Genomic DNA, 117,167 nt, shown 5'->3' on the forward strand with positions numbered 1-117,167 from the left:
GAACTAAGAAACTTCAAACTCTAGAAATGACAAAGACATCTCGCTGCCTGGACAGTCACCCAAAGTTCCTCTGTACCATTGGGGTATCCATCTTCAGCCTTCAGGCCCATGCTATCCAGCAGACATTTCCATAAAGCAGGAAAATTCAAAGTCAGTTCAGTCACTATCTGTTGTGTCCTGCAGAATGTCTCGCAGACTCTTTCATGAATCAGGAACCCCGAAAGATCATCTCACCTTAGGCAAGTTCAGTAGTCCTCTCTCTGCGGGTTCTCTGTGTCCAGTTTATGCAATGGTCCAGGCAAGAGCAGTTTCTTGCCCAAATGGCTATCAAACTCCATAAGGTGCCTCTTTGAAGCCCATCTTCCTCTTGAAGTAGATTGGTGCTGCCAGGAGCAGAGTGTCTCATTGTCATGAAAAGTCCTAAATTATTGAAACATTTAAAATGCCATATTCTATAATCTTTGTAAAATATGAAGAATGCCTATCTAAAATATATCTGTGTACATCTAGAAAATCTTAACTAACATGACTACAAACTTGACTATTATGATTATCTATTAACAATCTATATTTCTAATTATACATTACATTTTTAAATGAACTACACAATCACAGTTCCTTAATCAAGATCAGAAACACATATACATATAACAAAATTGACCTTAAATCACTAAAACAAAATTCATATCAATGTAAATTATTCATATCTCTATCATATCCCCCTTTAAATGTAAAAGAACATTTATAAACAATATTTGGGAATATGGGCGTAGTTATTTCTCTCCAAACTGCTTCCTGCTGAATGGGGGCGTCGTTAATTAGGTCTTTCATGGTATAACCTGTGAGCTAGCTTCATCTCAGTTGGCAGTTGAGCGAAGCAATTTTTTGAAGGCGTTCACACCAACCCTTCAGGAGGGCGTGGTCCATCATACCAAATTGGAATAGAAGAAATGAACAGCGTCTCATCCTCTGTGAAAACAAAATAAGAAACTCCTTTCCAAAGCATCATATCCTTAGATCCAAATTTATAATATCTATGTTGGATTAGTTTAGCAGCATTTATAAATAAATATCTTTTAGCATCTGTTGCTCCTTCCTCAGCATTTAAATAATTTAAAGAGAGCGTAATAGCATACAGTATCAAAATTCTCTGTGTATTTTCCATCTTTGTGCAGCTTTGTTTTAACCTCTATTTTGTTTATTTTTACTTTTAACTCTTTGCTTTTTGAGACAGGCTCTCAAAAAGCTCTCTGTATCTTTGACCTGAAGTAACTCTGTAGACCAGGCTGTCTTTGAACTCTCAGAGATCCGCCTGTCTCTGCCTCCCAGGCATTTGGGATTAAAGGTGTTTGCTACTACACCTTGAACTCACAGAGATCTGTTAGTCTCTGCCTTCTAGGCACTGGGATTAAAGGCGTGTGCTACCACACACAACAACTCTCTTTCTTTTTTTGTTTTTTACTTTAAGAACTTCAACTTTTAGTCTGCATATATTTTTAACACACTTTAAACCATTCAGAAATTTTCTCTGTCTTTGAATCTCTCTTTACTGTATATCTCTCTTTTTCCGACCACACGAGTCTTTAATTTACCAAGCAATATCAGTAGGATTAAAGGCGTGGCTTTGCCGGCTAGATCCAGCCCATTCCTTAGTTTTCCAGCCTCATGGCTGAGGTACTGGCTGTAGCCAGCAAGCGAGCTTCAGCAGCCTGTGCTAACAAACCGCACAAACCGCCTGCATAAAAGAGTCAGAGTTTGTCCTGGCAGGACAGCCCAGAAAGCCGGCATTTTTAAATGGCGCAGCTTTTTTCCTGCTACGGCTGAAAACCGAAAAGCATGCGTTCAGCTTTTTGTCAACACCGTTTAAGTGTTTCGTGGCAGGACCTCTTAATGAGCTGCAGGCTTTTGCAGATAAAGCTGAGTCAGGAAGCCTCTCTTAGATGAGGCGCCCACTTGCCTCTAGCAAGCAGAGCAGACCCGAGAACACTGAGAGTCTAGTTGCCATCAAACAAATCGTAGCACTTTACTCCAAATACTCTATTCAAAAGCTCTGTCTCCGCAGGAGCCAGACAGAGATCGCAATGGCGGCACAGCCCCAGGAAGTCGCACTTTAAAATGACACAGCCTTTTTTCTGCTACTGTTGCTGAATCAGGAAATCTCTCTACAGCACGCCACCAACAAACAGCAAAAATCTCTCTTTCCCTTATTTTTAAGCCTTCTCAGGTTTTTTAAGTGGGTTTAGTTGTTCACACGTCTGGGCGCCAAATGTAGTAATAAGGGCGGCGGGGCTGCGTTCTCAGCACCCCCAGCTGCCTGCCCGGCTAGCTTATGCCCCGAAATAACAACACACAAACTGTATTCTTTTAATCACTGCTTGGCCCATTCTCTTCTAGGCTAATTCTCACATATTAATTTAGCCCATTCCTAATCATCTGTGTGTAGCACCCCAAGGTGCGCTTACCGGGGAGATTCTAGCCTATGTCCATCCTGGGTCGGAGCTTCATCCCGGGAGCAGGGCATGGCGTCTCTCTCTCAGGCATCTGCCCCCGAGAGAGCTGTGGAGTCTCTGACCTCACTTCCTCTTCCTCCCAGTGTTCTGTCCTGTTTTCTCCTCCCACCTATCCTCTAACCAATAAAATGGGCCAGGGCAGTGCCTTTATTAGCCAATGACCTTCCTCCATCACAACTCTGTTTCCTACCATACTTCCTGAACATGGGTGAGAGGATGCCTGTCTTTCACAATTGAACACACACAGACACCTCTGTCCCCTACCACATTTCCTGCATATACTCTCTATTTTTTAACTGACTTTCAAATAATGCAAGATCTTTCATGATGTTTAGTGTTTGTATAGTTTTCCCTAGCACTCTGGGGTCTGACTTTTCCTGCCTATAAAGGTGATGCCCCTCAGGATAATGCCAGGTCATTTCTGATTCCTTCTGATGAGCCTCCCTCCGTTCCTGACTCAAGTTCCTGCACCAGGGAAAGATGGCCACAGTGGTCACTACGCAGGGCCGTACAGATTCCTCACCAGTCTGAGCCACATCCTACACTGAGCCCTTCCAGGAAGGGGATAGGATTTGTGTCACTTGTTTACTTTTAGCAGCAGACCAGGAGAAGGCTGGGTATTAAGTTTCACTCCTGAGATGTCAGTGAAGCAAAGCATACTGGACATAACTTCTGGCAGGCTCGTTTGAGGATGTGTGATACTCACCCCAGCCTTGATGTAGATGGGGACAAACACCCACCCGAGAACTAGCACCATAAGCAGGGCCTGTAAGAAAGCGAGGAGAGAGTGTCAAGTTAAAGAGGCATTGCTTGTGAGACCTAGACCATTGGGTAGAAAACCAGAAAAGGACGTTTTTTATATCTTGTTCCACTGAAACCATTAAGATCCTTGGACAGCTATCTCTTCCTTCCTTACTCTGTGTTCATGACTCAGAGGCCAACACCTTTTGAGACATAGGCCTTGACCCAAGACATGAGGTAAGAGATGACCAGATGACATGGCAGAGTGGGGGATAGTTGGGCCACTAGAAAAGCATAAAATCTTTATCACAAAGTATTGTCCTTGAATGGCAGGCAGTGAGCATGATATTCTTGAATGGTTAAAGCAATCAAAAGGATAAAGGAAATCTGGAACTATCTGAAGCTTCTTGGTTCCAATCATACTTTCCAAGACAAAACAGTAGCAGAGACACAGTGATTAATACATGGTGTTGTAATTAATATAGTTTTGTGTGATTATTCGGGTCTGGGCAGCAGGGAAACTAAAGCACAATCTCCATCTACATACAGTGTCACAGGTTAACTGAGACCAGCTGAGTTATCTGCAGTCCATGAGCCACACCGAAGAGGCCATCTGAACGTGACTACGGAGACAAAGTCCACAGCACTATCAGAATCACACTCTGGCCAAAGGGCGTATCTGGAAGATGGGTGTAGACTAGAGGCCCTCATGCTACTCATGTAAAATTAGAACACATATATAACAAGGGAAGAACAAAGGTATTTATGATGATTCTCAGATACTCCTAAGTCCGTTCAGGGATGAGCTGTCTAAACTTTGTCCATAATCGGATTTTCTTCTATACTGGTGTCATCCCCTCACCAGTATGCACACACTACACAACTTTGGGGGGGGGAGATAAGCTCAAGCTCCTGCAGCACGTGCCCTGAGGGACAGCCCTCATCTATGTGGCACGTCCTCCCAAAGCCACCCCTCAGTATGCTGTGCAGATTCTCTCCCAGTGTTTTCTACACTCCCGAGTTCATCTGGAAGTTCCTCATGAGGCAGAAACCATTGCTTTTGTATTTTATATAATAGGTTCCTAGAAATACAGGGTCCAGGAAGGGGAAAGAAAATGAGGAGTGCATTTGATCGATGGGGAAGTGAAAGTGGGTGCTAGGTCATAGAAGAGCCTTGGATGCTCCTTACGTTCCACTCCACTGCTGCAGTAGCGATCCCTGAAGCTGCTCCCGTTCCAGCCAGGCCCACAAAATGGTTGCTGCCGATGTTGCTGGCAAAGAGAGAGGCGCCCATCTGCAATGCAAGAGAACAGAGTGTGGCTGAAGCTAAAAGAGCCAAAGTAGAGCTATTGACCACAGACAGAGGATGTTGTGTTTCAATCACTTCTTAGAACAGGATTCCCAAACCAACTGCAGTTCATGATCTAAAAGTGTGTGTGTGTGTGTGTGTGTGTGTGTGTGTGTGTGTGTGTACACATGGGTGATTTGTGGGGAGTCTTTCTGTTCTACTGAACAGAAGACACATATATGAGGCAGAAGAAAACCAGATGTTTACATAGGATACATCATTGAATTTCAATGGAAAATACCCTCCAATTATTTCCTGTAAACGTTGCCTTGCAGGGACGGGAGAGATGACTCCACGGATAAAGCACATTTGGTGAAAGGTTAAGGACCCTACTTAAGATCCCAGAACCCAGCAAATCCAGGAAGTTGTGTCTGCCACCTTAGTCTCAGAACTCAGGGGTAGAAACTGAGACTTTCTGGGTCAAACTGGGTTTAGTTAGAACAGGTTCGGGGAGAGATCTTGTCTAAACCAACAAAGTAGAGAGTGGTCCAGAAAGAAACCCAATGTCAACTGTAGGCCCCTACATGAGGATATACCCGTACAAATGCAGAACTTCATACACACATACACCCACACACATGCCGAACACCACACACATACACGGGGTAAAACTATCACCTTGCGTGTTGGGTCTGGTGGTATATGCATGAAAACTAAGTAGGTGGGAGGCTGAAGTAAGAGGATCGCAAGTTCAAAGCTAGCCTCCACTGTACAGAAGACCCTACTTCACAAAAAAAAATAAAATAAAATAAAAATAAAACAAAGAGCAGGTGACTCTGCCAGGTACAGCAGTGCATGCCTCTGGGTCAGTACTTGACGGGGGGGGGGGGGGGGGGGGCAGGGCAGGAGCACTGAATCTGAGATCAGCTTAGAAATTAGTTTCAGAGACCCTATCTCAAATTAAGAAAAGCATGAAGCAAAATACCTCTTTTAAAAAAGAAGAGCCAGGCAGTGGTGGTGCACGCCTTTAATCCCAACATTCAGAAGGCAGAGACAGGTGGATCTCTGAGCTCAAGGCCAGCTTGGTCTACAGAGTGAGTTCCAGGACAGCCAGGGTTTTACTAGAGAGACACTGTCTCAAAAAAAGAAAAAAGAAAAAGAAGAGGATGAGAAAGAAGAAATTCTACCACCCAATCTCTAAGGCACTTTTTCTCCTTGACCAGTCCTAAAGACTTCATTGGTCCATTGATTGTTAATTCTCATAGGATCTGAATTTCTTTTCACACCAGTTTAAATAATTTACTTCATCTTGTTTTAGCTTTGGTAGGTTGTGTCTATCTAGAATTCATCTTTTCTTCTAGATTTCCCTGACGTGGGATTTCCCTCTGTATGCTGTGATTACCATTAATGAATAAAGAACCTGCTTTGGACCTATAGCAGGGCAGAACTTACTTAGGTGGGGAAAACTAAACTGAATGCTGGGAGAAAGGAGGGCAGAGTCAGAGAGAAGCCATGGAGCTGCTGGAGACAGACACTGGGAACTTAACTGGTAAGCCACAGTCATGTGGCAATATACAGATTAATAGAAATGGGTTAAATTAATATGTAAGAGTTAGCTAATAAGAAGCTAGAGCTAATGGGCCAATCAGTGATTTAATTAATACAGTTTCCATGTGATTATTTAGGGGCTAAGCAGCCAGGACTAACTAGCAGTCTCCTTCTACATTTCCCAGTATATGGGATTCTTACAAATCTCTTGAATTGCCTAAGTGTTTGTGATAAGACTGGCTTTGGCTCCTTATTTGTGATCAGTTTTGGTGAAAGCCAAAACTGCTGTTTGGGTGGAATGTTCTGTAGACAGCTGTTAGGTTCACTGAATTATGGTATTGTTTGACTGTAGAGCTTCCAAGTTTTCCCCTGTCGCCTGCCTCTTGGGGAGGAGGCATTCTTGCACGGCACAGAACAAGCGTAAGCCCTCATCAACACAACAGATTGAGGAATGTGATTTAAGGATTTTGAGCGGCTAAATTGTTTTAAACCCTCAAGAGTGATAGTATTGGGTGGGGGGAGGGAAAGTAAAGGTTTCTTTGCCATAAACGGATCTGTTGGAAGACAACCAAGCTCACTGGCTTATCACATTGACTATGGCACCTTCTGTGCTGTGGTGGCAGGATTGGGTTATTGGAGATTACACAGCCCGTGAACCCTGACATGATCACAGTTTATTGGGCGCTGCCTCAGAGGTGCTTTGATGTTTCTGCCAATATACTTTTAAATAAGCCTCTTTGGCCCACTGCCAGGCCCTCATAAGAGTTTTATGACTTAAACCAGTCTTAAGGACCTCATACTCCAGAATGAGGGAACCCCTCCCCCAGCCTCCTAGCCTGGGACGCTCTTGTCAGTTGCCTTCCTTTCTGTGGTGTTGTCCTACAGGTCGTAAGCTGCAAATGCTAAGAGCGGTCTTGTGAGAGGCCATGGATGAATACCAAACTTTAGTCTGCAAAATTGGTGTTTGAGACCTCAAAGTGCTGTGCCTATTCCCACCCTTTCAGCCGTCTCCACATTCCTCTTTCTATTCAGCTGCCTGGATGAAATGGAGATACGCTGCTAATGCTGACACGTTTGGGGAAGGCAGTGTCTAACAGCCTGTCAAAAATGAAAGTCTGTTTTATACTTGCAGCAAGCCAGGTCATTTCTCAATCCCCGTCTCCTCTCATCCTATGGAAACAAGTAAACAGATTTTGATAGAGTCCCAATCCTGGGGACCTGCTACATACAGAATCCAGCTCTAACACTTTCTAGGGTCAGAGAGGAAGATGCAGCCTCTTGCGATGGAAATCTAGCCAAAATAGTTACACATTAAAAAGCAGGAAGGAAAATGTCCAAAAGGCAAGAGTCAAAAGGGATGGCCATAAACACCATCATAGGGGCACAGCATACTATCAGAGACGGCATACAACATAGGGCTCACCAGAAAAATGTGGCAGGTCAGGAATGATCAGGGACTTATCTGGACATTGAAAGAGAAGCAGAGTGGACGAATCCAGACACAGGACAGAATTAGCACAGGACTGGGAACAAAAGAAGAGGGTGTGGAGCTAGTAAGAAGCCAAGGCAGAAGGTTCTTGGTAATACTCCTGAGGAAAGAACACGAGAAGAGCTCAACGGGGCCTCCTAGAGGCAAGGCTGAGCCTCTCAGGTGATGGCACTCCAGTTTCTCTATTATAGGCCACAACTATGATGTCAAGGATTTCAGAAAGGTGCCACAGCACATCTTTAACTATTAATATTCCCAATGGAAACACAGAGAGTGAATGAATGAATTTATCTCCAGAAACCTCCGGCCCACTTACCGGCCACCAAGCCACATCTCGGCCAGCCAGGAAGAAGCCTCCAACAGTGCCTCTGTTGCTTTTCATCATGGCCTGAGTAGGAGGGAAGAAAAGAGAGGATAAACCGCAGCAGGCACAGCGCTGAGCTCCATTTACACTGGACAGGGTGCTAGCAGGGGTGAATTGTCAGCTTTGTTGCACGGACCAAGTCTCAATGGAATTCACGGGCCAGGAGGATTTTAAGAAAGCATCCTCCCGGCAGAGCAGCCACTGACTGTCAGCTGTGAACACAGGCTGAGGGGCTGTGCTGTGTTGGGTGAATATCTGCACCATAGACTTCAGTACTGAAAATGAATGAAGAGAACACAGTGGTTCCAGCGGCCTCCTCACCAAGTCAGAAATTCAGACAATACAGGGAAATAAAGAAGGTGAGACAGTATGTTTTCCCCCTTTCTTCGGGTGCTGGAGATACAATCAGAGTAAATCTGTTGTTCTCAGTCCTCCCTCTATTCAAATAATTGGGTTGCCTTAAAAATGAGCCCACCCGGCACTACCACATGCCAGAAAATGATTCAGATCCAACAACGACATCCGTAACAATCTATTGTCGCCTCCGTTTATCACGACACACGTCTTCCATTTCCAGGACACTGTGCCCACCCAGAAGCCAGGTGCCCACCCAGAAGCCTGCATGGTTCCCACATACCCACAGCCCCACAGCTAGCACGACTATGAAGTAGATGACAATGACGGAGATGTCAGCTGCATTCTGAATGCGCTGTGACATCGCAGGAGGCTCCTCAGTCTGAGTCGCAGGACTTAATGTACTCTCCATGGCTTCAGGTGCTTCTGTTCCCTTCCCAGGGAAGACTTCTATGTTTATGTAGGCGCTGGATTAATGATCAATCCTCAGACAAATGGAGCAAGCTATCAGAGCTGATCTTGAACTCATGGACCTTAAACCTCTCCTGTGTGCCCCTGTTTGGGGACCTTGGCCCTTCCGCAGTCAATGTCTTTGGCAGTGTGTAAGAGTAAGTGATAAAAGGGAGAAATGGGTTACATATCCGAAGCGATGAGCAGAGTGCTCACTGATGAAAAAGACAACACCTTCAAGACTGGACAGGTTCAGCTGCAGACCCGGGAAAGAGCAAGGCAGGGAGCCAAAGAGGGAAGATGTAAAGAAAGACAGAGCAGAACAGGACTGAGAATAGTTTCTTTTTAAAACACAAATATTCTCTATGGTGAAAAACATCATCTCTTGAAAATAAGGTTAATTTCCCTGGCGGTGGTGGTGCACACCTTTAATCCCAGCACTCGGAGGCAGAGGCAGGCAGATCTCTGTGAGTTCGAGGCCAGCCTGGTCTACAAGAGCTAGTTCCAGGACAGGCACCAAAGCTACAGCGAAACCTTGTCTCAAACAAAACAAAACAAAATAAATAAGGTTAATTCTTTATTTATTTAAAGGTTTCCAAAGCCTTGTATTTCTCTGGGGCTTATAATTTGAATGAAGTTGATGTCACAGTTCAAGACTATGGTGTTGTGGGATTCTGGTCAAAGGGATGGGACTCCAGGGCTTCTTTAGGAAAGAGCTTTTATTTATGCTACCACACTGAGCAGAGTCCCGGATCAAAAGAACCAAATGACAAGTACAGTATAATAAGGCTTTTAAAATGTGATTTCTGCTACTTCATCTCCCACACCTGATAACTTATAATTTTATTGGCTATTTTAAAATTTCAAGGTATGATTCTGTAGATGGCCTGGATGTGGAGGAAGAGGGGGCTACTTGAGCCATGTAGCAAGGTCTCACATATGCATTTTGGCAGATACTAGGCCACACGGTAGCTGTGTTTTTCTTCTTTCAAGGTTTCTGGAAAGGCTTACTGTGGTAGTTTGAATAAAAAATGACCCTCATAGGCTCATAGGGAGCAGCAACATTAGGAGGTGTGGCCTTGTTGGAGTAGGTATGTTAGAGAAAGTGTGTCACTAGGAGGTGGGTTTTGAGGTCTCAGAGCTCAAGCCCAGGCTCAGTGTTCACAATCACAGGAAGACCTGTTGCCTGCAGATCAAGATCCAGAACTCTCAGCTCCTTCTTCAGCACCATGTCTGCCTCCATGCCACCATGCTTCCCATCATATGATAATGGACTGAACTTCTGAAGCTGCAAGCCTGCACCCAATTAAATGTTTTCCTGTGTAAGAGTTGCTGTGGTCATAATGTCTCCTCATAGCAATAAAACTAAAGCTAAGACAGAAGCTGGCACCAGAGGCCGGGGTTTTGTTGTGATAGGTCTGATCATGCTTCTCTTTGGAGGAATGTGGGGGATTAAAAAAAACAGTTGAATACTTTAAGTAGGGCTAAATGGAGCATACTAGTAGGAACATGGAAGACAGATGTACTGTGGATGACTTGAACTGTGGGGACCTATCTCAAATGATTTCAGAGGAGAGTTGTTGAGAGCTGTGAACCCCCCAGATCCTGAATTTCTTGTAAACAACTTGTAATGCTTGCAGCTGCTCTGAGCACGAGACCCTCAGGAGTTCCTGATGGCAGAGGAGTGGTTTCTGGTGCATTTGGCTCAGGCGTGGCTATCAGTTAAGGATCCCTGTGTAAGCTGCCCCTGAACACAATAAAGGGGGGCATTCTGGTTTCAAGGATGACCCGTCTCTCTGTCTGAGTGTCTTTGTGTGTTTCAGTCTCCAGCCCCTTGCCCGGTTCACGATTGTATGGCAGAACATAGAGCGCAGACGGGCACGGTGCGCTACAAAGAATGATAGCGTGTGGCCTAGAGACATTTCTTGTGATATTTTGGCCAAGAATGTGACTGTTTTCTGCCCTTTTCAGAAAAGTTTGCCTTAGGCTAAACTGAAGAGTGTTAGATTAGCTGTGTTGGCAGAGGAAATCTCAAAGCAGCCTAGTATAGACTCTGCCGTGTGGTTTTTAGAGTTCACTCTTGTGCAGATCTATAAAGAAATGGAGCAAGCTGAGCAAGAAAAAAGAGAAAATGTACCATTGAGGTGAAAAGAGGAACCAGGCAGTAGACTAGAATGAAATCCTGTGCTCATGGGGGATAAACAGATTAAAGAAAAGCCTGGTGTTAGATGGAGTGGAAGGAATAGTGTCCTCAGGACAATACTCCACCCAGCTAAGTTTCCAACTTGCGAAAAGAAATTAAAGAACACTTTAGGTACAGAAGTGGTGGTATGGGTCTTTAATTCCAGCACTCAGTAGACAGAGGCAAACTGATCTCCGAGTTCCAAGCCAGACTGAACTACAGAGCAAGTTCCAGGACAGCCAAGTTTAGGCAGTAAAAGGAACCATCAGAATGAGAAAGTTGGTAAAGATACAATTGAGGAAGGAGGCCATGTTCCAGCCCCAGCAAGCAGCAGAACTTGGCAGCTTCGGTCACATGGTTCTGGCTTTAGAGTCAGGATAGAAGAAAGGGGTTATGGAGTCTCCCTCCTCAACTAAGTAGGAAAGCTGCTGAGGCCAGGTTTGTGTCAGGGGTGTCCCTGCACGGAGGCCTAGAGAGGCCATTGTGTGAAACTGTGAAGATGAAGCCCGGATTGGCTTGGAAACCCTAAGATGTTGGAAAATTACATGAAGACACATTCCAGGTCCCAAACTGGTAGGGGGTGGGGGTGGGGGTGGGGAGTGAGGGTATGGGGTGAGGGTGGGGGGTTGGCGGTGGGAGTGGGGGGTGGGGGAGTACTCTACAGTAAAGGTCTTCTTTATGAGTGAGAAATGCTTTCCAAATAAACAAAAACTGAAGAACTTAACCACTGACAGCCTAGACTTAAGAGAAATGCTTAAAAAGACAAAGAAACGTGGCATTTAGAAGTAAAAGGATAATAAATACCATCATAAAAACACAAAAGTATAAAACATGCCTGAATTTTTATTTTGAGAGAGATGGGAGGAAGAACATGAAGTTTGTGGGAAGGATCAGGGAGGAGTTGGGAGAGGTGGAAGACATGATCAAAATATATTGTATTTTAGAAAGGTAAAATGGCATAAATCTTTAAAGACCCAATAGTTGAGCAGGTTCACCAAACAGAGAGAGAAAAGGAACCAACTGAGAAGTTACCAACCCAGAGTCAACAAACCGTGAGAAGGCGCAATAGAGGGAAGAGGAATGAAACGACACTGGAAACAGACAGAAAATAAAGAACACTGGGACTGGAATATGCCCTTACCTATCAGTAAAGATCCTGAAAGATTTCCGAAGCCAGTTGATTGACGGGACACTGTCTCCATGTGATAGCATGTGTGAGAAGCGGCCGGTTACTAAAGTGTAGGCTCTATTCTGAACAGGCAAAGAGAGGGGATCTTCAGAAATCACGAGAAAGATGAAAAGGCGGCTGAAAAACAGAGAAAATGGTAAGAGCAAGCAGGCAATAAAAAAAATGAAGAAGCAGTTTGTGGCTTCAGTCCTTGCCCTGCTTAAATCCTCAGAGTAAGCTCCCCAGAAACCCTGGTGAAGAAAGAGTGACCGTCCCAGCGTCAGTAAAAGTTCACGGTCCCTGCCAAGTCTTTCGGTTACACATTTGGTGTAACAGGGCAGCACTGGAGATGAAATCAACTTCTTTACTCTCCTTATTCCAAAAAGGCTGGTTTGCCATAGCTACTCTGGAATCGTCACAAATTCAGGGAGCGTAGGGGCACAGTCTTTATAGGTGACCACACACAGTAACTGTGGAGGTGGAGACGAGCAGAGACTTAGAAGCACGGGTGGCGGGAGGTTCATGCTGCAGAGAGCTTGGCTAACGCTTGTCCTGACGTCTGAAATGAGCGATCAGCTGTAATCCCCTGGAGCCTGGTAGCCTTTGCTCGACCACTGTTAGACTGCTCAGGCTGAGGGGCTTCAATGACCCAGGGTCTGCCACCGGTGTAACTGAGAACTCTGACACAGCCCTTACCTCCTTGGCCTCTTTCCGTCCGCAGGGTTTCTGCTAGGTGGGATCTGAAAACCTCAGGCTGATTCTTCATAGAGATCTCGATCGTCTCTTTTCCTCACTCCTCGGCACCCTCAGAGCACACACCCTGTGGCTTAGACGTAAGTCACCCCTTGGTACACAAAGTGATGGAAGAGCATCAGGGCTCACGGGCTGCAATGCCAGAAGCAGCCAGCAGAGGTTGCTGCTACATAAACAATAAGTTGGTGGGTGGGGGAGGGGCTGAACCTTGACCCATCTGGTAGAAAAGGCAAGAAACTTTTACCACAATCAACTGTTCTCTTCATGTCTGTTTCGTGACACTGAGTTTAACCAGGGTTGTCTGATTTGATCATGGATTTGGAGCTATCCCCTGGGGCACAGTGGGCTCAGAATACATACCCAACAGGGCACCCAGACCTATCAATGGCCAACAGTTCCGCAGTCATGGATAAGGCTCTACAAGCTCCTCTACTTCCGCGAATGTTGACAAGGCCTGTCATGTTGTAAGCCTAGTACAGAAAACTTTGTTTGTTATAGTTCATGACTGTGGCAATTCTAAGAATCTAGAGAGAGCAACATCTTTTTAAACTTATCTGAGAATTTTGTATATGAGACCTATTTTCGTCTAACCCTCCTTTCCTCCATCCCAACTCACCCAGCATCTGCCCCCCCCCATCCTCCTGGATTCATTACCTCTTCTTCAATCAAAGTATAAAAACGCAGTTGGAATCTATATTCTATAGTAACAACACATCAGTAATGTTTTCCTCTCGGACCTAGGACCTCTCCAGCCATGGGTCCATGGCTAGGTTTATAGTACTAGGCATGAGTTCCTGACATGTGAATGGGTACTAGGCCCAAATAAACAATTATTGATTATACCCAAGATGAAAGTTCCATTAATGTGTTGTTGAAGGAAGGATATTGCATTGATCCACCCATGGTGCTTGGGCTTTTATGTGTGTACATGCATGTGTGCGCATGTGCACACACGCACATTGTTATTTTGCGTGCGTGTATGCCTGAGTATGCCCCACTCTCCAGGACCTTACTGGTGGGCTAGAACAGAGGGGCCTCTCCACAACTCCCTAGCTTTTCTAGCCAGCCAGCTGGGAATCCTACAGGGGAAGGTTAGTGTGATACACTATATTTTTAGGTGGTTAGTAAAGGTTTATTTTCAGTAAAATTATGAATAGGGCACAGATTGTTTTTAAATCAGTGTCTGCCTTTTTCCTCCCAGCAAGCATAGTGGTTACCAGGTAACCAGGGAATCTAGCAGAAGCTTTTGATCAGATAGCACGTACACCAGATGCTGCAGTTTCTACAGGCCTAGGTCTTGAGCTAGATTTAACGCTCTAAGCGAAGAGACCCAGGCCTCTAAATTATCAGTTCCAGGCTTTGCTGTTACCAGCTGTTCTGATTGTGGGTGTTGAGGGCCTTTCTCTGGGTTGCAGGTAATTATCTCTTCTGCTGTCTTGAGAGTCCAGAACTAAATTCACCAGTAAACTGAGGTGAAAGTGAGCATGAGGAGTTAAGAATCTTTTAAGTGAGGTAAAAGCAGAGCAGCAGCTTGGCAGAAAGTAATTCTATGTCCTTGGAGATCTGTGACTATCTTAGATGGAATGCCCTACGCCTGGACCCTAAGCACTGGCCAAATGTGTGCTGGATAAAGATAATTGCAGGAAGGCAGATCTCTGCGTTTACCTAGGAGAGAGGAACAAAGGCCCAGCAGTGGAAAACTGTTCTGAACTAGGGAATTCATTTCAGTTATACAACAGCATTTTTATGTATACTCTATTGGGGGCCAGCCTCGACAAAAAGGGGAGTGGAGGGGTGGGAATTTAGAAGTATAGTAAAGAATATAAAGACACAAATGAAAATAATAAAACACAGAAACATATAGGATAGTATCGGGAGAGAATTCCAGTGAGTACTGAAAATTTGCCCACGTTTAATTTCCAACTGCTTAATACACCCGTGACCCCAAAAGGTAGGAACAAAACAAAAGGCTGCATTAACAGACAAATTGTAAGTCACAGCCTTACACTAATTGCTCACGCTGTAGACTCCTGCCTTAGACCAACCAAACACTCTGTAGGCAAACCACTCTCTGGGTGGAATCACAAGCTATTTCCATAAAGGGAACTGGAACTTAGTTGGAGCCTTAGACTTTTGTTTGAGGTGGGAACAAACAAATTCCCTCTTCCAGGAGCGGGAGGTCTTGCAACTAGTCACACCTGTTGACAATAACCTTGAGAGAGCAGAACTCTCTGATTTACAACTAGGTGGGAACTTTGTCTAAGGTAGGAGCACGAGCACAATAACCTTGAAGGAGCTAGAAATAAGTCCCAACTCTCTGACCTTGGCCTTTTTGGGCCTCCACAATAGTCACAATTTACATAGATTCACAGAATTCATTTTTATCCAAAAGTTTATGCCCTTTGATCAACATCTCTTTCAAAAGTTTATAATTTATGAAAGCTTGGACTTCATTGGATATTAAGTGAACCCCCAATGAATTTATATCACATGTCTATAAAACAAGTTTGCCTTCTTCTAAGCACATGTTCCAGGACAATTTCTCCTTATCAGTTGTTTCTGTGGGATAAACTTCCTTATATTTACAAATATTTGTAATGCATTTGTACATTTGCCTTGTGTATATTCTACCCCCTGAAAAGGGAATATAAATGTGATAACAATGGATGCATTAAAAAGCTTGACATTTTCTTTAATTGTAATCTGTACCCTCATATTCATATATTCATTCTCTCCTCTCTGTGTCCCCTTGCAAGACTTGGATAAATCCAGACACCTCTAAGCAGAAAAAATAGAGCGAAAAATCTAAGCAGGGAGAGAAGAATCAAAAATCTAGATTGATCGGTTCAGCAACTCTGTTTCAGAAACTAACTGAAGATAAAGTTGGATTATAATCTTCAGAAACAGGAAGTTACCCCCTTGTGATTATCACTGGTATTTTCAGAATTTTTCAATGATCACTGGTATTTTTGGGATTTTCTAATGATGCCCTCCCTACCCCCTTTGGATGGTTTCTTCCCTTAAATACTCCTTCTCCCAGCTACTCGGGGTCGAACTCTCTACCCCTGTGTGGGAAATGAGTTTTGGCCCCAGTGCACTGGTTCCTGTCCTGTCAATAAACCTCGTGTGATTGCAGCAAGGACAGTCTCTCCTGAGTTCCTTGGGGGTCGTGTTATCCCAATACTTGAGTGAGAGTCTCTCCGCTCTGGAGGTCCTTCACCCTCAATCCCAGAGAGGTTATGTGGCTCATTTATATTCACACAATCTATTAGTGGGCAGGACTTGGACATCAATCCACACTTTTCCAGTTCCACATAGTTGCCTTCAGACAAAAACCTCATGGCTCATCCTTAGTGTGGATCTCAATATTTAACTCTAACAGAAGCAAATGGATTGGTTTACTATATCATAGTTTGGTTAGAGAGAAAGAAAGAAAGAAAGAAAGAAAGAAAGGGAGAAAGAGAGAGAAAGAGAAGACAGTCTGTCGTGAGCCACCTTTTTGGGGTAACTTTTGCTGTGATTCTAGCCATGTTGGGTTGGTATGTGTCAGGGTAGAGACAGGAGGATTAGAAATGTTAGGTAGGAGGAACAGAGATAAGAGAGAAAAAAATGGAGACACAGGACAGTACCAGGAGGGCAACTGGTGCTGAATTTTCTGAGTTCTGAGTTTCCGCATTTACTTTTCATACACTTTTATACCCCAGTACCAAAAGAGGGTACTTATTCCCTCTGGCAATAGACTGCTTTAACATGACACAAAGGACAACCAGAACAGCTGTTTGCTTTAATACTTTGAGACATCAAGCCATTAACTCCAGAGTAAAGCATATGTAGTTTGGAGCAGTGAACACACCCTAGACCAAGTATCCTGCAAGCAGCCACTCCCTAAGTCAATCCTCCTGTTTCAAAAGAAGGAGAGGAAGTATACTTGAATTCTCTGACCTTTGGTCAGAGTGGAATGGATCCTTATCTATGGGCCATCTTAATGTCCAAAACACCAAGTAGCCATACCCTACTTGTTTTGTAGCCATGCCTGTTTTCAACAGCTTTAAAAGAGCAAAGATAAGTTCAAACTCTCTGACCTTCAGACAAAGTAGAATTGTAATGGATTAAGTAAAAATGCTGTGGATCCCCGAGATCCACATGGCTGTAGCAGCAGAAATGCTGCAGGTCCCCAAGCAAACAGCAGCAGTGGGCAGTGGGTCCCTGAGAGCAGCCAGTCCCAGGCAGGGAAGGCACAGTCTCCTGAGTGGCTGCAGCAGGCCACGTGTCCCAGGCAGGGAGCCATGTGGTAGATGAGAGACCTCAATGGGGCAGCCAGTCCCACTTGGAGAGACAAACAGATGGACATGCCATTAGACCATGCTGCTGCAGGTCTCCGAAGGCAGCTGGTTCCAGGCAGGGAGGCACACAGTAAGCAAGAGACAGATAGGCACACCATGCAGAGTGAGGTTGGATATTTATTTAGTGGGTTATGGAAGGGAAGGGGAGAAGGGAGAAGAGCAGAGAGGCAGAGAGGGAGAGAAAGAGAAACAAAAGGGGGAAGGGGAGAAGTGGGGAGAGACAGAAGCTGCCTCTTCGAAAGGGAGATGGAAACGAGAGAAGGGACTCAGGCTGGAAGCTGAAGATCAGCTTGCCTCAGCTGACAGGGGAGGGAATGGGCATGGCTTGTCTCTCAAAGGGACAGGACAGATCATTACAGGAATAGGCTTGCATTTTGGGGTCTCCACACAGTCTGTACCATTACCATGTACTGTACTAGGACTAAATGACTTTTTCAAAAGACTATAGATGCTTGAAACACACATAGGGGGCACTCTCCCATCCACCCCTACTGCCAACACTATACCTACCAGCCTATCTCCAAACCCTAGCTCCTATACTGGACTTGTCTATTAAGTCCAACTTTCCCTCTCTCAAGAGGGATGTCCAAGAAAATACAAATATGTAGCTGAGCAAAACCATAAAGACAATCCAAGATTTAAAGTCTGAATTCAGTAAAAAAAAAAATATTACAGAGAACTCAAGTAGAAATGAAGGTCCAATTAAAACTCAATAACCTAACTAGAAAACTCAAGGGAAACTTTAGAAATATAAAAGATCAAGTAGAAAGAAGAATATCAGAACATGAAGATAAAGTAAAGGTATTAGACGACATAAACAATGAATATGAAAAAAAAAAAAAGACTAAGCACCAGAAAGAAACATGCAGGAACTGTGGAACACCATGAGAAGATCAAATCTTCAAATTATAAACACAGATGAAAGTGAAGAGTCCCAGGTCCATGGCATAATGGCATAGATTGGACCTTCAACAAGCTTGTGCTGGTTGGTTTTATTATTGTTGTTTTGTCAACTTGACACAAGTTAAGAGTTATCTGGGAAGGCGAACCTCACATGAGAAAGTCCTTCCATCAGACTGACTGTAAACAAGTCCAAAGTACATTTTCTTGATTAATGATAGATAATGGCAGGTCCAACATATGGCAGGGAGTGGTGTCACTCCCGGACAGGTAGTCCTACATTGTATTAGGAAGTAGAATTACCAAACCATGAGGAATATTCCAGTACCCATCATTACTCTGTAGTCTGACCTCCTTCAGTGATAGAATGTGACCTGAGAGTTGTAAGATAAAATAAACCCTTTCCTACCCAAGTTGCTTTTAGTCTGGATTTTTTATCACAACAATAGAAATGCTAATTAAGACAAAGTTCATAGAAGAAAATTTTCCCCAAACTAATGAAAAATATACTCATACAGATAGAAGAATCACACAGAATAGTAAATACCGAAGAGCAGAAGAGAAACTCCACATCATATCAAAGACTCCCTTAATCTGTCTCTTTAAGGATTTTATTTAACTCTCTATACTCTTTTTCTTCTCTTTCCTAAGCCTACGCACATTTTTAAATACACTGTGTCTCATTTAGAGGTCTTTTATGTCTGAATCTGTCTTTATTGTGTATCTATAATCCTTTTCTGACCAGGACGACTTTTCTTAAAAACCTAAGCGGCAGCATTGCTAGGACAAATATGGCCCTGCTTGCTTGCTCCGCCCAGTCCAACATGATGAAAGTCTATTCACTGCCTCTGAGACTGCCAGGTGGGAGCTGTCCTCACCACCTCAACTCTGATAACCGTTGGTCCATGCTGCCATCAAGTAACTTGCAGCATGCTGCCACAAACCCTATTTAAATGTTCAACCTCCTAAAAGAGCCAGAGTTTGTGCTGGCAGCACTGCTCAGGAAGCTGCCATTTCAAAACTGCATGGCTTTTTTTCTGCTATCACTGAATCAGGAAAACCTCTCTTAAAGGAGCTGCAGCATGCTGCCAGCAAGCAAAGCCCATCTGGGGAAAATAATGTGGCTAAAGTTTGTCTTTTAGGGTCTGGCATTACTTTTTAAGCTTTCTCGGATTTTACTTGGATTTAGCTAGCACACATTAGAGCATCAATTTGTTGTAGAAGGATGCTTGTTTGTTTCCCGGCCACCCAGCAGCTCAGACCCGAAAAAAATCACACAGAAACCATATTATTTGTAATACTGTTTGGCCAATAGCTTAAGCATATATCTAGCTCACTCTTACATCTTAATTTAACCTATTAATCTGTATATTGCCATGAGGCTGTGGCTTACCAGGTAAAGTTCCAGCATCTGTTTCTGGTGGGGTTAAATGGCTTCTCTCTGACTCCGCCTTCTTTCCCCCAACATTCAGTTTAGTTTTCCCTGCCTACCTATGTTCTGCCCTGCACAGGCCTAAGACAGTGTCTTTATTAACCAATGGTATTCACAGCAATACAGAGGGTAATCCCACATTATTGTGCCTTTAATCTCAACACTCAGGAGGCAGAGAAACAGGCATATCTCTAAATTCGTGGCCATCCTGGTCTACAGAGTAAGTTCCAGAACAGCCAGGATTACACAGAGAAACCACTGCCTCAGGAGAAAAAAAAGAATTTAAAAAAAGAAAAAAGAAAAAGAAGCAAAATCCATCTTTCTGCTTTCAACAACAACAAAAAAAATCATCCTTTCTGTTTCTGTTTCCTGTTTTCTTTTTTCTTTTTTTAAACTCGGTTTTAAAGATAGGTAATAGGCGCCACAGGTAACCATTTGTCCCTTCTTCTAGTGACAAGGGAAACCAGTCCTTTTGGTAGAGGGGACCAGATTTACAAGTTCCTTAGGAATGCTGGCTTTTATCTAACCTCCCTAAATCCTATAATCCTGGTGGAGCCCATTTCTAGATATTTGGACTCCTTATTAGAATGTGAGAAAATGGGGTTTCCTTTGGACTGGACAGTAAGTATTGTACTTTTGCAGCTATTGTAGGTAAAACTTGCTTTATTAATAATTTCTATTTCAGATGATTTGCTGTTGGAGTGTAGTACCCTCTCCCCCCATAGGTCTGCCTTTAATGTGTCCCAGAAGTCTTTTTGGGTCTTGCGTTTTCATTGTCATTTAGTTCCAGGAAGTTCAAATTTTCTTTTTTGATTTCTTCTTTGACCCATTTACCATCCAACAACAAATTGTTCAATTACCAGGATTTTGTGTACTTGCTAGATATTGATTTTAAGTTTTATTGCATTGCGCTCAGAACATGTAGTTATTTGCTATGATTTGTTTTGTGTCCTAGGATATGATCTGTGTCACAGTAGGCTACTGCAGGGAATCATGGAGTTGGCCTGGTCTAGCTGCCTTGAGATGCATGACTTGGAGGTTTTTCAGGTTAGAATCCATGGTTCCTGAGTCACTGTGTGTTTTTCAGTTCCCGAGAAACAAATGTTCTCCCTCAGGCATCGGAATGTTCATGTGGCTTTGTGTTTCTTTAGAAGCCAAGGAAGCTTGGAAGCTTGACATGACAATTGGTTTTAGACATTAATCTTCTGTAACCCGTACATCTTGCAAATGTCACTGTGTTGATCCTGGCATTTGCCACTCTGTTCCTGCATTGTTTCAGATAAGGGTATAAAAAGTCTGATGGCTCTCAATAAAACTGACACATCCTCAGTCGTGTTGTGGCCCCCCAACCTGAGCCTGGTTTAATTCCTCAGGGGTCTATCAGGCAGCCTCGGCTTGGTACAGGCTTTGTACTCCAAGAACTGCTGAGTAAAATGTATATTCTTTGGTATTTGGGTGGAATATTCTGTGGATATCTGTTTGGTAGGATCTGACACATGTGATGTATGAGAGCATTTATTTCTAACATTTCTTTCTTTCTGTCCAGATGGTTTGTCTATTGGAGAAAGCAGAGTATTGAAATCATGTATTGTTAATGTGTTGCTGTTATTTTGTGTCTGAGTCCAGTAGCACACTTCCGATGAAACTGGGTGCACCATGGCTTAGTACATACATAGTTAGGGTTTTATGTCATTTTGGTTAGTTATTCTCTTGATTAGAGTGAATTGTACTTGTCGATCTCTTTTGATTAGTTTTAGTTAGAAGTCTTTTGTCAGATGTTAGCATAGCAACACCTGCTTACCTTCTTTTTTGGAATACATTTTTTTATGTTTTTACTCATGGTGGTGTTATTCTTTTTGAAAGATCTGGCGGGTGGGGGGAGCTGGTCCCATGAGGGGCTGTGGTGTGTCACCCCAGGTCTCAGTGGGGTAGCAGCAGGTCATCTGAGGCCTTGGTGGGTCCGCAGAGGTCTTGGCAGGTCGGTGGGTGGGAGACCATGGCGGGTGAGGGATAGATACTCCATGCAGAAAGAGAGTTTGGGTATAGAGTTTATTTAGTGGATTATGGAGGGGAAAGAAAAATGGGGAAAGGGAGAAGGGGGGAAGAAGAGAGAGAGAGGTGGGGGGATGGGGGAGAAAAGAGGGAGAGAGAGGGAGAGAGAGAGAGAGAGAGAGAGAGAGAGAGAATAGGCTGAAGGAGGCAGGAGATCTGCTTGCTTCGGGCAGAAGGGGAAGTGGGCAGGGCTTACCTCTTAAAGGGACAGGGTACTCAGGTGATCAGGCCAGCAGATCATAACAGGTGGTACCTATCTTTAAAGCCAAGTTTAAAGAAAAACAGAAAACAGAAACAGAAAAGATGAATTTTTTGTAGAAAACAGAAAGATGTGAAAGACCCCAGTGGTGGGCAGTCTTTCAGGCTAAGGAGACCCTCCCAAGGAACAGCGAGATCACTCTTCGGATGCAAACAGCAAGAGGCTTTATTCAGTACACAGGTACCTGGGGCGACTTAGTCTCTCGAAAGACAAAGCGCGCCTGCAGACTGGGGGAAGGTCTTTTTATAGGAAAGAGGGCAGCAGAAGCAGATTACAGAAGCAAATGCGTTGTTAGTGGTCAGTTGGAATGGGGCAAGGGGCATAGGTGGTTTTTCCTTTCCCAGCACAGATGTATGGCAACAGATATCCTGTCCCTCTTTTGTTCTTTCTTTCCTTTTCCAGCACAGATGTATGGCAACAGATTTCCTGTTAATTGATGTGCTGTCCTAATCTATAGATATCCTGTTTTGCAGCCAGGGACCCTGACCTCACTCTGCACTTACAGTCGTTCGTCAAAAGCTTTGTGAAATGACGTTACAGCAGCTTAAGCTGGGATCTTTCATAGGGGGAGTTGTCTCTTCTGTGAATTGCTGCTATTCTAAGTTGGGCATATGTGCTGACTATAGGCATCCGGGTTCCCTAAGCAAACGGGATGTTCTCATGGGAGCAGGCCAGCTGCGGGTTCTGGGAGGGGGTATCCAGAGGGCCTTCCACTTTTCCTGTTTCTGAAAGACCCCAGTGGTGGGCGGTCTTTCAGGCTAAGGAGACCCTCCCAAGGAACAGCGAGATCACTCTTCGGATGCAAACAGCAAGAGGCTTTATTCAGTACACAGGTACCTGGGGCGACTTAGTCTCTCGAAAGACAAAGCGCGCCTGCAGACTGGGGGAAGGTCTTTTTATAGGAAAGAGGGCAGCAGAAGCAGATTACAGAAGCAAATGCATCGTTAGTGGTCAGTTGGAATGGGGCAAGGGGCACAGGTGGTTTTTCCTTTCCCAGCACAGATGTATGGGAACAGATATCCTGTTTCCCTTTTGTTCTTTCTTTCCTTTTACAGCACAGATGTATGGCAACAGATTTCCTGTTAATTGATGTCCTGTCCTAATCTATGGATATAAATATCCTGTTTTGCAGCCAGGGACCCTGACCTCACTCTGCACTTACAGTCGTTCGTCAAAAGCTTTGTGAAATGACGTTACAGCAGCTTAAGCTGGGATCTTTCATAGGGGGAGTTGTCTCTTCTGTGAATTGCTGCTATTCTAAGTTGGGCATATGTGCTGACTATAGGCATCCGGGTTCCCTAAGCAAACGGGATGTTCTCATGGGAGCAGGCCAGCTGCGGGTTCTGGGAGGGGGTATCCAGAGGGCCTTCCACTTTTCCTGTTTCTAGTTTGGCTCCTTATCGCTTGGGGCCAGATGGCTGACCGGCTGACCGCAGATATCTTGCCTGGCTTCTCCGCCCTTGTTCTCAAGTCGAACTTCCCTGCTCTAATGTTACTTGTGTTGCTCCAAAGTTTAAGCCTGGCGTTGCTGCTGCTTAGCTGTTTGTCTATACTGTGGGGGTCTTTCAGATGGATTTTGCTTGTTTTTCTTTTTCTTCTTTTTTTAATTCTTTTTTTTCTCCCGAGGCTGTGGTTTCTTTGTGTAGTCCTGGCTGTTCTGGAACTCACTCTATAGACCAGATGCGTCTGGCTGTTTTCTATCTATCTACAATAAAGCCTCCCCTCCCCCTTAACCATACAACAGAGCGGTCATGTTGTCAGTTTTATAGACAAAACAGCCCTACGACAAAAATTACAAAGCACTGATAAAAGAAATTAAGAAAACACACATACACACATACATTGGAGGGGAAAAAAAATAATACTGAACTTTTTGTTCTACCCAAAGCAATCTCTATCAAAATACCAATGACATCCGTCTAAGAACAGAGCGGGGGGGAAGTGGGGATAATCCTAAAATCAGGAGGTTTCGGTACATAACTTTAATTCCAGCACTCCAGAGGCAGAGGCAGGCGACCTCTAGGTTCAATGCCCGCTGGGGATACAAAGAGAAACCCTGTTTCAAAAACAAAACAAAACAAAATACTAAAATGTGTATGATACTTACAAAACAATAAACAGCCAAGAGTCAGCCCTATCTTGAGTAAAATGAACAAAAGCTAAGGACATTGTCCTAATTCCAATCCGTACTACAAAGCTTGTGGTAATCAAAATGGCAGGGCAGGCATATAGACCAATAGAGAACCTAAAACTAAACTGACCCACAGGACAAAGGATTTCAGCCCTCCCACACTGTTATCAAAGCTCTGGTAAATCACCTTGGACCATAGTGTTTATGTGTGTGGAAAACTTGTCTGCTCCACTTTGGTTTCAGAGTTTCGTAGACCCCCAGTTCTTGCATTGCATTCAAGGACCTCTACAATTAACTTAGTTTTATCATAGGAAAAAAGTTTATATAGTCCATATAATACTCTGGAAGTGATATTTCTATAGACGTTCCAATATAACCACACAATCACACACACGGCCTTAGAAACAAATAACTCAACCTTGATAAGATTATAAATTACAGTCCTGTGTAGGAGGGTAGCTCAGTGAAGCACTTACCATTGTATTAACGCACAATGCCTCGTATTAAAAATGAAGCACTTAGCCTGTAAAAGCTCAAATCTTTTGAGTTAACATGTGCTTTTAAAAGTGTTAAAAGTGAAAGGACCCAGCCAGAAGCCTAACAGGCTGCTTGGTCTTCTCTGGAGATCAGGCCTCCATTTCAGTTTCCTGAGACTGAACAAGCGGTTTCTGAAAGAGCCGCAAACAAAGGACAATCCCCAACACCCCCACAACGAAGAGGAGGCCTGGCAAGTGCAGAACCAGACGAGGTCTGAACTGTAGTCAGCAACTCAAGGACAAGGCCTGGGACTTGTCCAAGCCTGCTCAGAAATGGAAAACCGTAGATCTGACCAGCCCGACCAGCCCTGGCCAATTAGAGCGCAATATATGATTGCCACCTGAGTGAGCCAATTCCAGACAAAATGACCTCACTGCCTTAGGACCTCCCTTCTAGGCTTAAAAGGAGCCTGTGAGCTCCTCTCAGGTAGGCCCTCAGCATGCTGGAATAAAGGTTCTCGCTGATTGCAAAGGCGGACGGGTGGTGGTCTTTTGTGAGACTTCTCCAGGACCCTAACATTAAGAATTAAAAACATTTAAAAGTTGTGCATCAAAATACTTGGGATTCTGGCAAAGCTATAAATAGAGATAAACAAAATCTTACATTCTTGTCAGAACAGGGTCCAGGAATGGAGTTGTGTGAGAATTCTGAGTGCTTGTGAGAACAGTCCCAGAAAGTAAGAGTCCTGTGGCCTATTTCTTCAAAACCAAATTGTTCTTCAGATGTCTCCATGCTCCTCCCGGGAGTAGCAGCATGAGCTTCCTTCCGACTATTTTTTTGTTGTTGTTTGCTTCCTACTGCTATTCAACTGAAAGGTCAATCCATCCTTCCTATGCCACAGATGGCCTGTCCTTGTGACTGTACACGCTACTCGTGATGTTCTTAATCCTCAAAGGATCGATTGTCTGGGGCTCTGAATGAAGTTGGCTACCGCTTGAGACTTGATTCCACTTCGTATATCGGCTCCATCCTCCCAACCCTAGTTCTAGAGGGTGACAAATCCTGACTTCACTGAAACAGAGACTAAAGCTTTGGAGACAGCACAGAAAAAGCATGATCCCCAAGTAAGCAACTAAATATGACAAAAAGTAAACTACCTGGGGGCTATCCAATAAAATCCAATCATGTGATCTTTAAAGATTCTAAAATGGAAACTGAACTTCTTTAAGCAATGTACTCATTAAAACCAAGAACATCATGTCAGTAAGATGGCTCAGTAGGTAAAAGCCTACTGGTCTGAGTCCAATTGCTGGACCCCAGAGTAGGAGAACCGACCCCAAAAAGTTGTCCTCTGAACTTATACATGTGTAGTGACATACACGCTCATAGCCCTACACACAAATCATAAGCACAACAATAATAAAAATCCTTATATTCAGTAAGCCTATTAACTCTACTGAGCATGTCATTTTGAAGTTCTAACCATTGAGATAATAAAATGAACCCAGCTGAGGAAGACACAAAAGTTAGTGAAAATACACAGTGTTCAAAGCTAAAAAGAAAGACAATAAAGCAAAAGGTTTTCACAAAAATGCTTTATTTCTCTAGTTGCTATTTCTTATATATAACTTTGGCAACATTAACAAAATAATAACTTTTATTTGAAAAAAGAAGCAACAGACTTTACAGAGTAACAAAATAGTAATCTCGACAGCTGTTTAAGACGTGTGTAAACAAAACAAAGTGACATTGCTTTCAAAATAGACGAGCTCTCCGCATAGAACGGAAAGCTCCAACACTCGGCTCACTATGCTTCTCTGTGTTATAGGCACGGAAATGGACTTAAGCTAGCTCACTTCGAAGACAGAACCAAAGCTCTTGCTAATGGTTTATTCCTGAAGTTCTGTGACTAGGAAACTTAGCTAGATTGCAGAGGGAAGAGAGGTGCAGCGAGAGGTAAGTTGCCTTCAAAAAGAAGGGATAAACAGGACTTCAAAAGCGGGTGGGGGGGAGGAGTTTCTAGTCCTCTAAAAATCTCGAAGTGCTCAATAAACCACGCGTGAGGTAGCAAGCCATGCAGGCCTCGGGGAGAGCACTGAGGAAGCCTGTGCAGTCTTTGCCTCAGGAAGAAATGGGAATCTGAGGAACAAGGCCAATACAATAGGTCAGAATAGTGCAGCAGCGGGGAGACTGTGAGGGGCAGCAGATGGGAGCCAGGCCGGAGCCCTGGGGCCTCCTTTAGCAGTAAACAACAATCTATACTCCTTAGGAGCATGCTGAAGTGAAACAGCAAACGACAGCCAAGGTGCTGGAGACACTAAGCACTCGCCAAAGACAGGTCTGAGGTGGTTCTTCTTTTCTACCGCAGACAGCACACAAGTCTGCAGATTCATTCAAGCACAGTAGGACAAACAACCCTTTCCACATCTAAAGGAAAGGGACAGGGAAAAAAGTTAGTGTGCCTTGGCCCAAGAAAACTCATTCAAAGGGCCTATCAAAATAGTCAAGATGCAGACCACAATCAATCCACGGGCCAAACACGAGCAAATATGACACCAAAAGGTATGAGCAACCGCTCATCTCCCTCAGTCTTAACAGGGATGCGGGGCCTGGTGATGGCCTCTTCCCAGGTTTCCATGAAATCGAAGGAAACTTCACTAGACTGAAGAGGGAAAAGGAACTAGGGGCTTCTAAGGTACCCATCCCCACTGCCCCTTTCTTCTTTTTGGCTCTAAGGGGCAGGGTCTTGCTGTGTAGTTAGTTTGGCCAGGAACTTGCTGAACAGCCCAGGCTGACCCTTCTGCCCCACGCTCCCAAGAGCAGGTGCCACCAGTGTGTGCTACCACACCCAGCAAGGTACTTCTAAAGAAAAAGGGGAGCCTCGGGAGAATTTTCCAGACCCATGTGTATAACCAGCGTGCACCCAGACTCCTTGGCTGATGAAAAGCAGCAGCTGGGCACCTGGGCTAGACATGGAGGAACAGCAGGCAGCTCCGGACCAGGCTCGAGGAGAGAGCCCTGATAACTTCTACAGAAACGGCTAACACTACTGAAGCTGCAGAGGATCAGTCCTCGGAGGGTGCCCTACTTGTTCCTCCTTGTGACCAGCTGAGTCGTGTGATACATTTAGATGGGAGAAAGCAAGTCTTCATTGAGGACGTATCTTGCACACCCAAATGCTTCAAGTAAGACCCAAGCAATATTAGCGTGATCAACTGGGAAATTATGCATACAACAAGGGAACGCACGTCATTATAATCACTCAAATATGAGGCAAGACACAAACTGGGACTAGGGATCTAGTTCAGTGGCAGAGCCCTTGCCTGGTACACGTAAGGCCCTGGGTTTAATCCCTAGCACCAAGTGGGGGCAAAAAAGCACCACATCACCACACTCACGCTTCACATGGTCAATAACCATGAGGTACACGTACACTGAAAACCGTAGTGAAAAGGCCACCGGGGGCGTGAGTCCTGGTCGCCCTGGGGTATTTCTTTGTGCTACATCCAGTATCACTGGGCAAGTCCCTACTACAGTTGAGAACTAAACTTTACTTCAGTCCAGGGCACAAACTGGACAGATGCCATTTTTCTGAACCTTTTAAATTAAAACTAAGGTTCAATACACTTCAAACAACAAAGGCCAAGGCTTCTTTCCCCAGACCCGGGAAAAAGACAATGCACTTTACTGCTCTGGCCAGCTCATTCTCCAAATGCAGCTAACCAGACAGGAGAAGAGAGGGCATGAATCTCACTACCCTCAAGTATCAAGCGACAGGAAGTCCGTGGACACTGGTTCCCATTCTTGCTACTTCAGGTGGCACTAAGGATACACAGCTGTGTTTTTAATGTTCGCAGGGGCCTTTTACAAAACGTGGGCATTTTACAATAGCCTGGCCTCCTTGGATCTTCTCTTCGGTAAAGACATTCGGGCAGTACTCTATCTTTGGCTCCAAGACTGGAATGAACATATGCCAATCCACTTACCCATGCTAAACCTCTCCCTCCTGCAGCAAGCATTAACTACCTGTATATAGATCTTCAAGGAGAGGTAGGGCCGTGTGAGCCCCACAAACTCCAAACTTTTAGGTAGAAGAGCTCTCAAGCTTAGGAGTTACATAAAAATACTAACGAATAGGTTTAGCTTCTGTTTCCCATTCACGAGGATACAGGCATAAGCACCTTCCTTGTGCTGAGCCAAACAATCTTAAAGCAGATGTATTTTAAATACCACTCACTGTTCATTCAGTAAATACTGTAGGTCAGAGAATGGGGTGATAGAGAACTTGCTTATTATTTGGGAGGCCCTGGATCCAGTCCCAGCACAAAAACAGAACAAAATAAACCCTCACAAAATGAAAACAAACCAACAAAAACCCCGCATTATCACAATTTTTTTTAAAAAAAAAAAGTTCACTTATGAATAACAAATGTATAGCTTGGACTCTCATCTCTAGGAAGGGTTTGGGGTTGACTTAGATCAGTGGGGCCTTTTTGAAGGTCTACCTTGAGATCTGGGGGAAGATGGTTCCCAGTCAGTTGTGCTCACAGTGATTGACGCTACTTTCCCAGATTCTGACTGCACAGGCTCCGCGGACACCTGAATGACAACCTTGGTATCAGGAGGTAGCCCTTCTAGCTGCTGAGGCTTCTTAAACGTTTGGTGACACCACGTCTTATGCTCCATTTTCTCCTTGAAGGTTAAAAACTGCAGCCGACACTTGGAACACTGGTGACCGCTTCTTTCCCAGTGGCCCCTGTAGTGACTCATGTACGGCGTAGCAGTTTTGAAGATCTTAAGACAAAACGGACACAGCAGGTTCTTAGTGTTGACATGGCACTTCCTAAAATGTGTCTCCACGTCGGCAAAGGCGGACGACCTGTAGTTACAGATCTGGCACACGTAGGGCATCTCCCCGGGCTTATGATTGTCCTTCATATGCTGTAACAGAACGTGGTCTGCCTCAAACGACAGGTCACAGATTCTGCAGACCGTAGTGGGGTCGGGGGCGGTATGCACGCGGTCAACGTGACACTCCAGCTGGAAGGGGGAGGGGAACTGGCGGTGGCAGTGCTGGCAGGTGGTGTGGGTCTCCCAGCCGTCGTTCCCTTGCCTCTCGAGTTCCAAGTGATGTTTGGCATGATTCATAAACTTGATGTTTTTTAGCGCTTTCAAGCACTCGGGGCACTTGAAGGTCGTGTGAGTCTTCTGCTCTGGCTGCCCATCTCCTCTGTGCTGTCCATAATAAAAGTCACTGAGTAACAAGGTCAAACTTCCCTTCCTGGGGTCCAAGGTCTCTAGACCAGCTAGACTTGAAAAGCCCACTCCTGCCGGTCCTTTCTCCTGGCGAGGGTATACCTTAGAGGGACTGACGCGGAGGACTGGAAGGGGGGCTCCATTCATAATGTGGTTAAGAGATCTGGGAACATCTCTGGAGCATGGACTCGGCTGGGGACTCAGGGTATGGAAAGTACCCGAAGGAGACGATGCTGATGAATGGTTTTCTTCAATTTCAATAATTTCAGGCCTCTGCGGATTTATGACAGTGACTGCAGAAGAATGGCATTTCGAGACATAAGGACTCTCATTTAAATCTCCTGCTGAAAGTGCTGCCCTTGCTGGACGAGGCTTCGAGCTGGAGGTTACACCCAAAGGGGAGCCCTCTGAGGAGCTTTCAGGCACGATCTGTGGTGAATTACTTCTACAGTCAGGTTCAGACAAAGGGTCAATAATAATAGGACTATCTGTTGACCGTGACTCAGTCGGAGACTCTGGCAAGACGATCACTGTGTCCGAGTTGGGGGCTGCAGGACCTAAGGGCTGCTGTCTTGGAGGAGTAGTTGTTGTCAGGCAGTTCCGTTTTCTTTTCAACCGTGAACCTGGGGTGACCCTGTTCAAAATGTTCGAATTAGCAGGTTTTGAATTTGAACTTGTTCCAACGAAGATCAGTTCGGGGTCGTCACGCCCATGCTCAACCCCTACAAAGATCAGCTCGTCCTCGTCGTGGGCTTGACTGGGCTCCTCGCTGCACAGCACGTATGGCTGCTCCATTTCTAACGTTTCGGTTCCTGACGGGTGTGGGCACAAGTGCCAGTGCCTCCTCTATCCACACTGCCACCTGAGAACAAACACATCACACATCAGTAAGCACAGAAGGACTTATCCTCATGAAAGACTCTGAGGTGGCTATAAACGCTAAGATGCTCATTCAGTGCCATTACCATTCTGCCCTCCCCAGCCAGTCACACTAGAGGACTTTCTAGGGCTTCACGCAATCCTACCGTACCCTTAAGGCCCCTGCAACATATTCATTACAGTGAGCTGGAGCTACGTCAGTCCCTCCAGTCAATCATGAACACTGAATATCTCAAGGACTAACCGGCTCACTCCTACCGGCTTGAAATGAACTACGCTCAGACAGAGCAAACGCAGAACACACTCCTACGGCACGAAAAGGCTCGAGACTGCACTCAGGCTGTCACACTTGGCACTGCACTCAGGCTGTCACACTTGGCACTGCACTCAGGCTGTCACACTTGGCACTGCACTCAGGCTGTCACACTTGGCACTGCACTCAGGCTGTCACACTTGGCACTAGTGTGCACTGCACCTGCTGAGCCACCTCACCAGGCCCAGCATAACCTCGCCTATAAAAATTAAACTAGCGTCTAATATATATCTCGCATGACATTTTTAATTTGAATATTAGTATCTAACTTGTAACATATCATTTGTTCCTATAAACACCTTGGAAGTTCTGTTAAGCATAATAATAAAAATTATCTGCCCTTTTCCTCATTACTCTATTTACATATTTTATTTTCCCAATGCTGGTAATATACATGTCAAGCACGAAGACAACAGTGACGGCATGAAACTCACAGTCTGGTGTGTGATACACAGCATGGTTCACAACTAAAATTTAAGATCAAGGAAATACACACACACACAGACACACACGCTTCCTGCCGTAACAATATGGACTGAACCTCTGAACTGTAAGCCACCCCCAATTAAATGTTTCCTTTATAAGAGTTGTCATGGCTATATTGTCTCTTCACAGCCATAGAAATCCTGACTAAGAAAACATACAAACAAAAATCTAAACCAGAATGACCACATTCTTTCGGGTAGAACAAATATCAGAAGGTAAATTGAGAAGTAATATGGCTATCAGGCTTCTGTAGCCCAAAAAGATTTATTTTATTGAGGGTTTTCACAAAGCGATTTTACACGATTCCTGAATTCTAGTTTAGATGATATGAGTCTATTACAGAAGAGATCCTAATGACTCCATCAGATAAATCTTCAGAACCATAAGCACTTTTAGCTAAGGGGCAGGATACAAGATAAAGATTTAAAAAAAAAATCAATATGCTTCCTATAATACCAATGACAAACACACTGAGAAAGAAACCAAGAAAACAATTCCACTCAAAATCACCTCCAAACGAACCAAGAACCTTGGAATAAACCTAATCAAGATGTGCATGAACTCTAGAGACCTCAACAATGGACATTTTAAAACACTGAAGAAAGAAATTGAGGAAGACATTAGAAAATAGATGGACCACTCATGATCAGGGATCAGAAAAGCCAGTGTCATGAAAATGCCCATCCTACCAAAAGCCATCTATAGATTCAATGCAATCCCCATCAAGACCCCCTGAAATTATTCAAAGACACAAGAAAATAATCTTTAGTATCATAAGACCCAGAGAGACAAAGTAACCCTGAGCAAAAACAATACTTATAGAGGTATCAACATCCCTTATTTCAAGTTTTACTACAAAGCCACAGTGGTAAGAATAGCACAAGACTGAAACAGAAACAGTATCAATCAATGGAATCAAACAGAAACAGTATCAATCAATGGAATCAAACAGAGGACACAGACACGAGATCATACAACTTCAACCACCTGACTTTGACAAACACTGGAGAAAAGACAGCATCTTCAATACGCAGCACTGAGAAAATGGGAGATTTATATGTAGAAGAATGAAACGGATCCCTCTCTTGCACCATGGACAACAAATTCTGTGTGCGCCAAGGACTAACACAAGATCTGAAACTACTAGATGGAAATGCAGAGTTCATTTCAAGACATAAATGTAGGTGCCAACTTTCTGGATACAGCACGTTTGTGTCTGAACACCTGATTTCAGCTCATAAGTCAGTTTTACATCCAGTTTAGGAGTTAACAACTGTAGGTATCTGGGATGCCTTCCCTTCACAGCTATAGGTATAGCCAGGGGCCCGACAGTCAGGACATCTTTCTCTTCAGAGCACTCCAAGTGAGGGCACCTACCTACCAGGCCTAAACCAGTCCTCAGGCCAGTCCCAGCCCATCCAGGAAATGTAGGTAATAACTTTCTAAGACTCAAATCACATGCAAAATAAGAGCAATAATTGACAAATGGGATCTCATGGAACTAAAAAGCCTCTGCACAGCAAAAGAACTTGCCAGTTGAGTGAATGGGAGAAAATCTCTGCTAGCTATATATTTGAAAGGATTAATATCTAAACTACATAAAGAACTCAAGAAACTAAACATCAACAACACAATCAAATAGCAGACTATGGAACTAAACAGAAAGTTCATGAAAAAATACAAATGGCTAATAAACCATTTTTTTTTTTTTTTTTGGTTCAGAGAAATATATATTAAAACTACTTTGAGATCCCATTTCACCCCAGTCATAAGAAGACAAATGACAACAAATACTGGCAAGAATGTCGTTTAGAGGAATGTTTATCCACTGTTGGGGGGAGACTGTTAATTGGTGCAGCCATTAAGGAAATCAGCACAAAGGTTTCCCAAAAAGCTAAAAACAGAACTTCCACAATGTCCTGGTTAATTCCAATCATCGACACAACCAAGAGACTCCTGGGAAGAGGGGGTTGCAAGTGAGGGATTGGCAAGATCAGACTCACCTGCTAACAGCACTGTGGCTGGTGCTATTCTCGGGCAGGTGCTCTTGGGTTGTGGAAGAAAGCTAACTGGCTAAGTGTAAGCTGGGGAGTGCCACGAGATGCCGTTCACCCATGGTTTCTACTTCAGTTCCTCCTTGAGTTCCCTCCCCCATGATGGACTGTAACTTGGAAGTGGAAGGTAAAGTGCCTGTCCAGGTACCGTTTCTCACTACAGAGACACCTGCACGTCCGTGCTCACTGCTGCTCTATCCCTACAGCTAGGAAATGGATCAGCCTAGACATCAACTGACAGATGAATGAATAACGGAACTGTGGTATATACATCAATGGGATTTTATTCAGCTGTAAATACACACAAAATGATGAAATTTTCAGGAAAATGGATAGAATCGAAAAATACACTGAGCGAGGTAACCCAGGCCCAGATAGACAACCAGCACTGGTTTCTCTCCTTTATGGATACGCTTTGAACTTTTAGTTGTGCATGGAATTTGAAGCCATCAGGAGGCTATGAAGATCACATGAGATGGGGGGTGGTAGAGAACAGAAGGCTTTACCCAGAGGCTGAAGGCAGAGGAAGGCAGAAATGTTATAAATCTGAAGAAGGGGATACCAAGAGCTAAAGCTTTCAGGATAATGGTACAGAGTGGAGGATGTGGCGGGATGTTCATTACAACTAAGGACATATGGAAAAACCTTGTGGAAACATACTGCCCCAGAAGCTAACTTAAATACATTAGTTTAGTGGGGTAGAGAGATGGCTCAGAGGTTGAGAGCACTGACTGTTCTTCCAGAGGTCCTGAGTTCAATTCTCAGCAGCCACATGGTGGCTAACAGCCTTCTAGAATGAGATCTGGGGCCCTCTTCTCGCCTGCAGACATGCATGCAGGTAGAACACTATATACATAATAAATAAACCTTTAAATACACACACACACAGAGGTTTACGTTAAGTTTAAACAGAGGCATCTTACAACATGGATGAGCAATACTTCCTCTAAAAAACATGAGTTATTGTTGACTGACTTTTCTGTCCTGCCCTGTTCCTGCAGTCGTTAAGTCCCAAAGAAATCATACAGAGGTCTACATTAGTTATAAACTGATTAGCCCATTAGCTCAGGCTTCTTATTAACTCTTATAGCTTATATTAGCCCATCATTCTTGTCTGTACTAGCCACGTGGCTTGGTACCTTATTCAGCGAGGCAGTCACATCTTACTTCTTCTGTGGCTGGGTCAGGATTGCAGAAAAAGTTTCCCTCTTCCCAGAATTCTCATCACTCCATTTCTACTTCCTGTCTGGTTGTCCCGCCTATACTTCCTGCCTGGCTACTGGCCAATCAGCATTTATTTAAAATATAATTGACAGAATACAGACCATTGTCCCACACCACTTCCCCCTTACCTTACCTTAAAATTAATATAGAACCACAAAAGACACCATATAACCAAAACAATCCTGAATAAAAAAAAACAGGACTGGAGAGCCTACTATACCAGATCTTAAGAAATATCACATGTCAGGCATGGTGGCAAATGACTTTAATCCCAGCGCTCAGGAGGCAGAGGCAGGTGGATCTCTGTGAGTTCAAGGCTAGCCTGGTTTACAAGAGCTAGTTCCAGGATAGGCTCCAAAGCTACAGAGAAACCCTGTCTCCAAAACAAAACAAAACAAAACAAAAAAACAACAAAAACAAAAACAAAAAAGAAAAGAAAAGAAAAAGAAACATTGAAGAAAAAAGGTTAAAAATGAGCACTTCAGCCGGGCGGTGGTGGCACACGCCTTTAATCCCAGCACTCGGGAGGTGTAAGTTCGAGGCCAGCCTGGTCTACAAGAGCTAGTGCCAGGACAGGCTCCAAAGCTACAAAGAAACCCTGTCTCGAAAAAAAAAAAACAAAAAAAACAAAAAAAAAGAAAGCAAAAGTGAGCACTTCACTTCCTGCTATTATTATTATTTTTTTTTTTTTTTGAGACAGAGTCTCACTGTGTAGTGCTAGGTGTCCTGGAACTCACTCTGTAGACCAGGCTGGCCTTGAACTCATAGAGATCTGCTTGCCTCTGTCTCCCAGCTGGTGGGACTAAAGGTGTGCGCCACCATCACCGGGGGTAATGTTTTACTTTATCAAAGGAGCGAACAAAAGACAGAAAACGAAGTAGAAAAGGCCTCTCTTACCTCAGATACACAGTGTAACTTTTAGTAACTTCAGCGGGTCCAAGAGGCGAAAGTCAGTCACATGCCTGAAAAAACAAACATGAGAGAAGGAACAAAACAAAACTCTATAAGATTCAGTTACGTTTTATATGTTACAAAGATTTAACTCTACTTTGCCTCCTACTAGGTACTTAGTTACCATTTCATTTTGTTTGCTGCAGTACAAAAGAAGTCTGATCCTACTTACCAAGTACTTTGTGTGAGGCCAGCACAAGCGCTTTGTGGAGTACTGGGAATCAAGTCCGAGGCTTTTGTCCACCCCCTGCAAGCACCCGACCAGCTAAGCTACCCACCCCCACCCGTCATTTGGATGGTAAGTACAAGCTGCTTACAGGCTACCGTCCAATATGGTAATACCTCCGTAAACAAAAGAGTTCACTTGCGCCCTGCTCAAATCAAAATTAACTATCTAGGAGAATCTACTAGGGAGCCCCGAGAGCTGCCCTGGAGTTGAAGGAAGCACGTAGTCAAGGGAATACGCAAACAAGATGGTGCTGGATGGGAAAGAGACAAATAAATGGATTTTAAAATGCTTTAAAAGCCTCAAAGGGCCTGTGGATCTCCAAACTGGGAGTGGGGCTCAGTTTATAAAATTAGCTTACAGTTTGTTTACTGACTTAGCTACCTAGTTTTTTGAACCGGTCTCACTATGTGGTCCTTCCACCGCCTCCCTTAGAGTGGCCGGGATTTCAGGGAGGCGCCACCGCGCCCTGTAACAGGTCTCCTGCCTTCAGGGTTTAACCTCAGCGATGGGGAAGGCATTTATGAGGAGCAGGCCCAGCCCTAGGATGGGAGGAAGGGAGAGATCGTAGGAGAGGGGACGCGGGGACTCACGCCTGTTCCAGGGGTTGCCAGGCGGGATTCCCGGGGGGCCCGGCCTACCCGCGCGCGCGCTTCCTTCCCCGGGGCACGCAGAAGGCCCTCCACCGAGCGTCCCAGCCCGGGATCTGGTGGCCCGCCCCTCCCGGTCGCCCCGGCGGAGGTCAGGAGGACCACACCCCTGCCATTACCTCCGCCGATTACCTGAGCCTCCCGGATCGCCTTGGCCCGCAAGGCGTTGCTCGGGAAGCCCCGCAGCACGACCGGCAGAGCCCGCCGCACAAGCGGCAGATCCCAGGCCGCCACACACTGGCCCACGGCGACCTGTGATTGGCTGCCAAGGGTGGACGCGAGGTCAAGTCGTTGGGCTCCGGACGTAGCGCCGATCTGATTGGTCGCAAGGCCCCTGGGAGCGTTCTCCCACTCTGGCACCCCTAGTGGCTACAGCGGGCCAAGGGGCCAAACTGAGATGGACAAGGCAGTGATGAGACACTCCTGGCCCTGTGAGACTTGAAAGTCAAACCCAGCTCTTTCATTCCAGCACTTAGGGGGCTGAGGCAGGAGGATTGCAAATTAGACGTGGCTACATAGTGACATCCTGCCTCAAAAAAGAAAGAGGTGGGGGTAAATAGATACGAGACAAAGAAAAATAATAACTGCAGGTAGCCAGGGCCCGGGGCCAGAGACGCCTCCCAGTCCCTTAGGAAATAGTCTGCCACCTGTAATACAGCTATGATAATCCTCAACTGTGTGTCTTTTGCAGAAACACACTCGCTGGCTCTCGCTCTTAGATAATGGCCAAGCTACCGAGTTTGAAGCCCATCCCCTTAAAGCCTGCCTCTGGGACTAATCCAGCTAAGCCTGCCACTGTTTTAATCCAACTGGAAGCAAACTCAGAACAGATGTCGCTTTTTAAAAACTGGTCTGTGGAGAAAAAAAATCAAAAGACGAATATCTTTTGGTAGCATGCAAAATTTATATGAAAATTCAAATTTCAGTATTCATAAGGAACACAACACGGTCATTTTTTTCCTATTGCCTGCACTTGTTTTCTTACTACAACGGAAAAGTTTATTAGTTACCAGAATTTTTTTCTTTTTCTTTTTTCTCTTTTTTTTAAATGTTATTTTTATTGATTATTTGGGAATTTCACATCATGAACACCCGAATATAGTCACTTCCCAGTCCTCCCAGGTCTGACCCCCCCACACACCCTTGTGACTCCCCCACCAAAAAAGAAGAAAAAAAAATAAGACCAATTTGTGTTGCCCACATACTTATGGGAGCATAGCCAAACTCCCAGGGATCAGCCTTATAAGGAAAACGGAGTCCTTCTCCTTCTGCACCCTCCCCTCAAGCCATCACCCCTGGAGGACGATACTTCAGCAACCTTATCACAGTTTTTAAGAGTGCTCCTTAATAGCTTTTGTAGTAGGGAGGCTGCTTGTTCCTTCCTTTCCAGCTGCTCAGCCTCAAAATAATCACACAGAAATTATTTAAAACACTACTTGGCCAATTACTTAAGTGAATTGCTAGCTAGCTCTTACATCTAGAATTAACCCATCTCCATTATTTTATATTTTACCACAAGGCTCATGGTCTACTGCAATGTTCTGACGGTGTCTGTCCCCTTGAGGCTCCATGGCTTCTCTCTGACTCCTCCCTTCTTCCTCCCAGCATTCAGCTTAGTTTTCCCTGCCTAGCTAAGTTCTGCCATACTATAGGTCCAAAGCAGTTTCTTTATTCATTAATGGTAATCACAGCACACAGAGGGGACTCCCACATCAAGCTTTGTCTAAGCTGTTACTTTGTGGGGGAGGGGTTGTCACAGATGCTGTGTTTGTCCCTCTTTCTCAACTGTGAGTCTGCAGTCATGGATACCATGGCTGGCAAAAGTAGCTTCCTTGCCCTATAGAGTCACCTGGAGCACGGATCATGGACTTACACATGGTTTCTGGCAACAGCACAGACAATGGGCATCCACATGGATGAACAAACTTATGGGTTTTTATTTTATTTTATTTTTTATTTTTTTCGAAACCAGGTTTCTCTGTAGCTTTGGAGTCTGTCCTGGAACTAGCTCTTGTAGACCACGCTGGCCTGGAACTCAGAGATCCGCCTGTCCCTGCCTCCTGAGTGCTGGGATTAAAGGCGTGCACCACCACCACACCAGGCTTAAAAAACTTTTTTCTATCTGGCCCTTTAAAAGTTCAGGCCAGTGAGATGGCTCCCTAGGTAACCAAGCACTTGCTGCTTAGGCCTCACAACCTGAACTCTGTCCCTAGATTTCACAGCGGAAGTAGAAAACCAGCTCTCAGAAGTTATCCTCTGTCAGGCATGGTGCTACGAGCCTTTAACCCTATGCCTCCGGAGGCTACAGCAAACAGACATCTGGGTTCAAGGGCAGCCTGGTCTACAGAGAGTTCCAGGTAAGCCAAGGCTACACAGTGACATACCATCTAAATTTTTTTTGTTTTAATAAGAGGGAAAAAATAGTGGCGTTCATGAACACACACACACACACTCATACTCACATGCATATACATGCACATATCAAATGTCTACCATCATAAGGAAAATATTTTTTCCAAAAAGGAAAAGTTTGCCCATTCTCAGTTTATTGGCAGCTCTTGATGTGCCAATGTGTATATGGTATGATTGTATTATGTGTTTGTATGTGTGTGCACATATGCATACATATGAAGACCAGAGGTTAATGTCTTTCTAAGTCATTCTATACCTTTTTTTGTCTATTTTTTCTTCTTTTGTTTGTCTTTTGAGACAGATCTCAAGGTAGCTCTGATTGTCCTGGAACTCACTCTGTAGACCAGGCTGGCCTCAAACTCACAGAGATCCTCCTGCCTCTGCCTCCCCACTGATGGAATTAAAGGTGTGCACAACTGTACTCGGTTAAATAGAATCTGAACGCTATGTAATTTTATATAAGGTACTTAAGTTTCAATGGATTCTGATGTACTCAAGGGACACCTGCAACCAATTCCCTGTGGTTCCAGCAAAGATAACTGCGTATGACCTTTGTAAAATATATTTGTGAAACCTCTACTATAGCAGGTTTTAGACTGTGCTTTAGAATTACTTGGTGTACTTTAGAATTATCCTGGATTTTAGAGACACCAGTAGCCAGTTTGCTCCATCTTCCCAGATTCTAAATGACCACATATATAAAGGATTAGTGGTTAAGGTGACAGTCCCACTTCCTCTGACAGGAGAAAATCTTTCCCTTTTCCATTTCCAGGCTCTTTTTACAGTGCATGGCCCAGGGTATACCATCTTCCAGGGGCACTAAACAGTGGGACAATTTGAATGAGTACTGAGACCAGGAGTGTACCTTGAATGGCTGAACAATGACCGTTATTATTTTTGGCATCCATCTTAGAGGAATCCAAAAGGATGAGCAGCATTCCTGTAAGAAAACTCTGTGCTCATGGACTCTCACGGTTCTCGGCATTTTCACTCAGAACAAATAGAATCATGCATGGAGTGGAGGCTGAACGTTGTCTTATTAGTCAGTCTCAGCTCTGCCCCCAGGAGATGTTAGAATGCCTGGAGGCAAGTTTGATTATCTCGTCGCTTTTCCGCCCTTGCCACAGTGGGTAGAAGACAAGAGATTCTGTAGAACACCCTAAGAGGCACAGGATAGTTTCTTTCCACAAGAAATCACCCTGCTGAAAATGTCAATAGTGCCTAGGTTGAGAGAGGGTAGGCAAAATGGTCCCACACTTCATCTACACAGTGACCATGGTAGAGTACTTCTGTGTAGAAGTTAGCATATCTGATCAAAACGTTTAGACAATTATATGATGACTTTGATGAGATCCAGGTGGTGCAGATGTGTATTGACTGCCATCTACTTCCTGGTCCTGACTCGGCATCACGTTATCATAAGTGGGAGGAAAGTCTGAAAATATTGCATTGTGACTTATGGTTTATGTTTCCTAACCAAGAAAATGATTCATCTCTATTAATCTAGAGAGAGAAGTCCAAACAAGGGGTGGTCCATCTTCTAGAAGTTGAAGATCAAGACTTCTAAAATTAATTAAAATTATAACTGAGTGTTGGCCAGAGCTAAGAGTGGTGTTGGGCAGGGGAGGTCTGGGCATTTGGAATGAAATTTAGTAGGTTATGCAACTCAAGATGAATTATTTTGTTGGGGATAATCCAAAGACTTTTGCCAAAATGGACTTGAGCAATTACAAGGTGAAATTTTTTTTTTTTTCAAGACAGGGTTTCTCTGTGGTTTTGGAGCCTGTCCTGGAACTAGCTCTTGTAGATCAGGCTGGTCTCGAACTCACAGAGATTCGCCTGCCTCTGCCTCCGAGTGCTGGAATTAAAGGCGTGCGCCACCACCACCTGGCTACAAGGTGAAATCTTAAACCTGGGAGCTGAAGCAGGAGCATTCCTTGAGTTTAGTTAGGAGTGTGAGGCTAGCCTGGGCAGAATAGCAAAGTTGTCTTCAACCAGCCCTGATGGAACCAGTCTGTAATCCCACCTACACGGGAGGGTAAGGTTAGAGGATTAAAAATTCAGGCCTGCTGGGGCTAAGAATTAAATGACAGCCTGGGCAATTTGGTCAAGATCGATGCACAATTTTATTTAATTTTATTTATTTATTTATTTTTTGGTTTTTTGAGACAGGGTTTCTCTGTAGCTTTGGTGCCGGTCCTGGAACTAGCTCTTGTAGACCAGGCTGGCCTCGAACTCACAGAGATACACCTGCCTCTGCCTCCCAAGAGCTGGGATTAAAGGCGTGCGCCACCACTGCCCAGCCGATGCACAATTTTAAACAGACAAATAAAAAAGATTTTTTTTAAGAGCTGGGGATACAGCTCTGATGTGGGATGTCCTTCTGTATATGTGTTGCTTTTATTGGTTGATGAATAAAGCTGTTTTGCCCAATGGTTTAGCAGAGTAAAGCCAGGTGGGAAATCCAAACAGAGATAGAGAGAGAGAGTAGGCAGAGTTGAGGAGATGCCACATAGCTGCTGAAAGAGTAACATGCTGCACCAGTAAGCCACAGCCTCACGGCAAAACACAGATGAATAGAAAAGGGTTAATTTAAATAGTTAGAGCTAGAAGCCTAAGACATTGACCAAACAATTATAACTGATAATAAGGCTTAGAGTAGTTATTTCATAAGTGGCTTCGGGAACAGGCAGGTGGAGAAAAACCAGTTCAGGGGGACCAGCTGAATGGGGACTCCTTCTAAATACACAGCTCTCAGAGGTAGAATACTTGCCCAACATGCATGAGGCCCTAGGTTCAAATCATCAGAGCTAACCCAAACAGCAACAAAACAACCTGCCTCAGGAAAGTGTGGGGATGCAGGGATAAGTTCAAGAAGACATCTGGTAGAATAACCAGGCAATTCAGTCTTCTCTGTCTCTCTCTGTCTTTCTCTCTCTCTCTCTCTTTCTCTCTGTCTCTCTCTCTGTCTGTCTCTCTCTGAAGGTAAAAGATATTCCTTGCCAAAGAACTGAAACTCAGAAAGGAAATTAACCTGAGATAATCAAAAGCATAAATGTGGGCTAAGGAGGGGTGAGGTGGTAGTGTTAAATCTGTTCATCTTAAAGCAGACAGTTTTGATAGGCTCAGAGCTAGCAGACAGAAGTTACTGTCCTATCTAGTCCTCTGCGGATGTTCAGTCCCAAAGACACACAGAGGCTTATATTAATTATAATCTGTTTGGCCCATTAGCTCTTACAACTTAAATTAATTCATAATTCTTATCTATGTTTAGCCACGTGGCTTGGTACCTTTTCTCAGTGAGGTGTTCTCATCTTGTTCCCTTTGCATCTGGCTGGTGACTAACTCTCTGCCTTTCCTCTTCTCAGAATTCTCCTAGTCTGTTTGCCCCACCTATACTTCCTGCCTGGCCACTGGCCAATCTGCATTTAATTAAACCAATATGAGTGACAAATCTTTACAGTACACAAGAGCATTCTCCCACAGCACCAGAAACCAGGTATTTTGAAATTAAACTGATGGAGGAAGCATTAGAGCAAAGTGAAGAAGTTTATTTTATAGGTCTCAGGAGTTATTTGAGGCATCCATTGCCTTTGGGCTGGTAGAAGATGGGGGCTTGTTTGCACATTCCAAAAGTGTTATTAATACCATAAGGATGACTGTTAGGCCACACCCAGGGTTGAACAATGAACATACATACATACATACATACATACATATGTGTGTGTATGTATAAAGAATGTATTAAATCTGATTATGTTGAAATAGTAACAACAGCTGTCATATCTGAGAGGCTGAAAACCAGGTAGTTGCTTCATCCATGAGGCTGGTTACAAAGCAGTCCCAATACTGAAAACTGACTGGAATCTCGAGCTCACCCGTGCTTGATCCAGGAATCCCCACTCCTCTCTCCAAACCCCTCCCTCTCAGAGAATCTCCAACAAAAAGAAAAGCCACCAAAAGCCCAGTTCCATATTCTTGGTGACCACTGCAGTGGCAGGGGCTCCTCCCCGGAAGTTGCCCAGGGCCCAGCCCCCACCTAAAGCATTATAATTGAGCACAAATCCAGCTTGTGGCAGACACACTATCACCTCCATGCCTACAGGATATTGAAGCTCCCTCCTTTAGTTCAGCCAAGTGATTTTCTCCTGCCCCTTCTCCCTCCCGCCTGAATGTCTGGGGGCTGGAGAACTCACTGGAAGTTGCTTTGGTCAAAATAAACCTGTCCTTTTACTTTTTCAATTTGGCTTGATCTGGCTTACTGTGTCAGTGGAGAAACTTACTCTGGGGTACAGAAAACCTATTAAATACTGGAAGGCTCTTGAGAGTTGCTGGCCCTTAGTCAATGATGGAAACCTGAAATTGCTGGTTTTTTTTTTTCTTTTTTTCTTTTTTCAAAACGGGGTTTCTCAATAACTTTGGAGCCTGTCCTGGAACTAGCTCTTGTAGCCCAGGCTGGCCTTGAACTCACAGAGATCCACTTGCCTCTGCCCCTGAGTGAATTGTTGGGTTTTCTATTACCAAAAGAATCAGCAGCAGCAACACCAGGGTAAATCAACTCTGGAAAGAGGGAAAGCCAAGTAGGCAGATGGTGACCAATCTTCCGCCCCACTGTGACAGGGTAAGACAGTCCAAATGTTCCTCCATCAAGTGCATTTGATAAGGCCATTTCGGGTTTAAATAGAATTGGATCTCCTTGATGGAGAATCCCATTGAAAAATTAATCAGCTTGATTCTAATATCCTGGCTTTGCTAGGGTTTTATTGCTGTGAAGAGACACCATGATCACAGAAACTCTTACAAAGGAAAACACTTGCTCTGGGCTGACTTACTGTTCAGAGGTTTAGTCCATCATCATCACGGTGGGAATGTAGTGACAGTTCTACATCTGGATCCCCAGGCAGCAGGAAGTGACAGTGGCACCCTGTCAGGCTTGAGCTTCTGAGACCTCGAAGCCCACCCCCTAGTGACACACTTCCTCCAACAAAGCCAAACCTACTCTAACAAGGCCACACCTCTTACCAGGGCCACTCCCTATGGATCTGTGAGGGCCATTTTCATTCAAGCGCCACAGATTCCGAAGTCAAAATTCCCTAGGTTCTGTTAAACTGCCTGCTGGGTGTGCAGAACCCCCTCCAGCTAACCGCTTATCTCAGCTTCTGTCAAACTGCTTGCCCCAAAGCCTGTCCCCTGTAGCTGCTAAGTAATAGGCCAGAAAATGCTTTCTGCTTCAAAATTCCTGTGCTCTGAACATTCAGGGCTTCACTTAGGTCTCAAATATTTGAGCATAATCCTAGGCAGATGTAATAGAGACTTCCAGCTGGCTATAGACAATGTCTGAGCAGTCATCTCTGCTGGGCTCCCCATAACAATGTGTTGGTATATATGACCCAAGGGTAGACTAGGAATGGATTTGGGAAAATGCTTATTGACTTTAGTGTTACTAAACCATTTAGTAAGTTTCTTGTTGCAAGGGGCGACAGTAGCAAAGGAAGAATTAAATAACTTAATTGCTAATGAAAGACCTGGATAAATCCGGATCCCTCCAGCAGAAAGAATAGAGCCAAAAATCTAGCAGGGAGAGAAGAACCAAAAATCTAGGCTAGCCAGTTCAGTGACTGTTTCCAGGAACTAGCTGACCATAAAGAAAAGTTAGATTATAATCTTAAGTATAATCTTGAGAAACAGGGAGTTACCCCCTTGTGCTATCACTGCTATTTTCAGAATTTTCCAATGATCACTGGTATTTTTGGAATTTTCCAATGACGCCCTCCCTACCCCTTTTGGGTTGTGGTTTCTGCCCCTAAATACCTCCTCTCCCAGCTACTCTACCCCTGCGTGGGAAATGAGTTTTGGCCCCAGCACCCTGGTTGCTGTCAATAAACCTCTCCTGTCAATAAACCTCGTGTGATTGCAGCAAGGACGGTCTCTCAGGAGTTCCTGGCGGGTGGTGTTATCCTGAGACTTGAGTGAGAGTCTCCCTACTCCCAGGGTCTTTCACTAAGAGATGAATCTCAGAAAAAATCTCAGGAATGTGGTGTGTGTGTGTGTGTGTGTGTGTGTGTGTGTCTTTCTCCCTTTTTTGCTTTGATACCAAAGGAATTTTATGGCTAGCTTGTATAACAAAGATGTTTTTCCTTAAGCACAGTCAGAAGAAGAAAAAAAACTTGCTCAAGAAAAACTAAAAATCAAAGATAAAGAAGCAAGGTGAGAGGAAGAGAAGGGTTGGAAGATATTTTAGGCTTTACTTTTAGTTGATAAACTCTAAAATTAATTCTTTAGTTTAGCCTCTAACTTAACTCATTTATTACTTTTGGAGAGCTTTTTATTATGTATTCCAACTTTACCAGTTTGAGCTTGTTTTCACAGATAATTTACATTTTAATAAAGCAAGATGTCTGTGAAAGAAAAAAATATTTAATTTCCTAGGGGTTTATTAAGCACTCCGGATAAATAAATTTGGATATGGTTATGTCTATATCTCCCTGTTTTTTCCCAAACGGGTTAATGATATCACACCCAAAGCCCCTAGACTACCTAGGGCAGATTATCTCTAAACATTGCCTCCTTTTGGAAGCTTTCCCGAATGTATACATTTGTTTCCCCTGAAAAGTTACCTGTCTGTGCTAACTAGGGAATGTGTATTTCCGATCAAATCAACTTTCTCAGCTTTCACCCTAAAACGTCTGCACCCGTTGGATCTCTGCTTATCCCATATGCTTATGCAAATGCAGCAGGTCTCAAGAAGCTGGATGACCAGATTCCTCATCTATGTCTTCCCAGGATAGCCATACAGTTCCTTATGAGTCCGGATCGGGGTGTTTTCGCTGGGTTTCTCTATGAGGAGGCTCAGTGTCATGGGGTATTTCCATGACACCCCTTCAAGTGCCTCTTTTCCTTCTCATTTTTGTTTTCCAAGACAGGATTTCTCTGCATAGCCCTGGCTGTCTGAGAACTTGCTTTGTAGGCCAGGCTGGCCTCAAACTTGCAGAGATCTGTCTGCCTCTGCTTCCCAAGTTCTAGGATTAATGGTGTAAGCCACACTACCACTTACAATACAACAAAAAACAAGAAAAACAAAACAGAAATGCCTTCAAGTTTCCAAAAATAATAAAATTCTGATACCAGGCTGCACAGCCAGAATCTAAATTATAAAATAATAAAATTATAAAATAATAAAATTCTGATACCAGGCTGCACAGCCAGAATCTAAATTGCCTAAAGATCTGAATGCAAACAAGCAAGCAAAATCAAATGTCTAGACCAAAATGCTTTTCATGCAAATGAAACAGATAATGTTAATCACACTGGGTGAGAATAAGACCAAAAAGGTCTCCGCCAACTCAATAATCAGAATCAGACCAAATCAAACTAAATTAGAAAAAGCCCAGGTTTAATGGATACCGATGTTCCCAGGTGTCTCTCCAGCGCCCCAGGGAGGACACAGAGAATGAAGACCAGAAAACCTCATGTTAGTTTTCTGGGGTACAATGTAAATACCCCGTGAGAGTGGTTTTGAACATTCTCTGGAGAGGGATCGTTTTTTGGTGGGCTGCCTTGGAGTTGGAGTCTGGACTGAGGCAACTTCCAGGGGAGGGAGCTTGGGATGGAACTTCCATGATGTGGGAGTGATTTCTTATTAATAAAGAAACTGCCTAGATCCATTTGATAGGCCAACCCTTAGGTGGGTGGAGAAAACAGAACAGAATGCTGGGAGAAAGAAGCTGGATCAGGGAGTCGCCATGATTCTCCCACTCCAGACAGACGCAGGTTAAGATCTTTTCTGGTAAGCCAGCTCATGGAGCTACACAGATTATTAGAAATGGGTTAGATCGATGTGTAAGAGCTAGCCAATAAGAAACTGGAACTAATGGGCCAGGCAGTGTTTAAAAGAATACAGTTTCCGTGTAATTATTTTGGGGCATAAGCTAGCCATGTGGGCGGCTGGGTGCTGGGGACGCAGCCCCGCCGCTCCTATTACAACAGAGTGGCACCCAGACGTAATGGGCTAAATCCACTTAAAAACCTGAGAGAGCTTAATTTTAAACAGAGAAAAAACAGAGTTTAACGCAGAGTTTTGCTGTTTGTTGGTGGCGTGCTGTAGAGAGATTACCTGATTCGGCAACAACAGCAGAAAAAACGCTGTGTCATTTTAAAGCACGGCTTCCTGGGGCTGTGCTGCCAGCGTGAACTCTGGCTTTAAAGCATTTCAATGGATTTTATGGGACTGGATGTTTGTGTACCCGCTTGGGATTGAAGGAGAGTGCTCTGAGACAGTGCTGATGGCTCAGGGCTCCCCGCCTGCACCTGGGCAGACTGCAGAATCAGGCTTAGGCAGGCGGAAGAGCATGGCGGATTCCTGCCGACATACAGAGACGTGTTTCAGACTGTGCGGTGCTCTGCGTGTCAGATTTGGCTGTAACTTGGATGAAAAGAATTTCTGTGCTGCACGCTCAGTCTCAGAATTAAAGTGCTGAGTGCTGCTCCTACCTGGCGGCCCCAGAGCTAGCACAAAATGGTACGTCCTCCATTTTGAAATTTTCCTGACTCAGCAGCAGGAAAAAACTGGCTGTTTTAAAATGCCGGCTTTCTGGGCTGTGCCGCCATTGCGATCTCTGTCTGGCTCCTGCGGGAGACAGAGCTTTTGAATGGAGCATTTGGAGTAAAGTGCTGTGATTTGTTTGATAGCAACTAGACTCGCTGTGTGCCTTAAAGAAAGTCATTGCCTGCTGAGGCTCAGAGGCACGAGCGGCTCCGCCATGTTGGACTGGGTGGGGCAAGCTGGCAGTACCTGTTTTTGACCTAGGAATGTCACAGCTTAGATTCTTAAGTGCTTAACGATTTAAAACTGCAAAACAAAGTGCTCCTGGATAGTTAAAAAAAAAAATTACAGATTCACAATGAAACAGATTCAGACACTGTTGGATGAATGTACGTAGGCTTGAGAGAGAGAAGAAAAAGAATATAGAGAATAAAGTTAATGGTTTAAAAAAGAAAAGGTAAAGTCTTTAAAGAGACAGAATACAGATAGTTAAGAGATTAAAAGAAATAAAGAAAAATAAGCCACGTAAAAATGGAAAATTCACAGAGAGTCTGGATTATGTACATTGTGTTTTCTTTAAAATTTTTGACTGTGAAGGAGCTAAGTACAGAGAGACATTTCATTACATGGGCTGCCAAGCCAAACCAGAATGGATATAAGGGTATTACGATTTCAAAATTTGGGTCTAAGGATATGATGCTTTGGAGAGAGTCTTCTTTTGTTTTCACAGAGGACCAGACCCTGTGGATTGATTCTATCCCGACACGGTATGATAGACCACGATCTCCCGAAAAGTTGCTGTGAGCACCCTCAAAAAAATTACTTCACTCAACTGCCAGCTGAGATAAACCTGGCACACAGGTTACACCCTAAATGATCTGATTAACAGCGCCCCCATTCAGCAGGAAGCAGTTTGGAGAGAAAAAACTGCGCCCATGTTCCCAAAATTTTGTTTATAAATGTTCTTTTACATTTAAAGGGGGATATGATATAGGTATGAATAATTTGCATTGGTATGGATTTTAAGGTCAATTTTGTTATATGTATATGCATATTTCTGCTATTGATTAAGATATTGTGATTGTGTAGTTCATTAAAAAATGTAATGTATAATTAAGAAATATAGGTTAATGGATAATCATCAGTAATAGTCAAGCTTGTAGTCATGTTAGTTAGATTTTCTAGATATTTAGAGATACATTTCAGTTAGATAGACATTCTTCATATCTTTCAAAGACTGCAGAATATGGCATTAAACGTTTTAATAACTTAGGGTTTTTCATGACAATGAGACATGTTTGCTCCTCGCAGCACCAATCTACTTCAAGAAGAAGATGGGCATCGAAGAGGATCCTTATGGAGTTTGATAGCCATTTGGGCAAGAAACTGCTCTTGCCTGGACTGTTGCATAAACTGGACACAAAGAACCCACAGAGAGAGGACTGCTGAACTTGCCTAAAGGTGAGATGATCTTTCGGGGTTCCTGATTCATGAAAGAGTCTGCAAGACATTCTTCAGGACAAGCAGATAGTGACTGCCTTTGAAATTTCCTGCTTTGTGGAAATGTCTGCTGAAAACTATGGGCCTGTAGGGCCGAAGATGGATGCCCCAATGATACAGAGGAACTTTGGGTGACTGTACAGGCAGCAAGATGTCTTTGTCATTTCTAGAGTTTTAAAAGTTGCTTACTTTTTGTTTGCTTAGGTAATATTGTATTCTTCTGGAGTCTTTGATGGAGTTGAAGAATAGATAGATAGTTATAGTTTTCCATTGTTATGATACAAGATAAAATAGATATAAATATTGTAACTGTAATTCTTGCTTGATAACTGTTTTGTTATATGTAATTTTACTATGTTAAAGTTAAAGCCTTTCTTTTTTGTTTAAACAGAAAAAGGGGAAATGATGTGGGAGTGATTTCTTATTAATAAAGAAACTGCCTAGATCCATTTGATAGGCCAACCCTTAGGTGGGCGGAGAAAACAGAACAGAATGCTGGGAGAAAGAAGCTGGATCAGGGAGTTGCCATGATTCTCCCACTCCAGACAGATGCAGGTTAAGATCTTTTCTGGTAAGCCAGCTCGTGGAGCTACACAGATTATTAGAAATGGGTTAGATCGATATGTAAGAGCTAGCCAATAAGAAACTGGAACTAATGGGCCAGGCAGTGTTTAAAAGAATACAGTTTCCGTGTAATTTTTTCTGGTAAAGCTAGCCATGTGGGCGGCCGGGTGCTGGGGACACAGCCCTGCTGCTCTTATTACAACACTTCCACCCAAACATTCTAGACTCTTTGAAGGTTTAGGAAATTCCTGTAGTGACATATAGCCCAGGAATGTTTGGATGAGCTAAAACTATTGGCTAAAAATAATCTCACCCATAGGCCCCTCTTCTACTGTCAGATTTGTGGCATGACTAGAGAGAGCTCCTAGGGAAGGGGCATGCCCTCTCTCTGTCCTTTGGAATCAGTGAAGCAGAAGCTGACTGAAGGTAATTGGTATGAGGCCAGGTCTCTTAGAACAGCCCTTGACCCACTGAAGGAAGCAGCTGGCCTGCCTGAGTGGTCATCAGCACTGACCCAAAACCCCTGTGAGCAAAAGCCCGCAGCAAGGGTGGGGCTGGACTTGCACCATTGCTGCCATTTCAGCAGGACTGTGCCTTCAGGATAAGCAGAAAGCAAAGCAATACGGAGTGGGGACAGGGAAGAGGTGCCGACATTTTGATATAAGCAAAGTGTGTGTGTGTGTGAAAACTCAAAACCATCAGAGATAAGAATCAAACATTAAATTTAAAGGAAATCCAGTGCTTATGCAGTGCAGTCGTTTAGAGTATGACTCGCCTCCGAGAGGAGCAGATGTTTCCAGTGGCATAGTTTGTCTCTTGTCCACACCTGCCCCGCAGCTGTTCGTGCTTGATGGCTACACCGAGAGCTTGTTTCCACTGGTGTGGTCCTTGGCCCCAGACTATCGGGTCTCTAAAGGAGACCTTTTATCCCTTCATGATGATGCCGTCTGGGAAATGCAGCAGCTCCGAAGTCATCAAGCATAGTAGACGTGAACAAACATCAGTAGCGCAAACAACAGGATCCCGCTGGCATCCACGACTCTCTTCCAGAAGGGGCTCTCTGGTATGTCACTCCAGTCTTTCATCTTCTCTTGGTGTTCCTCGCTCTTTCTAGTGGCCATTCTCCTGGCCAGAATCTCCAAGCTGACGGATGTGTCACTGGACCCCATCTGCTCCCAGGTTGCCTTTCTCTTCTCCTCGGTGGTATTCTCAGGGCCTATCTTGGTTTTTGCCTGTGCGTCAAGACCACAGAACAAGTCCCAGAACTTCCAGAAGCAGGTATTGGTCTCCCCAAACATGCCTAGAAGAAAGGGAGAAGGTCAAGGGGACAAGCAGGCTCTAATTCAGAAGGTAGGACTTGATGGGGAGGCCCACCTCAGCAGAATGAAGTTCTTTGGCCATCTTATATGAAAGTCCATTGTCACCTAACCCAAGGACAGTTCTCAGAGAAAACAGCTAAAATAGAGGGTGAAAAGGGGCTTAGGAGGCCTTGAGGAGGTGGAAAGCTCAGAGTTGTGCCCACATGGTCTTGATTAGGGAGCCTGCGTGTTACAGAAATGTAACTCACTATATTATATATGTCAGTACGCCGTTACAATGTCATTCTCCATTACTGCCGGTCTAGGGCAGTTGGTAGCTGCGCCTCTGGGTACACCCTCCTGTGATGTCATTATGTTTTGGAGGACACAGGAAACCCTGTGATTCCTGGAAGCGGACATCATTCTCTTCGATGACATCTGGGGCGTGTCTTCTCCAGGAAGCTCCAGTCCTCGGCTTGGCCGGCAGAGCATCTGCAGCTACCTGGGCCCTGGAGGAGCATCTTATGGCCGTCCTGAAGGGGAGCCTAGTAACTTCAGAAGGCTGCCATTCCTTTCTCTAGGACTCCCAACTGGAGCTGCACATTACCCCAGTGTCTGTCTGCACTGATGGTGCAGGCTGGCCCCTTGGAGCCTGTGCTGGCCACGATCAGTACTGTGTTAAGCTCTATCCCACTATTCTGAACCCAGGCACTGCCTAGAATGTGACCTTCCAGTTACGCCTGGGGATAGGACAGCTCCATTTCAGTCAGAGCTGGATCCCAGCTGCTGTGCTGTGACATCCGAGGTCTCATCACTGAACAGCCTCTGAGTCACCCATGTCTCCTGCCTCCTGTCTCTACAGCTGGGGCTGGAGAAGCTCAGGGACAGTGGAACTGTCAGTCAGAGATAGAGTGGTCTCCATTACAAGGTGAAAGACACCTGTAGCCAGGGAGGACCAGTCAGTGACATGGTTATCTCATACTGTGGCTGAGAGTCCTGATCAGCAGCCATGCTGTGGCTTCTGCTCTTAAATGCTCATGGTATTGCTTTATCACACAGTGCCCAGGAGCGCACGGGCTGCAGGGAGAGGCACTGGAGACATGCGGGAAAGTCAACTAGAAATTCAACCTCAGCCCAAGGCACCTAACAGTGAGGCTGTATGGTGAGCCCCCGACTGTCTCGGGCTGAGAGCGAGAGCACACATTTTGAGGCAGCGTGCATCCTGGCTCTCTCACTGACTGGTTGGTTCCCTGACTGCTAAGCGCCCTGTCTCGCCAACTCTAAGATGGGACTTATTCCAGCTTGCTTCTGTTGCTATGATAAAATACTGACCAAAGAAACTTGGGGGAGGAAAGGATTTGCTTCCGCTTATAAGTTACAGTCCGTTATTGAGGGGAGTCAGGGTGGCGGTTCAAGGCAGGAGCATCAATCAGGAACCATAGAGGGATGCTGCTTACTTGTGTGCTCCTAGCCTCACATTCAGTCACGGAACCCAACCCAGGACCACCGGCCCAGGGGTGATGCTGCCCAACAGTGACCTTGGTCTTCCCATGTCAATCAATAATCCAAAAACTGCCCCCAGAGACATGCACACAGGCCAGTCTGATCTAGGAAATTCCTGAGTTGAGGTTCTCTCTTTCTGGGTGGCTCTGGGTTGTAACAACTCGATAGTTGGAGCTGACCGTTGATAAGCACACCTGCCCCAGATAAGTGTATTCTGATGGACTCTGGCACCAAGGCCAGTTCCAGCCCCTTAGGAAAAGGAAAGCCACCAGCAGCAGGAACGGGGAGGATCTTGAAACATGGGGCGTTGTGCCCAGCACAACTGACTGCCATCCCATAGAAGTCCGCAGGCCAGCCCTACCGGGTACCCGTCTTGCAATGGAGGACGCGCCAAGCCTCTCAGGACTCTGAACCTCCCCAGCAGGAATGAGCAGGCGACCGGGAGCTCTACCTCCTCCCAGCCTGACCTACTCTCTATTTTCTTTACTCCCACAACCTCATAGCCTGGAGCTACTCTCTGTCCCAGACTCAAGCCTAACCTCCACATCTTCATCCCTATCTGTGGCAGTGGCTTTGAGAAGCTCAAACCATCAGACTCACTCCTGGATCCTGTGGACCTGCAGGCTCTTTTTCTGATGCTATTTGATGAAAATCTCACTCTCAGCCCCCCCTTCTCTCCCTCTCTCCCTCTCTCCCTCCCTCCCTCCCTCCCTCCCTCCCTCCCTCCCTCCCTCCCTCTCTTCTTGCCCTTCTCAGGAGCCTCTGGTTTGGAATCCTGTACTATTGCCCTTCTTCTTCACACTCTGCTTCCCCTTGAGCACCGCGTGCCCATTTGCTCTGTCTGTGGAGCAGAACCCAAGGGCTGGTTCCTGAGACTTCACCTTCGCTCATCACCCATGTTTCTAGAAGGCCAGACATTCTTGGGTTCCTGCCCCCTTGCCTGTGCCTCCTCATCACCTGGCTTTCCCCTTACTTTGGCCTAATTTCTTTCTTCTTTTCCCTCCCCTCTAGGATCTACCTGGCCTCATAAACTCCTTGGGCGAACAAGCCCAGGAAGCATTTTAGGGGGAAGAAAGAGAGCGCTTCTGTCCAAAGGAATATTTCTAAGGCTAAGAATGGGGTAGGGAGTGCTTGGGGCAACTGATCCGGCTTCAGGATCCACCCAGGACGGATTCCCACAACTGTTGGTGATCTTGGTGGGTTAGGAGGTGCTGGGGGAGCTGATCCGGCTTCAGGGTCTGCCCAGGACAGCTTCCCACAGCTGTGAGTGATCTTGGTGGGTTAGAAGGTTCTGGGGGAGCTGACCCGGCTTCAGGATCCACCCAGGATGGCTTCTCACAGGGTGGATGGTCTTCCCTACCTTGCTGGAATGTGGAACTGGGGAAGACCTTCCATCTCATCTCCTTTCCTAAAGTCACCCTCCTCTGTTGGCTGTTGCGTAAACTCCAGCAGAGACCATGGAGCTGATGTGGAGAGAGCAGGACGGGAGGGTGTCACCATGGGACCTTGGCCTGCAATCATCTATCACCACAATCTACAGGCAGGAGCCATGACCCAGGAGGCTGAAGAGGGAGATGCTGGCCAGAAGGTGGAAGTTAGGTCAGAGGGGACATGACGGGAGTAGGGAAGCCTCGGTTTATGCTTTGATTCAAGTCGTATGTAATTGCATGATCTTAGTTAGCGCTGTAGCACAACCTGTCAGTGTTCTTCAGCCTAATCCAAAGTTGGAGACAATGAGTTCAGGGCTCTCCCTGTTGGGAGGAGAGCCAGGAACATGCATTTCTCACACCTGGAGGATAGAAGAAGCAACCCACCACTTTTTTTTTTCGAGACAGGGTTTCTCTGTGTAGCTTTAGCTGTCCTGGAACTTGCTCTGTAGACCAGGCTGGCCTTGAACTTACAGAGATCCACCTGCCTTTGCCTCCCAAGTGTTGGGATTAAAGGTGTGTGCCACCACCATCTGACACTAATTAATTTTTATTTGATGTGCATTGATATCTGCTTGTTTTATGTGCATTGATGTTTTGCCAGCATGTATGTACGTGTGAGGGTGTCAGATCCCCTGGAACTGGAGTTATAGACAGCTGCCATGTAGGTGGTGGGAACTGAACCTGGGTCCTCTGGAAGAGGAGACAAGCGCTTTTAACCACTGAGCCATCTCTCCAACCCCTACCCACCGCTTCTGGTCCACCTCTTCCAGCAGTGCGGAAGAGTGCTGATATCTCACTGAACAGGGCGTCATGAAAGATAGGAGCTGCTGACATCTCAGAAGCCCTCCTTTGGACACTCTCCCTGAGAGGGCAGTAACACAAGCTAGGAGAGCTGGATCCCCCTGCCTGGCCCCAAGAAAGAGCTTACCTGCTCAAGTTCAATATAGTATCTTCCCACGCCCAAGGAGCACTCCCTTTCCTTTCCTAACCATTTCTTTGAAGAATATTTTTGGTGGGCTGGAGGCATTGCTCATTGTTAAGACCACCTGGTTAGCATGCACAAAGCCCCAGCACCACATATTTGGCACGGTGACCTGATGACACTCTATGTGCACATTTCACTTCCCCAGCAACCCTGCAGCCTCTTGTGAAGGAGGCTCTGGGTGTGGGGAGGGGCTTGTGCTCAATCCTGTGCCGTATCTTTGGGCTCCTGAGCTCGTCTGAGTTGAAGGCAGAGTGCCATCTCTCCAGGTTATGTGATCAGAGGTTCTGTGTTGGGAGGGTTCAGGCCAAGGCAGGGCTCTTCATCACTGACCCTCTCAGGTCCCTCCCCACTAGAGAGTTCAACAGAGTTCACCAAGCCTGTGGGGCAGACAGGAGAGACGCTCAGAACATACTAAGCTGACAACTGAGGAATGGACATGAGGACAGAAAAGAATGCCAACAAGATGAGGAGGAAGAGCCTGGGGATAGCAAATGGCCACCCGCGGCACCTTGCTGGTTCACTGATGATGCAGGGATGCAAGCATCCTGGCCTTCCACATGGGCTGTCCCTCTTCCGAGTGGGCTGTGTGTGGAAGAAGAGAGAATGTGTATAATGGAGAAGTGGGGGAGACTGGGGACACCTGAGGCTTCCAGAGAGGCTCAGCTTGGGTTTTTTGTTTTTTTGGGGGGGCTTGGGTTGGTTTAGTTTTGTTTTTAAATAGGTTTTTGCTAAGTAACCTGCCTTGGAATTTGCTACCCACCCAGCTACCCTAACTTGCAATACCTCCACCTCCATCATCTCTAGCTCGATTTTTTATAATAGCGTTCACCCTTTTGTTCAGACTAAGTAAAGCTGCAAGCAAGGCATCCCCATCCCCATCTGTGCAGCTCCCTCCTGAATGTCAGGTAGGTGCCTGGGACCCCCACTCTGGCCAACACCAATTCCTTGTTGTGCTAGGGTGTCAAACAAAGTGGACGACAAAGTGGAGCCCGTTCCAGCTTTGGAACCTAATAAGGACACTCAGTAGTTTCATTTTCTTAGACAAGTTATTTAACTTCTCTGATCCCAAGCTCTCTAATAAATAGATTAAACAGATGGCTGGCACTTGCCTGCTGGGGGAGTAGGAAAGGGCTTGAAGCCTAACTCTCAAACTAAGAGGTGTATAATGATCAATTGTTGCTTATTATCCTGTTGGTGGTGCTGGGGACGTCAAGCAAGCACTCGACCCCAGCCTCTCAGGTTTTAAGGCAGGATCCTTTTTGTGGTATTTTGCCTATTTCTGATCTACCCCACCCAGTGTCCTCCCGTTTTCATGAATCCAGGCATTCCTCCCTCATTTGTGATTTACCATTCATCCCCGGAACTCTTCCCAGAGCATCCTAACAGCGACACTTACGTGCACATCCGAAATTGGTTTGGTGGCTAAGGAGACGGCCAGTGTGGTAAGGAGAGTGACCAGGAAGAGGAAGAAGCCGAAATAGAGGTAATGGAGGCCACAGATGAGTGTGGGGCACGCGCGGCCTCCCTCACAGGGCGAGGGTCCATAGAAAAACTCAGCTAGCAGTCGAAAGGCTCCGATGGCAGTTCCCAAAACCAGCCCCCAGAAGGCACCCTGCCGAAGAATCCAGACAAGAGTTACAGGGGCAGAGGGAGATAAGACAGAGTGGCATCTTCCTCCCCTTGCTGATGAGCTGCATTCTAGGGTTGCTTTGGTTGAAAAGAGGGCACTGATACCATACAGCAGAGGGTCTTAGCAAGGGCGGGGATGCCAGACCCTGGCACTGTCTTTTAGTTAAACAGGGAACTTAGGAAACTTTGGAAACATTTTCATCTTCCCTGTTTCCCTAAGTGACAGCCCAGCTCCAAGATGCTCGAGTCTCGCTCGAGTCAAACCCCGGAGCTGCCTCGAGCTCTTCCCCTTCCATGTTGCTCTGCCATTATCTCACAGCCAATACTGTTGGCCTCTGCTTCCAAAATCTGTCCAGAAACCAGTCCCTTACCATGACCCTCACCCCCATCTTCCCTTTTTTGGGGCGCGGGGGGGGGGTGCATCTTGTTCCTAACTGTCCACAGGCTCTGCAGATTCTTCTACTAGAGAACGCCAAGCCTCTACCGGGACCCTCCAGCGACATCTCAGCCCCTGCCATCAGGATCAAGCCTCATCCCTGTATCATGGCTGACCTCACCTAGCACCACTACTCCCCACTTGGTCACTTGGCTCCTTCCTTCTCAGCCTGCTTCTGCATCCGCAAGCTGCCTACTTTGCTTCTGACTTGAATTCTGGCACTTGCCCTTTCTTTCTGCTGAGAATTCTCCCCACACATTGGTATTTCTGGCCTTGATTCCGGGCCACGTCCTTAGCAGGGGTTTCCTGCTGAGCTGTGTCCTTGTTTGTCTCACACTCACTGTCCCCCTTACAGCTTCCTTGACTTTTTTATATTCTTTTAAAAATATTTCAGATTATTTACTTATGTATTTTATGCATATATCCATGCATGCCAGAAGAGGGCGCAAGATCCCATGTTAGATGGCTGTGAGCCACCATGTGATTGCTGGGAATTAAATTCAGGACCTCCAGAAAAGCAGCCAGAGCTTTTAACTGCTAAGCCATCTCTCCAGCCCTCATTTTTTAAATATTTATTTTTATTACTTTTAATTATGTGTATGTGCCTGTCTTACTCATGGTTACTGTTGCTATGATGAAACACCATGACCAAAAGCAAGTTGAGGAAAGGGTTTGTTTGGCTTACACTTCCACATTGTGGCCCATCATTGAAGAAAGTCAGGACAGGAACTCAAGCAAGGCAGGAACCTGGAGGCAGGAGCTGATGCAGAGACCATGGAGGAGTGCTTCCCCTGGCTTGCTCAGCCTGCTTTCTTAGAGAACCCAGGACCACCAGCCTTGGGATGGCACCACCCACAATGGGCTGGGCCTTCTTCCATCAATCACTAATTAAGAAAATGCCCTACAAGCTTGCATATATCCTGATCTTAGGGAGACATTTTCTTAATTGAGGCTCCCTCCTCCCTGATGACTGCTCCTGTCAAGTCGACATAAAATTAGCAAATGTGTAGTGTAAAGTAAAACCTTAATGCCTGGCTTTAAGGGAAGTGTATAGTAAGGCCTCTGCAACTGGCTTTGAGAGAAATGTTTCAGCAAAGTCTTTGCTATGTTTGGGTTGATCAGTAGAGGTTGGGAGATTGTTTTGAGACTATTTAGACCTTGAAGAGATGTTGTTTCTCTGGAGTCTGCACTTGGCTCTTGTGAGAGCTGGAGTTTGCAACTGTACTGACCTTGATCCAAAGACACTCCTGGCAAACAAGGAATTCTTACTTTTGCTTAGGGCTGTAATCAAAATGAGCTGAGATATGTGCAGGCTGTCAACTCTCAAGGGCAGCAAGAACAAGATGACTTTGTTAGTTGGAGCGTTTCCCACCAACTTTTCCCTATTCATCTTCTATGTGTTTGAATAAAGTAACAGAGTGAGCTAGCTGGGTGTCAGTCTTTTCTAAGAAGGCTGAAACCCTCTGCTCCTTCTCTCTACTGTGGCGCCTACGACGGACGGAGAACCATGAAAATGCTCTTAACAAGTGAAGCTGTCTCTCTCACCTCACCCCACCCTACCCTACCTCACATTCTTTTAAATATTCTGTGTTACTACCACAAAGATTTATCTGCTCATTCGGTGTCCTCTCCCCCCCCCCATTAGACTGACTACTTTATAACCGGACTAGATAAGGGTGGGAGAGTTGTATCTAGAGACTCTCTCAAGCTGGGTGGTGTAAAACAGGATCTGAGTGTAGGAAGCATCATAGAGAAAAGCCTCAGCCTCAGGCCAGGCAGCCCACAGCAGTCACTTCCGGAAGGAGACGTGCAGAAAGCAGGTGACTATACCATAACGCTGGGTAGGAGAGGGGGCTGGAAAAGTGCTTGAGGTTAATAGAGGAATTGGAAAGTACGATACACCTGCATCCTTGAGCCAGGGACAGCAGGAGAGCTCCAGGGATGTCCCCATATCCCAAGACCCTTGTCATCAGAAAGAGGCAGACTTCCATAACTGCTTCCCCTTCCTGCCCATCCCTTTCCAAGGAGAGCAAAGTGAAGCAACTCTGGGGACCAAGATACTCCTCTGACACTGTTGCTACTAAGTTAAGTCTTTGTGACCTGGGTAGACTTTGTGACTGGGTATCGAAGCTCATGCTGGCCTCCAGACTCCCTCAGTGTCACAAGGATCTGTCACACATCTCAGAGTCCATGTTAGCATCTTAGCCCTTCTCACCTCCTCCTCCACCCTAAACTCCCTCCAGCTCCTGTGGGCTTCCTTCCCTAGCTACTCATTCTCTTTAAACCCTGCTATTCTTGCATCTCTCTCTCTCTCTCTCTCTCTCTCTCTCTCTCCCTCTCTCTCCTGCAACGTTCAATCTACTTCTTTCTCTCTCTCTGTTCTGGACTCTTCTAGATGCCTCTGCTCTCATATCTATAAAAAACCCTTCCCTTTAACCAAATGATGTCCTCAGGTGAACTCTTGATACTTAAGAGACCTCCCTGAGGCAGCTCTTATCTTAGAAGACAGCCCCTCACACCGTTCCACGTGAGTACCCACCTGCTCGTTGACTCTCTTGCAAAATACAGCGAGCAGAAAGACAGCAGCCACACTCGGTGTCAGGCAGCTCTTGAGAACCTGCATGTACTCAAACAGTGCCTCACTGGAGACCATTTCTATAGTGGGGATCCAGACAATGGTGATGGAGAGCAAGATTATAACAAAAAACCTGTGAATTAAACCAACACCCAGTGATGAGTTGAAGATATTTTTTATCCTGCAAATCCTAACCAGTAGCTTTTCCTTAGTTGCTTATATAGATAATTATTACTACTATTGTTGCAATTATGGTCTATTTTAAGGAAAGTTGTAGTGTGAATTCCAATTGGTCTTAATAATAAAAACCCAGAGTCAGATATAGGGATAAAAGTTGAAAGATCAGAGAAACAGAGTAGCCAATCACTACCTCTTACCTCTACCAAATCCTGAGACCAAATGGGTGATTGTGTCTCTAGGAATCTTCAGACTGAGTGCACTGAGCTCCTGTCTCACCTATATTCCTCTCTCTGCCTAGCCATATCCCTTCCTCTCTCCACCTTCCTAGTACTGGGATTAAAGGCATGGGACTCCCAAGTACTTGGATTAAAGGTGTGAACCATCACTACCTGGTTCTTTCTCTCTTTTTACACTGGATCAATCTCAAGTAACCCAGGGTGTCCTTGACTTCACAAAGATTCTTCTGTCTCTGCCTCCTGAGTGCTGGGATCAAAGGTGTGTGCCACCACTGCCCGTCCTCTATGGCTAACTAGTAGCTTAGCTCCACACTTTGAACTTTGGGCAAGCTTTATTTGTTAGATCACAAAGAAAATATCACCCCAGAAAGTTTCATGGCCAGCTGAGAATTTCTATTCTCCAGTGTTTGGAAGAAAAGTACTATAAATGTCTAGTAGATCTATTTGATATATGATGTCATTTAAATCAGATGTCTCAGTCTATTATTTGTTGGATTGAACTGTCTGTAGAGAGACTGGACTATTGGGGTCACCTACACCATTAAGTTGGTACTAACCTGCTTCTTTACCTCAGGGGTGTTTGTTTATAAAGTTGAGCTCAGCAGGATTCATCTCCTGATCATTATGAAATGACTTTCTTCATCCTCTTGGATTAATTTCGGTGTCAAGTCTATTTTGTTTGAATAGTAATACCTGCTTAATCCCTAGTTCCAATTGCTTCCAATGCCTTTTTCGAGTCTTTCACATAGCATAGTATGTATTTCGGTGGTACAATACATTTTTGAGGCAATAAAGAGATAGGTCTTGTTAAGATTTTTAAAAAAAAAAAGATTTATTTATTTATTATCTACATAGTGTTCTGTCTGTCTGTATGCTTGCAGGCCAGAAGAGGGCACTAGATCTCATTACAGATGGCTGTGAGCCACCATGAGGTTGCTGGAAATTGAACTCAGGACCTCTGGAAGAGCAGTCAGTGCTGTTAACCTCTGAACCATCTCTCCAGCCCCTTGTTGAGATTTTTAACTCAATCTGCAGAGGGCGCTAGATCCGTGTATTCACAGGTATGCACTAGGAAAACCAGAAATATTAAACACACAGGGTTGTCTCTTCAAAGGAAGAGGTGTATAGCCACATCTGGATTCCCCAGACTCTTGTTTATCTCAGCCATTCTCCCGAGACCCTTATCTTGAGCACTGTTTCTCAGTCAATAGAATGCATCTCTATGGGAGATATCACAGGTACTTTACAAATGACAACAGAGGTTCATCAATAGTCTGGTGACCTTTGCACTGTCTATATAACCAAGACCACACCAGATCCTCCCCCAAGACCCTTTAAGATGTCATAGGTAGTCAATCTATAGAACACATTGTACTGACTAATTTTGTTTGTCAACTTGACAAAAACAAGAGTCACCAGAGGGGAAGGAGCCTCAGTTGAGGAAATGCTTCAATGAGAGCCAACTGTAGGGCATTTTCTGAATGAATGATCAATGGGGAAGGGCACAGCCCATGGTGGGTGGTGCCATCCCTGGGATTGTGGTCCTATATATTTAGTGTTTTAACTGCACTATAATGTGGGGAGGATTGACTTCTATATTTCATTCAGCTATTTGTGTTTTCCTGAAACTCATTTAAGAGCTCTTTGAACATAATTATAATGATTCTTTTGAATTCTTAGTTTGGAATTTCATCTGCTCCGTGCTCACCAGATGCCTAGTGATTCTTCGGAGGAATCGCATTGCCTTGCTTTTTCATGTTTCCTATGTTTTATGTCCAGCCTTGTGCATTTGGAGCTGAGCCACAAAGTTCAGTCACAGGTATTCTTTCCACAGAAGTGTTCACAGTGTTCACGAGGGACTAGATCACAGCACAGTTGTGGTCTCTCTTTCCTCTTGAAAACCACCACCGGGGGCACCAGACTAAATTCTCAGTATTCCACTGAGAGTAGAATCCTGCTTGCTGGTTCCAGTCTCACATCTCTTAGCATTCCTTCCTAAGCTCTCAGAAATGCCTGTCACCCCCAGTCAGGTCATAGGCTGGTCAGTCACAACTGAGCAGGTGTGCTACTTGGAACCTGAGTCTGCATTCCCCTCCAGACTCTGGTTTGGATCAGCTCTTCTCCTCTCTGAAGAGAATACTTCACGGTTCCTATCCAACATGTCTTCCCCCACATTCTAAAGGAATCCGGCAGGCCAAGTTGCAACATTTAATGTTGTGAAACTTGTTCTTGGTTTCCTGAGGGTCTGGCTCATGAAGGTCTAGGGCTGCCAATTCACCAACCCAATAGGGGTCTTTTTAAAATATTATCTCATTGTTGCTCCAGGTAAGTGCTGGGAGGTTTTTAATTACTAAGCCATTTGTCTTATATTGAAAAGGAAATCACCTCAAGGAACATGCAATTGGTTTAAATAAATAAATACATTCATAAAATCTTAACCATTTAACTCAAGTGTTTAGTCTCCGTACAGTTCATAAAATATCTTTTATAAATCTGGTCTTCTAAGTGCCACCCCCACCAATTTTTTAACTTAACCACCTGTTGTCTTCTTCCCATCTTTTCTGGTTTAATTTGAACTTCTCAAATAATGTATTGGTCTCTATTTTCCTTCTATTAACTTGCTAAACCTTCTTTTGTTTTTTGGGTTTTCTGATTTTGTTTTTTGAGACAGGGCTGAAGTAATAGGAGCGACAGCGGGGCTGCGTCCCCAACACCCCAGCCGCCTGCCCGGCTAGCTCAGTCGGTAGAGCATGAGACTCTTAATCTCAGGGTCATGGGTTCGAGCCCCACGTTGGGCGCCATATGAAGTAATAGGAGCGACGGCGGGGCTGCGTCCCCAACACCCCAGCCGCCTGCCCGGCTAGCTTATGCCCCGAAATAACAACACATAAACTGTATTCTTTTAAACACTGCTTGGCCCATTCTCTTCTAGGCTAATTCTCACATATTAATTTAGCCCGTTTCTAATCATCTGTGTGTAGTACCCCAAGGTACGCTTACCGGGGAGATTCTAGCCTATGTCCATCCTGGGTCGGAGCTTCATGCTGGGAGCAGGGCATGGCGTCTCTCTCAGGCGTCTGCTCCTGAGAAGAGAGCTGTCGCGTCTCTGACCTCACTTCCTCTTCCTCCCAGCATTTTGTTCTGTTTACTCCTCCCACCTATCCTCTAACCAATAAAATGGGCCAGGGCAGTTCCTTTATTAGCCAATGACCTTCCTCCATCACAGGGCTTCTCTGTGTAGCTTATGGAGCCTGTCCTGGAACTTGCTCTGTAGACCAGGCTGTCCTTGAACTCATAGAGATCCACCCGCCTCTGCCTCCCAAGTGCTGGGATTAAAAGTGTGTGCCACCACTACCCAGCTTCCTTTTCTTCTTTTCTTTTTTTGTCTATACATTCTTTTTTTAAAATTTTTATTTTTTTAAAGTATTTATTTATTTATTATGTATATAATATTCTGTCTGTGTGTATGCCTGCTGGCCAGAAGAGGGCACCAGACCTCATTACAGATGGTTGTTAGCCACCATGTGGTTGCTGGGAATTGAACTCAGGACCTTTGGAAGAGCAGGCAATGCTCTTAACCTCTGAGCCATCTCTCCAGCCCTGTCTATACATTCTTGAACTACTCTCTTATTGCTTAATTTAGAACTAAATGCATTATTGATATACTCTGGCCCAAATTTTACTTTTATGTATCTCTAATATCTCTAGCTAGAACCTTAGAACACTTGAGCTTCGCATAGTCTCCTCTCATTTTCTCATATTTTATCTAGCAACATAAAACTGAAATCTTGGGCTGGAAAGAGGGTTCCACGAGTAAAGAACATGCCACACGAGTGTGGAGGCTGGAGTCTAGATTCCCAGAACCCACATAAAAAACTACATGGGCTTAGCAACACACCTGTAATCCCAGTGTGGAGGAGGAGGAAATGGGAAATTCCTGGATCAAACTGACTAGCCAGGCTAGCAAAAGGGGTGAGCTCTGCATTTCCTGCTAGTTCGTGCTTCAGTGTGCATGGTAAGAGAGACTGAGGACTAACTGCATCAGCCTCACATACATGTGAGCAAACACGTGAGCGCACTATTCACACACACGCGTGCAAAAACACCTGATTTTTGACAAAGCCAAAAATACACAATGTAGGAAAGACAACATCTCCAATAAATGGCTCTCGTCAAACTAGATGCTAGATACAAAGAGATCCATATTTATCGCCCTGCCCAAAGTTCAACTCCAAAACCATCGAGGACCGAAATGTGAGACCAGACACCTGAACCTGATAGAAATGAAGGTGAGAAACAGACTTTAACTCACCAAGACCCGCAGCTGGACAAATGGAGAGAGCGGGAGAGTTTGGAGCACTCAGTCTTGGATGGGATACCTTCATCAAGCCCTGCCCTCAGGCTCAGGGATGTATGTGGAAGAGGAGGCAGAGAGAGTGTAAGAGCCAGAGAGGATGGCCTCCAAGGAAACAGTGTCCTCCAGACACAACAGCACAGATGAACATACAAGCTCACAGAGACTGTAGCAATACACACAGGGTCTACACGGTTCAATCCAGATGGGGTTCCAGCACGAAGAGGCCAAGGTAGACACTGGTTTCCATCCCTAACCGAGAAGCTATCTACATCTGACACCTGCTTACAAAGGAACATCGGGTTTCTCCAATGGAGTCTCCCCGGGTCTATTCACTATATTTAGAGTAAGCCCAGGCCCAGCAGCAGACGGTCAACACAAAAGGGACTCAGCTGTGCTTTTTAGACTTCTTGTTTCATTTTGCTTTGTTTGGGCATTTTTTTGTCTTATTTTTTTTTTGCCTGTATATGTTTGTTTCCTTTTTGTGTCTTTTTTATTTGTTTGGTTTTTGTATGTTTGTGTTTCTTGGTGGGTTTTTTTTTTTTTGGTTTTGGTTTGATTGGGTTGGGTTTGTGTGTTTTTTGAAGAGAGAAAGGGTGGTAGGGAGACGAGGAGGATCTGGGAGGAGTTGGAGGAGGAGAGTGTGATTAGAATATAGTGAATGCAAAACTTTTTTCCATTAAAAAGAAAGAAAAGTGAAAGTTGCCTTGAATGGGTTTCATGAGGATTAAGTGAGATCATGGGTCAGTTTATATAAATATCCCTTGAGGGAATATTTAGGAGAGGTACATTAGACTTTGCTCATTTTTATTATCATTATGAGTATTACTTTCCCTTTTTATACGTAAAAACAGTATTCTTTGTGATAATCAATTACATTATCATTGCAAAGCTGCATAGAAATAACCCCCCAGCCAAAAAGGATGATTCTAGGTCCAGCATTGAGCCTGTTTTTCAGACAGTCTTTGGCATCACTGACTAATGGGACAGGCACACTGCACCTTCCGGCTATCATGAGCTCCTTCTCAGTGGCCAGGGGCCGGATCCACGTGTAAATGTTCAGGGTGAAGAGGGCACTGGAACTGTTGAAGACGGAGCTCAGGGAGGACATGATGGAGGCACACAATGTGGACAGCATAAAGCCTTTTAGGCCTAGAAGAGAGAAAAAAAAAAAAACACTTCCTGGACTGCCAGCTCTCTGGCCAGGCCAGAGAAGGCCTTGACCTCCTAAAGGAACGTTTTCAAATACCTACAAAGCGTGCAGCTTTTACCCGGTGTGATTCCATCTACAACATCATGCGACATCTATCCTTGGTTTGTGATGGGACTGTCATTTCCTGCTGAGTGCTTACAGAATAGCGGGAGCCGCTCTCTCTTGGAGTGCTGGTCTGTGTCAGCCTGTATCATCCTACTACAGCCCTGTCTGATGGATGCCACTGCTTGTGCCCCAGCTTGGAGAAGTCCTTGCTGTACAAGAAATCAGACTCTTCATCAGTGAAGTGGGCATACAGTACTTACCATGAGGTTGGTGAGGGACAGACAACGTAAGCAGATGAGTTCACGAATGGCCCAAAGAGAGGAGGCATTCGCCCAACACTGTAGAAACATAACAACTTGGTACCACTGCCGGGGTGACTGCCTGGTGAGCGGGATGGCTCCCTTTGAAAACGTCTTTGTGCTATCGGGAGACAGCACAGTGTCTAAAGATATCGGAAGATAACCAGGGCCTCACCTGGAAGCCCCCCACGGCAGTATCCCAGCTGACTTCAGTAGGCCTCAGGGCTGGAAGACACAGACCGGGATCTAGAATTTTCTCTCCTTCAATCACTGCTCCCAGTTGCTCTAGCCCAGGGCATTTCCCAAGACTCAGAGTCAGACAGCTCCCCTCCTAGACTGTAGCATTCTCAGTAATTGCCTCAGTCTGTATGGAAGCTTATGGAAATGCTGCTCTCCAGAGCCAAGGCAGATGTGCTCTTTTCTTTAATATATATTACATATTATATATGTATACATATATATATTTAATTGGTCATTTTACTGGAATCTGGAAAAGAAGGCAAGGTAAATGCAAAGGCTCACTGCCCTCTAATAGCGAACATTACCTGACTGCTAGGTAACTTCCTGGCTTTTTAACTAACCCCACTGTGTGATAAGCACTTTAAGGACAGTGCTGCTCTTGCTGGTTTTGGACTCTAGGGCCTACAAAGGCACCTTACCCTGTATGGAACTGGCTTTCTGAATAACGAGCAGGTGGCATAAATAACACAATCAGTGTGTGCGGGTGGTGCCTCCACGGTGATGCACACGTCCAGCGTGGGAGGGGAAGAGAGGGCAAAGCCTATGCTCCTACCTGAGAGAACAAAGCTTGCTCCAGCGCCAAGCACTCCCAACACACAGATGGCCTTTGCATGCAGAATGACGGGCAAGCTGGGAAGAAGCCAGCCTCACTCCTACCTGTCACTCCAATGGGAGCGTGTGGCTCTTGGTGGAAAGGACCACTCCTTACCAGAAGGCATCACGCCTATCACCAGCACTGGATAAGCCAGGGCACTACAGCTGCTCCGTCCGCCACAGTACTTCTGACACTCTGAAGGGACGGCGCAGGCCACTTGATCTGCAGTGAGAAGGAACGGTCACACATCAGCATCGTGGTTCTAGAGTGCTCAAACTTGTGCCTGGCGGAAGGGAAGCAGATTAAGAGCTACGTGTGTCAAGGCAAATGTTGGATTCCTAGTCTATTGGAAATTTATCCAATTCATCATCTTTCTGCATTGTAACAAAAAGCTGGGACTCAGGATCCTAGAAGTCAAACGACTTGATTCTCCTACCAACCCAAGGGCAAGTCACGGGACCTCTGCAAGGCAGTTAAAGAATCCAATAAAGTGTTAAAGAAATCTTTGGTCTGCTGGGTGGTGATGGCGCACGCCTTTAATCCCAGTACTCAGGAGGCAGAGGCAGGCGGATCTCCGTGAGTTCGAGGCCAGCCTGGTCTACAAGAGCTAGTTCCAGGACAGGCTCCAAAAGTCACAGAGAAACCCTGTCTCAAAAAAATAAAAGAAAGAAAGAAAGAAAAGAAAAAGAAAAAAGAAATGTGTATTAAATCTTGGGAAAACGGGCACAGAAAGAGAAGCCTGTCTTGGGGCAGACTGAAGGGTGGGGGAGAGGGAGAGGTGGCCACTGCTCGTGTTATGTAGCACTAAAAATTGTTCTCCATTCCTTTGGCCTTGTCCAAAGTACTTAGCAGTATACAGTCATAAAGGCCACCCACTCCACCTGGGCTGCTAGGTTTTGTGAACTTAATACAAGTTAGTGTCATCTGGGAAGAGAGAGCCTCAATTAAGAAAATGTCCCCATCAGATTGGCCCATAGGCCATCTAAGACATTATTTTTACTGTTTTTTTTTTAAATTGAGCTTTACACTTTTCTCTTTTCTCCTCCCTGCCTCTCCCCTCCCTCTTCAACCCTCCCCAACATTTTCTTAATTAATGGCTGATGGGGGAAGACTTAGCCCACTATGGGTGGTGCCATCCCTGGGATGGGGGCAGGGGGTACTAGGTTGGATAAGAAAGCAGGCTGAGAAAGCCACGAGGAGCAAGTCAATAAGCAGCAGCCCTCCATGGCCTCTGCTTCAGATCCTTCCTCTACATTCCTGTCCTGGGTCCCTGCCCTGATGTCCTTCAGTGATAGACAGTTTTCTGAAAGCATAAGATATATAAACCCTTCCCTCCTTCAAGTTGCTTTTAGTCGTGGTGGTTAATCACAGCAATAGAAACTTAACCAGGACACTATTCTTGTGGCTATACCTACCAGACTCATAAATGTTTCCTTACCTAACGAATAAGCAGACCCTTTGCCTAAGAGATAGCTAGCCAAACTCAGTCGATACAGGGGTGAAATACATTATGGAATTCTGATCACTCGTTAGGGGAAGCGGGAGATTTGTTAATACTTTCAGTAGAAAGAATGAGGGCTTTTCTCCAAGTCTTTCTCTCTACATCCGCCTCTTTCAAATTGTCTCAGGAGTTCAGCGAGCGCTGTGAACGTGCAGTCTAGGGCTGTGAGAAACCACATCAAAGAGATCGTGGCACAGCCTCTGATCCACACAGCATAAGGTCAGTAAAGTGATAGCAAATCCTCCGAGCTTCTGAAGACTGGGCCCCAAAGCTGTGGCTGGACCTCTGGCGGGGAGGAATGCAGTGATATTCTGTTCACGTTTTCACAGATAAAGCTTGCCTGAAGATCAAAGTACAGAGCTAAGCCACTAGAGCCAGGAAGTGGTGGGGCACTCCTTTAATCCCAGCACTCAGGAGGCATATGGCTGGACAAAGAGAGGGATGCAAGGCAGGAGGAGACAGGAGCTCATTGCAGGCTGACGTTTGGTGGAGACAGATGGAGTCTGGAGATGCAGTCTGAGGACAAGATCGCCCCTTTGGTCTGAGCATGGGTAGAGGTAAAAGAACTCTCTAGTGGCTGATCTCTCTGCTTCTCTGATCTTCAGCACTAACCCCTATATCTGACTCTGAGTTTTTATTATTAAGACCAACCAAAATTTGTGCTACAGAGGAGCATGGCTGTCTTAGGGGGAATGCTGTGATCTGTTCTTCCCTTTCTTATCGCCTTGGGGTTTCTGTATTGTTGTACATCTCAGGCCTTTCTCCTCAAATCCATTCTAAAGAGACACTTGAGGCAATTCCAGTAACTAGTGTACTATGGGGGACCCAATACTTCAGATATCCTCCGGATCTCTAGGAGAGCATGTCAGGATCAAGAATTTACCTGGGAACAAGATGCGGCTGACCATTCCTGGCATTACCATGAGGAACATGGGCAGCAGCTTCAGGTACCCACACAAGAGGCAGCCACCTTTCATATCAAGCCTGCTCTTTCCTGCCAGGAACCTCTGGACAGAAACCTGCCAGGGGAAGACAAGTGGGTGGCGTCAGGGCTGTATGAGGGCCAGGCTGCCTCAGCACAGGTAAGACACTGTCTAAAGTGACGGCAGGATGTGTTCTCTGGTGGTTTTGCTGAGATGGCCACTCTGCATCCATACGTCTTTGGACCATCCATGGCTAGAGAGAGACACAGGAAAGTGAGCACATATTGTGCCGTGCACAGTTAATAGATGGGATGGAATTATCATGCATGGTTTTGGCCTCGCTGCTAGCATTACATACCTGCCATGGCGATGGAGGCTCACAGGCTATCCCACCACACAGAAGGAATAGACCCTTATAACTGATCAGAAGGAAAGTAAGGCCGTGGAAACGACCAAGTGTTTGTGAAGGATGAGCTTGCTTCATTATCAAAATTAAAATAAACTTTTACATTCTTTTAAGATGTAGACTTTCTGGTTGGGTGTAATGGTACATCCTCTTAATCTCAGAACTCAGTAGGCAGAGGAAAATGAATCTCTGAGTTTGAGGGCAAACTGGTCTATGTAGAGTGTCCTGGACCAGCCAAGGTTACAGAGTAAAACACTGATTCAAGAAAACATAAAATCCTAGACTCTCCTGTTGTTTTGGAACCCATTTCATGTTCTGGAGCCACAAGAGGCATCATGACGTCAGGCCAAAGGGTGGAGAATCACTTAGAAGAGAAGGGCAAGAAAGAGAGCGGGGTAGAGCAATTGAGGCATCCAAATAATGTAATAATGTTATGCTTTTAAAGAATATTCAGGGCTCATGAGATGGCTCAGAGGTTGAAAACACTGGTTGCTCTTCCAGAGGACCGGAGTTCAATTCCCAGCAATCACGTGGTGGCTCACAACCATCTGTAATGAGATCTGGTGCCCTCTTCTGGTCTGCAGACAGACATGCAGACAAAACACTGTATACATAATAAATAAATAAATCTTTAAAATAATTTAAATAGTGGGAAAATATACCCATGGTGGCTTAAAGGCACAGGATCCAAAATAGTATATATACTGTGTTACAGAGTCTAAAAAAAAAAAATCCTCAAGCATGAATCAGTGTGACAATGTGGTTTAGCAGTAAAGGGGTTAGCAAATAGGATTTTTGTTGGTGTTTGTTGTTTTCATTACACTTTCTTTATCTTCAAAGTTCATTAGTTTAATAATTGGGGAAGAGTGGAATTGTGAGTGTCCCATGTGACATATGACATGTGACTCTTGAGAGGTCTACAGCAGCTGCTTCTGGCTTCTGGGAGGGGAGGTGCCAATGCTGAGCATATGGAGGGAACACAGGCTGCAAGTCCTGACCACAGAACAGCTGGTTTCCCGTGGGAAACCAAATCGAGATGGTGTAAAAGAGATCGTGATACGGAAGCCATAACTGAAACTGTGGTGCATCTTCTAGAGTTTACAGAAGGGAGGAGGGTGGTGTGCAAAAGAAAAAGAACCGAGAGCTTTTATCATTGCTGGATAAGAGGAATCTTCAGATCAAGGAATCGCGGTGAATTCTAAACAAAACTGGACACAGAATATCTGGTCTCCTGTGGAATGACAGCACAGGGGCAGAAATGTGACCCCTGTGAGGAGGGTGACCACACGAAATCCATCCACACAGAGTCCCAAGCACATCAGTGTATTGTCAACTGTAACCGAAGGAAGAGCACTTTAAAATGTTGGTGAGCCAAACTGCTACTTTTTTTTCATTAAAATTTTTGTTTGTTTTTGTTTTATAGAGACATGATTTTTCTGTGCAGCAACTCACTCTGTAGACCAGGCTGACCTTGAACTCCGAGATCTACCTGGCTTTCAGTTTTAAAAAAATGAAAACATTTTATTAGAGTGCTGGGCAGTGGTGATGCTCACTTTAACCCAGCACCCAGGAAGCAGAGGCAGGTGGATCTCTGAGTTCGAGGCCAACCTGTTCTACAGAGTGAGTTCCAGGCAGTAAGGGATATATAGAGAAAACCTATCTCAAAAAAACAAAACAAAACAAAACAAAATTAATTAGAGCTCGGGTATAACTCAGAATATTTGCCTAGTACCACTAAAATCCTGACTTCCAGTAGTGGTACTAGGAGTACCACAATTTTGGTTTTTTCTCAAACAATTTCCTTCACAGTTTAGGCAGTTATGGGTTCTACTCCTGTGCTTTTAATAAGCAATCTTATATTTTTCCTTTTTTTCTTTCTTTCTTTCTTTCTTTCTTTCTTTCTGTTGTTATTTTCTCAAGACAGAGTTTCTCTGCTTAGCTTTGAAGCCTGTTCTGGATCTGCTCTGTAGATCAGGCTGGCCTTAAACTCTCAGAGATCTGCCTGTCTCTGCCTCCCACATGCTGGGATTAAAGGCATCCACCACCACTGCTTGGTCACCGAGTCTATTGTTATTGTTGGTATATTATGCTTTCAAGGCTTACTACTCTGCATTGGACAACCAATAAAAGTGCTCATCCCTGGGAGGGGCTACTCATTCTCATAACCACAGATAAACATACTTCCCACCCCTGTCAAAGAAGCTCCTTTTTGCAGCAGATAGAGACCACTACAGATCCTGTCTCAGTGTTCAGCTGCTGTGAAGAGACACCACAACTACAACAATCGTATAAGAGAAAACATTTAACTGGGGCTGGCTTACAGTTTCATGGGCATACTCCATTATCATCATAGAGAGGAGCTGGGTGGCATTCAGGCACACATGGTACTGGAAAAGTAACTGAGAGTTCTACATCTGTAGCCAAAGGTAGCAGGAAGAAAAAGATATTGGACTGATGGAGGAAGGTCATTGGTTAAATAAAAAGAAACTGCTTGGCCCTCATTGGTTAGAAAATAGGTAGGAGGAGTAAACAGAACAGAACACTGGGAGGAAGAGGAAGTGAGCTCAGACTCCACGTTGGGTGCCAAAATGTAACGGTGTAAGCGAATGCAGACAGATTGTAAAAATATATATACAGCTTTAATGTAGAAATAGACTTACAGAACCACCGTTCCCGCGGAGATCAGGAAAGCAGAAGCAACAGCTGGGAGCACGCTCGCCAAATTTATAGGCAAACATTAGCCCGAGGCGAACACGCCCCCCAAGGGGCGGGACTTATCCCTACATTGGACATGGTTTTGACTTGGGAAATCTCAAAGCCCATCCACAGTGACACACTTCCTCCAATAAGGCCACACCCCCTGATCCTTCTCAAGTAGTGCCACCCTGAGTAACTAAGCATTCAAATATATGAGTCTATGAGGGCTGTACTTATTCAAACCACCACAGGTACCTAATCCCAACTGATACATCCGCAATGCAACTCCTGCACCCAAGGATCAGGGAACACTGGAGAGAAGAGAGGATAGAAATATTGTAAAGACCAAAGGATTAGCCCATCTGCTTTGAGATAGTGTCTCCTATGCAGGGCAAGAAAGCTACACCCACAAAAACTCCAATAATATAGTTAAGCTTAACCTGCAGATTACCCCCAGATTACATGCCATGTAGATGGGAGAAATTTCACAAGGTCCCGCCCCTAGATGAAAGGCTATAAGCAATCAGTGACTATTGAGAGAAAGCGAATTATTCTTCTTCAGTCCCAGGTCCCCTAATAGGTTATCTAATCCCGAGTGGTCAACCCAAAATATACACACATGTGAGCAACATTGGGATTAGTATTGATCTTACATTTAATTACCTGATCAGCACACCCATAGAACAAAGAAACCGCAGTGGCACCTAAGATGAGTCCAGGCCAGGGGATGTCTCCAGAGCCAAAACTTCGGAAGATATGGAAAGCGTCCCGACGAGGCATATAGCACTGTGGCTTGGCTGTCCAGTTTCCCTGCTGTGTCCTACTTGGGATGGCATGGAGGTACTTTTTCATCAGCCCCTGATATCCTCCCACTTCACGAAAGGCTTTAAAAAAAAAACAAACTGATATTTATCAGTTCCTTGAAGAGTACTGTAAACAACACAACTGAAGAACCAAGACTGGAAATAAGGCCCAGTGTGACCTACTGGCTCTCACTATAAAAGTGACACCTTGACTAAAGGCCAGAGACTCTGAGCCTAGTCTTGCTCCTTCAAGATTATTGACGGGAGATTTGACTTAAGGTGTGGCTACTAACAGTTTATCTTGACCTAGGGTGTGGTTACTTGGTGTTTTGAGTATTAAGATGGCAACCCCTTCGTTTGTTCCTTGTATCATGATTTTAGAAAAAAGTCTTTTGTTTCCTTTCCCCTCTTGTGGATTGGGTATTTAAAGATCATAAAGGAGTAAAACTGCAATTATTTGTAGATATGGGTCAAGGAAATAGTATTCAACTATCTGTACATTTGCTCTAATGTATTTTGATAGCCAGAGCAGCTGGGGTGGAGCAAAAAGAGAAGCAGAGATTTTTAGAGTTTGTAAATAATTTAAACTTCCCTCTCCCTCCCCCACTCTGGTGGTGAAACTGGCACCACTTTAGGTCTGCTCCTGGGCTTAGGGCAGGGAAAACAGCATGGCCCCTCCCAGCAGGCCAGGTCTGAGCAGCTACCACAATGGTGTCCACCCACGTGCAAGTACAGCAGCTGGTTCCTGGAACCAGCAGGGAATGGCCAGAGGCTACATTGCCCGTGAGCCCAAGGAGCCTGTATGAGTAGATCAATAGCCTTTAGCAGAGGAAAGGATGCAGGAATTCTGCAAGATAGGAAAGCAGGGGTAATGAAAGCAGCAAGGCTCTGCCTGCCTGAGTTCCCAGTCAGCCAAGCTTGTGGATGCAGTGGTCTCAGAGCCAGCCACTACAATGGTGGGCATCTGGGAACCTGAGCTCCAACTACAATATGCCAGCTGGTCCCGGTCTGCAGAGGGACCACTGAGTGTGGCCTGTGAACCCTCCAGATGAACCCTCCAGACACAGCAGGCAATGAGGGACTGGTACCTCCAGGTCCCAGGTCCCTGGCAGGATGGCAGAGCTGCAGAGAGCTCAGCACAGCTCTTCCCCACCCAGACAAGTGGCTGGGACCATACAAATGAGGAAATCACTACCTGTCAGCTAGTGAGATTTGGAGCTTGGATTAGAAAGACAGCTTACAAACTTTGATTTTCAAAAATTACAAAAAATCCAAATAGAATCTAGGTGATATTTTGGTAGGGAACCTAGTGTGATCAATATTCCTTATACTAAAAAACAGACATTCCTTATAATCCCCAAGGCAAGGAATTGTGGAGGATGCCCATGGCTCCTTGAAAACACAACTTCAAAAGACAAAAACAGGGAACTTATACCCTCAGTTGCCATATAATGCCTTAAATCATGTCCTTTTTACTCTGAATTTCTTGAATGTGGATGCCCATGAGCAATCTGCCACGGATAGATTTTTGCATAATGGTACCAGGGTGACTTTTGCTAAAGCAAAGTGGAAAGACCCTTGCATTGGATTATGGAAAGGATCTGACCCTGTCTTAATATGGGGTAGAGAACATGTCTGTGTTATTTCACAGAAGGAGAATGAAGCATGATAACTTCTAGAGCATCTAGTCTGGTGTGTGCAGAAGAAGGATGCCAGCCCTGATGACATTGTAATTCTGGTGCCCCTACAGAAGAGTCTGAATCAGACAGCTAAACCTGTGACCCTCCTATGTCATGCTGCAATCTGAGAAGGGAAGGAAGAGTGTGGTGATGGTTGGTGACTTCCAGCTTTTTGGTGGACCTACTGTACAAACTTCCAGACCCTAGTGAGTTCTTTTTACTTCGGAGCCAGTCCAAGAATGCTGACTGAATGTTTGTCTTTTTATCTATACTATATCTTGGGACACAGAACTCATTTTTGCCAGTATGGGTTTTAATCTGTTGTTGAAATAAAAAACCTAAGAACTAAGACCTCAGAATATTTCCTTTCTGAGGGAAAGAGATTTGTTAAAGTAAAAGAACACTATTATGGAGGCAAAGAGTTACTGAAGCCCTTCTTCAGAGATGAGAAGAAATGGCATAAAAACTTTTGCTGCTACTTAGAGACTGGGACAGTCCAAACTTACCTTTGAAAGTTAAAAGCAGCAATATAATTGTACTATAGAAAAGGAAAAAAGACTCATAGCTCACCCATCACAGAAGCCTTGTTTTTTTTTTTATTAGAACAGATTTAAGAGAATTGTGATTTGATAAATTGTGGATTTTTTTTTTTTTTTTGGTTTTTCGAGACAGGGTTTCTCTGTGGCTTTGGAGCCTGTCCTGGAACTAGCTCTGTAGACAAGGCTGGTCTCGAACTCACAGAGATCTGCCTGCCTCTGCCTCCCGAGTGCTGGGATTAAAGGCTTGTGCCACCATCGCCTGGCCAACAAATTGTGTTTTTATTGTTAATTTTCATACTAGAATTATGGTATTGGACCTGTTAATGCTTGTAACTGCTCTAGTTCATCATGAAGATGTTACTGAAAAGGCTAGAGCTTGTTGAAGGCAATCATGACATGATGGCAACAACCGACTTGGTACATTTAATAAGGCTGTTTGGATTCTGATGCATCTAAAAACTGTTACAGACATCCTAGGCCAATTTAAAAAGCCCTTCCCATCTCGGTCATCCTTTATTCCTTTATTAGAAGATGTTGTGGCCATAGGTCCATGTATTTCACAAAGCAATATCTGCTTGCATATTATCTAGTTACCTGTGAATTTTCTCAATGGAAAGTTGTCCCAGAGGTACAAAGTGCCTAGCTAAGCACCCTCTATTAACTCTTTATTTACAGAGTTTGGTAGTCAATGATTGGTAAGATCTTTTTTTCCCTCCAGGCAATCTAAGACAGGATGTACAGGGCAGAATGTATGTGCTGGTGATGGGTAAGTCTGGAAAGTGAAAGGACACCTAAGACAGACACAGTCACCTGTCATGTAGCAAAAAGCAGGGCTTTATTAAATAAATCAAAAAGGGAAAAATATGTGGGGGCCCACAGAAGTGGATCCATCCCACCTTGACTAAAGGTCAGAGATTTTAAGTCTATTCTTTCTCCTTCAAGGTTATTGACAGGAGATTTGACTTAGGATGTGGCTACTAACAAGATATCTTGACCTAGGGTGTGGTTACTTAGTGTTTGGGTATTAAGTGGCCCAGAGAAGTAGATCCTTTGCACCTTAACTAAAAGTCAGAGAGTTTGAGCCTATTCTTGCTCCTCCAAGGTTATTGACAGGAGATTTGATTTAAGATGTGGCTACTAACAGGACTTGTTGACCTAGGGTGTGGTTACTTGGTGTTCGGGGTATTAGGATTGGTAGCCTCATTTTTTCAGATAAGCTCTGCTTGCTGGTTGCAAGCAGGGCCCAGGCATTCCCACTCCTCTTTCGAGAAGTCCACAGTATTACACTGATGAGACTCCTTCCCATTATTCGTGTGTCCTCTGTGCATGGCAGCGGGAATCCGCCATGCTTTCCTGCCTGAGCATGACTAGCAGACCTGGTCCCGCCACTTTCCCAGGTGGGGAGGGCTGAGCTACATGGCCCTGCTCTCAGCTCTCTTGACCCTGAGTGGGTGGACAAGCAACCGGACTGAAGTGGGTAGTGGGCCATGGATTAGGCCCAGTCGTTTGGGTGCCATTATCTATCCAGACCCATAAAAATAAGAGTCAACTGGAGCTTTTTGGTAGCTGTATTTTTTTTTCAAATAGGCTGTTTGCTGGCTGTGAGCAGAGTCCAGACATTCCTACTCATAATTAGTTTTGCAGTAGACACTTACTCTCCAGGCTGCTTTGGGTGACGGGGCGTGTCTGGTTTGTTGGTGACACAGTCTGGACAGCTGTGCAGTGCTGATTGAGGGTGTAGATGCCCCCTGCTTGGAACTGACCTTCTGCTGACCTTGTCAGACAGATCTGAGTGGGCAAACTAAAGGGACTTCCAACTGGAGAGCAGAGACAACACAGGGGCTGGAGAGGAGCACGCTGGACCTCAGCATTGGAATCTTTCACCAGCATTTTATCACGAGCTCCTCTGGCGGGCAGTGAATGGTTGGTTGGTTGGTTGGTTGGTTGGTTGGCTGGTTGGTTGGAAGCATCACCTCAGCTCCCTAACACCCCTTTATACAAAAAGTCTGGACTGTTTGCCCCCAGCCTCCTGGTATAAGCTCCCTCCTCTGGAAGTTGCCTCTGTCCAAACTCCACCTCCGAGAAAGCCTGCCAAACAGTGACCCCTTCCCAGGGAGGGTCAAAGAAGCCCACCAAATGGTAACCCCTCCCCAGAGAAGGTGGAGACCACCCCCACAGGCTATTTAAACTGTCCCCCAGAGAATGAACACGTGGTCTCCAGATTTCGTGTGGTCTCCCCTTCTCTCTCTCTTCCCCTCTCCATGTTTTCCTGGGGCCACCCAGGAGCACTCCATTAAACATGGGCATCTTTTAATTAGGTTTAATTCGGTCTGATTGGGATTATCTGCGTTGATGGAGAGGTTTGATGTCTTTAGAAAATACAGTGAGGTTGCCTTTAGAACTTACAGCATGACCTTCAACCGTGCTCTTGGCTTCTGTAAGTTGAAGCAGCTGATGTCCCCATGTAACCCTAGGTTTAAAGATACCACTTCTGTGGCCCACTTACTTACCATAAATCATTAACAAGACTGAGCCCAGAAGCATAATACCAGCTTGTAAGGTCTCAACATAAGCCACAGTTGCCAGGCCACCTGAAGAGGAAGAAGAAAGGAAAGGAAAGCAACATGGATTTCTTACAAGAGGTTGCTCACAGCAACCTCTCTGTATGCCCTCCTCCTCCCCCCATCACCAGCCCTGTATGCCCTCCTCCCTCCCCACAGTCACCAGCTCTGTATGCCCTCCCCCCTCCCCACAGTCACCAGCTCTGTATGCCCTGCCTGCACTGGTCCCAATTTTTCTTTGCTCTCCATGCTTTTCAGGACAGATTAATATGTGACCATTTTCCTAGTCAAACGTGAACACCTTTCACCCCAGAAACTGAGCTGAAAGCCACCATGAGTATCGCCCGTGTTCTCTAACAGCTAGATAGCACCTTCCCTACATCCTCGCCCAGTTTTAACAACAAAACTGTCTCCAAGCATTGCTTAGTATCGCCAGGAAGAAGAACCCAGGATTCCTCATCTCCATAGCCACTTCCTGACGACTTTCTGTCCCTCTGGCTATCTCCACTTGACCTCTGGCCACACTGAGTACCAGGTCATGAGTGGCGAGAGCTCCTACCCTAGGCAGAGGCTGAACACATGAGAACTGGCTTTCTAAAAGATCCCACCTGGCTTGGCCAGGAGCCTCCTCAAGGGCCCTCCCTCCCTTTCCCCTCCCCACTCTGTGTGTTCCCATTCTGTTTCCTGGCAACCCACAGTGTCACACCTCATTTCACCATAAACGTGATCGCTGCTGACTTACAGAGATTATCCCAACCCAATATGATCCCTAGTGGTACCTCTGCCTCCGTCATACTTCCTGAGATCTAAAGACTTTGGGAGACTCTACTGAGTGTTTGTGTCAGTATAAGCCCACGTGTGGTTACAGCTACCTCACCTGTGATGGTATAAATGCCAGTAATGGTCAGCAAAACCAGCATTGTCTGGTAAATATCTGTGTCCCAAACCATTTTCAAGAACATGGCACCAAAGCTGATCTCCATCTGAAACGGGCACAAGGTTAGCAACTGAACCTTCATTTCCAGCAGAATCAGTCACCACCCCAGAAAGAAATGGGTCTTGCAAGCCACACGAAGAAAAGGCCGCTGGGCAGCATCCCACTGCCAATGGACACTGGGAGAGATCGGGCCAAATTCTGTGCCCTCTGAGTTCAAAGTTAGTACCTCCAAGGGCATGGGTTAACCCAAGTCGCCCAGTTAACACGGTCTAGCCTACTCTGCTCTGTAGCCTCAGCATGGGGTCTATGCTCAAAGAGGTTGTTTTATGTGGTTCTGCAACTAGGAAAAGACCACAGGCCTTTTTTTCTGGAAAACCTTTGCATCGTCTTTCCAACTACTGGAGACTTTTAGTTCTATGTACTTTTAGGTCACTACCAAATTCACTTGGACCCATATTTTTAGCAAGCTGTGGGATTGGCAAACTTCTTGTACTAGACCATATGATAAATATTATAGGGTTTTTAAACTTTATTTATTTATATGTATATAGTGTTCTGCCTGCATGTATGTCTGTCTACGGCCAGAAGAGGGCACCAGATCTCATTACAGATGGTTGTGAGCCACAATGTGGTTGCTGGGAATTTGAACTCACAACCTTTGGAAGAGCAGCCAGTGCTCTTAACCGCTGAGCTATCACTCCAGCTCAATATTATAGGTTTTGAGGACTGTATACCACACTGCCTCTAGTTTTTACAACCCATTAAATTAGGTATGAAAATCAGTCTCAGCTCAAGAGCCACACAAAGCAGTTGCTCACTGGCCTGGCCTACTGACTAGATCTGTGGACCCCTGGCCGAGCTGACACTGACTTGAAGCTCTTGCACATTATTTACCTGACTGACCTTTGTCTTTATTATTCTGCCCTCCAAGTCAGGGATAAAATGAGCAGAGATTCATCCAACCATTTATTCCCCCAAATGATTTCTGGGGTCCCACCATGCTGCAGGCACTCTGTAGTCTTCAGAAGACATAAAAACTGGAAAAGTCCAGTTTCCGTCCTCACTGAGCTTATGTTGAATAAAGACATGATGTGTGTGTTTTTTATACTTTGTGGTAAATGCCAGCCATTTGGTTAGTGAAAACCAATTATGCAGTACCGTATGTGTAGAACACATCCTAGGCTGGGGGCAGGGGTTTGCAGTAAACACAAAGAAATGACCCAGGGTCTTAGGACATTTGAATGCAAGTGAAGAAGGCACAGAATAAGCAAGTACACCAGTAGGTTGCTTTCACATGGTGGCACTCATTACAAAACAAATAATAAAGAGACAACTGGGCACATCCTTGGAATGCACCGCCAAAAACCGGCTGAGATGACACTCCCTCTCGGTCGTTCCTTGGAGGAGGCACTCCAAGGACATGTCTGGTTGGCCTCTACTCTGTGTGCAGGAACTCACCGAGATCCTGCTGAAGATGTAGACGACCAAGGAAAAGAAAGTGGAGAACAACTGGATCCGAAGGCTGCCAAACCTCTTCCCCAAATATTCCGGCAACGTCACCACCTGCACAAGCGCCAGAGCAGGTCACTGTCAGATAGTGAGTGTCAGAGAGATCACCGGATGCCCCTTCCTCATGGTGTTTATGTCACAAAGATGCTGCCAGAGGATGGAAATAGCCCAGGGATACAAGATGCGGGGTCACTGCCTTGGGCACCAGTCAAGCTGGGGAGAGTAAGGAAGGAGAGACAGGACAGCTGTATCCCAACAGCTGAGATTCCAGGCAGGAGATAGAAGCCGACGATGCAGTCGGTTCCCAGCCACCTCTGTATGGACAGTCCAGTCAGACGACAGTGTTCCGAAGGGTCCTGTTTTCTACATCATCCTGGACAGTATGCGCCATGAGCACAGGGACCAAGCCCTCAGTGCTCACGATGCCCTTTGACCCCAACAGCCCCTGGCTTGGGGAGTGAACCATTAAGAGGCTATTGCCTCGCTTTGTCCTGGCTAATGTATACGCTCTGGTCTACCTACCTACATATGTCCATTGTGAGCTCTGACTCAGACTCCCCCTGCTTCACAAAGACCGGAAGCCCTTGTCTGAGCACCCACAGGCTTCACTCTCTTAGCCTTTGCTCAGCTCTAAGCCGTACTCTGCCATATGTCAAGGATTCTCCCAGCAAGGTTCTAAACTTAGGGCTGGAGAGATGGCTCAGAGGTTAAGAGCATTGCCTGCTCTTCCACAGGTCCTGAGTTCAATCCCCAGCAACCACATGGTGGATCACAACCATCTGTAATGAGGTCTGGTGCCCTCTTCTGGCCTGCAAGGCATACACACAGACAAAATATTGTATACATAGTAAATAAATATTTAAAAAAATAATAATCTTTGGGGCTGGAGAGATGGCTCAGTGGTTAAGAGCATTGCCTGCTCTTCCAAAGGTCCTGAGTTCAATTCCCGGCAACCACATGGTGGATCACAACCATCTGTAATGAGGTTTGGTGCCCTCTTCTGGCCTGCAGACATACACACAGACAGAATATTGTATACATAATAAATAAATAAATATTTTTAAAAAAAATATTTAAAAAAGGGGCTGGAGAGATGGCTCAGCGGTTAAGAGCACTGACTGCTCTTCCAGAGGACCCGGGTTCGATTCCCAGCACCCACATGGCAGCTCACAACTGTCTGAAAATGTAGTTCCACGAGATCTGACACCTTCACACCAACGAACATAATAAAGTTAAATAAATAAATAATAAAATGTTTAAAAAAAAAAAAAAAAAATATTTAAAAAAAAGGTTCTAAATTTCCCAGACTGTTTTTAAGTTGATTGTTTGGGCTTCCCTAGCAAGTGAGGACAGTTTAGGACAGTGGTTCTCAACCTTCCTAATGCTGTGACCCCTTAATACAGCTCCTCGTGTCATGATAATCCCCAACCATAAAATTATTTTCTTTGCTACTTCTTAACAGTAGCTTTGCTACTGCTATGAATCATAACATAAATCTGAGTTTTTTATGGTCTTCTGTGACCCCTGCAAAAGGTCTGTTCACCAGGCATTCACCCTGGGATCACGGTCCACAGTTTGAAAAACACTGGTTTAGGTGCCTTAGACAACAGGTTAACTATTGTCTCTCAATTTTGGAGTCTACATGTTCAAGGTTTCAGCAGGTCTGCCTCTTTCCCAGAGCTGTGAGGGAAGCATTTGTCCAGATCGTGCTCGCAGCCTTGTCAAAGACACTCTGTCTACAGCTGCATTAATCTAGGATTCTATAGGATTCTATAGAATGTGTCTATAGGATATGTCTATAGGATGGGTCTATATGATGGGTCTACAGAATGTGTCTATAGGATGGGCCTGTATGTCTACAGGATAGGTCTATAGGATGGGTCCATAGGATGTGTCTATAGGATATTGCTATAGGATGGGTCTATAGGATATGTCTACAGGATAGGTCTACAAGATATGTCTACAGGATGGGTCTATAGGATATGTCTACAGAATAGGTCTATAAGATATATCTATAGGATATGTCTATAGAATAGGTCTATAGAATATATCTATAGGATACGTCTATAGGATGTGTCTATGTGATGAGTCTATAGCATAAGTCTATAGGATATATCTATAGGACAGGTCTACAGGATAAGTCTACAAGATATTTCTATAGGATGGATTTATATGATATGTATATAGGATGGATCTATAGGATATGTCACAGCATGCACTTCTACTTGCCTCATAGCTATCCTGGTGTATGCTGGTGTATGCTGCAGATTTTTTTAAATTTTTTGCTTTATGATATTTTGACATCTTTAAAAGAAATCTTTCTAGGGGCTGGAGAGATGGCTCAGTGGTTGAGAGCACTTGTTGCTCTTACAGAGGACTTGGGTTTAGCTCCCAACACCAGCATGGTAGCTCACAGCCATCTGGAACTCAAGTTCCAGGGGATCCAATGCCTTCTTTGGCCTCTTTGAGCACTAATCACACATGTGGTATACATACATACACACACTTTAGAATAAGTATTTCAAGCTTCTCACAGAGCCCTATTTGGCTCTGGTGTGAAATTTCATCCCATGAACAACCCAACCAGGAAGAAACAGCAATTTAGGGTACTAAATCTTCTAGTCACTAACACGTATGTTCTATTCTTTTCTTTACACCTTATTTTAAATAATGTTTTGAAATATTTTCTGTAAATTCCTGAGGAAGCAGATAGTTACTTGTATCTACCCTAAAAAAAAAAAGGTGTATTTTCAGTATCTGCAGATTTGGGGAATCAGTGCCAGGATCAAAAGGCTGACAGTATAATCTGTCCTTCAGGATGCTTTCACTACACATGCAATATTTATTTTTAAAAAATGACAAACTATAGAATTACTGATGATGGGCACTTACCTCAGCCTTGTTATAGATGGGAACAAATATCCAACCAAGAATATAGAACATACATATAGTCTGAAACCAAGAAAAAGCAGAAGAGTTAAAGCAGGGGCCCATGGGAGTCAAGCTCTTCAAAGAGATGCAGGTTCAATTAATGTCGGCAGATGTTGGTGGACACATATACGCACACGCACGCACGCGCACACACACATTTAAGCGCTAGTGAATTAATGCCTGCAGATGTCAGTAGACACACACACACACACATTTAAGCGCTAGTGAATTAATGCCTGCAGATGTCAGTAGACACACACACACATTTAAGCGCTAGTGCGATCTTCCCTCCCACCCAACAGCTCTTTGTTCGCTGTCTTCCCTATGGTCCACAGCATATATGCATTCTGTCTCCTGACTTACTAAGGAGAAAAACAGCAGAGTCCTTTTGTAAAACCGAAGACCTGACTCCCTTTGTCTGTACTTTGCACGCATCCCTAACAGTCACTCGAGGTTAAACGCAAGCTTTCGTGTTTATGAGCCTTCTCTGGACAACAGTCAAGTGGTCAATAGCTCAGAAGATATTACTTACATTCCATTCAAGGGCTCCAACTGCAATTCCGGAAGTTGCACCGATCCCAGCCAGGCCCATATAGTGGCCACTGCTGATATTTGCAGAAAAAGTGGAAATGCCCATCTGAAAACCAGAAGATGAGACTGTCAGAGCCCGTGTCACACATAACAAGAATTCCTGTTTGTGGACTGAGAGAGGGGCTCAGCCGTAGACCACTCACCTAGTGTCTTAGTTGGGGTTTCTATTACTGTGACCAAACACCATGAGAGAGTAATGAAGCAGGACACTCAAGGTCCTTCTCTGGCCTACATACATGCACAGGCACTTAGACACCTGCACACACTTATGCACATACAATTAGAATTTCTAAGGGGCAGCCAACTTCCATTCTGCACCTTGATGTAACAGATGTGAAAATACTTAGCCATTAAATAAATCACCTACTAAATGAAATTGGTTTATCACACCAATTGTTACCCCAGCACTCAGGAGACTAAAGCAGAAAGATCAGGAGTTCAAGGTCAGCCTGGGCTACAAGAAGAAGAAGAAGAGGAGGGAGGGAGGAAGGAGAAGAAAAAGAAGAAGAAGAGGAAGAGGAAGAGCAAGAGGAAGGAGGAGGAGGAGGAGGAGGAGGAGGAGGAGGAGGAGGAGGAGGTGGTGGTCCTGATCTAGCAACTTCAAACTATTTTGGATTTAAGACATATAAGTTAAAATAATAAAAAAGCAAACACACCAGGCGGTGGTGGCACAGCCTTTAATCCCAGCACTCAGGAGGCAGAGGCAGGCGGATCTCTGAATTTGAGGCCAGCCTGATCTAAAGAATGAGTTTCAAAACAGACAGGGCTACACAGAGAAACCCTGTCCTGAAACAAACAAACAAATCAAAAAAAAAAAAAAAAAAAAAAAAACAAAAGCCAAGCCAACACAGAAAGCCCCCAAACAGACGGCCACATGCCACATACAAGCTTACTCACCAACCACCATGCTAGGTTCTGGCCAGCCAGGAAGAAGTCTTTTATTGTACCACGCCTGTGTGACAGAAGAGCCTGAAACAGAAACACTCCGGTGGAGTACCATTCACAGAGAAGAGCTGGATAGATGTTGGTCTTACTATCCCGCAGCTGGTGTGTGGGACTCTCCAAATACATTAGTGGGGAAAGAGAACATACCACAGACTAATGTGCAGTCTGATCCCGTCTTATAAAAGGAACATACAGAGTATACATTATGCATCTGTATGTTTGCCCAAGTGCTGAGAAAATGGAGAAAAGATACCAGGTCTGGTTACCTCAGAAAGATGAGTCGGACGAGGGAAGAAAACTAAGTTATTCAAGTCGCTCTATACATTTTGCTTGTTACACTGAAGATTAAAGCATTTGGCAATTAACAACAGTATAGGATTGTTTTTAATTTAAAACAAACAAAAGTCTGATGTTGTGGCGCAAGCCTTTAATCCTAACACTCAGGAGCAGAGGCAGGTGGATCTCTGAGTTTGAGGCCAACTTGGTCTACATAGTGAGTTTCAGGCCAGCCACAACTACACAGTCAGATCCTGTCTAGGACAAATAACTATAAAGAAGGAAGGGGATCAAAACATGCCGGACATCCATCCATGTTTTAAATCTCCCAGAGCTCCCGGAGCAAAAGGTTTACTGGTTCTCAAATCTTGGCCACCAGGTAAGGTCAAGAGTGATTTGGGAGTGCTAAGATGGTTCCTAATCATAGCACTGGAGGAAGGACCCCAGAATTGAAGCTCAAAGACTAAGAATCCCTGCCTCTGGAAACAGACAGTTCATGGCTGAAGCCAATGAAGATGGATACTGTTTGAGTGCCATGATGGGCATCCGGGATTCCCCTTCCTGTTTGGAATAGACCCTGTGCGCCCACCCCTTGGCATTGGTGGGGAATTAGTTCCAGGAGCTCCTGTGAACACGAAACTCCAGGGATGCTCAAGTCCATCACATGCCAGACAGCTCTAGGTTTGCATCTGAGCACCATTATCTTCTGCTTCTTACTCAACCTTTAGGAATCTCAGTTCAAGTCACCGTAGATCTGGCCTTCGCACGCATGGAGAATTCATTCCTAGACTCTTTCAGCTCAAATTTCTTTTATAAATGTCATATAATATTTGGATGTAACTTCCAGTACATCCTTTTGTGTGCTTTACATTGCCTCTAGGTTATAAGTTATGCGTTGCAATACTTAATTACCGTAAATAACCTTAGCTATCCAGTACAAATGAAAGACAATCTTAAATACTTTCAGCTCGACTGGCTGGATCTGCAGATAGGGAACTCCTGGAGAGTTCAGAGGTACAGCAGCATGTCGGTGCTAGCTGCTGTCAACATTGTGAGTCTCACAAGGACTTTCAAAATACCATTAAGGTTTCAGGTTCTAGGTGGCAGGAGCAGGACATTTGAGCTACTTAACTATTATTTTAGGGTGGGGGATGGGTATAGGAATAGAAAGGGATAATGGTCCAGAACGGTTTTGTTGCCCAAGTAGCTGGTGCTTGGTTGTCAGGGTGAGGAAGGGTTAGATAATGGGTGGGCAAGGCCATCCTCTCTGAAGTGCCAGGAGGCTAGGTGGAGGCCAGGTCTCTGCGGGGAAGTGCCACACCAGCCCAGGGGTCCCGCCATACCCACAGCCCGAAGAACAGAACCAATAAGAGGTACGAAGTCACCACTAGGGTGTCCGAGGTGCTGTGGATACTTAAGCCCACGATGTCCTGATTCCTGGTGACGCTATAATTGTTCTCCAGAGGGTCCATGGCAGCTTTTCTGAGCCAGGTAAACACTTGCAACCAGAACACTGCAACGGTTCTGGATCCAGCTCCACCTCTAGTTCGCAAGGCATCCTGGGAAGAGCCACAGTACTGTCTTCTTGGTTCCCAGTAGGCTCTGCGGCTTGGTTCTTCCTCAGCACCAGGGACTTCTTCCCTTTCCTTTATTCTCGGTCACACGCAGGCACGCACGCACGGAAGAGAGAGAAGAGAGAAGGGGGAGCCTTTTTGGGTGCCAAGTCAGTCCCAGTCTGTCTCTCCATCAGCCACGAGCGATCATCCTCAGCTAAATTCGGGCGCAGGCGGGACGAACACCGGACAACTGAAGCAGAGTCATTAATGGCGTCTTTAGAAGCTGTATTGGATTCTGGGACAGAGAAATCACTCTGATGGAAACCAAAATCGACAGATGTTTAAATACCCTACGCAAAATGGGCTAATATTTGCATATCCTAGGCACATCTTCCCCTATGTTTTAATTCATCTATGACTCATAACAGTAACATCCCTCCTATCTTAATAAACCATGTTTATATTTTCATGATAGTGGATTTTTTCATTAATTTTAATTAAAATGTTGTATAAAAATGGTATTTACCTTAATTTCAGAGGTTTCTTTTCTTTTTCTTTTTTTTTTTTGGCTCTTCTTTATACTGTGTGCCGAGACAATTCTTAAGCTTACTTTTGCCATCACAGCTCTGGGTGGAGGCGTTGATCACAGAATCTCTTCCATTTTGTGCAAATCAACTTTTTAAAATGATTCATTTCCTCTGTATGGGTATTTTGCCTACATTCACGTCTTGTGTACCACAGGCATGCCCAGTGTCCTCAGAAGAAAGGAGATGGTGTCAGATCCACTAGAACTGGAATTATAGATGGTTATGAACCACCCCGTGAGTTCTGGGAAATGAACCTAGGTCCTCTGAAGACCAGCCAACTTTCTTAACACTGAGCTATCTCTCCAGCCTTTGTAGATCAACTCTAAATTCTTTTTTAAAGAAAAAAAGTCCTTTCTTCTTTCTTTATGTGTGCAGGTAGGTAGTGGGATGGAACCCAGGACCTGGTGCACACTAAACACAAACTCTACCACAAACTCTATCCCAAACGGACATGGCCAACTTTATTTTTCTTGGTACATTTCTTTGCTAAATGTTATTTTAGCCTTGATGGGTGAAGGGGGGAAGGACACAGAGTGAATGGGTAGGAAAGGAGGGGAGATCTGGGAGGAGTCAGGGAAGGGAGTGAATAGGAGCGAAACAGATTGTATGAAACTCAAAGAACTAATAAAAGCGGAGAAAAACTTACTTTAGCAAATCTTTAGCAATATATTTAAAATGACTATAAGAATGTCTAACACAACAGAGACAGAGACCCACATTGGAGCACCGGACTGAAATCTCAAGGTCCAAATCAGGAGCAGAAGGAGAGAGCACGAGCAAGGAACTCAGGACCACGAGGAGTGCACCCACACACTGAGGCAATGGGGATGTTCTATTGGGAACTCACCAAGGCCAGCGTCTGAAAAAGCATGGGATAAAACTGGACTCGCTGAACATAGCGGACAATGAGGACTACTGAGAACTTAAGAACAATGGCAATGGGTTTTTGATCCTACTGCACGTACTGGCTTTGGGGGAGCCTAGGCAGTTTGGATGCTCACCTTACTAGACCTGGATGGAGGTGGGTGGTCCTTGGACTTCCCACCTCCAGTCAGGGAACCCTGATTGCTCTTCGAGCTGATGAGGGAGGAGGACTTGATCGGGGGAGGGGGAGGGAAATGGGTGGCGGTGGCGGCGAGGAGGTAGAAATCTTTAATAAATAAATAAATAAATAAATTTACATAAAAAAAGAATGTCTAACACATAGCTGTTGTTGGGTGCCAGACCCCTTTCAATGTATTTTACATATATTAATCCCCTTGGTTCTCATAATCAAACAGTCTAAATCTATGTCAAGATAAGGGAAGTCTTTTAAAAGCCAATCAAAATACCAGGTGGTGGTGGCATACACCTTTAATCCCAGCACTTGGGAGGCAGAGGCACGCTGTGAGTTCAAGGCCAGCCTGGTCTACAGAGCAAGTGCCAACACAGGCTCCAAAGCAAAGGCAATCAGAATCCTGGGCAGAATTCCATTGTCCCAATTAGTTCAGCACTGCCCAAACCAGCAATATGAAAGTGGGCCCGGGTTGTGGCTCAATTGATAGAAAGCTTGCTTAGCACATGCAAAGCTCGGGCTTCCATCCCTGGTACCTCCTAAACATGTTCTGTTGACACACATGTGTATAATCCAGCACTCCGGAGGTGGAGGCAGAAGGGTCGGAAATGCAAGGTCATCTTTGCTACATAGACAGGTGGAGATTCCAAGACAGAGGTCCTACCTGGGTTCAATTCCCCCAGCACCCACCTGGTGCCTCACATCCTCTCTATAATGAGATCTGGTGTCCTCTGGCATGCAGACATACATACATGCACTGTGTACATAATAAATAAACCTAAAAAAAAGAATCTTTGCCTTAATCATAGGCCTACAAAAATAAAAACCTCCAATCTCTTTTTAAAATTAGTGAATAGCACTAGGGACAATAAACAGATGTAGTCTCAATAAAATCAAATATAAAAAGAAAAGGAAAGAAATAACATCTTTAAAATTCTTTTTACAAATCTGTATTACCCTTATACCAAAATCAAGACCCAACCAAAAAAGAATTTGATAATCACTCTGATGAACATCGACACAAAAATTCTCAGTAGAATCTTGAAAAATGAATTGAAGATCACATAAAAAGGTCATCTACTATGACCAAGTTGGTTTCATGCCAGAGATTTGGAGACGGCTCAATATATGTAACAGAATAAATGTAATCTATTGTATAAACAGGCTCAAGGACAGAAAACACATGATATCTCAGCAATGAAAAAAATGCCTTTGACAAAGCCCAACATCACATTGTGATCAAAGCTGTGGAGAATTTGGAGGTATGTGGGATATATCTCAATATCGTAAGGATAATATATGACAAGCCCATAGGCAAAAAATCATGTTAAATGGAGTGGAAAATTAAAGCATTTCCATTAAAATCAAGACAAGAGTGTCCATTCCCTGTTCAAGGTAGTGCTTGAAGTCTTAGCTAGAACTAAAGAGACAAAGAAAAAGGGAATACAAATCAGAAATAAAAAAAAGTGGAAGTATCCTATCTGCAGATGATGTGATTTTTTTTATGGTTTATTTAGCTTTATTTTATGTGCATTGGTGTGAAGGTGTCAGATCCCCTGGAACTGGATCTTCAGACAGTTGTGAGCTGCCATGGGGGCACTGGGATTTGAACCCAGGTCCTCGGGAAGAGCAGTCAGTGCTCTTAAACGCTGAGCCATCTCTCCAGCCCCAGATGATGTGATTTTAAGTGTACATAGGATCCCACTCAAAATCCCACATTCAGCGAAGTAAAAAATTAACACAAAAATCAGTACTTTACAATATATCAATAATAAACAACCCAAGAGATAAATCATCACAATAAGATAAAAATCTTTTGAAATAATCTAGCCAAGAAAATGAAAAAAGACTGTACAATGAAAATGTTAAGAGCCTTTAATCCCAGCACTCAAGAGATAGAGGCAGGCTGATCTCTGTGAGTTTGAGGCCAGTCTGTGCTACACAGCGAGTTCCAGGACAGCCAGGGCTACACAGAGAAGCCCTATCTCAACCCCACCCCCAATGTTAAAGTATTGAAGAAAGGAACTGAAGAAGATATCAGAAGGTGGCAGTGCCTCACTTGCTTGTGGATGGTAGGATTAATATTATGAAAATGACTATCTTACCTAAAGCAATCTATAGATCTAATTGTTGGGCGGATCTACTTGCAGATGTCCTACAGCTTAGCTATCTAGTAGTCAGCGGGTTAGAGTGCCTGGATTTGTGACCCAGTGTCTGAGAGAGCAATTGTCTGTGTGGTCAGCAGAAGGCTGTGATCTTGGACTCAGTGGTCAATTTAAATGAGCTGGGTGTTCAGTCCACAGTACCCTGCTTCCTTTGTGGTCCCTAAAGTAGTTTTATCTAAAACACTGGTGTGGCTCGCTATGGCTCACACTGCCCACTGCCTTATCATCTTCTGTGAGGTTGTGAAAATCCTACAAAAAGTGCAACCGTGTGGCCTTGAGAGGACCGTCTGCATTCATCTGCGTGAGGCTGCCCCTGAAATCAGAACATTTCCTCTCTCTGATGTCACGAGGGGAGTGCAAAGCAGGCTGGCTGGCACGATGGCTTCCTCCCCTTTTGTATCTGAAAAGATAGAGAACCGGAACTTCTAGCTTCGTTCTTTGTTCTGCAGGCTGTGCAGCCTGAGCACCCTGTGCAGCCTACGCAGGTCATGCAGCCCACGCAGGTTAATGCAGCCTGTGCAACCTGAGCAGCCTCTGCAACATGAGCAGCCTACGCAACTTGAACAGTCTGTGCGTGCAGCCCAAGCAACCTACACAGCTTACGCAATTCTTGAGCATGTAGTTGTCCTAGCAAGCTTTACTAGAGCCACCTCGGAAGCTCTTTCAGGGCCCCCAGCTATCTTAGGGTAGGTTGAGATATAAAGCCAAGGTTCTGTGTGAACTCAGAGGGAGCCTGCCTTCCAAAGAAAGGCGCTGACGTATGGGATCAACTTCGAAAACCGCAGAAGTAGACCACGAGCAAATGGAACAGATGTCTCCGGGTATGTCCACTGAGAAATGCTGCCGCCACTGCTTCAAATCCAGGCTCTCTTACGGAAATTCTCAGCCGGAAACCACCAAGGGCAATATTGCTCTATTGAGATAGAGTCTTACTCTAACCCAGGAGCCAAATCACTCCCTGCTAACATAGAGGGAAACCAGTGGACTTTCTCCAAGCATTGAGTCTTCTCTAGAAAGGATGGGCACATTTAAAGCGAGAAACACCCTCTGAGATGTGGGGTTTCTGTTCCTCTTCCCTTGTTCTAGGACACAGTCCGAATTTGCTTGGCTTCCCCACCAGGTGGCGCTGTCTACTCATAAATAAGCACAAAAAGTCCAAGCTTGCTTTTTATTTTTAATCAATTTGTTTATTTGGATTTTGAGATAGGGTCTCACAATGTAGCTTTGGTTAGTATGAAATTTGCTATTTAGACCAGGATTTCTCGAACTCACAAAGATCTTCCTGCCTCTGCCTACTTATTAGTGGGACAGCACCACGACACCCTGCCAAAATTGCCTTTTGAGAACCAGTGGCAATCCTCCTGTCTCAGTCTCCCGAGTGTTTAGGGCTCCCCATGCCCCACCAATGCTCTGAATTGGTTGTTAAACATACCAGTGCACCGGTGATCAGAATGAGCCTACGCTGATTGGGAAAGTGAGGCCGGCAGTCCCACACTTAATGAGGGAATTTGGAGATGAGTAAGGAGAATTGAGATGATCCAAAGGTGCTTTATCTGTCCCCAACAATGTGTTAAGTGTTGCCAGACTGAAAAATCCAAAGATCTGGTACCCCAAAACTTCTCAACTCTCTCGGGAATCCATAACCCACAGGACAAAGGCTCGGCGTGGTCAGGGTTTCCTGGATGGAGTGGACACAGCTCTGCCAACTAGGCGGCGACACAGCTCCCCATAGACTTTAAGTCAACTGGGGCTCCCATATCCTGGGCCAGTGGAGAGAAGGTAGGTTCGGTGGACTGGGATGGGCGAAGGGTGCTGGGTTGGGGTGAATCTGCCCCAGGGCCTGGAGCCCCCGCCCGCCCTTCCGCCTCTACTTTTCCCACCCTTGTCCTCGTCCCCACCTGTTCCCCCTCCCCCAGACGCCCCCTCCTCTACGTCTACCCGCCCCTCTCGCGCCGGTGAGCACTTCCGGCACCGCTCTGGGCTTCACAGAGCTCTCATCACCTGTGCTCCTGCTGCTGAGCCAGGCTGCTGGTTGGCGGGGTGTCCTCGCGTTCTGGCGGTGGAGAGAGTCGAGTAGAACCCACATTGGACAGAGTGCACAGGAAAATACTGAGATTGGGAAAGGCAAATCTAGAACCTTAAATAACTGCCGCGCCTTCTTTCAAGGGTAATCCTGGACTTGCACGTCGCGGCGTCCCCACCCCCACTCCCACGCCCGCGGGTGCAGCCCACATAAGGCTACTTAGCGATGAAGGGGATTAAAGATTGAAGGACCCAAAGATAGTCAAGATTGTAAGCTCTGGATCCCCAAATGCTGCATCTAGGTGCTCACCTCCAGAAATGAGGCACTTCCTGTTTGTTTGGTTGGAACTCACTCTGTAGACCAGGCTGGCCTCTGCCTCCCTAGTGCTGGGATTTAAGGTGTGTGCCATAACCGCACGCTTTTTTTTTTTTCTGGGGTGGGCACTTCTTAGAGACACCAGGGAAAAAGCTGAGTATGTGTGTGTGTGGGGGGGGGGGTTGTTATGTGTGTTTGCTTTTACTATCCTGGGGACTGAGACTAGTGCCACTTTTTATGCTAGGCAAATATTCTTTCGCTGATCTAGAACACCCAGCCCAGGAATTTTGTTTTGGTTCGAGAGAAGGTCTCACTATGTATCTATCCTTGGCTGTCTGGAACTTCCTATGTAAACCAGGCAGGCCTTAAAATCACAGAAATCCACCGAGTGTTGGGATGAAAGCCATGAGCTACCACGGCTCAGGAATCTTTCTGAAGGTTCCAATCTCACTTAGTTCAGCTTCTGAGAGCACTGTTGGCCCTACCTACCGTTAATTGTGCCACCCCTTGATGCATAACTGCTCAGGTGTGGTTACCCATCTGTGGGAAATCTTCTCCAGGGAAAGCAGTAGAACACACTGTCCCTGAGGAGGACAGAAACCGCATAATCTGTTACCTGCTTTCAATGTCCCCATTCCTGGCCCTCAGGGCCCTTCAGAGAACACCGGACCCTGATCATCAAGGCTCAGTAGAGATTTGTCCAAAGACTTCAGGGGAAGAGGCAGGGGCTGCCCCTCCTCCAAGCCATCAGCATCAATGCCTTGGGGACCGGCCACCCAAGAACAATGAGCGTTGAACCACAATCAGCCAAGTGGAGCTGGAAGGGTGGGGGGCAGAAAAGGTTAGTTCCCTTTTCTCTACCTTCAGTTCATGAGGTCATGGGGAGGTCAGGCATCAGGCTAAGCCCCTGGGGGTAGGGACAGGGCTGGGCCAGGTTCCCTCGGGGTCTCAGGTGTTTCCTCTTGACAGCAATCACCAGAATCCCAACTCCCATGTCCTCTGATCTGTTACTTTTTATCCCAGGATCGCATGATCATCATGTTGAATGTTATTAACTCATATTGCAAGAGAAAGAAAGCAAGACTTAGAGGAAAAAGAGAGGTCCAAGGTCAGGGGCAGAAGTGGGGGGACAAACAGAAGCCATTCATCTCATACCCCAGCCCTAGGGATCAAAGTTAGTTATTTATAGGCAATGGAACAAAAGTAGTCTGCGTCGTCCTCCGGCTGCACGGGGCTGATGGTCAGCACACAGACATTGTGGGCCACGTCCGCAGTAGCAGAGAACCTGTCGGGAATGTCATCAGGCCGATAGTGCTCCTCTTCTGAGTGGTAGTAGAGCAGATGGGGAGCACTGCCTGGGCGCTGCTGATACCAAGACACGCCAAAGTCCCCAATGGTGGCATGCTGAGAATTGATTGTGCAGCTGAGTTGAACCACTTGGCCTGGGAAGACCAGTACTGCGTCAGGATAGGTCAGGGTTGGCTGGAAGACTGAAAGATACAAACCCACTGAGGGCTAGCCTGGGCCCCTTCCTTCCTTACTGTGAATATTTTGTCAGACCCCAAGGAGACTCTCACTCCCAAAATTTTCATAGCGCCAGAGGACTGGCCCTGGATGGGTCAGGGAGGCCTGGTTCCCTGAAGCTTAGTGTGCTCTCTCTACAGCTCCGTTTTCCTCTGTGAATGGGGGCTTTGGAGTAAGTGGCCCCTAAATTAGCATTATCATCATGTCTCCAATAATCCATGTTCAGCTAAGAGCCTTGTATGCGATCATGGGACTGGAACCTTCTGGGCCCCTCTTCTCTGAGGACCTCTCAATCTACTAGCTCTCCCAAACCCTGGCCACAGGCTAATTGTCCCCAGGAACCTCCCAGGATGCATAACCATCATCTTTATTTTCAAGCTTCTGACCACATGGTGTAGGGGACTATCCATGTTAACATCCGCTGTGAGAAGCAAAGGTGACCAGTTATCGTCTCTTCAAAGGGTCAGTGTAATCAAGGTCCACACAGGAACGTGTCCTGCCCCTGGTCCTAGACAGAGCTCCCTGGAGCCTGGCCTCTACTCCACCTCTCTGCCTTTCCTAGGATCCACCCCACTGGCGCTACTGATCTGCTTCTTTGTGTGGGCTTTCTTGAGCGAGTGCCAACCCCCATCTCCCTCCCGGAGGAGTCTTACCTGCCAAAAAGGCACCAATCAGAAGGAAAGGCAGGCAACCAGGGCAGGCCATGGCCAGAGGCACAAGACTGTACCAGAGTTGCCCTGATGTGTGTGCTACGCTCGCTCTGGGTGCTTATGGCTCAGGGATGGGGAAGCCTCTTGACCACAATAGAGCATGCAAATCAGCCCGCTGATTAAAGAGGATGTGTTGCACAGTATCAGGCCCTGTCTTCCAGATGTCCCGAAACACAGCCAGGGGGAGATCAGAAGTTCAGTAGCCTTCAGGTCCAGGGCCAAGAAGTTGAAATTCCCCAGAGAGTATCCCCATACTCCTTTCTAGTCATTAACAGTGTCTACCCACTAGAATAGGGGTTCTCAACCTGTGAACCTGTGGGTCCTGATCCCTTTGTGGCAGGGCAGGGGGGTAGGAGGCCCTTCCACAGAGGTCACCTAAGACTATCGGAAAACACAGATATTTACATTAAGATTCATAACAGTAGCAAAATTACACCAATGGAGTATCAATGAAAATAATTTATGGTTGGAGGTCACCACAACAAGAGGAACTGTATTAAAGGGTCACAGCATTAGAAAGGTTGGGGACCGTTGCTCTAGAATGTCCTCACAAAGGCCCAGGTGTCCCTGGCTTGACAATGTTGAGGGTAAAGGCCTCGTGGGACATTTTTTAGAGCAAGAAGACTATTCCCTTAAAGGGTCTAGAGGGACCACAGATTCTTCTCTCTTGCTACCTGGCCTGCCCTGACTTCACTCCACCCCTTGATACTGCCATGACGCACTGCCTTGCTATGACAGGCCCAGAAGCAACGGTGCTGTGGACTGAAACTCCAAACCTATGAGTTAAAGCTAACCTTTCCTCTATGAGTTGATTATCTCAGGGAAACTGACTAATAGAACCTTCAAAGGAACAGTCATTTTGGGTTTTAGCACATTAGGTTACTTTTGTGGGCTGTAGAAATTCTACTCTAAGTAGAATATATACATATGTGTATGTATATACACATATATGCGTCTATGTATTCTTATATATAAATACACACATATACAGATATATATAGGTACACATATGTGTGTATGCATGTTTGCTTCTTTTGGCCAACATTAAGAGTCAACCATGTGGGCAGGGCACAGTGGTGCACGCCTTGAATCAGGCCAGCTGCCTAACTCTGAGACAGGGGAGGGAGATCAAGACAACAGCACAGGCAAAGGCAACTCTCACAACTCTCGGAGCTTAGGGTTCCTGTCCTACAGCTGCCTTCCTTCCAGATTCTGTGTCTTGGTGCCATTGTCTCCAAGCTTCAGGCATCTAGGTTGTGCTCTGTAGGATGTTAGCCCTCACAAAGTAAGCTCTGGAAATACTACTCGCCTCTACGGTACTGCTCTGAGGACCGAGATGGTTTCTAAAGTGCTACGAACGACATTTATGATGGGCACGGTGGCACCCACCTCTAGTCCAAGCACCCATCAGGCTGGAGGAGGTAGAACTCTGAAGGAAGAAGTGAAAGAAATAAACTGATGTTGCTATCTTTTTTTTTCCTAAGGAACTTACCAATAAGCTTGCCTCAAAAATATTAAGATACACCAAGGTAAAATTTAGCAAAAGGAGCATGCCACTGCCAGGCAGTTTAGAGACGACGCCACCAATCAAACCCCATGCCTCTATCAGAAAGAGCATTCTTCTGCCGGCCAGACAGGAGGATCCTGGTTAACAGCTGCCCAGGAAATGCAGCTGTGCTCTGTCTTGTGCTAGCTCTGGCAAGAACTGTACATTGGAACTCTCCCCATTTGTCCAAATAACCAAACCTCAGGATTTCTGTCTCTGTAAAAGATGTTTAATTGTTCAAAGTGTAATTCGTGGTCATCAAACTAGAGAAGCAGAAAGGGATCTCTGCTCAAGGCTGGTTCCCTTCTGTACATTAGCCAGAACCAAGCAGAAAGGGATCTCTGCTTAAGGTGGTTCCCCTCTGGACATTAGCCGGAACAAGCCGTGCATGATTATTAAAAGGTTTCTGTCGTGATTTCGCACTGGGAAGGCATATTAACTCTGTGACATCATGAATCAAGACCATCTGGGCGACATACAGCACCCTGTCTCGAACAGCCGTCCCGACCAAAAGCCCTGTGAAAGCCTCAGTAAAAAAGGCACAAAGTCACAGCAAGCCTGTGTGCTCCGGTGTGCACTGCCCTTTCACAAATGCGAAGAGCGAGGCTAACAAAAGCGAAGGGTTTATCTAGGGGCTAAGCGGGTCCATGGTGAGCTGGACGGAGGACCCAGATTTCTTTCAATTTACCCAGCCTGAGATGTGCCGGCCGAAGGCAGCACAGAGAGCCTAACTATGGGGGTACCCGAAACACTATGCTTGGAGGGGTCTGAGGGAGGCTCAGAGAGAGACCATAGAAGCAGAGAGACAGGGGAAGCCACGTGGGAGAATGAAAAACAAGGAATGAGAAACAGAGTTTAAAAACTCAGAGGATAATCGCAGAGAGGGAAGACAAAACAAACACTAAGTGTGAGAGTGTAGAACAGACGAGAGACAGGGAGGGGGAGAATGAGACCTGCAGACGTGGGACTGCACATGAAAGCCAGCGTTGCTCAGAGAACTGGGGATTACAGCTCAGTGGGGCATTTGTGAGTCCCTGGATACAAAGCAAGCACGTGTGTGGGCGAGGGAGGGGTAGCAGGGACGCTAACCAGTAGTGAGGAGTAACAAGCCCGTGCCTCTGGCTGCTATAGATCTAGGAGGCCCAGAACCAAGAGACAGAAGGCGAGACAACGCAAAACAAGCCCTCATTGGAAAAGACATGAGTATGTTCTTACAAAGCTAAAGACATTCACCAGGCGGCCCTGCAGTTCTTCCTGTGGTACTCACTAGAGAAAGGAAAACTGCTCCCACAAGGACCCGCAGACAAAAGTTTACCGCAGTCTTATTCATGATCTCCCCAACTTCCAAAACAACAGCAGGTGAGCAAGTGAGTCAACTCCTGGACACACAAATGACTCAACACTCCTCAGCAAGAAGAGAGAAACAAAATAAATAAATGAATAAGTAAGTAAGTAAATAAATAAAAAGAGAGAGAAACAGCTATCTATACCAACAGCCTAGATCATGTTGAGTGAAGACACCACAGGCCATAGCTCTGAGCCCACTTACGAGACACCCTGGGAAAGATGCATAGGAAGGGGATGCCAGGGACTAGCGCTGAGTATCCGAGCCTCAACAACAGACAGAGAGCCTCTAAAGACGAAGAGGACTTGGGGAACTAAGGTAACACTGCGGGAGGGATATAGGAGCCATTCGGAGAGGCTGGAAGCAAGAGGAAGTATTTAAAGGTGAAATGGATTACATAAGGTATTTTGAAACAATAATCCTTGGCTACAAGGATCGATAACAAGGGTGGCCCGAGTCCAAGACTAAACACACAGTTGCTGGGTGGACGGCCTTGCAGGAGTCTTTCTATGTAAGGTTGTGGTGGCCTTTGTGCAAAGCTGTGGTTGCAGCGGTATTTTGTGGTTAGTTCTTGTCATTAGACATGCGTGCATAAAATTCCCAACTGTAGTCATCCAGCTGTAGTTATCTGAAGCAGGATGATGGAGGTTAAGGACTAGTTTTTCTTTTCTCTCTCTCTTTCGTTTTGGTTTTTTGAAACAGAGTTTCTCTGTGTAGTCCCAGCTGTGCTGCAACTCACTGTAGCCTCGAACTCCCAGAGATCCTCCTGCCTCTGCCTCCCAGGTGCTGGGATTAAAGGCATGTGCCACCACCGCCTGGCAGGTTAAGGGCTATTTTTATTCTCACAATTTCAAAGAATCACCTATGGGGAGGGAGGATGGAAACATTCTGTATCCCGGTTGTGGAAACTGGAGATTTGTTAAAACAGTACCAACAAGATGGCTCAGTGAGGGAAGAAGCTTGTCACCTAGCCTGACAACCTGAGTTCAATCCCAGGGACCCCCAAGGTGGAAGGAGAGAACCAGCTCCCACAAGTTGCCCTCGGACCTCCACACATATGCTCTGTGGTACATGCATGCGTACAAAAACGCTTACACAAAATGAATAATTATAAATAGATTTTTCTAACTTGAAAGCATTCCAAAGGGGAAAGTAAATTCTATCTCCATGAATGTGATTAGCAGGAGAGGACAAAAGGAAGTGAGAACAGAAAAAAAAATAATTGAAAGGGCCCAGGGCACTGGTGGTGCATGCCTTTAATCCCAGCACTCAGGAGGCAGAGGAAGGCAGATCTCTCAATTCGAGGCCAACCTGGTCTACAGAGTGAGTTCCAGAACAGCCAAGACTGTTACGTAGAGAAACCCTGTTTCGAAAAAACCAAAAAGGAAGGAAGGAAGGGGGGGGGGAGAGAAGGGGAGAGGGGGAGGGAGGGAAGGAAGGAAGGAAGGAAGGAAGGAAGGGGGCTGGGAGGGGGAAAAGGAAAGCCACACCAGAAGAGGTCTTTGGTGAGGGAGGGTGCTCACATCCCTGCAGCCTGTACACTCTCTCTCCCTGGTAGGGCACGTGGGCTCTGAAACAGTATCCAGGCATCCTAGGGACCTCAGTTCAGAGCCTCCTCTATCGGTCCAACAGGAGCTCCACCTGAAGGCCCGCCCCAGTAGGTCCAGTTACTAGGATACTGGGGATAAAGCATTTCCTGCCTAGATGTCTTGGCAGCTTCCACTGCCATGGAGACCACTGGGAGCTGAAGGAGCTGCTGGCACCCAGAAAGCAGCAGCAGAAGAAAGTGGTCTTTGACTAGCTGAGCAAGTGGGTGAACAGGGGCCAGACCTGAGCCGGGAGCCAACCCACCTACTCAGCAATTCTCACATGCAGTTCCCAGGTGGGAGCTGAGGAGAGAAGCAGCAGGAGGAGGGGGCTCAGAGACCCACGATCTGCCTGTCTCCTTTCCGCAGCCATGTTTATCACTGTGATGTTTGGAGGTAAGCAGGGTCCCCTGTCCTGGAACAGGGGCCATACTCAAGAGTTGTTCGTCCCTCTATCCTAGAGAACCCAGGAAGGGGAGGTACAGGCTGGGAGGGGCATGGGAATTTGAGGAAGCTGTTCCTATGAGGAGGCAAAGCAATGCCAGTTGTGGTCCCCAGTCCTCTACACAAGAGATGGATGGAAAGCTCTCCAATGCACTTCGAACAGCATTTGCTTAGAGTAATAGGCCTGGAGCACAGTGCTAGCCCCATAATCCTAGTGTTACCTCTAGGCATGGGAGTTCTCCTCGTTGGGCAAGGCCCTGACATCCTACCCACTCCGCTATGCCCCTCCCTCAGCTGATTGTCGCATGCTAGTGAACTCCTGGTGCAGCCTGGTGACCTTCATTGTGCATCTGAAACAGAAGGCTCAGGTGCCCCCAGAAGGTGAAAAGACCTGGAAGGCCTGGGGGGAGGGGGAATCTCAGGGTCCCATGCCCGGGTGCAGCCTGCCCAGCTTATTCCCATTTCTGCCCAGTAACCATTGCTCTCCTGGCTGAAGACGGGCGCCTGGTGAGGCTGGAAGAGGGGACGGTCCAGGCCCCTTCCATGGCCTGTTCCCTGCTGCAGGAGCAAGGGACCTATGTCCTTGTACGGATCATTAGTAAGTAGAGCCCAAAACTCTCCTTTGCAGCTATGCTGGACTATACGGGAGGGACAGCGGGCCACAGACCAGCTAAGATCCTGTTCAGTCTCATCCTTGACTGGATCCTATACCTAACCATCCCTATCCAGTGCCTAGGCCAGGTTTCTATGGGAACCACCAAGGCAGTTTAGAGTCCTCGTTTCTCTCTATACTCTGCAGGAGGGAAAGATGGGGCTCCCACCCACTATGAGTCTCTACTGGACAACCTAGATGACCAATACCCAGAATTAGCGGGTGAGTATCAAGATAAATGGGGTGGGTGCGCATCTACCCAGCTCCCAGCAACAGGATTTCCTGGGTCTTCCAGAGGAGCTGTGCTGGCTCTCCGGCTTGCCAGGCACAAGCCACAGTCAGAGAAGACGCACAGGCGTTCGGCGTGGCCACCAGGAACAAGGTCCCCCTTCAAGGTCTCGGAGGGTGGCCTCCCTCCCATCTAGAAACCGCTAGTGGAAGCCATAGCCAGGTACAGAAAGAGTTACGGAAACCCAGGAAGTTCCAAAATGGGGAGCCCTTCCTGAGAGACCTGTGTGCTGAGGGGTACAGCCTTCACACATATACACACCCAGGACAGTACACCTTATGGAGATAAGTAAGCCCCACTATGCTGCCGGAATATAAGCATCCTAAAGGCAGGATTGCTCTGTGTTTAGGATGCAGGTCCACATTTCTCCAGCCTGGCACACACCTTAGGGGCTCAATGCATTGCTGCTGACTGAACTCAGTGAGTGATGAAGCGGTCTGTGCAGGGGTCTGAAGGGCCTACTTCCGTTCCAGCCAGGTCCTATGACCTGGCGCACCACAGCCAAGTGGCCCAGCTGGACTTGGATCCAAGGGGACTGGTCCTGACCTCTGCATTATCATCAACTGCAAACACACAGCCGTCCAGCAGGACTCCTCTTTCAGAATCTGGCCTTACTAAGAAGTTACATCAGCAAGAAGGGAAAGGTCACAGACAGGATGTGTGGCGCACCCCCCCCCCCACCTCCCTGCCCCACATTTGAGTGCAGAGAAAAGGATCCAAGGACAAAAACAAGAAGACTGAGGGGGCAGATGTCCCTGTGGGGCAGTGACAGCAGGCTTCTCTTGAGGTTTCGGGTCCCTGGGGAATAAGGCCCTTGGGTTGGCTGCAAATGCCTCACCCCCTACCCCGCTTAGCCCCAAAGTAATCTGTCCTTGGCTATCCACAGTGCAGATAGTAACAGGGTTCCCCTCACCCCACCTCAGAGGTTCAAGGACAACCCAGGGTTACACAGCAGGAGAGAGCTATTCATTCTCTCTCTCCCTACACACACACACACACACAGATGAGGCACTGCACACTCATGAGACACTCAGTCACCTATTTCCGCTGATCCCATCTCCCACCAGACAGGACAGTCAGTGGGCACACAGTAGGCTGTGGTCTAAAGTAAACTCTTTAATTGAGCATGTATGTCTTTTGTTAATCTGTAGGGTGAGAATTACCCTCCTTACTCCCAGTCCCAGGTACAATCTCATCTTGGTCAGGCTGTCGGTGAGAGGTTAGGGTAAGTAAGAACAGGCCCATGGCCTCCTCAGGGCAGGGAGCTCAGACCTGTGGAAGGAAGGAACCACAGCACAAACTGGTGATCAGCAGGGTCCCAGAGGGTCTGCCCTTCCCAATCCCACCCGCGCTGCCCCAGCTGCTCACCGTGATTGTATTTGCACTGCTTCAGGGCCTCGCTGAAGCCCTCGCACAGGGTTAGGTCACTCTGAGTGGTGGAGCAATCCAGGAACTGCTTGATCTCATAGGAGCAGGGCCCCATCTGTTGGGGGTAAGAGGCAGGACGGGCAGGGGCCTAGGGCAGAGTATAAGAGGCAACGCTGTCAGCTCAGGGTTGGTAGCCAGAATGAAGTACCAAAGTTAGAATCTTCCTGCCCCTCCCCACATCCATAGCCCTGGTTCCCCAAGAATGGTTCAAGGCAGACCAAGTGACCTGAGACTAGATTTGCCCCAGTCCAGCCTCAGCTGCATCCCTGGTAGAGGATGAACCAGGGGCCCTCTATAGGTAGACACTTACAGAATCAGACAAGCTTTTCTTTCTGCCTCAAAGTGGATATGCTGGGCAAATGTAGGAGGGGGAAGAGAAGGTTCTAGAAGAAGCTGTACACTGCATGTGTACACAGAGTGTATGTCCTACTCCAAGACACAGCACCTTCCTGGCTCAGCCACACTGATCTCATGACTCAGGACACACTGCTAACTAGCATCCAGGTTTGGCTCCCCAGCGGTGGGGAGTGGCAGAACCCTAGTGGGGCACAGGTCACCAGGGAACAGATATCATGATGGCAGGCTTGGCTTTGGTGAGAACAGGGGCTTGGGAAACACCGCCTGTCTCCCTGCTCCACTAGGGTTGGGTGTCCTTGGACAAGTCTTTGGGCTCCTCTGAGCTTGCGATTTCTCCATCTTTCAGGGTCTAGTGGGAGTCAGTGTCTGGCAGTCAGACATTTTGCCCTCAAACGTGGGCTGGGGAGAGCTTTCCAGCTAGGGACAATACACTTAACAAGCATGAGGGTTAGGACCCTCTTTTGGTCAAAGTTCTGGGCCCGAGGCAACGCTGAACGCACTGGGTCACCCCTCGCTGGACATTTAAGCGGATCCCTTTGTATCCTTGAGCGAATACCGTCTCCGTTTCTCCTGCCTTCTCTCGCTCACCTGCTGGACCGCAGGCTGAGCAGGCTCCGAGCTTCCCCCACTGAAGGCGCTGGTCAGGGCATTTCCCATGACATGCCCTACAGCCGATCCCACAGCTACGCCAGCAGCGGTGGATGCCATCTGAGCCATAAGGCCCGGCTGGCCCGAAGCGGCAGGTGCCGGGGCGGCCGCTGAGGGCGGTGGGTGCGCAGGAGGGTGGGCTGGGCGGCTGCAGGAAGCAAGGGGAGGCAAGGTTAATGCTCTGGGAACAAGCGCCTCTGCTCCCCTGTCTTAGACTCGTGTTTCTGTGCCCTTGGTGCTCCCCGAAGCCAACATGGCGCAGCAGCCTCCAAGGTCATTCTGCGGATGCCCTTGGGAGAGTCCCCACGTTTCCCTCACCCATCCCCACGGGGTGCCCGTCCCCCTCACACCTGGCCGGCCTGGCAGCCGTGCTGCGACTTCCCCGAGGCATGACAGTGGTAGGACCAAGGAGGAGCAGAGAAATAAGCGTGGACAGAAGCAACCGCTCAGTGCGGGAACTAACGCTTCAGCGTCCGACGAGTCAGGTGAAACGGGAGGGATCTGGGGCGGGGCCTTGGGGACACGCCCACAAATGGGAGGGGAAAACCTCCCCCTTCTAGAAACCTCCTGGGTTAGGGCCCCTGAGCCATCCTATTGCGGGGCGGAGCTATGAGGGTCCAGGAGACACCAGTCCAAGGTGTAAGCCCCAAGACTGAAGCAGGTGCAGCGAGCAACGGGCCTTTCTGCTAGGGCCACCGCAGAACCCAAGGGGTTTGTCTCGAGATCGGAGCAAAGAAGAGACACACAGACCATCAGCCGAACAAGGAATGGAGGTTCCAGGCCTGGCTTCACTCCCTGACTCGCTGACAACAGCCCTCCCAGGATCGCCAGAGGTCTAGAATCAGTGGTGTGTTATTAGAATCCGAGTGTATAAGATCCGAGGTGCCTCGATCCTTTTTCGACTCTCGCTGCATGCTGAAATCCTTGAGTTATGACTTTCCCAGGTATGCCCAGGACCCTAAACCCTTAGACTACCACCCCACAATCCCCTGGGCTCCTGGCATCCTGGGATACATCTCCAGAAACTGGGAGTGCTTTTGAAATAGTCAAAATGTCCCAGAAGTGACCTGAGTTCTTAGAGATGTTTATCAGACAAACCAAGCCTTATCAGTTTTAGCACCATTGACTTTTTTTTTTTTTTTTTTTTGATTTTCTGAGACAGGGGTTCTCTATATAACAGGCCTGGCTATCCTGGAATTCGCTTTGTAGATCAGGCTGGCCTCGAACTCATGGAGATCCTCCTGCCTCTGCCTCCCGAGTGCTGGGATTACAGGTGTGCGCCACTACCATGTCACCCAAACCATGTTTCTTTTAGCAGCCTCTGTAGCCAGCCCTCTTCCACCAGGACGTCAGCTCTCTTCTGAAATGGAGTCATCACGTATCCACAGGGTGGATTTCCTGGAGAGGCGAGCAGGTAAAGGATGAGACACTCTTTCCTCAGAGAAATGCCCCCAGCTTTGCTCAGGACCACTGGTTTCTAGGTATGGTCTCTGCTTACCAGGTATCCAGTGGGCAAATGGTAACATCCTTCCAGGTTCAACTTCTTCTGAAGGCGTCTCTGGTCACCTGGATATATGCACCCATCTACCCTTCCAGATCCTGCAGCAGGGGTGGTAATGCTTTAACCTCTGGCTGGTATGCTTCAGGTCCCTCAAAACACGGCCATGCATCCCTGGCAACACTGAAGGCTGTTTATGTGCAGCACGAATAAATGTTTTAGGGTTTGGGGGTTGTATTTTTTGTTGTTGTTAAGACAACTTACAGAGATCCACCTGCCTCTGTCTCCCAAGTGTTGGGATTAAAGGTGTGTGTCACCACATCCAGAGAATGGGTTTGTTTGTTTGTTTTTAAGATTTCTTTATTATGTATACACACACCAGAAGAGGGCACCAGATCTCATTATAGATGGTTGTGAGCCACCGTGTGGTTGCTGGGAATTGAACTCAGGACCTCTGAAAAAGCAACCAGTGCTCTTAACCTCTGAGCCAGCTCTCCAGCACCAGTTTGTTTTTAAAGTGCCATGCTTTCATGTGTATCAGAAAATGTATGAACACCTCATCCATTTCATGATTTCTTTCCTTCTTTTGTTGTTTTGTTTTTCAAGACAAGCTTTTTCTGTGTCGCCCTGAGTGTCCTGGAACTTGCTCTGTAGACCAGGCTGGCCTCGAATTCACAGAGATCCATCTGTCTCTATCTCCCAAGTTTGGGGATTAAAGGCATGAGCCACCACAGCCTGACCATTTCATGATTTCTTGACCAGTATTGCTACAATGAGGCGGAGCCAGACCTTGAAAGTCTAGACGTGACGATATGTGTTTGTAATTCCAGTATTCAGATAGGCTAAGACCAGAATCTTAAACTGGAGGCCTGCCTGGGCTTCATGTATGCATAGGAGAATCTGTCATGAAAGAAAGACAGGAAGGAAGGGAGGGAGGGAGGAAGGTATCAAAGAGGGAGGGAGGAAGAAAAAAGAGAAAAAGAAGGGCCAAACAGGAAAGGAAGAGGGAAAAAGCGAAAGAAATGCCAGCTATTAAAAGGTGAGGCTTTTTAAAAGATTGCAGAAGACCAATTGCAGTGCTCTCTGGCCCCCACCTTGCAGCATCTCAGGGTCCTGCCTGCCTGCCTGAATCTTAGCTTTGAAGGTTTGCCAGTAGAGGCCCCTTGTCATCATGAGGGTTTGTACACTGTGTGAAGATGTATTTGCTGCGATTGGTGTAATAAAAAATTGAATGGCCAATAGCTAGGCAAAGATATAGCGGAGATTTTGGGGGAGAGAAGGGAGGAGGAGATCCGGAAAGGAAACAGGAGATGAAACTCCACATGACAGAACATAGATTAATATAAATGGGTTCATTTAAGTTATAGGAGAGAGTTAGGAACAAGCCTAAGCTGTAGGCTGAACTTTCGTAATTAATAATAAGCCTCCGTGTTGTAAGTTGTGAGCTAGCTGGTAACCCAAGGAAAGTCTGCCTGTCCAGTTGGGCACCCCCTGCAGAGGCGAGAGTGGATGAACCTTTCCAGCATGTGACCCCCACTCTCACCTTTGATTCTCTCCTTCATGTCTCAGATGACTGACCTGACCTGACTGGTCAGGAAAACCCCGTTGGCCAGGGCCTGAGCCAGGGGACAACCTGGGCCTCCAGTGCCCGACTCAGACATCCTCTTATGTCTTCCCTCCTCCCAGGCATCTGACCCATTTGTCTGGCCCCTCCCACCAAGATCTTCAGTAATTGTCTCCGGTCTGCTATTTTTGTGTGTGCATAGGATCCTTGAAGATCCGAAGAAGCCATCAGATTCTAGGATAGCCACCGTGTGGGTGTTAGGAATGGGACCCCGGTTCTCTGCAAGAATGCTTGTTGCTCTTAATCACTGATCTTTCTTTCTAGACCCTGTCTCTGGTTTTTTGTTTTGTTTTGTTTTTTTGTTCTTTTTCTGAGACAATCCTAGCTGTCCTGGAACTAGCTCTCATAGACCAGACTGGCCTCGAACTCACAGAGATCCACATGCCTCTGCCTCCCCAGTGCTGGGATTAAAGGCGTGTGCCACCACCACCCAGGGGGATCGCCTCTGGTTTGTTTTAAGGTGAGGGGCTGGCTAACTTCTGCCACATGCCCTAGTTTCTCCAGAGGTGGTATTTCAATAGCCGGTTGCCTGCAGGAGCTATTGTGCTACTTTCCTGGTGGATTGGTTAGGACTGTGGGGATAGGGGATGTGACCACCTGTCACAGGCTAAAAAAGTCAGACAGAGGTCAAGCCACCATGGAGACCTGGCAGAGGATGACACTTCCGAAAGTGGGGTTGGAGAGCAGGAGGAATAATCTCTCCTCAGCTCTCACCAGGTCTAAGGGGTCCAGCCCCTCAAGGCACTCCTCCCAAACCCAGGCCGGGAAGGCTGGCCGGTTGAGTTTAGAACAAAAGGCAGGGGAAGGCGGAGCGGTGGGGGGTGCGGTCCCGGCGCCGGCGGGGGCGGGGCGAACACTATAAGGGGCGGCGGCCCGGCGCGGCCCAGCAGGCCCAGCAGCCCCGGGGCGGATGGCACGGGCAGCCTGTCTCCTCCGCGCGGTCTCGCGCGCCCTCCTGCTCCAGCTGCCTCTGCTGCTGCTGTTGTTGCTGCTGCTCCTGCCGCCGCCGCTGATGGCCCGACCCAGGCCACCGGTGAGTGCCCGCTCTCCTCCCCGAGGGAGGGCTGGGCACGCGGGCTGGGCCCACTGGTTGAGCTTGACCCATAGAGCGTCCTGGCTACCCTAGCACAATCGGTCCCCGAAATGCCTTTTGGGTCTTTCTGGCTTTGATAATGAGCTTCCCGTCGCTGGCAGTGTGCAAGTGGAGCCTATGCGGCTGGTTAAGTGAGACTGTGCGCTGGACTCAGCTTGGGGATCTGCTTCTCCAGCCCCAGCCAGGGATGCAGGAGTGTGTGTTGGTAGAGGTAGCAAAGGGAGTGGGTACCAGGGCTCCTTGTTCATCACAGGAAGGAAGCCAAGCAAGTCTCAGCGGGGAGGTCGGGGGTGGCAGCCTCCGGTGAGCACCCCGGCAAGGTATGTACATGGATGGAGAATAAAGGAAGAGCTAGGGAAGGAGAAAATGGGGCCCAAGTTGAGAGAGGTGCCCCACCTGCAGGAGGTGAGTTTGGGAGACTTGGGGCCAACAAAGAATGCACGTGAGAGAGACAGTGTGTATGAGCATCAGGTGGCAATCAGAATAAGAGGGGGCACTGAAACTGGGTGCTGTAGTCACTCGGAACAAAAATCACGGAGAAAGGAAAGGGGTGCAGAGAAGGCAAAAGGAGAAGAGGGATTGAGGGACTCACAGCCTGTGTGTCCCAGTGGCTACATCCTTCTGCCAGGGTGGTCTTTGAGGCACCTGTCACAGTAGCTGAGCTGGGGCTTGAGCAGGGACCAACAGTACCCACTGGGTACTCTGCTTCCAGCCAGCTCAAAGAATGATGGGAGAAAGGTATGAGAGACAGGCAGGTGTCCTGAGACTATCCCTTGGTCTAGCCACACTGGCCTTGGGAGCAAAAAGGTTTGGAAAGGGGGTTGGATATGGAAGGGGATCGTGGATCAGGAGCCCTTTAGACAGAGTATGAATTTCCCTGCCCTAGAACTTGGAACAAAGTCGCTAACACCCCTGACCCCCGAACCCCTACCTCCACCACTGCCTTGGATTGGATTCATGCATTTGGGAACTGGAGAGATTTTTGAACCATGAAACCTTGCGTGAATGCCCTCCCCCTGACCCCTCGATCTATAAAAGGGACAAAGCAGTAGGGAGCACCAATGTCTACTGTTGGCATTTAGGATAAAATGAGGCAAGGCCAGGCACACTGGAGAGACAGGGTTGTTAGCTGTTAGCTGTAGCCACTCTGATGCTTGCACCGGATAGGGTCTCAGCTGAGGAACTGTCACTCTAGAGACACCTCTAGTGTTTTTATCCCTAGATGTCCATCAACAGGGTCAAAAGAATTCTGTAAATATTTATTCAGCCCAGCCCCCAGCTTTCTGAGTTGTTGAAAGCCCCACAACCTAGTGGCCAGGGAAACCTGCCTTCCCTTCTGGAGCCAGCGGGGGAGGGGGAGGAGGGGGTGATTAGAAGCACAAGGATGGAGTCTGTGTACCAGTTGAGTGTGTGACTTGGGCTATTTTCTTGCCTTCTCTGATGCTCCCCTGCCTCAGCACAGTCTAACCAAGTGACTGCCTCACAAGGTTGCCTCCTACAGACCCGCACTGTCCCCATTAAATGAAAAGCAAACTGAGGTTCAGGAAGGGACACCACCATCCTGGTCTTCCCCAGTGGCTTCCTAGTCTGGGGTCCTTCCCATGGACTGGATTGGGCAGTACTCCTAGGACTGACCTTGGGTGTCTGAGCTATGTCAGGAGACCGGGTCAGCCAAGAGTCCCTTGAGTGTGTCTGAGGCTGTGGATTGGCATCTGCCAGGCCGGAGGAGGGTGAGGCAGAGTGAGTTAGGCCCCTCCACAGGCCAGGCCAAAGGAAGGCTGCTAACTGAGAAAGAGGGAGTGCACTAGAAACAGAAGTGCTTCTTAGGAATGTGAGTCTTGGAGACAAGCCAAGCTGGTGGGGAGCCGGTGAGTTCTGAGGAGAGGCATCAGCCCCAGGTCTGACCCCAGCTCTCGTCTGGCTTGCTGTGTGATCCTAGGCTAAGTCTTTAATTTCTCTGGATTCTGTTCCATGCTCTAGGATATTGGGTATTTAGGATAAAATTAGAATAGTGACTGCTCCCCCAAAACTTTCGAGAGCTATAGGTGAGGCCAGGGGTTCTCTGAGCTTACCAGTCTAGCTGTTTGGAGTCCTAGGAGGACTGAGAATTTGGGAAGAAGAGATTCCCCAGTGTGGGAGTACAGGACCTAAAGAGGTAGAGTCTGGGAAGGACCTCTCCATGTAAGATGCAGCTGCCGGGTTTACAGGATGCCTCTCAGCTCCTTCTGGCACTACTGCCGTCTGAAAGATGGAGATGTTGAAGCTCAGCAAAGACAGTGTCCGGGTCACCAGTGATAGAATTCAGAAGTTCACAGCTTCTGGCCATGACCTTGGTGTCTCTCAGGGAAGGAAGTGGTGGAGATGGGAAGGGTTGTGTCCTTTACCTTTCCTTTCATGGCTTCTATGCCAGCCTCACTGGGTGGCAGAGAAAAGACACCAGGCTGACAGGCTAGACTTTGAGCTGGGAGGGGCTCCTGGGGAATGACAACACCCTGCCGTTCTTTGAGAGGGTCACTAGACTGTCCGGAAGAGCTGCACAGGGGGCTGGAGAGATGGCTCAGAGGTTAAGAGAACTGACTGCTGTCCCAGAGGTCCTGAGTTCAATTCCCAGCAACCACACGATGGCTCACACCCATCTGTAATGAGATCTGGAGCCCAGAACACTATATACATAATAAATAAATTTAAAAAAAGAGCTACATAGGAGAATCTATCTCTCCCCCTTGCCGGGTTGGATAGGCCCTTGTGGGCCCTTGTGGATGGTCATATAGAAGAACCAGATCCACATCTTCACAGTGATACTTTGGAGTCCCCAGGTGGAATTTCAGTGATTACCTGTGCAAATTACCCGTTTCCCAAAGAAGAGAATTGCCTTCTTGTCCCTGTGGGGAGAATGTGGAAAAACGCAGTTCTAGTCACGGTTGCCATCTGTGCTCCTGGACACTGACAGGGTAGGACTGGTCCCTACCCTCCCTGCATCTCCTCTACTAGAACTGGAACCTCATATGGATGGGGTGTCTCGCAGTAGTAGAGGACAAGTACAGTCAATTGCCAGCACCCCCAAGTATACCATCTAAAGGGCAATCTCACCTCAGTGACCTGGTGCCCAAGGTCTCGCTAAGTGTCCAGCGTGCTTCACCTTGTGTTCTCCAATCCACACTTACTGAGAGTCTTGTCCCATTTGTTAGGTAAGCCAGTCCAGGGCCACACTGCAGGCTGTAGCCCCTCCATGCTGGGGGAGGGTCATAGGAGCATCCTCAGGAGCTTCCCAAGTATGTTTGGAGAATACAGTTAGGGCTTCAAGGCTCATGTTCCCCTAGTCTCAATGTGTTCCCATGTAGACCTCCTTAACCTGGTGGACAGGAGCTGGTGACAGACGGCCCAGGGCCCCTCCTGTAGGGCAGGAGGAAGAGGAGAGAGCTTGATGCCTTGGAACAAGTATCAGGAAATCAGAGACTCAACCTAAGGGCAGTGGACCCAGCCCTGTGCCAGCACACCTTCCGGCTCCTCCATTTGCCCAGCAATTCAGTGGGCTAAGCATGCTGCGCTGAAGAACTGCATCTCAGTCGAACCTTAGGCCCTGGGGAATCCGAACTGACTTGATTTTTGCATCGTTCTTTCTTGCCCAGGATAGCCACCGTCACCGCCCCGGGAAGAGAGGGCCGCAGCTCCCACAGGCAGCTCTGCCTAATAGCTTGACTTCTGCCCCATCCTCCCATTGGGCCCCTAGTCCTGCTGGTGGCTCCAGACTTCCACGATGTGGTGTGCCTGACCCACCTGATGTGCTGAATGCCCGAAACCGACAGAAGCGCTTCGTGCTGTCAGGAGGGCGCTGGGAGAAGACAGACCTCACCTATAGGTAGGGACCAGAGGGCAGGGGAACAGGACTGCATGTTATCCTTACACCTTCATCCCGAGATGCCCAAGGCCACATTCACACAGCGCACAGCCCTTCATGCCCACTGACCCTCCTCCCCCGGCCGTTCATGAACCGATAACCTGAAACCTTGGTCTAGACAGATGCAGAATATGATGTAAGCCAGGCCAGGGCCTAGAAGAACCACAGTGCCTGCCTAGGGGAAGATTTTAGACACTCAGGCTTTAGTAGGCCCAGGTCTGGGACCAGTAGTAAATGGGACAGAGCCACAACCCTGGTAGATTGTTCAAATCTACCAATTACAACTTGGGCCTTTTAAAGGTGGACACAAGTAATGATGGACTGCTTGTTGGTGACCTAGGAGGTCCCTCGGCAGATGGTGAGGAAGCTGAGACTTAGCCTGAGAGACAGTGGTCTAGGGTCATATGGCATTGGAACTGGGATAGGGGTGCAGAATTCCCTGGTTGGGGAACCAAGTTCCAGTACAAGGCTCCTCACAGTGAGTTGTACTCCCAGGTCTTGGGACCCCTGGCCTTGTATCTTTCCACTCAGTGTGTAGTATATCAAAACATATACAACCCCATATAAAGGTGAACCCACGTCTAGAATCGGTTCTCTAAGCCTGAGACCCAGGGCACTCCTGGATGCAGCTCTGAGTGCACACACCCACTGATCATCCAGAGGCAACACTTCTTATGGGGAGGAGGTGAGACAGGCTCTCACATAAAAGCCCCAATAGCCTCAAACTCACAGAAATCCTCCTGCCTCAGCTTCTCCAGTGCTGGGAAGAAAGGCATGGGTCACCACACTCAGCTCTAGGGGAAGCTTGACTCCTCAGTCCTCAGGGGCTTCCTTGCCCCATGCCCGGGCCCCTCCACCTCCCTCCAGGATCCTCCGGTTCCCATGGCAGCTTGTAAGGGAGCAGGTACGGCAGACGGTGGCAGAGGCCCTCCAGGTATGGAGTGAGGTGACACCGCTCACTTTCTCCGAGGTGCATGAGGGACGCGCTGACATCATGATTGACTTCACCAGGTGAAACCTGTGGCCTGGGACCTTTCTGGGAACACATCCCATTGTCTGCAGCCTCTAACTGTGTTCTTCCCCACCCCCGCCCCCAGGTACTGGCATGGGGACAACTTGCCATTTGATGGGCCTGGGGGCATCCTGGCCCATGCTTTCTTCCCCAAGACCCACCGAGAAGGAGATGTTCACTTTGACTATGATGAAACTTGGACTATTGGGGACAACCAGGGTATGTGCTGGAGACCCATCTTGCAGATGAGGAACTAGGAAGCCCTTAAGCTGGGGTCTAGAGATTAATTTGACAACTGGCAGCTGGCAGTGGAGGTTGCTAACTCACCACCCCTTTTTCCAGGTACAGACCTGCTACAAGTGGCAGCTCATGAATTTGGCCATGTTCTGGGGCTGCAACACACCACGGCAGCTAAGGCCCTCATGTCCCCTTTCTACACCTTCCGATACCCACTGAGCCTCAGCCCAGATGACAGGAGGGGCATCCAACACCTCTATGGCCGGCGCCAGCCGGCCCCCACCTCCCACACCCCAGCCTTGGGCTCCCAGGCTGGGATAGATACCAACGAGATTGCACTGCTGGAGGTAAGATCAAGGTGGGTGGGAAGACGGAGGTAAGACTGGCCCTGTTCCCTTCGCACCCCTGCTGGCCTTACAGCTCCAGTATGTGTTCTTTTCTGGCTCCTCTATCCCGCCGTAGCCGGAAACCCCACCGGATGTCTGTGAGACTTCCTTTGATGCAGTTTCCACCATCCGAGGCGAGCTCTTCTTCTTCAAAGCCGGCTTTGTGTGGAGGCTGCGCAGTGGGCAGCTGCAGCCTGGGTATCCTGCTCTGGCCTCTCGGCACTGGCAAGGATTGCCCAGCCCTGTGGATGCAGCTTTTGAGGATGCTCAGGGTCATATTTGGTTCTTCCAAGGTGAGTGGGACTTGGAAGTCAGTGACAAGAGGACTCGGGGACACAGTGGGTAGGGAGACAGTGCCCTGCGGAATTAAAGCCAAGGGAGAGTGTGGTTCACTCCTTGGGCACAGCTGAGAGTCTCCCAGAGGTGGCAGCTCTGAGTAGCACCGAAGTTCTTGCTTGCTGCAGCTGTGTGCTGATGTATCCAACCCCCAAAGCCACTGTGCGGGGTGGGGCTTTAGAGATGAGGACTCAGGCTCAGAGGCAGTATGACTCCGGTAAGGTGGGAAGCTTGGAAAAGGCAGAGCAGGATCTAGGCACAGTGGCCCTGGAGCCTGTGATTTCAACTCTCATCTGGCAGAGATGACAACCTAGAACCTTCCAGGTGGCAGGACTTCATAAACACAGGTGAGGCATGGGAACCCTGTATAGGCATTCCAAGGTGGCCAAGGGGCCTGTTACAGGTGGGCCAGGACACAGGGTGGTCAGCAAACATCCTCAGTGGGCAGCCCTCTGTTGACCAGAATAACCTTAACTTGTGCTTATTGAATCCAAGTTTATCTTCTCAACCCAGCTCATCCCAGCTGGTTCTCACATCCCTTGTGGGGTATGGTCGCTGGGAAGGCACTATTAGCCAGCAGTGTTTTGCAAACAAAAGAAACAGGCTGGGAGAGTCCCCGGTGGTGGCCAAGCAGATCCACAGTGATTGGGCATGGCAGTGTGGCTTGGCAGCTTCTGGCAGCATCTTCTCTCTGGCAGGTGCTCAGTACTGGGTATATGATGGTGAGAAGCCATTCCTAGGCCCTGCACCACTCTCTGAGCTGGGCCTGCAGGGGTCCCTGGTCCATGCTGCCCTGGTCTGGGGTCCCGAGAAGAACAAGATCTACTTCTTCCGAGGTGGAGACTACTGGCGTTTCCACCCCAGAACCCAACGTGTAGACAATCCTGTGCCCCGACGTGCCACTGACTGGCGAGGGGTACCTTCCGAGATCGACGCTGCCTTCCAGGATGCTGAGGGTGAGTTGAGGGTGAGGTAGCTGGGGGGAAGCCAGCGTAGTAGTCCTCACACTCGTACACAGCAGTGGCTGTCATCCTGGGTGTTGGCATCGTGTGTCATACCACTTCCCCACCTCCAGACCTCATGAGGCCCAGCCGGACAGGTGCTGAGCCCAGTGTCCGCTTACCCAGCCTGACTGCCTTCTCTCTTCAGGGTATGCCTACTTCCTGCGTGGCCATCTCTACTGGAAGTTTGACCCTGTGAAGGTGAAGGTTCTGGAGGGCTTTCCTCGCCTTATAGGTCCTGACTTCTTTGACTGTGCAGAGCCTGCCAATACTTTCCGCTGACAACACCTTGGATGCACTCAGGGATAGTGACCCCTGCTAGGCCACCTATGTCATTAAAGAGACCCACCGCCTCCATCTTTGTGGCTCTGGGCTTCAGGCTTGGGACAGACAGAGCTTATGTCTCCTCAGGGGAGTGGGTAGGAGTATGGGACCGTTTGCAGGGATGGCCATGCTGGTCATGGTCACCTATTAGCAATTGTCTCAGACTGGGCAAAGGTTTTGGCATGACTTAAAAATAAGGTCAGTCTTGGGCCAACAATATCCCACTTAGGTAGATTATGGCCAACTGGGCTGCCCAAGGCCTCCATCTCTGCCCCTCGAAGCAGAACTTCCACATGAATGCAGGGACCACAGTAGCATTCTGTGTTTGTAATGAGGTTTCCTGTGAGTAGTGGTGGTGGTGACGAGATGCCCAGGGTACCTACCATTCTTTCCCAGCCAAGCAGCTGGGCCTCAGGGCAGTATCTTTTCTGATATATCAGCTCTGGGGAGATGCTGGACTGATTATCTTCTGGTAGGTGAGTCAGAGATGTGTTTCCTGGCCAAAAGGTACACAGCCAGCCAGCCAGTCAGCCAGCCAGGGAGGGAGGCAGCTGCTTCCTCCCAGAGACAATGAACCTCAGAGGCCCCACATACCTCACAGTCTTCCCTGGGGCCATTTCTTCCCGGGGGGGGGGGGGGGGGGGGTTCTTCCTAGCACAGGTACCTTCCAAAGCCATGTAAATGTGTATACAGTGTATAAAGCCTTTTTTAAAAAGCAGAGACTGCCATTAAACATGAGTGTTTTCTAAGCGTCTGTTTGTTTTCTCTTTGCAATTGCAGTCAGGATTTGGGAGATGGAGTTAAAAAGCCTTCACACTCTAGACAGTTTCCTGGGTTAGGCTCAATGTTTAGGGTTCTCCTACTCCATTCCTGCAGAGGAAGGGGGTACCTGCAGTGGCTTTAAAACTGACTACCTGTATCCTCCTTTGTCTCTTTCCTTTTTTGTCCAAAATAGTGGTCATTTTATCTGACCATGCCTAACTACCCATTCCTTTGGTGGGGGTGGGGAGTGTATGGTCTCATAGATCCCTGGCTGTCCTAGAACTCAGAGATCTGCCTGCCTATGACTCTGGAGTTCTGGAGTGTTAGGATTAAAGGTGTGAGCCACCATGCTCACACCTTCCTTTCAACTTAAAACTCTGGTTCCCATGGCTGTGAGAACAGTGGACAAAACTCATGGTTGCCACGGCCCTTCCCAGCTCTTTAGCGTCCCTTCATAATGGCTTCTGGCATAGCTGTGGTCTCAGCGGATTGTCACCAGGGTCTCTAACTGACCACTGTTTGTTTTTCAACTTTCAAAGATGTATTTATGTTTTGCACATTCCCCGGTACGCCCGACCTTCCTTTAGCTCTCCTCCCACTCAGGTTAAGTCAGTCCATTTGCTCACCTACACAGTCACTTCTACTTTCATGTTCTGTGCATACATAGTTTATGTCTCTATAAAATCTACAAACTACAAATGAGAGAAAGCATTTGTCTGAGACTTGTTTAATACGATTATCTCCAGTTGCATCCATTTTTTCTGCATTATAATTTCGTGTTGTGGCTGAAAAAACATTCCATCGTGTACACACCACATTTCACTTTCTTTTTTAAATATTTATTTTGTATACAATATTCTGTCTGTGTGTATGCCTGCAGGCCAGAAGAGGGCACCAGACCTCATTACAGATGGTTGTGAGCCACCATGTGGTTGCTGGGAATTGAACTCAGGACCTTTGGAAGAGCAGGCAATGCTCTTAACCACTGAGTCATCTCTCCAGCCCTTCACTTTCTTTCTTTTTCTGTTTGTTTTATTTTATTTTATTTATTTATTTATTTAGTTTTGTTTTTTCCAGACAGGGTTTCTCTGTGGCTTTGGAGCCTGTCCTGGAACTAGCTCTGTAGACCAGGCTGGTCTTGAACTCACAGAGATCTGCCTGCCTCTGCCTCCCGAGTGCTGGGATTAAAGGCGTGCGCCACCACCGCCCGACTAACAGTTATTTCTTTCTTTCTTTTTTTTTTTTTTTTTGGTTTTTCGAGATAGGGTTTCTCTGTGGTTTTTTTTCTCTGTTTGTTTTATTTTCTGAGACAGAGTTTCTCTACATAGCCCTGGCTGGCCTTGAGCTCACGATGTAGACCAGGTTTGCTTCGAACTCACAGAAATTCTCCTGCCTCTGCCTCCCAAGTGCTGGGACTAAAGGCCTGTGCTACCAAGCCTGGCCTCTACCACGTTTTCTTTATCCATTCTTCTACTGCTGACTAGCTATAGAAGGCAGGGCTATAACTTAGCTCTTGTAATAGTGCTACAATAAACATTACTCAAACTTTTTTTTTTTTTTGAGATAGGGTTTCTCTGTGGCTTTGGAGCCTGTCCTGGAACTAGCTCTATAGACCAGGCTGGTCTCGAACTCACAGAGATCCGCCTACCTCTGCCTCCCGAGTGCTGGGATTAAAGGCGTGCGCCACCATCGCCCGGCTTACTCAAACATTTTTGAGTCACTGCTCTGTTTAACAGATGGTGGACTGCTTGGACATCTTCCCGCGGCATTGTCTTCCCTCTGGGCTCTTAATGCCCAAGGGACAGAGGCACGGAGCAGGGCTGGGCTTGTGGGCACCAAGCTTGCAGAGCTAAGGGAAGAATGCAAGCAGCCCTTCCCGTTCACCGGGCACAGAACCTGCATCTTTGAACAGTACCAACCTCCATCCAGTACCGTCATTCTTCCCATCCCTAT

The 117,167-nt window shown here is 46.5% G+C and overlaps 7 protein-coding genes across 17 annotated transcripts in view; 2 read left to right on the forward strand and 5 right to left on the reverse strand.

The window, feature by feature from the left end:
- LOC121435451 (solute carrier family 5 member 4-like) overlaps positions 1-12,176 on the reverse strand; it is a 39,469-nt gene extending 27,293 nt beyond the window's left edge. The window contains exons 1-4 of one of the 2 annotated variants that reach the window (XM_041634782.1): positions 12,068-12,176; positions 7,893-7,964; positions 4,441-4,545; positions 3,217-3,276 (exon numbers count right to left, since the gene is read on the reverse strand). In XM_041634782.1, the coding sequence (XP_041490716.1) occupies positions 3,217-3,276; positions 4,441-4,545; positions 7,893-7,961 (234 nt within the window). In that variant the 5' untranslated portion in view covers positions 7,962-7,964; positions 12,068-12,176. Of the gene's footprint in view, positions 1-3,216; positions 3,277-4,440; positions 4,546-7,892; positions 7,965-8,076; positions 8,169-12,067 lie in introns of those variants that run through there. The other variant, XM_041634783.1, reaches the window with a different exon arrangement.
- A 13,845-nt stretch (positions 12,177-26,021) lies between these two features.
- Positions 26,022-36,722, reverse strand: Znf280b (zinc finger protein 280B). 6 transcript variants are annotated; one of them, XM_041634784.1, is made up of 4 exons: positions 36,600-36,722; positions 35,551-35,615; positions 28,947-30,559; positions 26,022-26,868 (listed from the first exon to the last, which is right to left on the reverse strand). In XM_041634784.1, the coding sequence occupies exons 3-4, from the start codon at positions 30,490-30,492 to the stop codon at positions 26,831-26,833; spliced, it is 1,584 nt and encodes a 527-aa protein (XP_041490718.1). In that variant the 5' UTR covers positions 30,493-30,559; positions 35,551-35,615; positions 36,600-36,722; the 3' UTR covers positions 26,022-26,830. The 6 variants fall into 6 exon arrangements, with proteins under 6 accessions (XP_041490718.1, XP_041490719.1, XP_041490720.1 ...); XM_041634785.1 differs by having other exon boundaries at positions 36,613-36,721; XM_041634786.1 differs by lacking the exon at positions 36,600-36,722 and adding an exon at positions 36,424-36,574.
- Positions 36,723-50,472: 13,750 nt separating this feature from the next.
- LOC121435717 (sodium/glucose cotransporter 1-like) lies at positions 50,473-86,286 on the reverse strand. The gene is made up of 14 exons (XM_041635182.1): positions 86,158-86,286; positions 83,535-83,639; positions 82,964-83,023; positions 80,021-80,125; positions 78,503-78,608; positions 77,575-77,655; positions 72,707-72,927; positions 68,901-69,036; positions 66,631-66,738; positions 65,126-65,276; positions 59,319-59,487; positions 56,111-56,326; positions 53,660-53,762; positions 50,473-50,798 (listed from the first exon to the last, which is right to left on the reverse strand). The coding sequence occupies exons 1-14, from the start codon at positions 86,284-86,286 to the stop codon at positions 50,473-50,475; spliced, it is 2,016 nt and encodes a 671-aa protein (XP_041491116.1).
- Positions 86,287-93,634: 7,348 nt separating this feature from the next.
- Positions 93,635-94,813, reverse strand: Vpreb3 (V-set pre-B cell surrogate light chain 3). Its single transcript, XM_041634266.1, has 2 exons — positions 94,692-94,813; positions 93,635-94,004 (listed from the first exon to the last, which is right to left on the reverse strand). The coding sequence occupies exons 1-2, from the start codon at positions 94,741-94,743 to the stop codon at positions 93,694-93,696; spliced, it is 363 nt and encodes a 120-aa protein (XP_041490200.1). The 5' UTR covers positions 94,744-94,813; the 3' UTR covers positions 93,635-93,693.
- A 4,456-nt stretch (positions 94,814-99,269) lies between these two features.
- Positions 99,270-104,859, forward strand: CUNH22orf15 (chromosome unknown C22orf15 homolog). 4 transcript variants are annotated; one of them, XM_041635081.1, is made up of 6 exons: positions 99,270-99,621; positions 99,964-100,050; positions 100,142-100,267; positions 100,469-100,543; positions 104,362-104,457; positions 104,545-104,859. In XM_041635081.1, exons 1-6 carry the CDS (start codon positions 99,597-99,599, stop codon positions 104,658-104,660), a joined length of 525 nt encoding a protein of 174 aa, XP_041491015.1. In that variant the 5' UTR covers positions 99,270-99,596; the 3' UTR covers positions 104,661-104,859. The 4 variants fall into 4 exon arrangements, 3 of the variants coding, with proteins under 3 accessions (XP_041491015.1, XP_041491016.1, XP_041491017.1); XM_041635082.1 differs by having other exon boundaries at positions 104,578-104,859; XM_041635083.1 differs by lacking the exons at positions 104,362-104,457; positions 104,545-104,859 and adding exons at positions 100,617-100,772; positions 100,960-101,057.
- Positions 101,707-103,549, reverse strand: Chchd10 (coiled-coil-helix-coiled-coil-helix domain containing 10). The gene is made up of 4 exons (XM_041635084.1): positions 103,394-103,549; positions 102,984-103,191; positions 101,979-102,126; positions 101,707-101,882 (listed from the first exon to the last, which is right to left on the reverse strand). The coding sequence occupies exons 1-4, from the start codon at positions 103,432-103,434 to the stop codon at positions 101,863-101,865; spliced, it is 417 nt and encodes a 138-aa protein (XP_041491018.1). The 5' UTR covers positions 103,435-103,549; the 3' UTR covers positions 101,707-101,862.
- A 2,174-nt stretch (positions 104,860-107,033) lies between the features above and the next one.
- Positions 107,034-115,059, forward strand: Mmp11 (matrix metallopeptidase 11). Of its 2 annotated transcripts, XM_041635077.1 has the most exons (8): positions 107,034-107,198; positions 110,888-111,117; positions 112,024-112,167; positions 112,254-112,387; positions 112,511-112,752; positions 112,868-113,084; positions 113,826-114,083; positions 114,277-115,059. In XM_041635077.1, exons 1-8 carry the CDS (start codon positions 107,076-107,078, stop codon positions 114,408-114,410), a joined length of 1,482 nt encoding a protein of 493 aa, XP_041491011.1. In that variant the 5' UTR covers positions 107,034-107,075; the 3' UTR covers positions 114,411-115,059. The 2 variants fall into 2 exon arrangements, with proteins under 2 accessions (XP_041491011.1, XP_041491014.1); XM_041635080.1 differs by lacking the exon at positions 112,024-112,167.
- The last annotated feature ends 2,108 nt before the right edge of the window (positions 115,060-117,167 follow it).

Source organism: Microtus oregoni, unplaced genomic scaffold (assembly GCF_018167655.1).
Source record: "Microtus oregoni isolate MIOR12 unplaced genomic scaffold, Mior012 000046F_ref0000063, whole genome shotgun sequence".
NCBI lineage: Eukaryota > Metazoa > Chordata > Mammalia > Rodentia > Cricetidae > Microtus > Microtus oregoni.

Bases quoted from the DNA above. Each gene is read 5' to 3' on its own strand.
- Vpreb3 (XM_041634266.1), bottom strand. From the start codon at position 94,743: ATGGCCTGCCCTGGTTGCCTGCCTTTCCTTCTGATTGGTGCCTTTTTG. The intron at 94,005-94,691 runs GTAAGACTCCTC...TGTATCTTTCAG, and splicing joins GATTGGTGCCTTTTTGGCAG to TCTTCCAGCCAACCCTGACC.
- Mmp11 (XM_041635077.1), top strand. From the start codon at position 107,076: ATGGCACGGGCAGCCTGTCTCCTCCGCGCGGTCTCGCGCGCCCTCCTG. The intron at 112,753-112,867 runs GTAAGATCAAGG...ATCCCGCCGTAG, and splicing joins ACGAGATTGCACTGCTGGAG to CCGGAAACCCCACCGGATGT. The intron at 114,084-114,276 runs GTGAGTTGAGGG...TTCTCTCTTCAG, and splicing joins TGCCTTCCAGGATGCTGAGG to GGTATGCCTACTTCCTGCGT.
- Chchd10 (XM_041635084.1), bottom strand. From the start codon at position 103,434: ATGCCTCGGGGAAGTCGCAGCACGGCTGCCAGGCCGGCCAG. The intron at 102,127-102,983 runs GTGAGCGAGAGA...ACTCTGCCCTAG, and splicing joins CTCAGCCTGCGGTCCAGCAG to GCCCCTGCCCGTCCTGCCTC. The intron at 101,883-101,978 runs GTGAGCAGCTGG...TTCCTTCCACAG, and splicing joins GCAGTGCAAATACAATCACG to GTCTGAGCTCCCTGCCCTGA.
- Znf280b (XM_041634784.1), bottom strand. From the start codon at position 30,492: ATGGAGCAGCCATACGTGCTGTGCAGCGAGGAGCCCAGTCAAGCCCAC. The intron at 26,869-28,946 runs GTAGACCTTCAA...CCTTTCCTTTAG, and splicing joins ATCTTCCCCCAGATCTCAAG to ATGTGGAAAGGGTTGTTTGT.
- CUNH22orf15 (XM_041635081.1), top strand. From the start codon at position 99,597: ATGTTTATCACTGTGATGTTTGGAG. The intron at 99,622-99,963 runs GTAAGCAGGGTC...CCCCTCCCTCAG, and splicing joins TATCACTGTGATGTTTGGAG to CTGATTGTCGCATGCTAGTG. The intron at 100,051-100,141 runs GTGAAAAGACCT...ATTTCTGCCCAG, and splicing joins GGCTCAGGTGCCCCCAGAAG to TAACCATTGCTCTCCTGGCT.
- LOC121435717 (XM_041635182.1), bottom strand. From the start codon at position 86,286: ATGGACCCTCTGGAGAACAATTATAGCGTCACCAGGAATCAGGACATC. The intron at 77,656-78,502 runs GTGAGGTAGCTG...CTTCCTCTTCAG, and splicing joins TGGCATTTATACCATCACAG to GTGGCCTGGCAACTGTGGCT. The intron at 66,739-68,900 runs GTAAATTCTTGA...TTCTCACTGCAG, and splicing joins CAGCCGCATCTTGTTCCCAG to ATCAAGTGGCCTGCGCCGTC.